Here is a 113,364-nt window from a genome sequence, read left to right on the forward strand (position 1 = left end):
GGGACAATGCCTCATTGCCGCACCACTAGTCAGTCCAGAAGTTAACCTTGGTCCCCTTTTCCACTTTGAATTCTATGTTATCCCAACACCAATACGACTCCTTCAAGATATCCTTCCAAACCCCCACCCCAAACGTTCCGCGAGCCTCCTTAGTTCTCCAACTAAAACCCACATGGCCATACTTCACCCTATCACCTTCCTTCAAAGGATTTCTTTCTCAAAGGCGAATCTCCAAATCCATTTGCCCAACAAGGCCTTATTCGAGAGATCAATTTTCCGAATACCTAGACCCCCTCTCTCTTTTTGGGTGCACACCACCTCCCAATTGATTAAATGGATTTTTCTTTCCAGGCTTCCCCCCCTCCCCCCAAAGAAAATCTCTTTGTAATTTTTTGAGCCTTTTTGCAACTAGCTTGGGCATATGAAAGAGAGACAATTGGTAAATAGGTATACTGGCCAGAGTGCTTTTAATGAGGGTAATCCTGTCGCCCTTTGACAAATATTGTCTTTTCCAAAGGGCAAGCCTTCTTCTCATTCTTACTTCAACCCCGTCCCACATAGCCGTGGTTTTGTGATTGGCTCTCAGGGGCAGCCCCAAATAAACAGAAGGAAGGGCCCCCACTTTACACCTTATTTCCACAGCCAACTCATCAATGTCTTCAACCTCCCCAACCGGAATTACTTCACTCTTAGCAAGGTTTATTTTAAGACCAGAGGCTGCCTCAAACCACGCCAAAATCCAGCTTAGATAGGTAAGGTGATCTTGCCTTGCTTCACAAAAGATAATAGTGTCATAAGCAAATAGTAAGTGGGATACATTCATCTCCATTCCCCCCCTCCCTTGAAGCCTACAACCGGAAATGAAACCCCCATCAACAGCCCTTCTTAAAAGTGGACTTAGCACTTCCATACCCAACACAAAGAGGTAGGGGGGGAGAGTGGATCTCCTTGGCGTAACCCCCTGGAATTGGAAAAATAATTTGTTGGCACCCTATTAACCAGAATAGAAAAACTTGCAGTTGAAATACACCACCATATCCACTCCATCCACCGAACCCCAAAACCCATCTTGTGCATGACCTTCATGAGGAAATTCCAATTAATGCTGTCATAGGCTTTTTCGATGTCCAATTTACAAATCAGCCCTTTTTCTTTACGTTTAAGCCAAAAGTCAATCACCTCATTGGCTATGAGCGAGACATCTAAAATCTGTCTTCTCTTCACAAAAGCATTTTGGTCCGCCGAAACCACCTTGTCTAAAACCTCCTTAAGTCTATTGGCTAACACTTTGGCCAAGAGCTTATGCAATCCCCCAAGCAGACTAATGGACCTGAAATCCCCTAGGTCATCAGCCCCCCCTTTCTTAGGAACGAGGACTAGGAAAGTGGAATTGAGACTCTTAGCAAATGACTTCTCATCAAAAAACTCCTTGAACAGATCCACAATCTCCTCTTTCACGAAATCCCAACAAGATTGCCAAAAGGCCACTGTGAATCCATCCGGGCCTGGAGCCTTATCTCCATTCATCCCCATCAGAGCCGTATGAATCTCTTCCTCAGTGAATGGCTGTTCCAAGCCTTCAGCTTCAACATGGTTTAACATTTGAAGATGTCGCCCCTTAATATCAGCTTTCCAAGTTTGCTCCTCTGACAACAACTGCTGAAAGGCATTCACAACCCCCTCTCTTACCTTTTGCTTCTCCTCCAGCCACCTCCCATTGATTTTAATCTTTTCCATGGAATTATTTCTACTATGGGCATTAGCCATCCGGTGAAAGAACCTAGTGTTCTTATCTCCTTCCCTAAGCCACAGCTCCTGAGACAATTGTCTCCAATGCGTTTCTTCCAAAAGCACCCATTTTTTGAAGACATCCTTAGCTTCTTTTTTCAGCTCCGTCTCTCTTTCAGTTAGGCTCCTATCACTCTCCACCCTATCCCAAAATTCTACTTGTTGCAGAGCTACTCCTATCACTCTCCACCCTATCCCAAAATTCTACTTGTTGCAGAGCTAAGTTTTTATTGACTTCCAGCCTACCAAACACATCCCTGTTCCATGCTTTGATTTTATCCTTCAGAACCTTCAACTTTGTAGCCAATCTGAAGTTGGCCCTCCCTCTCTCCCCCGCCTCCTGCCACCAACCCCGAAGAAGCTCCTTAAACCCATCAACTTTGAGCCACATATTTTCGAACCTAAACGGGGAAGGACCCTTTCTGAACCCTCCACCTTTCAGTAAAATGGGAAAATGGTCAGAGGTGGGTCTGGGAAGCCTACACTGTATAACCCCACTGAAGCAGTCAAGCCATTCTTGGGTCACTAGAAAACGGTCCAGTCTAGCCCAAGCTTGATTATTCTTGCCCCCACTCCAAGAAGCCATCCCCCATTGCAAAGGAATATCCAGGGGCTCTAATTCGTCCACCACCGGAGCAAATCTTCTCATGGCGCTAGTCAGCCTCCTCTGATTGCTCCTTTCCCATTGGGATAGGGTAACATTGAAATCGCCCCCTAAGCACCAGGGGTCATCCCAGATGCCCCTTATAGCCCTTAGCTCCCCCTAGAGAGTCTCCCTGTCTTCTTTGGAAAACGGCCCATACACTCCTGTAAAGATCCAGGCCTTCCCATCTTCTACATTCCTAAGTCTGCAGGAGATTAAGAATTGCCCCATCTCCATCTCAAGGACCTTCAAGGTTCTTTTGTCCCAGCATATCAGAATCCCTCCCGCGGCTCCTTGAGCATCCATGGCACCCCAATCGAGGAACCTCCCAGAACCCAAACTCCTCACCAGACCCTCTGTCATGGACTGAATTTTCGTTTCCTGGACACAAAACAAATCAACCTTCTAGCTTTTGATCATGACCTTAATCACTTTCCTTTTAGAGCTATCATTGACTCCGCGTACATTCCAACTCAAAAACCTTATCTTCATTGGACTTCCATAATTTGGCACCCTCTTCCTTGCACAGTACACTTTTTCTTCTTCCCCCCCTCATAATTGATTGAACATTCAAGTCTTTTAAACTCTATTTCAAATATCGATTTCTCCAACAGGACTTTGCTGTGAACTCTTTCCTTCCCTCCTCTTCCTAATTTTAACCAGGAACTCCAAGATATCTTTCTCTAGACCCTCTGTTGAGAATCCCACAAACTGACTGAACTTAGCCAAATCACTTTCCTCCTAGCTCGCTTCCACCCATCTCTTTCTTCTTGAGGCATAGACCGGGCAAGGCACAAAGCCTTTCTGTTCTCTTCCATACTATCATTACTGATCTCTATCAATTCCCAACACTTCCCTTCAACCTGCTCTGTAGACCCAGATCCATTGCGCAGTCTATGAGTATCCCCCTAGGTTGTGTCCAATGATGCCCCAGAAGGGTTGAAAGGCTCCCCCAAAGGAGTCTGACCAAAAGGAGAAGAGGGAGAAGAAGGAGGGTCAAAAGCCACCATTTCAGAGGAGGAAAGGGCGTTATCGTACCTTGCGTCTTCCTCCAGCAGGGCACAATCGGTCCTAGAGATCCCCTCCGGCCGAGTCTCGTCCTCAGAAAGCCCCCACAGTCCATCCTTCACCCAGAAAGGGGAAATAGCCGCGTCTGGGCCCCTCATTAGGCTTCGACCACACTCCACAGCAGAACGACCCTCCTCCACCTGGGCCCTAAACATAACTAAAGAAGATGGGCTTTGGTTGTCCAGCCCAACCCTCTGAAAAGGCCCCGAAAACTTAGCCCGCTCAGTGGGCTTCCAAATCCCAGGATCGACCGGCCCAAAAGGAGCGAGCCCAGTGGATTCAGAAGCCTTAGTCCGCCGAGAGGGCTTTGCTTGGCCCAGCAAAGCCAGCCCACCTGAGACATGAGGCCCACTTGGAAGCCCGTCGTTGCAAGTAGGGTCCGTGATTTGCCTCGACCCGTTGGACTGACCCCGCGTCCCATCGGCAGTCAGCAGGAGAGCCTCAAGTCTCGAGCCCTCCATCGCCTTCTTCACGCGCTCGCTCGCGCGTGTACTCCTCTCCCGTTGCGACGACCTTCCCTCTCTTGCCAGTCGTCGTCACTTTCATGACTGGACTGACTTCCCACCATAAAGTTACCGAGTAGCATACCTCTTCAACCCAAACCTCCACTACATTGGGAAGTGCCTCACCGTTCCGCTTCACCAAGAGCCGCGCCCACTGTAACTCCATTTTCTCCGTTTGATAGTCAACCGCGAGAAATCCCCCACACGCCTCCTCTATCCCCCTCAAGATGTCCTGCTCCCACAGGGAAACGGGTAAACCTACCACCCGCACCCAAGCTTCACTGTTGTTCTCCCCTTCCCTCAAGCATCCCGTCTCCGGCCTCCATTTCTCCAAACGAAGAAATATCCCCTCGACCGAGATCCTTCCAAGTTTAGAGGCTTGCTTAGCCTCTGTCAAAAGCTCAAACTCCATTAATACCTTGCCCCTCTCCATTTTTGCTAACCCTAGGTTTCCCTTTAGACTCTAGATTCTCGCTACCTGGATTCCCCACCCTCTGAGATCGCCCCCCTTTGCTGCGTTAGGGTTCCATGTCCCAACCACACAATGGTCAAGTTTGTTTAAATTCCGACCCACTTCCTCCTTTGTGACCTCTACCCTTACTGCTACTCTCTCCTTTCCCCTCGCCATGTTGGTCACTTCCGCATATGTCTTCGCCATGTTTGGCTTCGAGCGTGGCTCTTCTTCCTTCTGACTTTTCATATCTCTGTCTGCACAACCCAAACACCGTAATGTCTCCACCATCGAGGCCCAACCACCCTTTGCTCTTCTTCCTTTGGGGATGAAGATGCTAAACCTCTTTCTCTCCAAATCCACAACACCCAGACGGAGAAAACAACCCCCTCTGTTATAGTCGCGCATTAGAGAGTAATCCCTCCCATTCTCCTGCCACTTTCTTACCCATTTAACCATCCTTGCGTCCTCAATGCTCAGAATCAGGCATTCGAGGACTATCCCAAGGCTCGCCGGTCCTAGCCTAACCCACGATGAAATCCCTCCTTTCCTTTCCACGATTGTGGCTTGCAATCTACCTCTCTTCTCCTCCACCTCAACCTTAAACGTTTTCGATTCCACTCCGAAGCCACCCTTCCTGACATTCTTCCCAAGCCTCGCATGGCCCTCGCCCTCCACAGTCTTGGTCACTCTCAGAGAGACATGCACATCGCTGACGCTGTCACTCTCTCTCGCGCTCTTTCTCTCTCTAACCCTCTCTCTCTCCTCCATCTTTCTTTCTAACCCTCTCTCTCTCCTCCATCTTTCTTTCTCAGCCTTCTTCCTCTTGATGATTCTTTTCTTGACGCCTATCCTTAGTTGTTTATTAGATTCTTCTTTTCCTACATGAGCTGAATTTTAAAGGTATTCCGGGAAGATATTTGGGAAATTGTGTTGTTGCATACAGATATAACATGTGTCTCAGGATTAAATATTTGGATGTTTTACAAATAATATAGACACTACAAGGAAGAAAATAGTGTTAGGTCTGATAAGTAATGCTAAAGTGTAGAATGTAAAATGAGATTGATATAGGTCTTGGACATTTTAATGTAGATATAGGGACATTTTAATGTGGAGTTCTTGGACATTTTAATAGTATTCACCTGATACAACAGTAAAGATGCAGAAAGATTCAGACATACACTGTGTTATTGCTGATTGTTTTGAAGGATACTAATGCTTATTTTGGCAACCGGTCATTCACCATATTGTCTTGGCTGAATACCTTCTTTTTTTATATTGCTACAAATTCTGTTATAACAAGGCTTTTTCTAATTTTGTTTCTGCTGCATCTTTGTTGTTTGATTTTCTTAGCTTTCCTCACAACTTTTGCAGATAACTCATATGGAGATGATTAAGGGAATTAAGGGACATGGTTATCATGATGAGCTTGTGGTCCCAATAATTGAGAACACTGCCCATGAAGCAGAGCTTGTTGAATCTCTTACTGAAGCGGTATTTTCTTTGATTTGTTTTAGCTGGTCATAATGATGTTGTGACTGTTTTATGCTGATCTTTATATATTGTGAGGAAAATAATAAAGGTTTATGTGCTTTAATTTCTGATGGGGTATAACATTAACATTAATGTTAGTTATCCCTGATCCACTGTGCAATGAAGTAAAAGTGTGACATTTTCTGGGGGAATACTGGGAAGTTACTTTGGGTGGGAAGGATGTGGGTGCTGGAGGAAGGGAAAGGGTGGGGTTAAGAAGTCCCATGCTGGTGCATGGCTATGTTTCCTTGGCATTGTTATGTGACCATGTATTTTGTCTTCCTCCTTTGTACTGATGCATCAAGGTTTAAAAATGCTGCTGCACATATTTTAAATTTGTTTGAGCAATAAAGTTGATATGATTCTCAAATCCAAGGCATTAGTGGAAGATGGAGTGCAGCAGCATAGTAGCATAAATGAATGATCCTTGGTGATCTAAATATTTATCATGTTAATGTTGATAATCTGAGAATGCTAGTGCAACAATTAGATTGGTGGTGCAATTTGTTAGCAAGAAGATTAATTTATGAGAATATTCCTTCTTTTTTCTGGAAAAATTATAGAGCAGTGCTGGATCTTGGTCTAAAGTCTTTTTTATGTTCTAAGATTCTAATCTTTCATGCTGATTGAGTTATATTAGATACTAATTCTGGAGAGCCTTTACATCAATAGCTCTGTTATATACGAATTTTCCACAGTGATTCAAGTCATATGTTTTGCAGATCACAGCTTACCCAAAAACAACAGCTGTGCTTGTTCGCAACCATGGGGTGTATGTATGGGGAGACTCATGGATCAGTGCTAAGACTCAGGTTAGTGTTCTCAGGAAATTTCTTTGATCATATTGACAGCAAAAGGATCAGACACCATTTATTGCAGTAAGCATCTGCTCTTTGCTTAAAACCCATTGGAGCTTAGATCCTTGCAAAATGCTTTTGGTGAATCTAATGATTTACTGAGGAAAAGAAATCTCCTTTTAGAAGCTCTCAGAGTTAATAGAAAGGAGCATAACACTTTAGGTGTAATGCAAGCTTACACACAACTCCGCAAACTGACAATTGAATGATTATGAATTTAGAATTTCATAGCATGGTATTATTAAAATAGGACATAAATAGTCTAATGATTATTCTAAGGAGGACCATTATGCTCTCATCTACCTTATACAAGTTTTAGGCTCAGGTTTTAATCATGGTGTTTAGGAATTGGATTCCTCTAAGACCATATTGCTGTCAGGTATCTGGTTATATTTTACAAGGTGTTCACTTTGCTGTTCTGCTAGCTTGTGATAAATGTATATACACTATGTATACAAGCATCTATATGTATTATGGACACATTACAAATCCTTTATAGAGATCTTATCATTTCATTTTAAGGATGACAATAGAGCAGGTTTGGAACAGGGTAGGTGCAGGAATCCATCCTAATCGATCCCAATAGGATTGGCCCTAGTTCAGTTCAAGAATCCCACCTTGAAACTAGTTATGCATGTTGATGGGGAACAATGTTGGATTATCCTTTAAAGAATTATAAGAGAAGGGTGGTGACAGGTTCCAATGCTCAAACCTTAATTTGGAACACTGATGATGATTTGAATTCCTCTAGGGACTTGCCATAGCTAGTTTGTTAAGTTTCTATTTTAATTTTGTAGTTTCTATTTTATTTAGTGCTTAACTTTTGTTGAGTTTCTATTTCTTTTAGTTTCTTATTATATTACAAATGTTTCTATTTTTTTTTTTAATTTCTAAATAATATTTCTTTCCTATTTTTTTCCTATTCTTGCTAGGAAAGATAATGAGTTAGGAAAGTTTTCCTATTAAGGAAGGGTCATAAAAGTCCATACAAGCTTGCTAGACTGACCTAGTTGTTTAAGGCGAATGTTGGAATGTGTGGTAGAGGCGCACGATCCTGGGTTCAAATTTTGTTGCTGGTTAAATACCTTGATTTACTTGGTGCTAGTTGTTATGGGCAAGGTCAACACCCCGAGGTTTGGGTCTCCATGGAGAGTCTTAAGAGCTTGACCATGGAATGTTTCCTTGGTTATAAAAAAAAAAAAAAAAAAAAAAAAAAAAAAAAAAAAAAAAAAAAGTCTATACATGCATATCTATTTGCCACTAGTGATTGGAAGCCCAATTTAAGTGGATTGTTTTGGGAGAGGCTGGAAGATCTTGTGGTGGTAGGGCTAGAGAAGCCTTTTACAGAGGAGAAGGTGTTTGGTGCGTTGTCGTGTTTTAGCAGGGGTAAAGCTCCAAGCCCAAATGGGTTCTCCATGGCTTTTTGGTAGTTTTTGTGGGATTTCGTGAAGAATGAGGTGATGGATTTCCTCAAGGAATTTCATGAATCTGGACGTTTTGTGCGGAGTTTGAATGCAACCTTTTTAGTGTTGATCTCGATATCTTGTTTACTTATCAAAAAAAGAAAGGGGGAACGGAAGACTTGAGGGATTTCAAGCCAATCAGCTTGGTGGGGGGGCTGTATAAGTGGTTGACCAAGGTGCTGGCCAATAGGTTAAAGAGGGTGTTAGCTAAGGTGATTTCCAAGACCTAAAATGTGTTTGTAGAGGGTAGGCAAATTATGGATGTAGTGCTTATTGCTAATGAAGTCATAGACTTGATTTTGAAAAGCAATGGAGGGGCGATTCTTTGCAAACTGGATATTGAAAAAGTTTATGATCATGTGGAGTGCTCATTTTTGTTTTCGGTAATCGAGAAGATGGGCTTTGGAGAGAAGTGGTTAAGGTGGATCAAGTGGTGTTTACCCACAACTAGTTTTTCTATTTTGGTTAATGGAACCCCCTCTGGTTTTTTTCAAAGCTCTAGGGGTCTAAGGCAAGGAGACTTTCGCCTTATGTATTTGTGATAGCGATGGAAGCCCTTAACTGTCTTTTAAAGAGTGCAATTTGTGGAGGCTTTTTATCGGCCTACCAGGTGCGGGGTAGAGGGGGTGAAGGGGTTAAGGCCTCCCACTTGTTGTTTGCTGATGATACACTGGTATTTTGTGAGGCACGGGATGAGCATATGATGTTTTTATGTTGGTTGCTGATGTGGTTTGAGGCAATCTCTGGGCTGAGAGTTAATATGGATAAAAGTAAGCTAATCCCAGTGGGAAGAGTGGAGAATGTGGAAGATTTGGCTTCAGAACTTGGTTGTAAGGTGGGAAGTCTATTGTCCACTTACTTAGGGATGTCGTTGGGTCCGCCTTTTAAATCTATGGTAGCTTGGGATGGAATTGAGAAAAGATTCCGTAAAAGATTGGCTATGTGGAGGCGGCAATATATCTCTCTAAGGGGGGGGGGGGGGGGGGAGGGGGCGGGAGGAATCACCTTGATATGAAACGCCTTGTCCAATCTACCTATTTATTTCATGTCTATTCTCTAATTGCCAAGAGTGGTTAGAATGAGATTGAAGCAGATTCAGAGGGATTTTATGCGGGAAAGGTGGGGCTCTCGAGCGAAAACCTCATTTAGTTAGGTAGATGATAGTTTGTCTTATATAAAAGAAAAAAGGGGTTGAGAGTTAAGAGCCTTGCTATGCTCGATAAGGCTCTCCTTGGCAAATGGAGTTGGCGCTTTGCAAATGAAAGAAAGGCCTTTTGGAACCAAGTAATAAGGGGGAAATATGGGGAGGAATGAGGTAGGTGGTGTTCTCGTAAGGCAAGGGAGGGGGGGAGGGGTATGGTATAGGGTTGTGGAAAGCAATTAGGAAGCTTAGGTACCTTGTTGGCTCTAGACTTTCCTTTGTGGTGGGTAATGGACAGAGAGTGAGTTTTTGGAAAGACAAGTGGTGTGGAACTACACCTTTGCGCGAATCTTTCCTCTCTTTATTTGCCTTAGCTGCTCCCAAAGAGGCTTGGGTAAAAGATGTTTGGATTGTTTCAGAAAGGGGGGAAAGGGGGAAAGGGGGGAGTTGGAGCCCTCATTTCTCTAGGTCTTTCAACGATTGGGAGATGGATGAGGTGGAAAGCATGTTGTTATGTTTGTGTAGGAAGAGAGTGAATTTGGATGAGGAGGATAGGGTGCGGTGGTTGGATTCAAAGGATGAAAACTTTTTGGTAAAGTCTCTTTACAAAGCCTTAGAGTCGGACTCATTGTTTTTTTTTTTTTTCCAATGAAGATAATCTGGAACTCTTGTGTGCAGCCAAAAGTAAGCTTCTTTGCTTGGGAAGTTTCATGGGGAAAAGTTCTAACATTGGATCAAATTCAAAAGAGGGGCTGGGCTTTAGCAAATAGATGTTATTTTTGCCTAGAGCATGAGGAGTTCGTTAACCATCTTCTTCTCCATTGCGAAAAGACAAGGGATGTGTTGAAGCTGTTCTTTACTTTGTTTGGAGTGTCTTGGGTGTTTCCTTCTTTGGTTAGGGAAACCCTCTTGGGATGGAACGAGTCTTTTGTGGGTAAAAAAACGTAGGACAGTTTGGAAAGCAGGCCCTCTATGCTTGTTTTGGTCAGTTTGGAAGGCAAGGGATAGAATTGCCTTTGAAGACGATATGTTGTCCATCCAAAGGCTGAAAGCTTCCTTTGTCTATTTACTTTGGTCGGAGATTAAATTGTTTATCAAAAATGGTCTTTTAACGTTAATTGATTTCATTGATTGGGTGGGTTCCTGCTGAGGGAGGGATTTTTTTTTTTGTATATCTTGTGGGATAGTTTTTTGTTTCAACTGTAAGGGGGTGAGTGTCTTGTTCATGTGTCGCTAATTTAGCGCCTCTTCGTAATACAATAGTTTTCTTACTTATCAAAAAAATATTGCCTTTCAAAGTGAAAAAAAGTGGATTAAAATAAAAATTTCAGCATCAATCATGCTTCCTTTGACAGTTTGATTCCTAAGTGTGATTGCCTAGGAAACAGTAGGTGTGGTTGCCAAGGATTTCCCTTTTTCATATTTGTCCATTTTATATTCTTTTCATCTTTAGTCATTTGATATTCTTCATCTTATTCTATCACGCAAGAAAATTGTGTAGTGCAGGAAATCTTAAAATCCTGCATCACATGTATTTTTAAAATTGCAATAGCTCCATACTCCATAGTTTTTCTATCGAGTGATTCAGCCCATGTCCTGGGTTTCATTAACATGATAAAAGTTGATGCTTTGCTTCTACTGAAGTATTTATGATCCTTATGATATATGTAAGGGAATGACAATGAATTATTATTGTGTTCTTTGAATTTTAGTGGTAACCTTACACGTTTCTTTGACCATTTTCTAATTTATGAGTTTTTATTTCAGGCTGAATGCTATCACTATCTTTTTGATGCTGCTATCAAGCTTCATCAGTTGGGTTTAGACTGGTCAACGCCAACTCATGGTCCCATTCGCAGTATAAATGGAATTTGGGGCTGCAATGGAACTATGAGTAGGGGTCTGAAAGTTGGGGGTCTGAGCTTGGATGATATGATTGAACCTTCTCAAGTAAGTTCTTGGTATTATTTTCCTTCTGATAAAATAAAATAAAATTGGGGTTCAGAGTCTGTTATAACACTTGTGGCAAGTTGCTAATGCAAGTACCTTCATTTAGGGGATTGTTATATTGTTAAATATGCCTTGATGGTAATATCTCTTTTGAAATTGTCTTCTTTTTTGTTTAGAATTGTTGTTTTTCACTTTGACGTTATTCTCTTTATGGAGCAGCGCTGTATACTTCTTGACATTGAAGGGACAACTACTCCTATATCATTTGTTACTGATGTTCTTTTTCCCTATGCCCATGCCAATGTGGGAAAGCATTTAGCTGCAACATTTGATAGTGAAGAAACTCAAGAGGATATAAATTTGTTGCGCTCTCAAGTAAGATTCTCTTGGTCTCATCATCTGTCATCAATATTAAGGTACTCATTTGTGTTATGGTCTGCTCATTTCAATTGCAATATTATGCTCTTCTTGCTCTTTTAGCTTTGTAATTCTTATCAATCACTCAGTTTAAACGGCTAGATGTGTTTATGGGCAAGTATGTCGAATAAAAGGTATGCTGTTTTATCTGTATTCATCCTTTCCACTTCTATCATAAATCAGTCTCCACTGATTACTCCTCTTTCTGTAAGGTATCGCTGATGTTATGCCATTACTTGTGAAATCATATGTGCTTTCCATTTCCTTAGTTTTTTCTTTGACAGTTTTTAAAGGAGCCAGATTGTTAACATTTTTTTTTCCTATTGGTTTGCTCTGAAGCCTTATTTTAACAGTATTTGATTGGTTATAATCTAGAGAATCAATTTGTTTCTCTCCCCCAAATGCATGCACAATCGCATACACATTCACCCAAATAGGAAAAGACACATGTGCACCAAATAAGAAGCATTTGATGTTTTACTATATTAATTAGCCATAATCAATCTTGGTTGCTGTTCCCCCAGATGAGTATGGATTTTATTGTGCAGTTGTTGGCTTATTGCATGCAAAATTCAGATGAATTACAAATGTGGTCTCTTGGGTGCCAAAGTTGGTGAGCAGACCTGTAAATTCTTATTGTTCGAGTTTGGATTGGTATCCAATTTTGACAAAGCTTTATATTTGAGTGAAAAAGCACAAACCCTTTCATTCTCATGCATGCATGTCACCCACTAGTTTTACTTTTACTTTTTGTAAATTGCTTGAAGTTTTAGATTTGAATGTTTTTGGAGTTAGATTGGATCATTTGGTATGATCACTTGGCTAAATTTATTATTCTCAAAGAACAACCTTGCTTTTGGTGTTCCTCCATTATTTTTCCATTTTGAGAGATGGAGGAGAGAGAAAGAAATAGAGAGAGAGTGAGTGGGGGAGATGGGGAAGAGTACAGGCCCCAAGGTGCGAGAGAGGTCTCAGAGGGAAATTTCAACTCAGAGGGTCGGAAAAGGAGTTTTGGGATTGAGTCCAAAACTTTCGAGGTTGAGGTAGAGAAGAAAAAGGGGAGGACGCAAGTCTTTATAGTGGAGAGAAAAGGAGGGGTTTCTTCTTGGATCAAGTTGGGGCCGGCAAGTTTAGGGCCACTCATTGAAGGTCTGGTTTATTGCTCAAAGGACACGAGGACGGGTCATTGGGAGAAATGATGGCAAGAGAATGGGAGATTTTTCTCCTTAGTGCGAGGGGAAAACAAGGGGGGTTGCTTCCTTCTCCTGGGGGTCGCAGATCGGGAGAAGAAGAGATTTAACATCTTCGTTCCCAGAGGCATAGGAGTAAAAGGGGGCTGGATCCTTTTGGTGGAGGCGCTGCGAGAGATAGAATCCAGTCCAGACGGGCATTTGAGACAAGCGAACAGGGACAAACCTTGGATACCCTTGTTGGGAAAATCCTTCGCGGAGGTGGTCAAGCAGAAGTGCAGCACCGAAGAAGGGGTGGTGAGGGTGAAAGTGGATAATAGAGATGTAAATGTGAACTTGGAGAAGCTGGACCACTGCCTTGTTGGTTGTTGGAATCTAACACAAGGTGGGGGGGAAGATTTAAGAAGATGGGGGACCCAAATGTCGAAATGGTGGGGGCTTAAGGGCAATTTAGGATTGGCCAAATTGGAGGACGGCAAGGCACTTTTGGAGTTTGAGTTGATAAATGAAGCCGAAAAAGCCCTAATCGGTGGGGAAATAGAGGTCGATGGCCTCGTCTTGCGTTTGGAAAAATGGAGCCAAAGGACGGGATGCTTGATGGAGGAAGAGAAAGAAAGAGAGGCCTGGGTAAGGATAGTGGGTCTTCCCATTTCGTTATGGAATCGGGACATTCTGTGCAAGATAGGAGAAGGATGCGGGGGTCTGTTAGAGATAGACGTCAAGACGGAGAGGAAGGAAGAACTACAGTGGGCTAGAATTCGGGTAAGGAGAAAAGAGGGGAAAAATCCTAACATGGTGGAAATCTGGGCCGAAAATACATGCTACTCCCTCACTCTGTGGTGGGAGACGAGGCCGACGCTGCGAGTGGTGCCGTCCGGCGAGGAGGAAAACCAACTAGCAAAAGACGGAGAGGTAGAGGGAGAGGTCCAGTCACGCGAGGGCAAGCGCGTGAGGGAGGCTGAAGGGGGCTCGAAACTCGAGGAGCAGCGACAGACTGCGGATGGGACGCGAAAGCTGACTGTTGGGTCAGGGCGACCCACAGAGGGGGCTTGTGGGCCTGGTGAGCTGCAGCTAAGGCCCAAGGGAGCGGGGCTTAAACAAAATGGGCCAGTTGCGTTGGGCCTTATGGTGAAGCCCAGCGGGGCTGAGGGCAGTAGTTCATCCTCTTCTGCTGAGGAGGCTGTTGGTCAAAGAGAAAGTTGGACCATGGCCCGGAAGCCCATGGCGGATGTGGGCCTAGTAGGCGATGGTCAGAGCCCAGTAAGGAAGCCAAGTGGCCAGCCTGTTAAAGCCCAGAGGTGCGAAGTAAGCTCGGGAAGCCCATTCTCTGATTTCTCTCTTTTTGGAGAGAAGGATGGGCTGCACAGGCAGAGAGAGGCAGAACTCCTCCTCATAGGGCGATCGAAGACTGATAACGCCCTTATTGAGGAAGCGACGAGGTATGTACAGTCCGATCCCTTGGTCCCGGTGTTTCCTTCTTCCCCTTCTCTTTGTTTTGGTCGGACTCCAGTGGGGGAGTTTTGCGACCTTTCTGGGTCAGAAAAGCAGAGGGGCGAGGATGATCATCCGCTCCAAATGATCATGGGATTGGAACACCCTGTGTCAGAGACTGTTGAATGCTGGGATTTGGTGGAGGTCAACAAAAGTAGAAATGATGATAATGGAAAGGAGTTGGGTTCTGATCAGATAGTACCTTGAGTAAATAAGGCAGGGGGGGAGCTTAATTGGGAGAAAAGTGATTTCGCCAGATTTAGTGCGTTCTTGGGTTTTTCGACAGAAGGTCTGGAGAAGGACATTATGGAATTCCTGATCAAAATTCGTAAGAGAAGGGAAAGAGTTCACAGTAAGAACAGTCTGGAGAAATCCAAATTTGAGAGAGAAATTAAAAAGATTGGAGTGCTCCATTAACTACGAAGGGGGGAAGAAGCAAACTGATGGAGAACAAATAAGGGGGTGCCAAATTATGGAATTTAAATGAAGCTAAGAATCTTAAGCTGGAATGTTCGGGGGGCTAATGACAGCGCCAAAAGAAGGGTTATTAAGGCAATGATCAGAAGTCAGAGGGTGGATCTTTTTTGTCTCCAGGAGACCAAAATTCAAGCTTTGTCGGAGGGACTGGTGAGAAGTCTGGGCTCGGGTAGGTGGTCTAATTGGGTGGCTTTAGACGCATTGGGCACTGCGGGAGGGATTTTGGTGTGTTGGGATAGAAGGTCTCTGGAGGTGATGGAGACGGAGGTTGGAAAATTTTCTGTTTCCTGTAGGGTTAGGAATGTGGAAAATGGGATGACCTGGATTTTTACTGGGGTGTATGGACCTTTCTCCTGAGAAGATAGAGTGTGTTTGTGGGAAGAACTAGGGGCAATTAGAGGCTTGTGGGAAGATCCATGGTGCTTAGGGGGGGACTTCAACGTCATCTTGTCCCAGCAAGAAAGGAGTAGTCAGGGAAGGTTATCTGGGGCCATGAGAAGTTTTGCCCAAACTGTAGAGGATTTAGAACTCACTGATCTGCCTATGCAAGGGGGTAATGCCACTTGGAGTGGGGGAAGGAATAACCAATCCTGGGCGAGGCTAGACAGGTTCTTGGTGACTCAGCAGTGGCTAGACATGTTCAGTGGGGTAACCCAATGCAGATTGCAAAGACCCATATCCGATCATTTTCCTATATTGCTGATGGGTGGGGGGATAAGGAGGGGCCCTACTCCGTTCAGATTCGAGAATATGTGGCTGAAAGTGGACGACTTTAAGGGTCTTCTCCGGGGGTGGTGGCAAGGAATTGAGGTGGGAGGAAGGGCTAGCTTCAGATTGGCCTATAAGATGAAGGTTTTGAAGCATAATATTAAAATTTGGAATAAGGAGGTGTTTGGCAGGCTGGAAGTTAATAAAAACTCCGCCCTTCAGCAACTGGAATACTGGGATGGAGTGGAAAGTGAGAGAAGCCTGACTATAGCTGAAACCGAGCAGAAAAAAGAAGCCAAGGATGCCTTCTATAAATGGGTGTTAATGGAAGAAGTTCATTGGAGGCAAAAGTCAAGGGAGTTATGGCTCAAGGAGGGGGATAGGAACACCGGTTATTTTCACTGTATGGCCAATGCACACCGTAGGAACAATTCACTGGACAGGATTGTAATCAATGGGGAGCTGCTGTCTGAGGACCAAGAGGTCAGGGATGGGATAGTGAATGCCTTCCAGAAATTACTCTTAGAAGAGCCGGGGTGGAGAGCGGATATTGAGGGGCTGCAGTTTAATCAACTGAATTCCCGGGAAGCTGATGGTTTGGAGGTGCCTTTCTCTGAGGAGGAAATCAAATCTGCTCTGATGGAGATGAGGGGTGACAAAGCCCCAGGCCCGGATGGCTTTACCGTGGCCTTCTGGCAAGACTGCTGGGATTTTGTGAAGGAGGAGGTGGTGGATATGTTTAAGGAATTCTTTGAGTATGGGTCGTTCGCCAAGTCTCTCAACACCACCTTTTTGGTCCTTATTCCTAAGAAAGGTGGAGCTGAAGACCTGGGGGATTTTAGGCCAATCAGCTTGCTTGGGGGTTTGTATAAACTTTTAGCCAAAGTCCTAGCTAATAGGCTAAAAAAAGTGCTGGATAAGGTGGTTTCAGTCGACCAAAATGCTTTTGTGAGAGGGAGACAGATTTTGGATGCTTCCCTAGTAGCTAATGAGGTGATTGATTATTGGTATAAAAGAAAAGAGAAAGGCTTGTTATGCAAGTTGGACATCGAAAAAGCCTATGATAGTGTCAATTGGAAATTTCTTATGAAGGTTCTTCGGAAGATGGGGTTTGGGGCTCGTTGGATGGAATGGATGTGGTGGTGTATCTCTACTGCTAAATTCTCTATTTTAATCAACGGGGTTCCAGCTGGGTTTTTTTCAAATTCAAAGGGGCTGAGGCAAGGAGACCCCCTCTCTCCTTACCTTTTCGTATTGGGAATGGAAGTGCTTAGTAACATTATTAGACGGGCTGGTGAGGGGGGTTTTATTTCAGGATGTAGGATGAGGGGGAGAGGGGGGGAAGAGCTGTCTGTTAGTCATCTTCTCTTTGCTGACGACACTCTCATTTTCTGCAAAGCTGAGAGAGAGCAATTGACCAATCTGAGTTGGATTTTGGCTTGGTTTGAGGTTGCCTCTGGCCTTAGAATTAACCTAGCTAAGAGTGCTGTTTTTCCGGTGGGGGAAGTGGATGAGGCGGAGGAGCTGGCGGCTGAGCTAGGTTGCAGTTTGGGGGCTCTACCCACTGTGTACCTAGGGCTGCCCCTTGGAGCCCGTCACAAAAATTCCTTTTCTTGGGATGGGGTGGAGGAGAGAATGAGAAGACGACTAACTCAGTGGAAAAGGCAATATATATCGAAGGGGGGAAGAATAACTCTCATTAAGAGCACTTTGACCAACATACCCATCTACCTCCTTTCCCTTATTCGTATTCCTAAGGCTGTGGCAAGAAGGATTGAAAAAATTCAAAGAGATTTTTTGTGGGGGGGAGGAAGATTAGAGGGGAAAGCTCATTTGATTAATTGGAAGGTGGTGTGTAGGCCTAAGGAGGAGGGGGTTTAGGCATTCGAAAGATAGATGTATGGAACAAAGCACTATTGGGCAAATGGGTTTGGAGATATGCCTATGAAAAGGATAACCTTTGGAAAATGGTGATAGGGATGAAATATGGTCAAGAGGGATGTGGGTGGAGGACTAAGGAAGTTAGTGGGCCTTATGGGGTGGGGTTATGGAGGGAGATCATGAAGGAGGCGGATTGGTGTTGGGAGAGCATGGCTTTTAAGGTGGGGAATGGGACTAGAGTTTTGTTTTGGACGGACAAGTGGTGTGGCAATGAGGTGTTTTCTCAAACCTATCCTCAGTTATTTACCTTGGCGGGCCATAAGAATGCCAAAGTTTGTGAAGTGTGGGATACTAGTATGGGTCAAGGAGGTTGGAATCTCAGATTGGTTAGAGATCTCAATGATTGGGAGATGGAGCAGATAGGTGGCTTGTTGTATCTTCTGAAGGACTTCAGGATAGCTCTTGAAGAGGACTCTGTGAGTTGGAAGCGGGAAGGCAACGGTGTGTTTGGGGCCAAAGGGGCCTACATAAGTTTGAGTGGCCCCTCAGCCGGTGCTTTTCCAAATAGACGCATCTGGTTGGATAAAGTTCCAACAAAGGTGTCTTTTTTTGCTTGGGAGGCATCATGGGGGAAGATCCTCACCTTGGACAAGCTTCAAAGAAGGGGATGGCAGCTTCCCAATCGGTGCTATCTATGCGGATGCGAAGAGGAGAATGCAAATCATATTTTATTACATTGTATAGTGGTTAAAACTATTTGGGAGATCTCCCTTGCCATTTTTGGAGTTCAATGGGTTTTCCCAGAGTCAGTTATAGAGGTGTTACGTAGTTGGGGGGGTTCTTTTGTGGGGAAAAAAAGAAAAAAAATATGGAATTCCATCCCGTTGTGCATATTTTGGACGGTTTGGAAAGAAAGGAATAGGATAGTATTCAGGGGAGGGTCCTTAGATATTCAGAAATTTAAGAATTCTTTTGTATGTAACTTGTGGAGTTGGGCTAGGGTGTACATTGGTGAGGAAACTTACACTCTGTTAGGCTTTTTGGAGTGGCTTGGGACCACTTGAGGGTGGGTGAGGTTGTTCAACCTTTTTTTCTTGTTTTTCCAGCCTTGTTTGGGGTTGGTCAGTATACTCCCTGTATACATGTGGCTTTTTAGCCTTTTCTAATTTATATGATTGCTCATTTATCAAAAAAAAAAAAAAAAAAAAAAGCACAAACCCTTTCTCTTCATCATTTCCTTTTGAATCAACTGCCAGCTGGTGGGTTACTGCTCCTACTTTTGGCGCAACCTTACTTCATAGTTTCCAATAAGATTTAATCTTACCTTGGTCTGTATCTCAGTAACGTCAAAAATCAAATTAGAATCAATTCCTTTAAACCATAATCTCGAGTGTCAGTGGCCAATGTTTTTAAACCTTGAAAAAACTTTGGCAACTGCAATTGTTGCCAAAGATTCAGAAGATGTTCTCAGGCATTTAAAATTTTTAATTATATATTTAACTCATTTCAATTTGAAAATTAAGTGTGCCACTTTCAAGTGGAATTTAATATTATTATGTGAATTTAGTATGATTACTGTTTTCTCTTGTAATCATGAGCAGATAAATCACGGATAAATCATTGGATAAGATTTCTGTGTAGACTTAAGAGCATGGTGACAGAAATGGAAACTCTCTATTTTGAATGAGATTCTTTTGTAGTGATAATGGGGCATGCCCCAAATTAGTGCACTTGGAGAGAGATCTTCAGCCTAGATCAAGTGAACTATATTAATGCATAGAATATTAAACAAGGAGCAAATAACAAATAAAAACTGATGATGGAAAATAAAATCACTGTTAGGCTTACTCCTAATTCCCTACATTTGAAAGTAATACTTGGAATAATATGCAGTAATTATTTTGGTTTGATTATTCCAATAATAATCTTTTATTTATTCTTGTCAGAACTCTTGGTTGGTTTCAGGAAATTGCACATACACGTATATCTTGTGTTTGTGTTAGTTATGTAGCAGTTATCATTTATTTTTCCGTGAGAGTGCTGGCCTGTATTTTATAGTGCTCTTGTGTGGACTCTTCATTTGGTCTCAGGAAATTGCACATATATTTATTTAGTATGAGTGTGTTGGTTCCCTAGCAGTTGTCCCTGATAGTTCTGGCCTGGCTTTGTGTGTCACCCTTGAAAATCCAAGGTAAAAAATTGTCGATCAGTTTTAACATTTTTTGTTAATTTATTTTGGGCAGATTCAGCATGATTTGGAACAAGGTGTTGTTGGTGCTGTGCCCATCCCTCCAGATTATGTGGGCAAAGAGTTGGTGATTGCTTCTTTTGTTGCTAATGTTGAAGCAATGATTAGGGCTGACAGAAACATTACTGCCCTAAAACAATTACAAGTAAGCTAACTACATCTCTAATCTCGATTGTTTCTCTTTCAGACATAGATCTTGTTTGTTGTTATCATTACTTATTACCTTTTGTGTATGTAGGGTCATATATGGAGGACTGGATTTCAAAGTAATGAGTTGGTGGGTGTTGTATTTGATGATGTACCAGAAGCTCTTGAGAGGTGGCATGCTTCAGGCATCAAGGTCTTGTACCTTTTGTCATTGTTTATTTATTAATTTCTGTCATTTGCTTCTGTTAGCTGCCCTATCCCACTCTAAAAACAAAGGGGTAATCCATTTAGCCTAGGTCCTGGGTTCTGACTAATGATAGGGTTTCAAGTCCATAGAATTAAAGAATAGGAGTCTATGATGCTAAAATACTGAGTACCTGCATCTTATCAAAAAAGAAAAGGAGAAAAAAAAAAAAGAAAAAAGAAAAAAGAAATTGGTTACTTGCTTTGATTTTTCAAATATTGGACCAATTAAAAAAAGGCAATAAACAAAATGCAAAATAGAAGAACAAAGTAAAATATTTGGAGCACAACTTTACTCCATATAGAAGGGCAAGGTTCAACTTTTTACAATTTACCACATACTAAAATTAAATGTTTATAATTAGTTTAGATTATGACATTAAAAAGTTGTCTCATAGCATAAATATTTTACCAATAAAATAATGTCATATGTTGCATCAGTTCTAATAAGAAGATGACAAGTTGTCTTCCATTTAAATAAAGAAAATTTATATTATGATAATTGAAATATAAGTGTTAGGATATACAAAAAAATGGTGAATTTGATAATTGAAAAAAGTATTGTCAATTCTTATTAAAAAATAAATTGAAGACTACCAAATATGGTCTTCCAAATCAGAAAACTATCTAAATATGGTGTGCTTCCAATCCTTATAAATAAGGTTCATTGTTAAACTTTTCAAAGTATAATTTAGAAGCTAGGAGTTGGGGAGAAGCTCTTCAATGAAAATTCAAAGCTTCAAATCTTTCAAAGAGACTTCAAATCTCCTTCAAAGAATCTTCAATGCTTCAAAGCATCTTTGAATTGTCAAGATATTCAAACCTTTGAAATTTTAAGATCCAAATTTGCAAAACACCTCTTTGATTTGAGATCAAGCTATTCAAGCCCTCGATCGACGTTGTTCAAGCTAAGACTTAAGTGAAAGCTTAATTCATGTCATGACCTAAGTTAAGTTAAGGCCTAAGTCAGCTAAGACCTAAACCTAAGTCAAGCCATAATAACCCAAGTTATGCTAAGACCATAGTTGCAGCAAGGCCTAAGTTGATTGAATGCTCAACTCATGCCAAAGTCTAAGTAACGTCAAAACTAAAATCATGTAAAGTTAATGTCCAAGTTACGCTTTTGTAACATCAAATTTTCATCAAACTCTTCATTTAAGATTAAGCTTCTTCAAGCTCTTGATTAAGAAATAGAAAAGAAAGAATCAGAGCACAAAATAAAGATCATACCCCATTCTTCAAATTAATAGGATTTCAATTTAATTGTATAATTTTTCTTTAAGAGAAATTTTTGCGTACAAATTTATGGCACACTCAAAATTTTTTTTTAAGCCATATTTTAGGTATTCTATACATGTATTAGTTTGCCTTAATTTTCACATTATATAAAGGATTATTAGAGTGATGGTAATAAGGGTGAAAAACAGAGGAAAGGCAATCATTAGGAGGCATGAGATCACCTTGTCATGTTTTTTATCATAGTGGAAATTCTGTAGCGACAAAGTAGATGTAGCTCTCACATTGAGAGCAAACCAATGTAAATCTTATATGCGCTCTATCTATTTTTTGTATCTCACGTGTTATTGCTTGCATAAATAGAGATTTACTCCTATCAACTTGGTGGTGACTTGAGTGTTGCAAATTGTGGGTTAGTATGCAGGTGTGTAGACACAAGACACCATGTGGGTGGCTTAGTTTTGCGGAAATTCAAGTATAGGTTTTCATTAGGTTTTCCTTAAAGGGCCCATGAGAAGGGGTTTCCAAGTGGAAGAACATTTATTTTTAGAAAATCCATTATGTTTCTAGTAACACTTATGGTGTTTCCTCTCACACAATGGAGAATGCTTAAAATACTCTTTAGGGAGGGGGTGACTCTCAAAGAGTGATGATGGAACTAGGGTGATGATGGAACATGTGTGGCAACGACTATGTCATACAGAGCGTATGACATGAGGTCTTGGATAGAAAGGTGGGATGGTGAGCTTTGCTAGCATGCATGGGTGCTATGCCATGATTGTGGTGCAACTCATGAGCGCAATGCCATGAGATTCAATTGTGGCACACAACATGAGCTATGCATGGCTTGGACAAAAGGAATTAGCAAAGTTGGCATGCATGAGCCAACAATGCAACGCATGTATGTAGGTCATGGGCTAAGAAGAGGCTCAACGCACAAGTACAACATTGCATCAAATATGTTGGTGAGAGGGGGCTTAGCACACATGGGCCACTTACATGCATAGCGGTAGGCTAAGTAGCATGAGAGCTCAACATGATGTAGTACTTTGCATTGGTGAGAGACCAAGGGTTGTGGGATACTTGGGTAGGGATGGCAATGGGGTGAGTTTTTTTTGGTACCCACTCTGTCCTAACCCTAATAGGACAAGTTTGGGAAGTATTACTATTATTATTTTTACAAGGGTTGGATTGGGGTATGGCTTTGTCCCTCCCCACTCTAATTATATATAATATTAAATAAGAAATGATTTTAATTAATTTTTTTCAATTTTCACCTTTTTTTTAACATATATAAGGTAAAAAAATTTACTTTTCATAAAAAGAAATTGTAAAAATTTATAATATTCATTTATTTATAGATTTTTAAATATAATTTAAATTTTAAAAAATAAAATAAGCATGACAAATATCAGAATTTTCTATACTTGTCCTGTCCCCATTTAATTTTTTTTTAGGCAGGAATGAGAAAAAATATAAAGGATTGGGCCAGGATGGAGGTGACCTAACCCGTTGCATTCCCTATTCTAAGGCATGACACTTTGAGGCACAAGGGTGTGGCACCTTGATATTCAAAGAAGCCTAAGCAGAGGGTTGCAAGCACAACAAGAGCATGACACCTAGCATTAGAAGTTGTAAGGTATCTGACATTAAACACTTGCTGGGTTGAAATGCTTGCTAGGTACATGGCACGAGCCAAATAAATCTCTGCAAGGGGTGGGTGGCATGCAATAGTGCAACAAGCCCTATGAAGGTGGCATGACAAGGAAGTGGGCTGTTGAACTTGATACAAGTGGCATGGTTTAAGACAAGCAATGCAACTACTATGACAAGTGGCATGAGTAGAGGTAAGCAATGCATGCTCATGGATAGGTGGCAATGGTTGAAAACTTGAGAAGATCCACTACCCAAATATGAGTAGGGTTAGTGGGCTGGTTCCTATAATGTGGGTAATGCTTGATTCCTATACATAGTGTGCCTTGCTGGGCATTCTCTGCATGGACTCACCAAGAAGTATTGTGGGAATCTTGTTTTTGAGAAAGCCTTGGCTGTTTCTTGTAAAGAGTTAATACAAGTTGGGGGGGTTTTCCTTGTAAGTGTGTGTGTCTTGTGTGCCTTTACTGTGCATCTCGTGGGGGTTGGAAAAGGCTGGCTTGGAGGGCCCCTAAGTGCCACATGACGTGAAAAATTTGGGTTAAGCTTCATGCTTGTTATACTTTCCACTATTGCATGCATGGTTTACAGGTGCAATTGCTACCAGGGAGCTAATATTGCTTATAAGAATTAGTATTATCACCCGTCACTCACACAAGTTGGATGGAGACATGATTTAATCCTAAGTCTGTCAACTCCTACAGATTGCCAGGTTAGCTTCCAAGGACTAGTATCATCATGGGTTTCCTTGGGCATATAGAATTGAGCAACATTGAGCAGAAACACTCTATCCCAACCCCACCCCCAACTGTGCCTCGCACCCCCTCCCACCCCCCTTCTGTTTATGCTTATTAAAAAAGGGTGATTTTTTTTTTTTCCAATTTGTTGGGCCAAAAACAGAGTCTCTGTGAATTAAGGAAAGAACTTCTGATACCAAGATGTGATCTTCAAAGACAGCGCACAAATATGCAAACACAAGAACATGATTTAAGTGGAAAACCCTCCAATCATGAGGGAAAAACTATTGGCAAATTTGATCTGCAAAACAGTACATTAAAAATAATGAATCACAAATTCTTTCAATATGATATTACAATTTTTGGAGAAAATACAAATGGTACCTTATCACACTTCAAATGAATAAATAAATTTTGAACAACAAGAAACTTCCAAACTGCCAAGTTAGAGAAATCAAATTCTGCAGAAACACTTCTACAGCCTCTAGCAACCATTCAAACCACTTAGACCCTGAGAAACAAATCAAGCTTTAGAGGAAACTACATTTCTCTCCTCTCGTATGTGTATGTACATATATAAAATATTTACTTCTTTATTTAAAATAATAAGAGGAAGCTTATGGGGCTTGATCTGTAACATAATGCACATATTTTTTTCCATTTCAGGTTTACATATATTCTAGTGGCAGCCGGGAGGCCCAACAGCTTATTTTCTCCAATTCTAATTATGGGGACTTGAGAAAATACTTCTGTGGCTTTTTTGATACAACAATGGGGTAATTCTGGTTTTGCATCTCTATTTTCAGATGCTATTTCAATTATTCCGCTCAATTTAGTTAAGTGTCATTTTATTGATTCAATTCACAGAAACAAGAAAGAGACACACAGTTACTTCGAGATTTTGCGGACAGTGGGAATAGATAGGCCATCTGACATGTTATTTGTGACAGATGTCTTCCAAGAAGCTGTTGCTGCAAGGGCTGCAGGTAACTTTCTGCCAGTGGGCAATAATTTCAGTTTTATTTTATTTGTTAAAAATATGTTTTTTTTTTCCTTCTCCATTTAGTTTTTTTTTAATTATTCAAAGAATAGATGAAAATGTTCTCTAGCATGACCATATCAGTTATGCCACTGACATATTAGCAAGGTTCCATCTTTTGCTTTGAACTGATATCTTGGATTAATACTAGAGTTACTACAGTTTAAGTCATTTTCATATTCATAAATATTTGTTCTTATTTCTAAATATTTATATATATAGCCGCAAATTTGATAATCTCGTAGTAATTATAGTTTTATTTAAATAGGTTGATTGGAGGGGTTCAGGTTTAGTTGGGACTGTCCCATTTCAGCCCAAACCCTCAATGTGCCATAGATTAGTTCCCAATACTTAAAGCTTTTCTATATTTATGCTGAATGGTGAGAGAATACAATTGTTGTAACCTTTTCGATTTCCAAAATATGTTTCTAAATAACATTTGCATGATAATCAATGTTTCAGGTTTGGAAGTGGTAATCTCCATCCGGCCGGGAAATGGACCTCTCCCAGAAAATCATGGGTTTAGAACTATAGAAACCTTTTTGGAAATCTAATACAAAATATGTTGTGTAATCTAATGACCTGTTGTATAGAAAACTCAGTATGTGTAATATAATAGGGTTTTTCTCCATGGCTCTGCGTATGTCAAATGAAACAGAAAAAGACACACATGCCAGTCAGCCTATGTTGTGTTGTTAATGTTACACCTAGTACTCAGCCTGAACCTGAATCAACCTCACAGGATCTCCATTCTTCCTTTTTCATCTTACTCGCCAATCAGCCTGGGTTGTTAACTTGTTAGGGTACCATTTCCTAGCTTCCCACCTCTTCTGCTTCATCTTTGCCGTTTTTGTTTTTGGTCTTTTGCCATCTGGAATCAATTCTCCAACCTTCATTATCACTGCCTCTTGTCACCTAATACAGAGCTTAGGCCCATAGGCCATAACCCCACATCTTCTTTAGCCCCATTAATAGCAGTGTAGTTTGGTCTGTTTTATTGGTACAAGGGGATTAATGTGTTGGGAAAATTGGGTAGATCTTGCTGGAATAAATGCACCAATAATGAAGAAGTGAAGAAATTCAAGCCCAAGCCTTTAGACTTCAAATCCTTGACTGAGGTGGCATATGGTTTTGGTTTTTTGTCTTGAATCTAAAAAGATCTTAATTTACCGGAAATATGGATATTACTGAATGGTATTAGGCATTAAGTTTTTTTTTTAATTTTTTTACTAAGGTCTTAAAAGAAACTTATTTTAAGACTTAAATCGTTTTTAAAATTTTATGTTTTTTAACTTGTCAAATTTTAAGACAATTTTGTCTTAACGGAAAAAGTAATTTTTTAATTTTATATTTATTTTTTTACTTGTCTTAAATCTTAGAGCAATTTGTGTTTAAGACTTAAAAAAACAAACCGCCCCTAACACATGAATGAGAATCATCTGTCCTAGTTTTTGTCACTATATCTGTCCTTTCTATGACCAGAGACTCAAGCGATCAATCTGGCCAAGCATAAATTGGAGCTAACCTGATTAGAACTCATTTTGATATCTCTCAAAACCTCCAAGTTCTTTATTTCTGAATTAAATATTTTGTATCCAAACAAAATACCCTAAGAGGGGAGAATTGTGGGTTGTTTTAGGTGAGGGGTTGATGGTATTGCTTTCAGGTTTTTAAGTCCATCTTGATCATTCCTTTCATCTTCTTTGGCCTCAAAAGAAAGTGGAGGTGAAAACATTTTAGGTAGTTCACACCCCTCCTTCAAATTCAGTATACAGTTCCCATATTTTGTGGGACTCACTTATTCTGCATTAAGTCTGAATTTCTTTGGTCAAAAAGAAAGGAATGCCACTCTGGCTTTGTATTTGGATACTGAAACAAGAAGGGCAATAGTTGGTAGTTGGTAGTTGGTTGTTGGTAGTTGAATTGAAACAGATATGAACCATATGGGGTGTAAGATTAATTAGGTATGGTGTTAGGTTGTCCAGCCTGGGGACTTACAATTTTATTTTTTGAGACTATGTGGGATTGAATTTGAAAACTTCATCATCCCCATCCCTTGCCACCCGAGATAGGCCCCAGTGCTGCAATGAACCCCCATCTTCTTGAACACCATTAATAACTGCTTAGTTTGGATTTGAAAACTTTAGCTAGAAGTCTTGCATCAGTAAATGGTATGAAAAATGACAAGCAGGTGAGGGAATTCAAGCCCAACCCTCACTCAAGGAAGTGATAATTTTGTGAAGATTTTTGTGATTTTCAGCCACCAAAAAGGACTGAAAAAAATGGATTCAATCAACTGGAATGGACAAAACCATTCTCATTTATTGTATTGATGATGATAGGTTTTGGTTATTTCATTTTCTAGCCATAAAATCAATTGATTCCAGGACACTGAAAGTCATTCTTCTTGCAAACTTTCCTTATCTCAACTAAAAAGAAGCAATAAATATTCCCTTGAGCTTGGTGTACCATAGGAATCTTGTGTCTGCATTGGGGTTTTGTCAAATTGTGAAGTAACCCCAACAAAAATTGTGACTGCAGTGTGTTCATTTTCCTCTTTCTTTTTTCTTTTTTCTTTTTTCTTTTTTAATTTATTATTATTATGAATCTGTATAGGGTATTTAAAATACACAAAAGTTTGACAAACAAATTGAAAAATAAGGAAAGAAAATTTCTAGCCTAATTACAAACCTGATTTTTAGGAATTAAACAAGTGTATAGATAGCTGTATAGATAGATACCTGTCACCTGTACATTTATACATGCCAACTACACAAGAGAAAGAAACGTGTGTGATCAGACCAAATCTTCCAACAGGTTGAGATGATATTTTCTTCAATAAATGCTTGAAACTACCCTGGGTTGGTGGCTTGAAACTGAACAATCTTTGGATAGGTATAAGAGTTGTGTATAGGAGCTTCTTGTTTTAGTCCAGCGGTTTGGTCCCAAAGAAAGGGAAAGGTGATCCAACCTCCTATTTCAGCTCTTCAGTACATTCAAGGTCATTTGAAATGGTTGGTATAGGTAGAAACTCCTTTCTTCTTCTGTCATAATGATAGGTATGCTTCCATTTTGGTCAATTTTTAATCTTCTTGATGAGGGAACGGGGAACCAAATTGATTGATTTGGATTAGATAAAAATAATTAGAACTAGTGTAGTTATTAGACCAAATTGACTTGACATACTTGCAAAGGAAAAGGAAGTATAAGTTGAAGCTAAATAGTACTTTGCAAATCACCCTTCTTTCAATTCTATTGTGGTTTAGAATATTGTTTTCAAGTAAAAATGGGTATATTGCAAAGATTTGAGTTGCTTTTTCAGTTTTGCCCAATTTCAAAACATGTGGAACATGAAATGGAGGATGGATTTGGACATTAGTCAATAAGCTAAGTTAAAGACTCATAGCTTGTTTGACAGTGATTTTAGAAAGCGTTTTTAAGTTTTTAACACTTGAAAAATTTTATCATTCAAGTATTAGAAAGACTAGAAACATTTTCTAGAATCACTACCAAACACACTCTCAATTCGTTGGACTCTTATGATTGATTTATGGGCACAATTTTCTTATATTTCTTATTTTGGTTGTGTAACTTTTTCCACCTCTTACTTTAAATTGAACTATGTTGTTTTGAAAATTGTTTTAAAAAATAGTTCTAAAAATAAGCTTTTAATGTTTTGTTAAGGGAAAACTTTGTTACGAACTTGAAATGTTTTTAATATGTTTTCTTTGTTTTTAAATATATATTTAAAATAATTTTTATTTGTAATATCTTATTTTTAATCATTTTTTATATTTATATAATTATTTTTAAAATTAACCTTAAAAAATGTAAAAATAATTAAAAATTCATTTGAAAATACTTTTAGAAAACACTTCTAATATAACAAGTATTTTTTTAAAAAAAAATTATATAATTGTCAAAATTTAGAAAATACTTTTAAAAAATTGAACAACCATGAAGTGGGAATTGATAGAGTATTCTTCCAAAAACATTTACTGAGGAAATATTCTTTAAAAATATTTTAAATAAAAATATTATCAAACTCATTTAGATGTTTTATAAAAACATTTTATTTTTTGTTTTCAAGAATAATTTTATTTTTATTTTTTATTTTTTCTTGTTATCAATTTTTTTTCATTTCGTGGCCTAAAAGATAGATATCGTGGGTTGGTTTAGGTGAGGATTAGATGGAGTTTTGACCCAAAATACTGTCTTAAAAAAAAAATCCATAAAGTACCCTCGTTTTCAAAATAATGTCCAATCTAATGTATTTATGCCATGTAAATTGCCATGTCATAAAGCCGTAGTTGGTAACTACGGTTTTACATTTTAAAAATAGTCAAAACCGTAGTCACCAACCACGGTTTTAACTTTAAGTTTAAAACCGTAGTTGGTGACTACGGCTTTTTAAAAACAGTCAAAGCCGTAGTCACCAACTACGACTTTAACTTTAATTTTATATATATATATATATTTAACTTTAATTTTTTAAAATAAAATATTATATTATTTTGATTTTATATTGATTAAAAATATGTAAGTGGTGTAATAAAAATATTTAACTTTAATTGATTTCATTATTTAAATAATAGTAATATATGAAATTAAATAATTGATGTCTTTAATTTGATATAAAAATATATTTTGATAATTTTATTAAAATATTTGGCAATACACTCAATATAAATATAATTAGTTATAAATATATTATTTTATACCCTCATAATGAATAATATTATATTATTTTGTTTTTTTGTGCAAAAATTAAAGGTAATTATGCACTTGTACAAAATATAATATGATTTCAAGTGGGTAAATAATTGAAAAATTACTTAAATACGATAAAAATAATTTTTTTTTTTTCCATTTTTCTCCTTTCAAAAAAATTACTTAAATACAACAAATTTTTTTTTTTTTTTTTCCATTTTTCTCCTTTCAAAATGGAATCAAAATGGAATGGAAAGGCTTAAAATATTAAACCTAAAAGAATTTGTTTTTCCACTTCTTAAAATATAGAATTGTAGAAAGAAAATATCTTTGTTTTTCCAATCAAGTCACTATTTAGTTTAATTGTTTTGATAAATAGATGAAAATGCTTTTGGAATATTTTTGTAAATTCATTGATAATAAGAAAAATGTTTCTTATTGGGTACTAATAGAAGTTTTGGGCAAAAATGACTTTTTAAAACAGAAAATTCATATAATAATTTTATTCTCAAAATAATTTTTAATGTGATGTGTAATCTTATTCATGTGGGTATTCACATCATAAAACTGTAATTGGTAATCATGATTTTTGATTTTTTTTTATAAAAATAGTCAAAATAGTAGTTGGTGATCATAACTTTAAATTTAAATCTAAAACCAATATTTTAAGTTTAAATTTTAAATCATGTGAATGTTCAATTTTTTAAAAAATTATTTTGATTGGAGGTTTAGATTGTAAATTTTAGAAAGGTAATTAGGAAAATAAATAAACTTAATTGGGAAAGGGGGAAAAGGTAAAGGAAAGTTAAAGCCGTAGTTGGTGACTACGACTTTGACTGTTTTTAAAAATAGTCAAAGCCGTAGTCACCAACTATGGTTTAAAACTTAAAGTTAAAACCGTGGTTGGTGACTACAGTTTTGACTGTTTTTAAAAAATGAAACCGTAGTTACCGATTATGGTTTTATGACATGATAATTTATGTGACACAAACACATTAGATTGAACATTATTTTGAAAACGAGGGTACTTTATGGAGACATAGTATTTTGGGTCAAAGCTCGGATTAGATGGGCATTTTCACCAGGTTTTTAAAGCCTATATTCATTCTTCCCTCTCTTTCTGTTTGGACCAAAAGAAAGTGGGTGGCCACCGGCCAACACATTTTAACTGGCTCAAATTAATTCAGTGATGCACAGTTGTCAACTGTTGCAGTTGTCCTTTATTGTGGGTTAAGGCCGTGTTTGGCTGGTTAGGATGGGAATGCTATTCTGTTTTTAACTTTTTGCCCCTCGTCTGGGTCCACTGATACCAGGACTACAATTGAATTTGAAACTAGGGTTCACTTCCCTTGTAAGGAAACAGCTATTCATTGGACCCACGACTCACTTTGTATTTATAACGATTATTAATAAATGGTATTAATTGGGAACTCGGAAAGGATATGAAGGGCCTGTTTGCAACTGTTTCCGAAAACAGATTTGAAAAACAGTTTTTAATAAGAGATTTTGAAAACTATTTTGTGATATTTTGTAAAATAAGAGTATATGTTTAGAAATAAAATATTTTTAATATTTTAAAATATATTTTTTAAATAATTTTTATGTCTAATATTTTATTTTTAATTATATTATAAAATAAGTAGTAAAAAACAAATGAAAATAATAAAAAAACAAATAAAAGATATTATGTGAAAACACTATTTTCTATTTTTAAAAACATAAAATAGAAAATAGTTTTTTTATTATCAAACATTTTTTTTCTAAAAAGAAGAAAACGAGTCTAGAAATAGTTAATTGCCAAACCAGTCTGAATTATCTTTAATCATACTTTTTTTTTTTTTTTTTTTCCATTTTGTAAATCAATTTTAATTTGATTTAATGTTGTTCTAACTTCTAAAATAAAGCTAATGACTAAAAACTAAGGTTTTGTTTAAGAATTATTTTCAGAAACAATTTTTTAAAACTGTTTTATGATATTTTGTGATATAAAAGTATATTTAAGAACTTGAAATGCTTGCAACCTACTTTTTATATTTTAAAAATAATTTTTATATACAATATTTTATTTTTTTATCTATTTTCCATATTTTTAAAATTATTTAGTGAGTACCACTATGGAAGAATCAAATTTATACACTCAAAACTAATGGCGGTGGAGCCTGGACCATCTATATTTTTGAGTTAGACCCATCACCCATGAGTGCCAACCCGTGAAAGGAAAGCCATAATCAATTGAAGACCCTCAGGGGGTGTTTGGTATGTCGGAATAGGGAATGAAAATAATATTTTGTTTCCTTTCCTATTTCTTAGTGGAATAGAATGAATTTGATGATTTCATTTCTAGCATTTGGATGAACTTAGGAATGCAAGATTAGAATGATTATTTGTTTCCATTCCAATGTTTGATAATAACAGGAATGTAAATGAAAAAGAAATAAATTTACAATAATATCCTTACATATAATTTAAAATATTTTTTTATTTTTACTTTTATTTTAAAAAAATAAAATTTGAGAGGTTTTTTGTTATTAAATAATAAGACTAAAAAATATATATATACTCAATAAATAACAAATTAACCATAAAAAATCGTATAACCCTAATGCACAAATATTCAATTATTATTTTTATTAAAAATTTGAATAATTTGTCATGCTTAAGTAGTTATAAAATTATATTTTTCAAAAAAAAATTATTTATTATAATATTTAAATTCTCAAAGCTAGCAAATGTTTTTCCTATTTTCAAAAGAGGAAATAAAAGAATTCAAATTTATTCTAATTTTCAACAAGTATCATATCCTATAAAATCCATAACCTTAAAAAATTTTAAATATTCGTTTTTTTTTATCAAAATTTTAAATAATTTGTCATGCAAAAAAAGAAACATCAAAGATTCCAAACATAAATTAATAAAAAAAAAATTAATCAATTTATAGAGAAGAAGAAACACATATAAAGAAGTAGAAGACAAAAGAGAAAATAAAGTAAACCTGATCGAAGATGTAGAAGGGAGTTTTTAGAACCTAGTTGCAGCAAACAATGACGAAATCCTAGATCCAACAATCAAAATGAACATCCAAAACCTTATAAATTAGAAATTGATTTTTTTTTTAAATATCGTGGAAGGTTTAATTGATTCAATTTGGAAGAATCACTTGTTGCATAGAATTGAATGATGAGTGGGTCTCTAGCTTTACAAAGAAGATAAGAAGTGGATGATGAATGGATCTCTACCTTTACAAAGAAGATAAACATCGGGTTTGAAGAACAAGATAAGAGGGTAAAATAGTAATTTAGGTTATTTTATATTATCAAATAGGTTTAATGAATCAGAATACCACCTACTTTTAATGAATGCAAATCCGACTCATAAGTTGGATTTGATTTCTGCCGGAATAATTTTTTATTTCATTTCCGCCTTCTTAACATTTATCCAAACATAGGAATAAGGGAGAAAAGGAATGAGATGTCTATTCCCACTCCTTATTCCCGTGTACCAAACACCCCCTTATTGTAATGTGTACTTGGCCTCACCAAATACAAAAGGGACAATGGGCTTTTGGACCTATGCCCAAAAATTAAAATTTGGTGCATAAAAATAGTATAATTGACGGAGATAATATAAAATCTGAAGAGATCAATATATCTTTTAAAACTATTTTCTATTATAATGTTTGAAAAACTTGTTTATCTTAATTTTTTTTAATAATTATTCTGAAAATTTATTATTTTTAGAAATCTAATTTTAAAAAATATATTATTTAAAAAAAATAAATTTGACATATTTTTAGTTATTTTTTATATACACAATTTTAAAAATATATATTTTCAAAGATGTTTGATTTTTAAATAATAATAATTTATTTTTATTTTTTTGGAAAATATTGTATTTTTTTTTTCCAAATCTCTCAATTATATTAAATTTTATTGAGATTTACAAAATGGATAAAATTTAAATTAATGTTTTTCTACTCTCTTTTTTCTATAGTTAATAAAGGTCATTTTTTGAAAGATAAAAAATTCATATCCTTCTTCTCAATTTTCACACTTTCTCTACGTTTTGGGCTTAAATAGTGAACTTATATGGACCAAAGCTTAATTTTTGGGCCCAACAAAATTTAAAACACAATTGTTCCAATACAAAACACATATCCTGTTATATGGTAGTGGTATATAGGGGCCAAAATTCATTGCATTTGCTTCACAAATACAAAAGCATACCTATTTGTATTCTATATGTTGAAGAAAATATTTGAAAATATTTCCATCTAAGAATCAATCAAAGCAATAATATCAAGGACAAATATATCTTTGATTACTATAGTAAGGGAGATTTCCCACCTTTGGAAGTGTCCTAATACTATAAATGTCATAAGCCAAGATCAGGAATTCATCCTAGATTCTTTAAGAAAGGTTGAAGATGAAAAGACTAAGCAAAATCTCTATGAAGTTTTTAAGAAAACTGTTGTTAAGGTAGAAGCCAAGAAGACTGTTAATCCTTACAACCTTAATGATATCTTAAACAGGTTTGACCAGCAGTCTCCCAAGGATGTCAGCATTAAGGAACTTCATGAAGAAGTTAAGCAGCACAAAAAGGAGATTAAGGAATTAAGATAATTCATAAGTGGCTTTGAGCTATTCAAAAGTTCTTTTGATGTCCCTAGAGAACTTTCAGCTTTTCCCCCTTCACTATTCTTTTTCAGCATTTTTGGCCTTGCTTGGATAGTCCAGTGGGACTGCCTAGGAGCGCGAGCCCTGCCGGTTGAGCCGTTGTTAGCCGGGGATAGGCGTTTGTTAGGCTGTAAGAGGGTTGGGGTGACGTCTCATCAGGTTTGTCAATCTGCTATTAGGCTCTAGTTCAAAAACCCTAAAATGAGTTCAATTTTCCGAACCATGTCTAGGAGATCCAGTGATTCTCAAGATACTGTTGTAAACAGTGAAGAGATCAATTATCCTAAGATTCAAAATGATTTAGATGATTGGAAGTTACCCAAGGTATCTAATCAGGAAATTTATAAGAAAGGAACCTTTAAGTTCTTCACAGATTATACCATCAAGACCTCTGAGATGTCAGTCAGTTTAGAACAAGACGACCAAGTCATAAGACTTCTAGATAACAGATCCATTGATAAGCATAAGAAAGATGGCTATAATTTCATACACTTTGGTATGATTCAAGTAGCAGCTAAGCCTTTGACAAGATTAGGTTTAAACACCTCTATTGTCATGTGTTTAAGGGATAATAGGCATCTCGAATATCGAGATTCTATTATAGGCGCAGTCCAAGCTGGACTGAATGATGGCCCTGTTTATTTCCAGTGCTATCCTAACTTCACTGTTAGAATAAGAGATGCAGACATCTTAGATTCAGTTGTCCTGCATATTAAGACTCATGGTTTTAAGATCAAACCAGGAAACAGTCCTGTTTCCATCATAACCAGGTTTGCCTATAAGAGCATGAACACAAGCGTTGGATCTGGGGCTCTTTGCACCAGTCCTAAAGGTGAGACCACCTACTTTCACTCTGATATGCTAGATAAGTCAGATTTCATCATCCCCAAGAAGATCTTGTGGAAAGATGTTGATTTTCCTGAAAATTGGCATTTTGCTAATGCTGTTCCAGCCATAGCACAGCGTTCTGAAAGTATTGAACAAATTGTTCAATACCCTGATGGAGGAGGAGAACTGGTTTTCTCCAAATCTTTCAGACATTCCAGCAGCCCTAGAGTTTCTGTTTATGAACCCTCTAGAGCTTCAAGCTCTTCCATCCCAGTTAGAACCACTAGGGAAGAAGAAGGTTCCAGCTCAGGAAACCCTAAGAATATTAAGCTAACAGGTGTCAGAAGTCACACCAACGTGGCTAGACCATTTTACTCTGAGGAAAATGAGGAATCCCAACAGGATGAGTCCCCTGTTATGTCTCCTACCTATTCCCAGATGATTAACACCATAAGCCTAAGTGATGAAGACTTTGAGATCAACAAGGATCTCTTAAGAAAAGACTTCTATTCTGAAGTCAATAAGCAAAGAAATGATTGGTTCTTTAGCACCGTCCCTAAGGTCATTAGAACCATTTACCAAGAAGAATTCTATGCCTACTTAAGACAAGAAAAGAAAAATATTAAGTTTTGGATTTGGTTTGAACTCTTCAAACAAGAGGAATATCCAGATTATCCTAGTAAGCGTGTTAATAACACTAAGAGCACAGAGTCCTTTGAATTTTCCAAGGAATTCCAAGAAAATCCCCAAATCAACCAAGCCTTTGTTGATAGGATTAACCAGAAGATTAAGGATAATCTTGTCGCCCCTTTGACTGTTCAGCCTCATATGAGAATCAATATGGTTAAAGGTGATATTAGTTCAGAAGAAGAAGCTGATGAACTAATTAAGATGTTTGAGGAACCCCATAATCAGATTATTAACAATTTAGAAACCTTTAAGACTAGGAATTACTATCCTAGACCTACTTTTCCTGACATGCAGTTTGAGGAAAGAAATCAGTATACTCAAGCCTCATACACCAGTGGTACTATCTATGAATGGAACATAGACGGTATGACTGAGTATAACATACTCACTAAGCTTCAAGAAATGACCATGGTTAGTACAGCCTATAAGTTAAACAATAGACTGCCAGATCATGCTGTAGCTCAGACCATTGTTGCTGGGTTTACAGGTCAGCTTAAGGGTTGGTGGGATAATTATCTCACTTTCGATGATAGAAATAGTATCCTTAAAGCTTATAGGATTAATGAAGATAGTGAAGTTGTTAAGGACGAAGATGGCCAAGATATAGAGGATGCAGTGGCTACTCTAATCTACTCAATATCCAAGCATTTCATTGGAGATCCTGCAAAAATTAAGGATAAAACTGCAGATCTCTTAACCAACCTTAAGTGTCCTAAGCTTCATGATTTTAGGTGGTATAAGGAAGTTTTCCTAACCAAAGTCATGCTAAGGTCAGATTGTAACCAGTCTTTTTGGAAAGAAAAATTCATCTCAGGATTGCCCAAGCTTTTCTCTGAGAGAATTAAGATCAAGATAAGGGAACAGTATAATGGTCAAATCCCTTATGATAAGCTAACCTATGGTGAGATTATAAGCATTGTCACAGCTGAAGGGATTAAGTTGTGCAATGACTTCAAGCTTAAGCAACAAATGAAGAATGAACAGAAAATCTACAAGAGTGAATTTGGTTCATTCTGTAGCCAGTTTGGTTTCAGCCAAAAGGAAACTAAGCCTCCCTCTAAGCAAAAACCAAGCAGGAAGCCTAGCAAAGATAAGTTTTACCACAGTAAGAGAGGCACCTATGATAACTATAGGATGAATGATACTAAGCAGTCAAGACACGTCCAAAGAAGAGTCAACAAGGATACCCAGAAAAAGGTAGAAACTCCTTTAGACGTCAAGCCAATTATCTGTTTTAAATGTGGCAAAGTTGGCCATTACAAAAAAGATTGTAGAGTTAAGCAAAAGATTAATAACTTAAGCGTCTCAGATGACCTAAAAAATATGCTTTGTAAGGTAATGTTAAGCTCCACAGATTCTGAATCAAGGACTGATTCAGATAATAAAGATGACATTAATCAACTAGACAGTAGTGGTGAAGCTTCTAGCCAACCTTCTAGTGACCAAGCCGTTTGTATTAAAGGTAACTGTAATTGTCGTCCTAATACTATAAATGTCATAAGCCAAGATCAGGAATTCATCCTAGATTCTTTAAGAAAGGTTGAAGATGAAAAGACTAAGCAAAATCTCTATGAAGTTTTTAAGAAAACTGTTGTTAAGGTAGAAGCCAAGAAGACTGTTAATCCTTACAACCTTAATGATATCTTAAACAGGTTTGACCAGCAGTCTCCCAAGGATGTCAGCATTAAGGAACTTCATGAAGAAGTTAAGCAGCACAAAAAGGAGATTAAGGAATTAAGACAATTCATAAGTCTAGGTCTCACTAGAAGGTTGGCTAGAAGCTTCACCACTACTGTCTAGTTGATTAATGTCATCTTCATTATCTGAATCAGTCCTTGATTCAGAATCTGTGGAGCTTAACATTACCTTACAAAGCATATTTTTTAGGTCATCTGAGACGCTTAAGTTATTAATCTTTTGCTTAACTCTACAATCTTTTTTGTAATGGCCAACTTTGCCACATTTAAAACAGATAATTGGCTTGACGTCTAAAGGAGTTTCTACCTTTTTCTGGGTATCCTTGTTGACTCTTCTTTGGACGTGTCTTGACTGCTTAGTATCATTCATCCTATAGTTATCATAGGTGCCTCTCTTACTGTGGTAAAACTTATCTTTGCTAGGCTTCCTGCTTGGTTTTTGCTTAGAGGGAGGCTTAGTTTCCTTTTGGCTGAAACCAAACTGGCTACAGAATGAACCAAATTCACTCTTGTAGATTTTCTGTTCATTCTTCATTTGTTGCTTAAGCTTGAAGTCATTGCACAACTTAATCCCTTCAGCTGTGACAATGCTTATAATCTCACCATAGGTTAGCTTATCATAAGGGATTTGACCATTATACTGTTCCCTTATCTTGATCTTAATTCTCTCAGAGAAAAGCTTGGGCAATCCTGAGATGAATTTTTCTTTCCAAAAAGACTGGTTACAATCTGACCTTAGCATGACTTTGGTTAGGAAAACTTCCTTATACCACCTAAAATCATGAAGCTTAGGACACTTAAGGTTGGTTAAGAGATCTGCAGTTTTATCCTTAATTTTTGCAGGATCTCCAATGAAATGCTTGGATATTGAGTAGATTAGAGTAGCCACTGCATCCTCTATATCTTGGCCATCTTCGTCCTTAACAACTTCACTATCTTCATTAATCCTATAAGCTTTAAGGATACTATTTCTATCATCGAAAGTGAGATAATTATCCCACCAACCCTTAAGCTGACCTGTAAACCCAGCAACAATGGTCTGAGCTACAGCATGATCTGGCAGTCTATTGTTTAACTTATAGGCTGTACTAACCATGGTCATTTCTTGAAGCTTAGTGAGTATGTTATACTCAGTCATACCGTCTATGTTCCATTCATAGATAGTACCACTGGTGTATGAGGCTTGAGTATACTGATTTCTTTCCTCAAACTGCATGTCAGGAAAAGTAGGTCTAGGATAGTAATTCCTAGTCTTAAAGGTTTCTAAATTGTTAATAATCTGATTATGGGGTTCCTCAAACATCTTAATTAGTTCATCAGCTTCTTCTTCTGAACTAATATCACCTTTAACCATATTGATTCTCATATGAGGCTGAACAGTCAAAGGGGCGACAAGATTATCCTTAATCTTCTGGTTAATCCTATCAACAAAGGCTTGGTTGATTTGGGGATTTTCTTGGAATTCCTTGGAAAATTCAAAGGACTCTGTGCTCTTAGTGTTATTAACACGCTTACTAGGATAATCTGGATATTCCTCTTGTTTGAAGAGTTCAAACCAAATCCAAAACTTAATATTTTTCTTTTCTTGTCTTAAGTAGGCATAGAATTCTTCTTGGTAAATGGTTCTAATGACCTTAGGGACGGTGCTAAAGAACCAATCATTTCTTTGCTTATTGACTTCAGAATAGAAGTCTTTCTTAAGAGATCCTTGTTGATCTCAAAGTCTTCATCACTTAGGCTTATGGTGTTAATCATCTGGGAATAGGTAGGAGACATAACAGGGGACTCATCCTGTTGGGATTCCTCATTTTCCTCAGAGTAAAATGGTCTAGCCACGTTGGTGTGACTTCTGACACCTGTTAGCTTAATATTCTTAGGGTTTCCTGAGCTGGAACCTTCTTCTTCCCTAGTGGTTCTAACTGGGATGGAAGAGCTTGAAGCTCTAGAGGGTTCATAAACAGAAACTCTAGGGCTGCTGGAATGTCTGAAAGATTTGGAGAAAACCAGTTCTCCTCCTCCATCAGGGTATTGAACAATTTGTTCAATACTTTCAGAACGCTGTGCTATGGCTGGAACAGCATTAGCAAAATGCCAATTTTCAGGAAAATCAACATCTTTCCACAAGATCTTCTTGGGGATGATGAAATCTGACTTATCTAGCATATCAGAGTGAAAGTAGGTGGTCTCACCTTTAGGACTGGTGCAAAGAGCCCCAGATCCAACGCTTGTGTTCATGCTCTTATAGGCAAACCTGGTTATGATGGAAACAGGACTGTTTCCTGGTTTGATCTTAAAACCATGAGTCTTAATATGCAGGACAACTGAATCTAAGATGTCTGCATCTCTTATTCTAACAGTGAAGTTAGGATAGCACTGGAAATAAACAGGGCCATCATTCAGTCCAGCTTGGACTGCGCCTATAATAGAATCTCGATATTCGAGATGCCTATTATCCCTTAAACACATGACAATAGAGGTTTAAATATATATATATATATATATATATATATATATATATATATATATATATATATATATATATATATATTAAATAAAGACAATTTAATAATTTTTCTTTTTTTATTTTACTAAGACACGTACATACTATATGAAATACTCGTTTTACCTATTTAAACTTTTTTAAGGGACAAAGTGAGATAATTAAAGTGACTTGTTCCATTGTCATCCTTAAATACAAATTATATATGTGACATATTAGGATTGATCATGCTTATCTTTTACGTATATATTCTGAAAAATAAAAAATCGAACGGGATGGGTACTTGCTGACCTTATTAATTTAAACTTTTTTTGGGAACAAGGTGAGATGGGGTGACTCATTTTGTTGCCATCCTTAGACATAAGTGATTAAGAAGCAATGATATCAAATTGTATACATTATATATAAATAACTAATGAAATGAAAACCCAGTCTAATAATGAAAGTCCTGTTTGGGGCATTTACTCAGATCATCAATGTGAAGCCAACAACCAACTGCCACAAGACTATTGCTCTCTGAACGGTGAAAAATGAGAAATCAACAAACACTTTCCTCTGTCACGCCCCAATCACATGAACTCCATCCTTCTAATAACACCTCCCTATCTTGTGGGATTCATTGGCGACATCCCAATGCGAATTTTCCCTTTTTTTTTTCTTGTTTGTTTCAGTGGAAAGTAAATTCCTCCACGTATTTTCCCTGTACAGCACACTTCACCAATGGCACCTTTGCTTAAAAGGAAAGTATGTGAAACTATATATATATATACATGTACACACATGAATAACCAGAAAGGGGCATTGTATCAAGGTAGCGCAAGAGAGCTAAAATGGAGTACTTGGAGCAAAAAGAAGAAGAAGATCAGCCAGTAAGCCCTACTGGACAGTACTTCAACAGCTCGGTTTTGCAGATATCTATTTTGAGCATTTGGAATCAGACATTCCGATCGATGACTCGCCTACCTTGTCATTGCTCAAGGACGTGTTCCTCCCCATCAACCCTCGTTTCTCCTCACTCATGGTTTGCACGCTCTTCTCATTTTCTTTTTCCTTTCAGTATCACAGTCAAGTTTGGAAGTGTTTTTGGTTTGAAAATGTGTGTTTGGTTCGTGGGATTGAATGAGAAAATGGAAGATGGAGATTATGTTCATAATGAATGCCTTCTTTCCATTTACTCCGATGACTTACTACAAACAGAAAAAAGCTCACTCTGCCAAACACTTTGGCATCTTTCCATTGTGTGTTTAATTAAGAGACCCTGAAGGAGTTATTTTCATTCTATATAATCCAAACACTACCCTAAATACATATTGTACGTAACTTTTAAGGTCTGTTTGGATGCATTAAATTTGAGTGCAGGTTGAAGACAAAAATGGAGTGAAACATTGGAAGAGGGTAGAAGTGAAGCTTGAAGACCATGTTAACGTTCCCATTTTTCCAGACGGGTTATCACCGGAGTCCTATGATGACTATTTCGATGACTGTCTAACGAAAATTGCCATGAAAGAGTTTCCACAGAGCAGACCTTTATGGGAAATTCATATTATAAAGTACCCCACAAGCAATGCAGCTGGAACTGTGGTATTCAAGCTTCATCATGCATTGGGGATGGCTTCTCTCTTATGGGGGCTCTTCTTTCTTGTCTGCAAAGAGCTGATAACCCTAATCTCCCCATAACATTCCCTTCATTTAAGGTGAGCTCCAACTTGGACCGTGGGAGAAGCATTATTAGGGCAGTGCCAAGAGCTCTTTCTGCAGCTTTCAACACCGTATCAGATTTTGGATGGAGTCTTTTGAAGAGTACAGCGATGGAAGATGATCGAACACCGATCCGATCCGGTGATCCGGGGGTGGAGTTTCGACCCATGTCCATAGCAACCATCTCTTTCTCTCTTGATAACATCCAAAAAATCAAGGCGAAGCTTGGAGTGGTAAGATCAAATATAGCAACTCTTTCTTCCTTCTCATGTGTTCATTAATTATGACTCCATGACAGGCTTAATAATTGTTCTTTATTGCATGCAAAATTTCCATTAATCATATTTATAGGCTTAAATACACATGTTCGTTCTCTTACCTCAATGATCCATGTGAGCCCAGCTAAACTAAATGAACTTAATAAGCATTTTCTTGGGACTTTCCAATCTTTTCAATCTTGAAAATGACATCGTACCCTCATTACATTTTTCCCCTAGAAGAATAAAGTGACATTATTATGTTTCTACTCCATTGATGCTAGCTATCACCTAGACTCTATTGCTCCCTTGGTATATGAATATGTATCAAAAGACATTCTTCCCAACTACTTCACAAGAACTTTTACATAGAATTTTTCTAATTTGCTCTCACTAGCTAGCTATAATCTTTGGATTTTGGGACAAGAAATAGTGGCAAAGTAAAAGCCACCTTGCGAGAACAACCCCACATAGAGATAAGTTTTCATTCCACTTTAGTGTGAAGACGACAACTCATGTGACACATTTCTCTTTTGTCCACAATTTCATGTCAAATGTATGCAACATTTAAGGTGGTTGTTGAAAATTTTGAAATAAATGAACAACTCATATGGTGGTTGATGCATTACATGCATTAAAGTTATGACCCATATGAGGGTTTTAATTCCTTTTATCATCATCTCACATCACCCATGCATGTTATGTGAGATAGCTAGTTTCGTAGCCAACCTTCCTCCCATTAGTTTGTTAGTGAGACGACTAGCATCAATGTATCCATTTATTATCATCTCCATACCACCCATGATATGTGAGAATATATATATATAGTTTTGCAGCTGACTTTTTCTCCTATTAGTTTTTTAGTGAGACGACCAACATCAATGTATTGTATTTCTTCTTATTGTATTTGAAAGGAAGGAAATTTGTTATAATATGAAAATATGTAGAGGGTGAATAGGTAGTCCAAGTAATTAATTTTAATTTTTTTAATAATTATATTAGTTATAACTAAAAGTTGATAAGTCTCCCACAAAAGATTTTCGATTGCATGATAATGTATAGAAAAAATTGAAAACATCTAGATGTTAAAAACTACTATTGGTCTCTCACTAATTAAATGATTCATTAAATATGAGAATAGGGTGTATAGTTTTATTTAACCTGATATATCTAGTCCTTAGGGTCTTATAGCATCAACAATTACTCTTGTGTTCCTTTGTGGATTTTTGCAAACTTCATCAAAATTTACATTATATAAGCCTCTAACCTTTATTGTACTCGATGGATACTTTTGAGAGCAATTTTGAAAGTTATGAGAGATAGAAGCTCAAGTTTAATGAATGACTACTTCTCTATGGTTCCAAATTTATTCGGAATACTTCTCTTTATAGAAAACATAGTGCTAATGTTGGAAAATAAATTAACATCTAATTTCATCAAATTACCTTAGAAAACATGAAGTCAAAATGAAACTACATGAGAAAAAAATAATAATAATAATGAGCATTCAAACACCCACCAAGGAGCGTTTGAATATTGGGTGAATGTTTGAACATTTCTTGAGGGATATTTGATCATCCTATTAACATTTGAATGCTTCTTATCGAGCGTTCAAACGTTTCCTCTAAAAAATCAATTTTGACTTTGTTTCTTGTGCATCTTCTCCTCAATCCATACCTAGAAATAGTATTGCAGTAATTCCATAAGTTTTAATCCCCTAGAATAACATCGACCTTGAAACAGCTTAAAGTCACCATTGAAGTAGTCTAAAATCAACTCTAAAGAAGTATGTCACATTTAGTCAGAAGAAATTCAATAAAATTATCAGCTTAAACTAAAACATCAATGGTATTCATGGCTCACCATGCTCTTTCTTTCTTTCCTTAAAATCTTTATTTATTATAAGTATATTTGCAAATAGTATCGAAGTTGATTTGGTTTTTTTCTTCCACTAATTCTAATTTTCTGTGTTTCCAAACAGACAATAAACGATGTACTCACTGGAATAATCTTCTTTGGCACTCGACTATACATGCAATCAATGAACCATGCATCAAGAAATGCCAATTCTACTGCACTGGTGTTGCTCAACACCAGGGTGATTAGTGGGTACAAATCGATAAAGGAGATGACAGCATCTGATAGCAGCTCACAATGGGGAAACCAGTTCGCCTTCTTACATGTTACACTACCTGAGTTGGCGGATGCCAAGTTCACAAGCCCACTTGATTTTGTGGCAAAAGCTCAACAAACCATCCAGAGGAAAAGAAACTCTTTAGCTGTTCACCTCACTGGTAGGCTACTAGAGACTTTGCGGAAATATAGAGGCCCTGAGGTATGTACACAATACTCCTATTTTTCATGTCTCATTAATTGCATGCAATATACCAAAATTTCATGTCAAAATATAATTAGACCATTGAATTATTGTAAATTATGGTTTAATTTGTGATGCAGGTCACAGCTAGGTACATCCACAGCACCCTAAAGAACTCAAGCATGACAATCTCAAATATGATTGGACCCATGGAACAAGTGGCTCTAGCTAATCATCCATGTCGGGGAATGTATTTCATAACGCTAGGCTCTCCAGAGGTATATTTAATGAAATATAATATCTGTCGAAAAAATAAATCAATGAATTCATTTTAAAAAAAATCCCATGCTATTATTATTAGTTGGAAAAAAAAATCAAGTATCAACCAAACTCTCAATTTTCATGATTGAAAGTGTATGAAAAAATTTAAGTTATTGATTAAATGAAGATATAAATAATATGGTCAAGATACAAAGCAACGAGTATAAAGTAATAAGACTTTAATACATATATGACATGATTTGATTGATTATACTTTTCAATAGATACATGTTCAATATCAAACCCTCGTTAGTTTACTTTTTTTTTTTATTGGTCATTATTAGTAAGAGTACATGATATATATTGTGAGTTCAAATTCTATAAACTTAACCATATTTCCGTTATAGGTCTTCATAGCCTTGTTTGGTGGGAGGTCATGTTTTCGAACCTCACTTTTATATGTTTATTTACCTGATTTATTAAATCCATGTGTAAGTCCAAAAACAAAGACTACATGTGAGGAACGATGTTAAGAGTACGTGATATATATTGGGAGTCCAATTCTTATAAGGTGAAACTTTTAGGAAAATCAGTTGTTGAACAATTATATGCCATTGAATAAGGGTTAACCTAACCTAGCTTTGCAAGTGTAGGCCGGCCTAACCGCAATTGGGCTAAAGCCCAGGACGGTCAAGTTAAAGCTTTTTACCAAGCTGGGCCCATAACAAGGCCAATTGAGTTGCATAACCCACCCTAATGGGCCTGAGTTTGTCATATCACAAACTTATCTCTATCACATGAAACATGGTGCTTCCGGAGTTGCAGGGGTTAGTAGAATAATTATAAGTTGATACTGTTCATCCATGACATTAACAATGGTGTTTTTGGAGTTGCAGAGTATGACCATATCAATCTTAAGCTACATGGGAAAGGTTCGAATCACCGTGGGAACGGAGAAAGGCTTCATCGATCCTCGAAAATTCAATGCATGCATAGAGGATGCTTTCCAGAGAGTTTTTGAAGCTGCCGTGGGAACTCCTCCCCCTCCAATGTCATGATTCAAGGATTCTGTGTTCATGGTTGTCATATTTCTTCATAACAGAAGTTTTTGTGTCGATTGTTGTGTGGTAGCATACTCATTTTTTGGTCATGAAACAACTAGTCCATCCACCATAGTCTTTAATTAATATTGAAGAAGATTGTTTCCAAGGATGACCAGTTTGAAACCGTTTGGGAGTTGTTCAAATGTTCATGATAATTATGATAATGATAACAATTGTTTGAGTTGCTTCGCATTAAGTGCTTTTTCTTTTTACTTATTTAGGCGATGTTTGAATATGCTTCTTAAAAAGCAGACCCTTAAGTTATGTTTGGTTCTGGAAAGTATAAAGGAAAAAAAAAATGTTAAGAAAAATGATTTATCATCTTTAACTCTATTTTTTATTTTCCTTCACTTTTTCTTTCCTTTTACTTTTTCTCTCTATTTTCTTGTCTTTGCATTTTCCCTCAAATTTTCCGAGAACCACACATAGCCTTAAGGAAAATTCATATTGTCAAATACCCAACAAGCAATGCAACTGAAAATTTCGTATTCAAGCTTCGTCATGCAATGGGGGATGTCTTCTCTCCCATGGGAGCTCTTCTTTATCGTCTACTAAGAGCTGATACCACAAATCTCCTCAAAACATTTCTTTCATTGAAGGTGAGCGCCAACTTGGACAGTGAGAAAAGCATTATTAAGCAGTGTCAAGAGTTTTTTTCTTGAACGTTGGATATGGTATCGGATTTTGGATGGAGCCTCTTGAAGATGGTTATGGTGGAAGATGATCGAACAATTTGATCTAGTTGATTTTGTAAAGAAGTTTAGAGTAATTTTGAAAGTTCACTTTTTATGAGTTTGGAGTAATTTTGTGAGTTCTTTTTCAAGGGAAAGACTATTATTAGATTTTTTAATTTTATTTTATATTCGTGTTGGAAGTTCATTCAAAATTTGATTAGCAATCAAGTTTGATAGAGTTTTTCTATTTCATGTTCTTGTTAGAAGACTATTGAGAATGTGATTAACAATCAATTTCTTATGATCACAATCCAGGCATGTGAAGTGGACTTCTTTTTTAGCGTTGTTATGAATTATTTCTAAATTTAATAAATAAAAATGAAAGCGGTATATTTGATTTTAAGTTATTTTAATTATTTTGAATAGGATTAAGTAAAAAAATTTGCCGTGATAAAATTAATACCTATTATTAAAATAAATTATTTCCTTATCTGATAATAAATGTTTTTTTATTTTATTTAAAAACAAATTTTAAAACTTTTTTAAATATGGAAAATAGAAAAAATAAAAACAGATGAAAAAAATAAAATAAAATGAGAACAATTGTAGAAATTATAAAATGGAGAAAGTGATTATCGAGAGAAAAAATCAAGAAAATTAGTTGAAAGATAAACTAAAATAAATGACAAGAGATAGATATTAGAAAAATAAATGAGAATTACCTATTGTATTCCTCCAAAAAGTTGTCTTTCTTCTTCGACTTCAATGATTTAGGGTTTGATCAATTGAACACATATATGAGAGAAGAGATGGAGATTTTTTTAGGATTTGAGATTAAGAATGAAGAAAAACTAACCTAAGATGGAGAGTTTACAAGTAGAAAAAGAAGCTCTAATACAAAGAGTTCATGGGTAGAGTTTTATTTTAAAAAATAATAATTAAGGTTATTGTCTTATATTTTTTGTATCAACCGTAATTTCACTTTGTGTCAACATTGATGTTATCAATGAAACTCTTTTTTTTTTCCTTATAGTAAGTAGAAACTAATCACTAATTTTAATAATAATTTTAATAATTTTAAAATATATAAGTTTTTTTTACTAATTTTAATTATACTGATTTTATTTTATATTTTTTATTATAATAAATCAAATATGAGAAAATCATTTTCTTAACATATTTTTCTTTCCTCTTACACTTTCCAAAAACCAAACATAGCCTTAAATTTTTTGGAAACCAAACATAATTCTTTTTTTTTTTGTCTCTCAAAATTTTCAAAACTAAACGTAACAATGAAATGAGATGGGATTTGAAAATTAATTGATTTAAAAATAAATAAATGAATCAGTCTCTTTCTACTCTATATTTTATAGCCAATAGGCCTCATCTAAAGGCCCAAAGTAGATGATGGGCCAGCCCAAGTACCCATTGTGGATCAAACATGTCACTGTGACCAAACACCACAAATTCGGAGGCATCGGACGGCTGTGAATGATCGAATTGCTAGGGTTTCAAATACACGGCTATAAATCTTGTTACAGGGAGCTTTCTCATATCCTCCCTTACCTTCTCTCTGCTGGATTTCACAGCAGGTTCTACATTTTGATTTCATTCTTTCTCGATTGGGTTCTTTCGTTGGATTTAAGTATTGGGCTTTTGATGGAAGTTGTTTGATTCTCCTTTGGATTTCGTTCGTTTTCGATTAGATTTTTTGCTTGATTTAAAATTGGGGGTTTTCGTATTCGTTTGATTTCCTGACTGTATGGATGAATATGATGAAAGTTATGATGCATGGTGATCGCCTCGATGTGATGAAGATGTTTTCGCTACGTTCTTTCTGATTCATATCCTAAATATGAAGGATTTATTTTTATGTTTTTGTTTTTGTTTTCAAAATTTATGAATTTGTTTTTATTTTTGGAATTATATGAATGAGGAAGATGATGAAACCAGAAAATCTTAGGACACCTTCTGACGCAGTGAAAGATTGCTGTGTATGAGAAAGATTTCAGTTTCTGATGCTTATGATGATGATAATAAACAAATTTTTATATATTTTTAATGCATTACTATTTTTTGTAATTATTTATATATATTTTTCTCACATTTAAAACAATATAATAAAGAGTTATTTGATTAAAAGGATTTTCAACCCAGATTTTAAAATTTGACCTAAAAATACTTTTTTTTTTGTCTTTTTTGTCTTTTTTTTTTGGTAAATAGCCATTTTTTAAAAAACTTTTCTGTAAACTAGTAAGTGTAGATGTGTCAAAGTATATAAGAGAATATGAAGAAAAAAAAATTAGTATGTGGAGTTATTATTTCGAAACTTATATAAAAATGAAGTAGAAATTCAAAATTAAATAATTGAATTAAATATGAAACCAAATTTAAAAAAATGATAATTGGGATTATATATAAATAAGATTACACTTTTCAAAACCAAATTCCATGATAATAAAATTATTTTTTAACCAAATTTGTTAGATTAAAAATATAAATACCACCTTGGTAACATTTAACAATTTTAATTTAAAGACATTCTTTATTTCTTTTATATTAAATTTGTAAGTTTTTTTGTGTTAATTATTTTATATATAGTTTAAATACTTTTTTCCTTTTATATAAGAGCTTTTTAATAAAAATAAGAACAAAAATGAATTAATTTGAGTAAGAAATTTATCAATTAAAAAAAAATCTTAAAAAAAAAAAAAAAAAAAAAAAACTCAAAGGAGATAGAACCCATTGGAAGAGTTGAAGATAAAAATTTGAAAAGAATAGAGAATGATAAAAGAAAAAGAAAGTTTTTAAATTTTAAAGATGAAAAATGAAATGATTCAAAAAATTTTCAAACTTTTATATCATAATCAATATTAATAGAGTTTAAAGAGAATAAAATTTATAATGGATTATATTGACAGATTGAAGAGTTATCCATCAACTCCCCTTGTATTCGAATGTTGTGGTCGTTTAGGTGAATAAGATTAGGGTATATATCTTTTCTGATAGCAATTGCCTTTAGACGTCAAATAATTAAAACTTTAACTAATTAAAAAGATTAAAATCTCAATTAAATTGATTATTAGTATTGAAAAAGGGTATTTTTGAAAATAAAAAGTGAAAAACAGCTCATACTTTTATAGGTGGTATAGATACTTAAAATGATAAAACACATTTACTAAAAAAAATAATTTTTATTTTTATTTTTAAAATGAAAGACAATGATTAGATTTTAGGGATTTATTGATTCCTTTTAACCATATATTTTTATAATTAATAAAATGGTGGAGGAAGGTTCGGCTCACATGGGTTTGGGTGCAACCGCTCACAAGTCGCAGACTCCTAGGTGAAACAACACATTTTTAATTTAATTTAATTTAATTTAGTTTAATTTAATTTAGTTTTAAGTTTACATGAATGTATGTGAACAAAGGCAGCCTGGATCTAGAGTCTGGGTTGTGTCCAGACGGTTGAAGCGTATACCAGATTGTCCCTCTGGGAAGTCTACATTGCTTTGGTGGTAATCCTCGCATGCAATTTTTTTTTTTTTTTTTTTCATTTTAGTTGTTTCTGAACCTTTTGATTGATATGATAGTTTGGATTTTATGTGAGTTAAGATGGTGGAAGATCAGGTTTGATAGCGCAGTTAGCTTTTTCAAAGTGCACATCAACTGTTTGATAAAAGTTCTTCATAGAACTGGGTGATTACATTCTGGACTAATTTCACACTAGAGCTGACTGAAACATAAGCATTTAGGAAAGGAAGTGAATGAGAGAAAAGATATAGGGAAAAAAATCCAACATAATAGAAGTAGGAAGAGCTCATCAACATATGAAATGAAACTTCTTCTGAGCCCATTACTTGTTAGTATCTGTAAAGGATTCAAGTTCATAATAAAATATGAAAGGAAATTTTTATAGGATCCATATTGACATGTATTGTTGTATCTAGTCTAAGACCCAATTCAGCTTAATTGGCAGCTATTGGACATTGTACCAACAATGCATTAAGATAGTAAAGCATGAATTTGAACCCACAAAAATCAATTGCTCCGAGTGATACCTGATTTTCTGGTAAGGAAAAAATATTGGAACAGAAATTCAGCATCTCCTCAAAGCTTAACTAGGGAGACATTGTGAATTTTGAGCAGGAAAATCTAGTCTAAGAAATGATAATGACATCAACGTTATTTAAAGACTTTTGAGTGCTTTCTGGTTGGAGAAGAAAAATAAGAAATGATGAGGTAGGCCAATGTCCTAGCCAAAAGAGGGTCTACCATGTATTAGAACTTTAGTTGAGCTAGGGGTGTTCCAGATTATTTTGACCTCTGATAGTGACTCAATGGAAAGCTCCTGCGTTTAGAGGTCTTGTACTTAGTGATGAGTTCAAGCCTTAGAAGTATGCAGAGGGATAGGTCTGGAATAAGCCTTGTATGAGTCCTTTAATCCCTGTTTCTTCTTTAACAGGTGCTTTCTGGTAGCAGGGTTTGATTATCCTTGTATGAGTCAGTCTCTTCAAGTGCAAGCAATCATATGGGTCTTAGGTAAGCACCTGTCTCCTTGGTAGGCAAAGGGGTAAGCAAACATGGCTGTCTTTGTTAATAAGCAAATAGGTGAATAAGCAGAATTCTTTTGTTTGGTTGTCTATGGTCCTGTGTTGCTTCCTTTGCTTAGAAGGGCTTTTTGCTTCTTTTTCTTCCTTTGATCTGATAAAATTTTGTTTATTGTCAAAAGAGAAAGATACCAAGATGAAAAAGATGAAATGATAATTTATAGACTCTTCCTACTCAGAACATGCATATAAGGCCAAAACCCAAATGCAACTTCACATAGCGACTTGAAATGAGTTTGTAATGGTGGTTCAGTTAAAATTCCATCACCTGATGATCCCTAGTCATGGAATTATATAGCAGTGGTTACTAGGTAGAGAGTAGAGCATAGTTACTGTGTTCTATGGTGCCTTTTTTTCAATTATTACATTTTACTTGAGAGTAACTCAAGGAAAGAAAGAAAAAAAAAAGAAACACTATCATAATTATTTGGCGTGGATTAATTGTTAGGTACTTCGATTCATTGTTATTTTGTATATATGTTAGTTGGATGACTTGGATGGAGAAGAAATCTGTCTAGTTGCAAACACTTCTAATTCAAGGAGATTTCTCTGGCCAAAATCTTTCATTTGAGAGGTAAAAGCGATTCATTGGAGTCTGACTCAGGATGTGGTTTAAAATGGAAGCCAAAAGTAGTAACAAATATCAAGTCATTATCACCAATGGTATTTCTGTGGCAGATTGACTAGTGGCAACTCAAATGTGCTAGAATCTTTATAATAGGTCAGTGGTGAAGGCATCTCAAGAATCTGTCAGGCTGTGATAACAGTTTATATTCCTTTGCTACTTGCAATCATATGTGTAGTGGACCTTTACTTCTTAGTTAGATGTTGTATTGAACAACCTTATCCATAAGAATTCACAAGCCTAAAATTACCAGGATATGAAGGTAGAACTCATAACATGTCAGAATTTTTGCTGGCTATGCCAAACAAAGATTTTGAGTGTTTCAGAAGTTCCTAACAGTGATCGATCATGTCACTGTTCATGTCATCTAGCTGCTCGTGTTCTTTGTAGTTTCCACATAATCTCATTTATACCCCTGCAATTTCTGTAGTTGTCACTAGAACAGATTGGGTTTTCATTTTCTTGATCATCTTTTCTTTTTGAGCAGATAAATATTTCATATCCAGGAGAGGCTTTAGGTTTTCTTGCAGTGCATTTGGAATGATAAAGGCAGTGGCATTTCCTTGCAAAGTATGTTTAATTTTCCTCTTATGTTAATATGGTACTTAGTTTTAGGTTGTTACTTATGAATTAAATTTTCTTAGAGAGCATGTTGTGTGAATTTAGTTAATCATGTAGATTTTCCTAGTCTACATACAAGTTTTTAATCTGAAAGACAACAGAATGGATAGCCATTCTTTATGATGTAGGCTTCTTGTCAATCATGAAAATATCTGTTCAAAGATTAAAGGATATAGCTAAGATTTGTTAGAAAGAGCATATAAGAGAGTACCAATGAGGAATCTGAATATTTTGATAAATGGTGGATTGACAAAAATAAGCTGGTTATATATATATTATATAAAAGAGTGCTCAAGCATGGATAAAGGACTCACAGTTGTCTAACCTGGATTGATGGACTGATATAACAAAAGAATTACCCTGTACAACTTGCATGGAGATATTGAATGACATTTTGAATCTCATATCCTGACAAAATAGGAGTCTGGAGTCTCAATTTAGTTGAATGGCAAAAGAGGAGCTATTTAGGGGAATACCAAAAATGGAGTTGTTTAGCGGAATGCCAAGGGTGTTATGCAATGGGCCATGGAAGATATAGGTTATGGGTTGGATGAGAAAAAAATAATCATGTTGACTAAATTCTATAAATTTTAATTTTGAGCAATAATTTTTGAATAGCTAGGTATTTTAACTTTGAAACTAGTATGCTCTCATAATCTTGGGGTGATGGCATATTAGGCATGAAACTTGACCTTTGAATTTGGGAAGCTTAGCCATCCAATTTTTACCTAGTCACATATAGTTAGGGATTGTAAATAACATTTCTAATATTTAGAATGGTGATTTGGGTTTTCTTTGTAAATTACACACATACACATGTATATGTGTGTAATGTTTTTTCAAGATTCCTTAGAACACCCATATGTATTTGCCTTTAATTTCCTTACTTTTTTAAACTCATAAAAAAAAAAAATTCCTAACTTTTTTGTGCTTCATATTGGTTTTTAGAATTTTCAGGGGTTTTTATTGTGATCTAAAATGATTTCTGATTCCTCTTGCTATTGTCTTCCCCCTATATTTTTCAAAGAGTCCCCATATGACATGAATGCAAAAGCATCACTTATGAATCTTCAGCAAAAATGTCTAAAAGCATCCAGATATGCCTTGAGTTTTTTTTGTTTTTTTTTTAATTTTTTGGTGAACTTACTATTGCAACTGTGTTTTGATTTGCCTTCGGTGCTACATTGAGTGTATGTTTTCATTTATTTATTATTTATTTTAATGGTGGCTCTTGGTGGCATTGATACTTATTATGTGTATTCATGTTCAGTGCATGTTGGATTCTACCTGATAAGTTTATGGTTTGACGAGGCTCAAATTTGGATAAAAAGACCTACCATAATGCATCTAAAAACTGGAATCCATTTATGTAATTGTAATCATAGTTCTCTCTTCATCCGAAATACTGTTGTTGCTGTAATGTTAGTGTTTAATTTTTATTTTCATTTTTTCTTTCTGAGCATTCAAAAGACGCATATTAATATTTTGACCAATTTAATCTTCAATTTCTAACTAGATTTTACATATGGTCCCCAGGAAATGTATTGGAGGCAGTTTTGACTTTCACAGTTTTACACTTGAAAATTTAGTGTATGGCTTATGAAATAATATGTTTTTGTCCTTACTTTGGTGTAACCTTTTTGTAATATAGGCATCAATATTGCCTTTTGCAAGGATTGAAGTGCCTAACCAGGTAAAAGTTAAAGGAGCAAGGATGGAGCTCTCTTTAACTCAACCAGATGATTGGCATCTTCATCTACGAGATGGTGACCTTCTTGAAGCTGTTGTCTCTCACATGTCACTTTATTTTTATGAGCACGCTCTTTCAAAGTAGGCTGATGATTATCCCACTCTTTTAGTTATGGTCTTGATGTATATGAACAACAACTCTTGTAATTTTTAATGTTGGATTTTAGCAAACAGGTGCTTCTTGAGTTGTGATGATGAGGAGACAATAAACCACATTCTTATTCATTGCCCCAAGGCGAGGGTGTTGTGGAATCTTGTGTTTTCGTTGTTTGGGGTTAATTGGGTCCTTCCGCTTAGAGACACTCTCCTTGGTTGGTCCGCTTCCTTTGTGGACAAGAAGCATGGAAAGACTTGGCGGGCAGCTCCCCTTTGTTTATTTTGGTCGGTTTGGAAAGAAAGAAATAGGATAGTTTTTTATAATGAGGCTTTGTCGATTCAAAGATTAAAAAACTCCTTCGTTTGTAATCTTTTCTCTTGGTCTAAGACTTGTTTAGATGGAGAACCCCGCTCCTTAATTAACTTTGTTGATTGGTTGGGTTCTAATTGAGGGTTGGTGAGTGTATGCTTCCTTGTGTTTTTTGTTGTGGGGCTTCTCGTGTATACTCCCTATATGCTTCGGGTTGCCTTCTTGCTCCCTTCTTTTAATAAATTTTTTGTGTTTATCTATAAAAAAAAAAAAGCTAAGCCAAACACAATTTTACATGGGTTCTAAGTAGGACATTTCAATTTAGTTTACTCTTTCTCGATTAGTGTTAATTCAACCAGCTGGAGAAGACACCATTTAGAACCAAGACCTATCTGTTTGAGCTTCTATTTACAGGTCCATGGGGAGGTTACAAATCCAGAGGTTGATGTATTTGATCGAGAAAAAGTTTTCATTGAAACTGTTTTAAGACGTTTGATTCAGAAATTTCCACGGCTGAAGGTTGTGATGGAGCATATTACAACCACGGATGTTGTTAGGTTTGTTGAGTCTTGCAATGAAGGTATCTTTAATCACTTCTATTTTCACCATCACCATTATTCTTTCCATTGTTTTCCCTCTGTTAATGTATATTATGGGTATATTATGTTATGGGCTTTAGGCCTAGTTAGGTTACTTGTACCGCACACATATGCCTCCTATATAAAGGCACAAATGTATATTCTTTTACCCGATGAAATACAATACAATTATTCAGTATTTCTAACATGGTATCAGAGCCACTGCTCTGACCTTTTCTTAGCAGTCTTGTCTGCATTAGTGTGACTTCCTTTCTTACCAGATGATTGCCGTTGAACCTCCGACGTCATCCAGCCGTCGTTCTTGGGTTCCGGACCTGCAACCACCGTCGTTAAGGAGTTTCACACTGCACAGACCACTGCTCTTTGCATCATCGCTGCGAATATTGCTCCGATTTCATTTTTGAAGGTACCACTGAGATCGTCCAGCGCCGATCTACACATTCGTGGAAACCTCGTCGCCATCGGAGACCGCACGCGCCCTCACGCGCCGCTCAAAGATTCGGCGACGCTGATCACGCGCCACCACGTGCCTCCACTCGCCGGGGCCTGGTCTGCTGACGTCATCATCTCTGCCACGTCAGCGCCACGTTAGCCCTAGCTGCGTTAGCATCCACGTCATCCGTTGACCGTTGACTAGCGTTGACCGTTGACTTTTTCCAGGGTTCACCAGGTCCTTCTTACCCAGTTTTTTGAGTAGATTTCATTTTTGCAGTCTGTTTTTGCATATTGTGTCTCTAAATGGATAAAAAAGATATTTTTCTTTCTCGTCCCATCAATACTGTATTGGGGGGAAATAAAAATTACTTATCTTGGTCTCAAGCTATGTGCAGTTTTCTTAAGGGTCGCATTCTCTAGCATTATTGTACTGGTGCAATGACTATTCCTGTCAAGGGAGCAAGTGAAGGAGATGCTGTCTTTCTTAGTCGCATGATTGAATGGGATAGTCATAACCACATGATCCTCACATGGATTCGGAACACTTCCATTCCCTCTATTTCGAATCTGATGGGCAGCTTTAATGATGCAAAATCTGCATGGGATATGTTGGCCAAAAGGTACTCCACTACTCATGGATCCATGAAATATCAGTTAGTGGTTGAATTACATCAACTCAGGCAAGAACCAGGGCAATCCATCAATGACTATTATGATCAGCTCGTTTTATTTGGGACCAAATTGACCTTTCTGATCCAACTTGGGCATGCTCAAAAGATGCTCAGCAATATGCTTCCATTAGAGATGAATTTCGCCTCTATGAATTATTGATGTCACTTCACAAAGACTTTGAGCCCATTCGTGGTCAGCTACTAAATCGCAGTCCTGCTCCCTCTCTTGATACTACTGTAAATGAGTTGGTTAGAGAAGAAGCTCGTCTTGCAACCCTTCAAGCCCAGAATAAGCTCAATGTTTTGGCTATTACTCCATCTACTCCACTCATAGAGCAACCTCAGCAATCAGGTGATTCTTATGGCTCTAGCAATCGTCGCAAGCAGACCAACAAAAAGTTCTGCAACTATTGCAAGCGTCTTGGCCACACCATTGAGATTTGTTACCGTCGTAACAAATCTACTACTGCTGTTGCTACTATTGAGCCTACTCCGCCAATGGCTTCCACCTCAGCTGAGTCCCAGTCTTCTGGATCTACTATCAACCTCTCCTCCACTGAACTACAGGAGATCATAGCTCAGGCTATTCATATGGCTAGTAATGCATCTCTTTCCATTGCCTTATCTGTTCTACCTGGTAAGTCTCAAACTTGGCTTTTTTATTTTGCCTGCTACAATCACATGACACCTCACTCATCCCTATTCTCCAACCTTGACCCTGCACCACATCCTCTAAATATTCATATAGCTGATGGTTCCACCATGCATGGGAATAGCCTAGGTTTTGTTTCAACCTTTAATCTTTCTATTCCTGGAGTCTTTCATGTTCCTGACCTATCCTATAATTTGTGCTCTATGGGACAATTAGTTGAACTAGGTTATTGCCTTATTTTTTACTATTCTGGGTGTATTGTGCAGGATCCGAGGACGGGGCAGGAGCTTGGGATCGGTCCTAGAGTTGGGCGTATGTTTCCCATGAACAATCTTCATCTTCCACCTGTTGCTCCTGTTTCTGTTGCTACTGCAGTTGTTGCAGTTTATTCCTTACCTTCTCTTGCACTTTGACATTCTCGTCTTGGTCATGCACCATCTTCTCGGGTACAACAGTTAGTGTCTAGGGGTCTGTTGGGTTCTGTGTCTAAAGACATTTTTTATTGTACTTCATGTCAGTTAGGAAAACAGCCAGCTTTGCCTTTTAATAACAGTGAATCCATTTCTAATAGTATTTTTGAGTTAATTCATTCTGATGTTTGGAGACCTTCTCCTGTTGCTAGTATTGGTGGATCTCGATATTTTGTTGTTTTTATTGATGATTATTCTCGTTATAGTTGGATTTTTCCTATGAAATCTCGTTCCGAAATTTTACCAATATATAGCAATTTTGCAAAAATGGTTGAAACACAATTCTCCAAACGTATCAAAACCTTTCGATCTGATAATGCTCTTGAATATACTCAACATGCGTTTCAAGCTCTGTTACATTCCTATGGCATTGTACATCATCTAACTTGTCCAGGTACCTCTCAGCAAAATGGTCGAGCCGAAAGAAAACTTCGTCATATTCTTGACACTGTTCGTGCTCTACTTCTTTCTGCCAAAATTCCTGCCCCATTTTGGGGTGAAGCGGCTCTTCATGCTGTTCATGCAATTAACCGCATTCCAAATGTTGTCATCCATAATCAGACTCCGTATGAGCGTCTCTTTGGGTCACCCCCTGACTATCATCACCTTCACCCATTTGGATCTGCTTGTTTCGTTCTTCTTCAGTCTCATGAGCACAACAAAGTTGAGCCTCGCTCTAGACTCTGTTGTTTCCTTGGTTATGGTGAAACTCAAAAGGGGTATAGGTGTTATGATCCTGTCTCTCATCGTCTTCGTGTTTCTCGTAATGTTGTCTTTTGGGAACACCGATTGTTTGTTGAACTCTCTCACTTTCGTTCTTCCTTGACTAACTCCTCTGTTTTAGAAATCTTTCCAGATGAGTCTCTTGTTTCTTCTACAAATACTTTTGATCCTCCTTTGGACTTCTCTCCAGATATTTTTGATGCTTCTCCTAGACAGGTTGCAGATGAACAGATTGATGACGAGCTACCCCACTTTGAGCCTGGGTCCCCTGCTCCTGCTCTGCCTGAAGATCCTCCACAAGACATTCCACCTCGCCACTCAACCCGGGTAAGATCCATTCCTCCACACCTACTTGACTATCATTGTTACACTACCCTTGCTACACTTCACGAGCCTCAAACCTATCGTGAGGCCTCTACTGACCCTTTATGGAAGATTGCTATGAAAGAGGAACTTGATGCATTAACCAAAAACCATACTTGGGACCTGGTTACTCTCCCTCCTGGACAGTCTGTGGTTGGTTGTAAGTGGATCTATAAGATCAAGACTCGCTCTGATGGATCCGTTGAGCGCTACAAGGCTCGTCTTGTTGCCAAAGGCTTTACACAGGAGTATGGGATTGATTATGAAGAGACTTTTGCTCCAATTGCTCGTATCTCATCTGTTCGTGCTCTCTTAGCTGTTGCTGCTGCTCGTCAATGGGATCTTTTTCAGATGGATGTTAAAAATGCCTTCCTTAATGGGGATCTGAGTGAAGAAGTTTATATGCAACCTCCTCCTGGTCTCTTTGTTGAATCAAACAAGGTTTGTCATCTTCGACGTGCACTTTATGGTCTTAAACGAGCCCCACGAGCTTGGTTTGCCAAGTTCAGCTCCACTATTTTTCGCTTGGGTTACACTGCCAGTCCGTATGATTCTGCCTTATTTCTTCGTCGTACTGATAAAGGCACTATTTTGTTTCTTCTATATGTGGATGATATGATCATAACTGGTGATGACCTTAGTGGCATTCAAGAACTCAAGGATTTTCTCAGTCAGCAGTTTGAGATGAAAGATCTTGGACATCTCAACTATTTCTTGGGTCTTGAAATTACTCATTCCACAGACGGTCTTTATATTACTCAAGCCAAGTATGCTTCTGATTTGTTGTCTCAAGCCGGACTCACTGACAGCAAGAATGTTGACACTCCAGTTGAACTTAATGCGCATCTGACACCCTCGGGGGGAAACCATTGTCTAATCCTTCTTTTTACAGACGATTGGTTGGCAGCTTAGTTTATCTCACAGTTACTCGTCCAGATATCTCCTATGTTGTTCATCAGGTGAGCCAGTATTTGTCTGCTCCACGATCAATTCACTATGCTGCTGTTCTGCGCATTCTTCGATACCTGAAGGGTACTCTTTTTCATGGCCTTTTCTACTCAGCTCAGTCTCCTCTTGTACTCCGTGCATTCTCTGATGCTGATTGGGCAGGAGATCCTACTGATCGCAGGTCCACTACAGGTTATTGCTTCCTCCTTGGTTCTTCTTTGATTTCTTGGAGAAGTAAGAAACAAACTTTTGTGGCCCGCTCCAGTACTGAAGCAGAATATCGTGCCCTTGCTGATACCACATCTGAGCTCCTTTGGCTAAGATGGCTTCTTAAGGATTTGGGTGTGTCCACCTCCTTTGCTACTCCTTTTTATTGTGACAACCAGAGTGTCATTCATATTGCTCACAATGATGTCTTTCATGAACGGACTAAACACATCGAGATTGATTGTCATTTTATTCGTTATCATCTTGTCCATGGTGCTCTTAAGCTTTTCTCCGTCTCCTCCAAAGATCAACTTGCAGATATCTTCACCAAGTCACTTCCTACGAGACGCACTCGTGATTTAATTGACAAACTCAAGTTGGTCTCACATCCACCTTGAATTTGAGGGGGGCTGTTAATGTATATTATGGGTATATTATGTTATGGGCTTTAGGCCCAGTTAGGTTACTTGTACCGCACACATATGCCTCTTATATAAAGGCACTGATATATATTCTTTTACCCGATGAAATACAATACAATTATTCAGTATTTCTAATACCCTCTTCTTCTTTCTGGGAGTGTTTTAATCCATTTATTAATCCTTCCTCTTATCCCATTTTTAGATATAGTCGTTTTATCTCACTTCAATTGTGTTTATTAGGATCTGTTGCAGCAACTGTTACACCACAACATCTTGTTCTGAATAGAAATTCTTTGTTTCAAGGAGGATTGCAGCCACACAATTACTGTCTTCCAGTACTTAAAAGAGAGACACATAGTAAGTATTGTCCTCATTTTCTCACAAAGCAGTGATTATGGATTCCATTCATGTGGGATTTTGGAGACTTATGACGTCTTAACTTAGCTCTTATCAATTAGAAACCTAATGCTTTCATGGCATCATCTAGTATGCAACTCATCAATGGAAAGAAGCATGCATGAATGTTTGTCTGATCGGTATGCTACTTGCCTGAGTTTGGAATGAAGATTTTGAGTAAGATGAATTGTGCCATAGGTGTCACTGTTTAAAATATTGCCCCACAACACACCTGACAATTTTTGTTATGCCGTCACTTTTGGGTTTATTCATGTTGAAATGCAACAAGTGGATTATCCTTGTTATTAGCTCCTTGACTACTTAATATAGGTCATTTTGGGAAATATAATGCAACTTGTCTTACTCTTTTAAAGTGTCTGGTCTATTTGTGTTTTCCATAAAAAATTTAAATGGGTTTAAATTATAACTTGTAATAATAGTGTACTCTGCATTCCTTATGGGTAAATTGGAAGTGTTCATGGATTTTTCTAGATGTTGCTATGCTATAGAATTGAAGCATCCGAAACAGGAAGGGCTTATGCCATAGAAAATTAATAAATTATTTATATATGTTTTATTAATTTTATTTAATTCACTGTTTTTTATTATATAAAAATTAAATAATTTTAAAATTCATATATTTTTATTTATTTTAATTATATTTAATTTTCTTTATATATATATATATATATATATATACTATAATAAAATCGACATAAAAAAACAATTTTTCTTAATATTTTCTTTTCTTATTACTCTCCAAATACCAAACATAACTTTAGGATTGTTTGATAATCCATATCAACTTGGTTAGTTGATCATGTTGTGGGTTTGTTTTACATTTTATATCACCCATGGTAATTTTTATGTTTAAATTATTTTTTAAAAGTTAAAAATATTATTTTCATGAAAATAAAAACCCATTTTATTGGATATTATTTATATACATTTCTTCTTTTTTATTTTTAATTATAGAGAATAATGGTAATTGCCCGTGAAAGCACACAAGCATTTTAAGACCAACATTTTTTAAACTTTGTTTTTAAAAAAAATTCTTAATTTTTTTTAAAATCTTAAATTTAAAGAACATTTTATATAGGATTTATTATATTTTATAGAGAATGTATTATTTTTATTTTTTATTTTTATGATTGAAAAGCAAAGATATATTCAAATTCACTTAAAATATAAATGTATCTAAACATATTGCTTAAGGATTTGTTTGATAATTGTTTTTGAAAACAAATTTATGTTCTTAAAAGGAAAACATATTTGACAACCAATAAATAAAAAACAATTTTCTATTTCTAAAAACAAAAAATAATATTTTCAAAAACATCATTTAATCATTTTTACTTGTTTTTAAATATTATTTTAAAAAAAAAATTATACAAATTACGGAGAATGGTTAAAAAAATGAAACATTATATGTAAATGTTATTTTAAAATATAAAAAAATAGATTAAAAACATTTATTTTCTAACATACATTTGTTTTATAAAACATTAAAAAATAGTTTTTAAAAACAGTTTTTTAAGAACGGTTTTAAAAAACATTCGCCAAACATAGCCTAAAATTTTGATTTCTTTGTCATGGGTCACCTTCATTTTCCTTTTTACTAGTATTAGGTTTTATTTTGAATTATGCCACAAATAACAGGGAAATCACACCAAAACATCCAAGCAAAATATTCCTAAAAAGAACAAAACGAAATTCCAATGCAATCTTCAGCACACCCCACACTATGAGTCTAAGACCAGCATGTTTGTATGTTTTTTTTTTCAAACTACCAAAAATCCAAGTCAATTCTCTACCCGTCAAAAGTTGTATTAGTTGACTATTAGTGTTTTTTTTTTTTTTTTTAATTTTGTGGTCACCAAGAATGAGTCCAATTTTATTTTGTTTGAAAATCTCAGGCCACTTTGGATTTTCCCTTCATTTTTTCCTAGGGGTTGACTAGCATACAGCTGGAAATTTGAACTTGTCAATGCTATTTTACTTTCAGCTTCCTTATCAGCCACTTCAGTGATCCAACAGACTTGATAGTATGAAACCAAGGAAATGAGGATGATTCCTTCTCCAATTTCATTGATTTTTGAAGTGGGTTTTTTCCTAGAAACTTGCATGGCAAAGGAAAGAAATTAAAGCTTGCATAGTGCTAATGAAATAAGAATAGATGTCACAATGATGCGAGACCACCTACACTCTTCTTCTTAACAGCTTGAGCTAACTGAGGGAAAAAGTAAATTCATATGTAAGACACGAGTAACATTCTAAAATCCTAAGCTAAGGGGTAGAGGTAGCTCCATGTATGGGAAATTGGATTGTTGTCTGTCCTAAGCACTTGAGAGCTCCTCCACAGGGAATTTGTTCAAACGCAACCTGAACCTCCAGAAAAACACCAATGATAATTTGAACAGGCAGGGTTTCAAATCCATACCTGAAACTCCATTGAACAAAAAATCAGTAGAATCCAATATAGCAGAGTGATAAACTGATAATATTATAACATTTTTCTTGTTAATAGGTCGTGCTGCTTCGTCATTTTTTGACATGTTCGACACATCAAGGAGCACCGAGTCGTCTTGTAGTGACCAGCACTGGGTTGCTTCTGGTTGCCAAGTCAAAAGCACGTTAAATATTCAGTCAGTTCCAAATAGTGTGTGATTATTATCAACTTGGGTTTACTTTTTCATCACTAAATCAATCATTTCGGACTTTAGAGCGCTAGTGGCCAGAAGAACCGCAAATATTGACAATTGAGGGAGAAAGTAAAATTCAAGCAAAGAGACAATTATTATAATATTACTTATTAGCGTAGTGTTTTGCATGTGTAGGGTATGGTAACAGACTCACCGTGAAGTCTAGGAGCCTGTGAAGAGGAACATGTTATAAAGGAATATCGGATTCGGCCAAGTTAAGAGTCTTTTATTCATTGTTTATTGATCGTGGTTGAGCCCAGAGGTCTTGAACAAAGTATATTAGAAGTCTTAAGTTTCAGAAGGAAATCCATGCATAAGTCTAGAGCTTCAAGCAGAGATGAGAATCACTAGTATGAAGGCATTCTTCTTCCTTTCTCTTCTCTTCTTTGCTGGTCCCTCCATGGCAACTGACACCATTTTCCCAGGCCAGATTCTTTCTGGCAACCAGACAATCAGATCCGATGGTGGAACGTTTGAACTGGGCTTCTTCACTCCAGGTAACTCTTCAAACTATTACATTGGCATGTGGTACGGAAGGCAACCCACTAAGACAGTGGTTTGGGTAGCAAATAGAGACCAGCCCCTCTCTGATCCATCTTCTTCCACATTACAACTTTTTGTGGGACTCACTTATTTTGCATTAAGTCTGAATTTCTTTGGTCAAAAAGAAAGGAATGCCTTTCTGGCTTTGTATTTGGATACTGAAACAAGAAGGACAATAGTTGGTAGTTGGTTGCTGGGAGTTGAATTGGAACAGATATGAACCATATGGGTGTAAGATTAATTAGGTATGGTGTTAGATTGTCCAGCCTGGGGACTTACAATTTTTATTTTTTGAGACCATGTGGGATTGAATTTGAAAACTTCATCATCCCCATACCTTGCCACCCGAGATAGGCCCCAGTGCTGCAGTGAACCCCCATCTTCTTGAACACCATTAATAACTGCTTGGTTTGGATTTGAAAACTTTAGCTAGAAGTCTCGCATCAGTAAATGGTATGAAAAATGACAAGCAGGTGAGGGAATGCAAGCCCAACCCTCACTCAAGGAAGTGATAATTTTGTGAAGATTTTTGTGATTTTCAGCCACCAAAAAGGACTGAAAAAAATGGATTCAATGAACTGGAATGGACAAAACCATTCTCATCTATTGTACTGATGATGATAGGATTTGGTTATTTCATTTTCTAGCCATTCTTCTTGCAAACTTTCCTTATCTCAACTAAAAAGAAGCAATAAATATTCCCTTGAGCTTGGTGTACCATAGGAATTTTGTGTCTGCAATGGAATTTTGTCAAATTGTGAAGTAACCCCAACAAAAATTGTGACTGCAATGTGTTCATTTTCCTCTTCTTTTTTTTTTCTTTTTTCTTTTTAAATTTATTATTATTATTATGAATCTGTATAGGGTATTTAAAATACAAAAAGTTTGACAAACAAATTGAAAAATAAGGAAAGAAAATTTCTAGCCTAATTACAAACCTGATTTTTAGGAATTAAACAAGTGTATAGATAGATAACTGTCACCTGTACATTTATACATGCCAACTATACAAGAGAAAGAAACATGTGTGATAAGACCAAATCTTCCAACCGGTTGAGATGATATTTTCTTCAATAAATGCTTGGAACTACCCTGGGTTGGTGGCCTGAAACTGAACAATCTTTGGATAGGTATAAGAGTTGTGTATAGGAGCTTCTTGTTTTAATTCAGCGGTTTGGTCCCAAAGAAAGGGAAAGGTGATCCAACCTCCTATTTCAGCTCTTCAGTACATTCAAGGTCATTTGAAATGGTTGGTATAGGTAGAAACTCCTTTCTTCTTCTGTCATAATGTGATAGGTATGCTTCCATTTTGGTCAATTTTTAATCTTCTTGATGAGGAAACCAAGTTGACTTGACATAGGATGAACTTGCAAAGGAAAAGGAAGTATAAGTTGAAAGCTAAATAGTATTTTGCAAATCACCCTTCTTTCAATTCTATTATGGTTTAGGATATTGTTGTCAAGTAAAAATGGGTATATTACAAAAAATTTGAGTTGCCTTTTCAGTTTTGCCCAATCTCAAAACATGTGGAACATGAAATGGAGGATGGATTTGGACATTAGTTAATAACCTGAGTTAAAGTCTTATAGCCCGTTTGACAGTAATTTTAGAAAGCGTTTTTAAGTTTTTTAACACTTGAAAACTTTTATCTTTCAAGTATTGAAAAAACTAAAAATATTTTTTAGAATCACTATCAAATACACTCTCAATTCCTTGGATTTTTATGATTGATTTGAGAGCATAATTTTCTCATATTTCTTATTTTGGTTGTGTAACTTTTCCCACTTCTTATTTTAAATTGCCATAGGCTATGTTGTTTTTGAAATTGTTTTAAAAAATAGTTTTAAAAATAAGCTTTTAAAAATTGTTTTTTAATGTTTTGTAAAGAAAAAAATCTGGTTACATACTTGAAATGTTTTTAATATGTTTTCTTTGTTTTTAAATATATTTTTATTTGTAATATCTTATTTTTAATCATTTTCTCTATTTATATAAATATTTTTAAAATTAACCTTAAAAAAAAGAAGTAAAAATAACTAAGAATTCATTTGAAAATGCTTTTAGAAAACACTTCTAATATAACAAGTATTTTTTTAAAAAAAATTATGTATTTATCAAAATTTAGAAAATACTTTAAACAATCATTTATATTACTTTTTGAAGTGGGAATTGATAGAGTATTCTTCCAAAAACATTTATTGAGGATATATTCTTTAAAAATATTTTAAATAAAAATACTATCAAACTCATTTAGATGTTTTTTAAAAACATTTTATTTTTTGTTTTCAAGAATAATTTTTTTTTTATTTTTTATTTTTTCTTGTTATCAATTTTTTTTCATTTCGTGGCCTAAAAGATAGACATTGTGGGTTGGTTTAGGTGAGGATTAGATGGGCATTTTCACCAGGTTTTTAAAGCCTATATTCATTCTTCCCTCTCTTTCTGTTTGGCCCAAAGAAAGTGGGTGGCCACCGGCCACACATTTTAACTGGCTCAAATTCAGTGATACACGATTGTCACCTATTGCAGTGTCCTTTATTCTGGGTTAAGCCGTGTTTGGCTGGTAAGGATGGGAATGCTATTCTGTTTTGTTTTAACTTTTTGCCCTCGTGTGGGTCCACTGATACCAGGACTACAATTGAATTTGAAATTAGGTTCACTTCCCTTGTAAGGAAACAGCTATTCATTGGACCCACGACTCACTTTGTATTTATAACGATTATTAATAATGGTATTAATGGGAACTCAGAATGGATACGAAGGGCCTGTTTGCAACTGTTTCCGAAAATAGATTTGAAAAACAGTTTTTAATAAGAGATTTTGAAAACTATTTTGTAAAATAAGAATATGCTTAGAAATAAAATATTTTTTAAATAATTTTTATGTCTAGTGTTTTATTTTTAATTATATTATAAAACAAGTAGTAAAAAATAAGTGAAAATAATAAAAAATAAATAAAAGATATTATCTGAAAATACTATTTTCTGTTTTTAATTTTTTTCTAGAGAAAAGAAATTGACCTAGAAATTTGTTAATTGTCAAACAGGTTTGAAATATCTTTAATCATACTTTTTTTTTTTTCATTTTGTAAATCAGTTTTAATTTGATTTAATGTTGCTCTAACTTCTAAAATAAAGCTAATGACTAAAAACTAAGGTTTTGTTTAGGAATTATTTTTGGAAACAATTTTTGAAAACTGTTTTACGATATTTTATAACATAAAAATATATTTAAGAACTTAAAACGTTTGTAACCTATTTTTTATATTTTAAAACATTTTAAAAATAATGTTTATATACAATATTTTATTTTTATCTATTCTCCATATTTTTATAATTATTTTTTAAAACTATTAAAATAAGTGAAAACAGTTAAAATATGTTTTTTAATTTTAAAGAACAAAAAAATCGTTTTTTGTTTTTTGATTGTCAAATATGTTTTTTTTTTTGTTTTGGATAACAAAAAACTATTTTCAAAACTTTGAAAAGCAGTTATAAAAATGAGGCCTAATTCATTGATCAAAGGCGAAACAAAATTGAAGATGGGACCAAAACTAAAAAAAACATCTTTAGTGAGTACCACTATGGTAGAATCAAATTTATACACTCAAAACTAATGGCGGCGGAGCCTGGACCATCTGAACTTTTGAGTTAGACCCATCACCCATGAGTGCCAACCCGTGAAAGGAAAGTCATAATCAATTGAAAACCCTAATTGTAATGTGTACTTGGCCTCACCAAATACAAAACTCATATTCATGCAATATGGTAATGGTACGTAGGGGGCCCAAAATTCATTGCATTTGTTCACAAATACAAAAGCATACTTATTTGTATTCTATATGTGAAGAAAATATTTGAAAATTAAAAAAATTTATATATATATATATATACATTAAATAAAGACAATTTAATCAATTTTCTTTTTTTATTTTACTGAGACACGTACCTATAATATGAGATACTCGTTTTACGTATTTAAACTTTTTTAAGGGACAAAGTGAGATGAGGTGACTCGTCCCATCGTCGTCCTTAAATACAAATTATATACGTGACATATTGTGATTGATCATGCTTCTCTCTTTGCATATATATTCTTAAAAATAAAAAATGGATCGGGATAAGTACTTGGTGACCTTATTTAAACTTTTCTTCGCAACAAGGTGAGATGGGGTGACTCATTTTGTTGCCATCCTTAGACACAAGTGATTAAAAAGTAATGATATCAAATTGTATACATTATATATAAATAAATAATGAAATGAAAACCCAGTCTTATAATGAAAGTTCTGTTTCGGGCATTTACTCAGATCATCAATGTGAAGCCAACAACCAAGTGCCAACTGCCACAAGACTATTGCCCTCTGAACGGTGAAAAATGAGAAATCAACAAACACTTTCCTCTGTCACGCCCCAATCACACGAACTCCATCTTTCTAATAACACCTCCCTATCTTGTGGGATTCATTGGCGATATCCCACTGCGAATTTTCCCATTTTTTTTACTTGTTTGTTTCAGTGGAAAGTAAATTCCTCCACGTATTTTCCCTGTACAGCACACTTCACCAATGGAACCTTTGCTTAAAAGGAAAGTATGTGAAACTATATATATATACATGTGCACACATGTATAACCAGAAGGGGCATTGTATCAAGGTAACGCAAGAGAGCTAAAATGGAGTACTTGGAGCATGAAGAAGAAGAAGAAGATCAGCCAGTAAGCCCTACTGGACAGTACTTCAACAGCTCGGTTTTGCAGATATCTATTATGAGCATTTTGGAATTAGACATTCCGATTGATGACTTGCCTACCTTGTCATTGCTCAAGGATGTGTTCCTCCCCATCAACCCTCGTTTCTCCTCACTCATGGTTTGCACGCTCTTCTCATTTTCTTTTTCCTTTCAGTATCACAGTCAAGTTTGGAAGTGTTTTTGGTTGGAAAATGTGTGTTTGGTTCGTGGGATTGAATGAGAAAATTGAAGATGGAGATTATATATGTTCATAATGAATGCCTTCTTTCCATTTCCCTGACATTTACTCCGATGACTTACTACAAACAGAAAAAAGCTCACTCTGCCAAACACTTGGGCATCTTTCCATTGTCAGCGTGTGTGTTTAATTAAGAGACCCTGAAGGAGTTATTTGCATTCTATATAATCCAAACACTACCCTAAATACATATTGTACGTAACTTTTAAGGGTCTGTTTGGATTGATTAAATTTGAGTGCAGGTTGAAGACAAAAATGGAGTGAAACAATGGAAGAGGGTAGAAGTGAAGCTTGAAGACCATGTTAACGTTCCCATTTTTCCAGACGGGTTATCGCCGGAGTCCTATGATGACTATTTCGATGACTATCTAACGAAAATTGCCATGAAAGAGTTTCCACAGAGCAGACCTTTATGGGAAACTCATATTATAAAGTACCCCACAAGCAATGCAGCTGGAACTGTGGTATTCAAGCTTCATCATGCATTGGGGGATGGCTTCTCTCTTATGGGGGCTCTTCTTTCTTGTCTGCAAAGAGCTGATAACCCTAATCTCCCCATAACATTCCCTTCATTTAAGGTGAGCTCCAACTTGGACAAAGGGAGAAGCATTATTAGGGCAGTGCCAAGAGCTCTTTCTGCAGCTTTCAACACCGTATCAGATTTTGGATGGAGTCTTTTGAAGAGTACAGTGGTGGAAGATGATCGAACACCGATCCGATCCGGTGATCCGGGGGTGGAGTTTCGACCCCTCTCCATAACTACCATCTCTTTCTCTCTTGATAACATCCAAAAAATCAAGGCGAAGCTTGGAGTGGTAAGATCAAATATAGCCTTTCTTCCTTCTCATGTGTTCATTAATTATGACTCCATGACAGTCTTAATAATTGTTCTTTACTGCATGCAAAATTTCCATTAATATGTATCAAAAGACATTCTTCCCAACTACTTCACAAGAATTTTTCTAATTTGCTCTCACTAGCTAGCTATAATCTTTGGATTTTGGGACAAGAAATAGTGGCAAAGTAAAAGCCACCTTGCGAGAATAACCCCACGTAGAGATAAGTTTTCATTCCACTTAGTGTGAAGACGACAACTAGGGATGGCAACGGGGCGGGTTTTTTCATGTACCCGCCCCGCTCCGCCCTTAATGGGACATGGTTAAAATTTATTAAATGGGTTTGGGATGGGTATAGGATTTTTTTTTAAAACCCGGGGCGGGTTCGGGTATTGCCCCATCCCGCCCTGCCCCGCCCCATCCCATTTACATATAAAATTAATTTTAAAATTTAATTTAATTTAATTTAAATTTAATTTTACTATTTTTAATATATAGATAATAATAATTTTTTTAATAAAATAAGTTATAAAAAATATAATAATTTTATTATTTATAAAATATATTTATTTTAATGTAATTAAAATTTTTAAAGTAATTTTTTAAACGAGACGGGGATGAGAATTGGTTTTGCTAAACGGGGCGGGGTTGGGATGGGGGCGACCCGTCCCGAACCCGCCCCATTGCCATTCCTAACGACAACTCATGTGACACATTTATCTTTTGTCCACAATTTCATGTCAAATGTATACAACATTTAAGGTGGTTGTTGAAAATTTTGAAATAATTGAACAACTCATATGATGGTTGATGCATTACATGCATTAAAGTTAAGACCCATATGAGGGTTTTAATTCCATTTATTATCATCTCACATCACCCATGCATGTTATGTGAGATAGCTAGTTTCGTAGCCGACCTTCCTCCTATTAGACTTTTTCTCCTATTAGTTTATTAGTGAGATGACCAGCATCAATGAATTGTATTTCTTCTTATTGTATTTGAAAGGAAGGAAATTTGTTATAATATGAAAATATGTAGAGGGGTGAATAGGTAGTCCAAGTAATTAATTTTATTTTATTTTAATAATTATACTAGTTATAACTAAACGTTGATAAGTCTCGTGCAAAAGATTTTCGATTGCACAGTAATAAATAGAAAAAATTGAAAACATTCAAATGCAAAAAACTACCATTGGTCTCTCGCTAATTAAATGATTCATTAAATATGAGAATAGGGTGTATAGTTTATTTAACCTGATATATCTAGTCCTTAGGGTCTTATAGCATCAACAATTACTCTTGTGTTCCTTTGTGGATTTTTTGCAACCTTTATCAAAATTTACATTGTATAAGCCTCTAACCTTTATTGCACATGATGGATACTTTTGAGAACAATTTTGAAAGTTACGAGAGATAGAAGCTCAAGTTTAATAATTGGCTACTTCTCTATGGTTCCAAATTTATTCGGAATACTTCTCTTTATAGAAAACATAGTGCTAATGTTGGAAAATAAATTAACATTTAATTTCATCAAATTACCTTAGACAACATGAAGTCAAAATGAAACTACACGAGAAAAAAAATAAAATAATGAGCATTCAAACACCCACCAAGGAGCATTTGAATATTGGGTTGAATGTTTGAACATTTCTTGAGGGATATTTGATCATCCTGTTAGACATTTGAATGCTCTTTATCGAGCGTTCAAACGTTTCCTCTAAAAAATCAATTTTCACTTTGTTTCTTGTGCATTTTCTCCTCAATCGATACCTAGAAATAGTATTGTAGTAATTCCATAAGTTTTAATCCCCTAGAATAACATCGACCTTGAAACAGTTTAAAGTCACCATTGAAGTAGTCTAAAATCAACTCATCATCTATAAGACTTGAAAGAAGTATGTCACATTTAGTCAAGAAGAAATTCAACAAAATTATCAGCTTAAACTAAAACATCAATGGTATTCATGGCTCACCATGCTCTTTCTTTCTTTCCTTAAAATCTTTATTTATTATAAGTATATTTGCAAATAGTATTGAAGTTGATTTTGTTTTTTTCTTCCACTAATTCTAATTTTCTGTGTTTCCAAACAGACAATAAACGATGTACTCACTGGAATAATCTTCTTTGGCACTCGACTATACATGCAATCAATGAACCATGCATCAAGAAATGCCAATTCTACTGCACTGGTGTTGCTCAACACCAGGGTGATTAGTGGGTACAAATCGGTAAAGGAGATGACAGCATCTGATAGCAGCTCACAATGGGGAAACCAGTTCGCCTTCTTACATGTTACACTACCTGAGTTGGCCGATGCCAAGTTCACAAGCCCACTTGATTTTGTGGCAAAAGCTCAACAAACCATCCAGAGGAAAAGAAACTCTTTAGCTGTTCACCTCACTGGTAGGCTACTAGAGACTTTGCGGAAATATAGAGGCCCTGAGGTATGTACACAATACTCCTATTTTTCATGTCTCATTAAGTGCATGCAATGTACCAAAATTCATGTCAAAATATAATTAGACCATTGGATTATTGTAAATTATGGTATAATTTGTGATGCAGGTCACAGCTAGGTACATCCACGGCACCCTAAAGAACTCAAGCATGGCCATCTCAAATATGATTGGACCCATTGAACAAGTGGCTCTAGATAATCATCCGTGTCGGGGAATATATTTCATGGTGCTAGGCTCTCCAGAGGTATGTTTAATGAAATATAATATCTATCGAAAAAACAAATCGATGAATTCATTTAAAAAAATTCTCATGCTATTATTATTAGTTGAAAAAAAAAAAAGGGAGAATTACCCAAAAGGGTGGGTTAGAAAAAATTATGACTATGAAGACTCACTCTTTTAGAGGACAATTTTACCCTTTAATATGTTTTTTATATTATTTATAAATAAATTGAGATTGTCAATGATGTGGGGCCCATACATGATGATAAGTACATGTTGATAGGCAATCAACAGTACATTTTTCAACTTGAAAAAATTGTTATCACTTTTGTACAATTAACTATTTAAAAATTTGTTTTTTTTTTTAAAATTGAGATTTTTTAAAGAACCTCGTAAAAAAAATAATTTTTAATATCTCATAAATAAAAACCATATCCTAAAGTTATTATATCGTTTTATATATAAAACATATAATTAAAAACTTTGTTATCATAATATAATAAATAATTATTTTTTACGAGCACTCATCAATTGAATAATATATAAATATTCAATTGACTAACACACACCTATTAAATGGAATAACTCACAATTATTCATTGGGTAATATAACACGTGAAAAAATTAAATAAAAATAAATTAAATTATGTTATAATATATTGTAATGATAATGTATTTATATTGTAAGTATAATGCATTTATGTCATACCTATATTTCATTATAAAAGTAATAATTTTAAAAATGTTTATTCATACCCTATTGGTATTAACACATCGTATTAATATATTAACAACATTTATTTAGTGTTTTGAAATTATTTAATAATTTTTGTATATATATATATATATATATATATATATATATATATATATATGAATTCAAATTAGTATTTCATTTGATTTCAGAAATTATTTATGATATAAGTATGTTGTGAAATATGGTATGATCATACAAAATTACCATTTTATAAAAAAATTCATAAATTTCTTAATTAGGTTTATTGTAATGTATTGTAATGTAAGTGTATTTATATTATAATTATAACATATTTTTGTTATGCTTGTATTGTATAATAAAAGTAATAATCTTAAGGATCACCTTTTATACCTTATTAATATTTAACATATCAAATATATTAACATCATCCACTTGATGCATTGAGAAAAAAAAATTTATATGAAAAAAAAAAAAAAAACACTATGCAAAGGAAAAAAAATCATATAAATTTTTTTAAATTATTTTATTACAAAAATAAAAAATGATTAGACATTTTCTATCATTTTCTTATTATTTTTAGAGAATCTAAATGAAAAATTAAACATTTTATCTTCCTTAAATTTAATACAAAAACATAATTTATCAATTTAAAATTATAATATATATATATATATATATGAAAAAATCATCATTTTTATTATATAATTATAAAACTTATTTTTTTCTTCATAAAATTAAAATTAGAATAAAAAAAAGGTAAAAAAACAATAAATGATATTTTGAAAATATTTTTTAAAAGTATTTTTGTTTTAAATAGTATATTTAAATAACAAATTATATATAATTGTAAGGGTTAAACCCAAAATTTTGATTTAAAATTTAAATATCAATAATTACAATAAATGTGGGACCCATGTACCATAAATGCATTGACAAATAAAGTGAAGTGCTTTAAATGCTTTGACTTTTAAAAGTTTTAGTTAAAGGGCAGTTTTGGTATACTAAACTTACTAAAATCCTCCCCAATAATTATTAAAAGATACCACCCTTTCTAGTAATTGTTTTGCCCAGCCTACCCTTTTGGGTAATTCTCCAAAAAAAAAAAAAAAATCAAGTATCAACCAAACTCTCAATTTTCATGATTGAAAGTGTATGAAAAAATTTAAGTCTTTGATTGAATGAAGATATAAATAATATGGTCAAGATACAAAGCAACGAGCATAAAGTAATAAGACTTTAATACATATATGACATGATTTGATTGATCATACTTTTCAATAGATACATGTTCAATATCAAACCCTCGTTAGTTTACTTTTTTTTATTGGTCATTATTAGTAAGAGTACATCATATATATTGTGAGTTCAAATTCTATAAACCTAATCATATTTCTATTATAACTTAATCAAATTCTATAATTCGAATCTCACTCTTATATGTTTATTTACCCAATTTATTAAACCCATGTGTAAGTCCAAAAACAAAGACTACATGTGAGGGACGATGTTAAGAGTACGTGATATATATCGGGAGTCCAATTCTTATAAGATGAAACTTTTAGGAAAATCGGTTGTTGAACAATTATATGCCATTGAATAAGGGCTAACCTAACCTAGCTTTGCAAGTGTAGGCTGGCCTAACGGCAATTGGGCTAAAGCCCAGGACGGTCAAGTTAAAGCTTTTGACCAAGCTGGCCCATAACAAGGCCCAATTGAGTTTCATAACCCACCCTACTGGGCCTGAGTTTGTCATATCACAAACTTATCTCTATCACATGAAACATGGTGCTTCCGGAGTTGCAGGGGTTAGTAGAATAATTATAAGCTGATACTCTTCAGCCATGACATTAACAATGGTGTTTTGGAGTTGCAGAGTATGACCATATCAATCGTAAGCTACATGGGAAAGGTTCGAATCGCCGTGGGAACGGAGAAAGGCTTCATCGATCCTCGAAAATTCAATGCATGCATAGAGGATGCTTTCCAGAGAGTTTTGAAGCTGCCGTGGGAACTCCTCCCCCTCCAATGTCATGATTCAAGGATTCTGTGTTCATGGTTGTCATATTTCTTCATAACAGAAGTTTTTGTGTCGATTGTTGTGTGGTAGCATACTCATTTTTTTGGTCATGAAACAACTAGTCCATCCACCATAGTCTTTAATTAATATTGAAGAAGATTGTTTCCAAGGATGACTAGTTTGAAACCGTTTGGGAGTTGTTCAAATGTTCATGATAATTATGATAATGATAACAATTGTTTGAGTTGCTTCGCATTAAGTGCTTTTTCTTTTTATTTATTTAGGCGATGTTTGAATATGCTTCTTAAAAAGCATACCCTTAAGTTATATTTGGTCCCGAAAAGTATAAAAGAAAGAAAAAAAAAATGTTAAGAAAAATGATTTATCATCTTTAACTCTATTTTTTATTTTCCTTCAATTTTTCTTTTCTTTTATTTTTTCTTTCTATTTTCTTGCCTTTGCATTTTTCCTCAAATTTTCCGAGAACCACACATAGCCTTAAAGGAAAATTCATATTGTCAAGTACCCAACAAGCAATGCAGCTGAAAATTTGGTGTTCAAGGTTCGTCATGCAATGGGGGATGGCTTCTCTCCCATGGGAGCTCTTCTTTATTGTCTACTAAGAGCTGATACCACAAATCTCCTCAAAACATTCCTTTCATTTGAGGTGAGCGCCAACTAGGACAGTGAGAAAAGCATTATTAAGCAGTGCCAAGAGTTTTTTTCTTGAACGTTGGATATGGTATCAGATATTGGATGGAGCCTCTTGAAGATGGTTATGGTGGAAGATGATCTAACGATTTGATCTGGTTGGTTTTGTAAAGAAGTTTAGAGTAATTTTGAAAGTTCACTTTTTATAAGTTTGGACTAATTTTGTGAGTTCTTTTTCAAGGGAAAGACTATTATTAGATTTTTTATTTTATTTTATATTTGTTGGAAGTTCATTCAAAATTTGATTAACAATCAAGTTTGATAAGAGTTTTTCTATTTCATGTTCTTGTTAGAAGACTATTGAGAATGTGATTAACGATCAATTTCTTATGATCACAATCCAGACATATGAAATGGACTTCTTTTTTATTGTTGTTATGAATTATTTCTAAATTTAATAAATAAAAACGAAAGTGATATATTTGATTTTAAGTTATTTTAATTATTTTGAATAGGATTAAGTAAAAAATTTTGCCTGTGATAAAATTAATTAATACCTATTATTAAAATAAATTATTTCCTTATCCGATAATAAATGTATTTTCTTTTTATTTTTATTTAGAAAAAATCTTAAAACCTTTTTAAATATGTAAAATAGAAAAAATAAAAACAGATGAAATAAATAAAATAAAATGAGAACAATTATAGAAATTATAAAATGGAGAAAGTGATTATCGAGAGAAAAAATCAACAAAATCAATTGAAAGATAAACTAAAATAAATGACAAGAGATAGGTATTAGAAAAATAAATCAATTGAAGATGAGAATTACCCGTTGTATTCCTCCAAAAAGTTGTCTTTCTTCTTCGACTTCAATGATTTAGGGTTTGATCAACTGAATACATATATGAGAGAAGAGATGGAGATTTTTTTAGGATTTGAGATTAAGAATAAAGAAAAACTAACCTAAGATGGAGAGTTTACAAGTAGAAAAAGAAGCTCTAATACAAAGAGCTCATGGGTAGAGTTTTATTTTAAAAAATAATAATTAAGGTTATTGTCTTATATTTTCTGAATCGACGTAATTTCACTTTGTGTCAACATTGATGTCGTCAATAAAACCCTTTTTTTTCTCGTAGTAAGTAGAAACTAATCACTAATTTTAATAATAATTTAAATAATTTTAAAATATATAAGTTTTTTTTACTAATTTTAATTATACTAACTTTATTTTATATTTTTTATTATAATAAATCAATATGGGAAAATCATTTCTTAACATATTTTTCTTTCCTCTTACACTTTCCAAAAACCAAACATAGCCTTAAATTTTTTGGAAACCAAACATAATTCTTTTTTTTTTTTTCTCTCAAAATTTCAAAACTAAACATAACAATGCAATGAGATGGGATTTGAAAATTAATTGATTTAAAAATAAATAAATGAATCAGTCTCTTTCTACTCTATATTTTATAGCCAATAGGCCTCATCTAAAGGCCCAAAGTAGATGATGGGCCAGCCCAAGTACCCATTGTGGATCAAACATGTCACTGTAACCAAACATCACAAATTCGGAATCGGACGGCTGTGAATGATCGAATTGCTAGGGTTTCAAATACACGGCTATAAATCTTGTTACAGGGCGCTTTCTCATATCCTCCCTTACCTTCTCTCTGTTGGATTTCGCAGCAGGTTCTACATTTTGATTTCATTCTTTCTCGGTTGGGTTCTTACGTTGGATTTAAGTATTGGGCTTTTGATAGAAGTTGTTTGATTCCGCAATTGATTCTCCTTTGGATTTCGTTCGTTTTCGATTAGATTTTTTGCTTGATTTAAAAATTGGGGGTTTTCGTATTCGTTTGATTTCCTGACTGTATGGATGAATATGATGAAAGCTATGATGCATGGTGATCGCCTCGATGTGATGAAGATGTTTTCGCTACGTTCTTTCTGATTCATATCCTAAATATGAAGGATTTATTTTTATGTTTTTGTTTTTGTTTTCAAAATTTATGAATTTGTTTTTATTTTTGGAATTATATGAATGAGGAAGATGATGAAACCAGAAAATCTTAGGACACCTTCTGACGCAGTGAAAGATTGCTGTGTATGAGAAAGATTTCAGTTTCTGATGCTTATGATGATGATAATAAACAAATTTTTATATATTTTTAAAGCATTACTATTTTTGTAATTATTTATATATATTTTTCTCACATTTAAAACAATATAATAAAGGGCTATTCGATTAAAAGGATTTTCAACCCAGATTTTAAAATTTGACCTAAAAATACTTTTTTTTTGTCTTTTTTTTTTTCTTTTTTTTTGGTAAATAGCCATTTTTTAAAAAACTTTTCTGTAAACTAGTAAGTGTAGATGTGCCAAAGTATATAAGAGAATATGAAGAAAAAAAATTAGTATGTGAAGTTATTATTTCGAAACTTATATAAAAATGAAGTAGAAATTTAAAATTAAATAATTGAATTAAATATGAAACCAAATTTAAAAAAATAATAATTGGGATTATATATAAATAAGATTACACTTTTCAAAACCAAATTCCATGATAATAAAATTATTTTTTAACCAAATTTGTTAGATTAAAAATATAAATACCACCTTGGTAACATTTAACAGTTTTAATTTAAAGACATTCTTTATTTCTTTTATATTAAATTTGTAAGTTTTTTTGTGTTAATTATTTTATATATAGTTTAAATATTTTTTTCCTTTTATATAAGAGCTTTTTAATAAAAATAAGAACAAAAATGAATTAATTTGAGTAAGAAATTTATCGATTAAAAAGAAGTTGAAGAGAAAAATTTGAAAAGAATAGAGAATGATAAAAGAAAAAAAAAGTTTTCAAACTTTAAAGATGAAAAATGAAATGATTAAAAGAATAGAGAATGATAAAAGAAAAAAAAAGTTTTCAAACTTTAAAGATGAAAAATGAAATGATTCAAAAAATTTTCAAAATTTTATATCATAATCAATATTAATAGAGTTTAAAGAGAATAAAATTTATAATGGATTATGTCGACGGATTGAAAGGTTATCCATCAACTCCTCTTGTATTCGAATGTTGTGGTCGTTTAGGTGAATAAGACTAGGATATATATCTTTTCTGATAGCAATTGCTTTTAGTCGTCAAATAATTAAAATTTTAATTAATTAAAAAGATTAAATTTTCAATTAAATTGATTATTAGTATTGAAAAAGGGTATTTTTGGAAATAAAAAATGAAAAACAGCTCATATTTTTATATTTTTATAGGTGGTATAGATACTTAAAATGATAAAAGACATTTATGAAAAAAATAATTTTTATTTTTATTTTTAAAATGAAAGACAATGATTAGATTTTAGGGATTTATTGATTCCTTTTAACCATATATTTTTATAATTAATAAAATGGTGGAGAAAGGTTCGGCTCACATGGGTTTGGGTGCAACCGCTCACAAGTCGCAGACTCCTAGGTGAAACAACACATTTTTAATTTAATTTAATTTCATTTAGTTTAATTTTTTTTTTTTTTTTTAAAGTTTACATGAATGTATGTGAACAAAGGCAGCCTGGATCTAGAGTCTGGGTTGTGTCCAGACAGTTGAAGCGTATACCAGATTGTCTCTCTGGGAAGTCTACATTGCTTTGGTGGTAATCCTCGCATACATTTTTTTTTTTTTCATTTTAGTTGTTTCTGGACCTTTTGATTGATACGATAGTTTGCATTTTAGGTGAGTTAAGATGGTGGAAGATCAGGTTTGATAGCGCAGTTAGCTTTTTCAAAGTGCACATCAACTGTTTGATAAAAGTTCTTCATAGAACTGGGTGATTACATTCTGGACTAATTTCACACTAGAGCTGACTGAAACATAAGCATTTAGGAAAGGAAGTGAATGAGAGAAAAGATATAGGGAAAAAAATCCAACATAATAGAAGTAGGAAGAGCTCATCAACATATAAAATGAAACTTCTTCTGAGCCCATTACTTGTTAGTATCTGTAAAGGATTCAAGTTCATAATAAAATATGAAAGGAAATTTTTATAGGATCCATATTGACATGTATTGTTGTATCTATCTAAGACCCAATTCAGCTTAATTGGCAGCTATTGGACATTGTACCAACAATGCATTAAGATGGTAAAGCATGAATTTGAACCCACAGAAATCAATTGCTCAGAGTGATACCTGATTTTCTGGTAAGGAAAAAATAATGGAACAGAAATTCAGCATCTCCTGAAAGCTTAACTAGGGAGACATTGTGAATTTTGAGCAGGAAAATCTAGTCTAAGAAATCATAATGACATCAACGTTATTTAAAGACTTTTGAGTGCTTTCTGGTTGGAGAAGAAAAATAAGAAATGATGAGGTAGGCCAATGTCCTAGCCAAAAGAGGGTCTACCATGTATTAGAACTTTAGTTGAGCTAGGGGTGTTCCAGATTATTTTGACGTCTGATAGTGACTCAATGGAAAGCTCCTGCGTTTAGAGGTCTTGTACTTAGTGATGAGTTCAAGCCTTAGAAGTATGCAGAGGGATAGGTCTGGAATAAGCCTTGTATGAGTCCTTTAATCCATGTTTCTTCTTTAACAGGTGCTTTCTGGTAGCAGGGTTTGATTATCCTTGTATGAGGTCAGTCTCTTCAAGTGCAAGCAATTATATGGGTCTTAGGTAAGCACCTGTCTCCTTGGTAGGCAAAGGGGTAAGCAAACATGGCTGTCTTTGTTAATAAGCAAATAGGTAAATAAGCAGAATTCTTTTGTTTGGTTGTCTATGGTCCTGTGTTGCTTCCTTTGCTTAGAAGGGCTTTTTGCTTCTTTTTCTTCCTTTGATCTGATAAAATTTTGTTTATTGTCAAAAGAGAAAGATACCAGGATGAAAAAGATGAAATGATAATTTATAGACTCTTCCTACTCAGAACATGCATATAAGGCCAAAACCCAAATGCGACTTCACATAGCGACTTGAAATGAGTTTGTAATGGTGGTTCAGTTAAAATTCCATCACCTGATGATCCCTAGTCATGGAATTATATAGCAGTGGTTACTAGGTAGAGAGTAGAGCATAGTTACTGTGTTCTATGGTGCCCTTTTTTTCAATTATTACATTTTACTTGAGAGTAACTCAAGGAAAGAAAGAAAAAAAAGAAACACTATCATAATTATTTGGCGTGGATTAATTGTTAGGTACTTCGATTCATTGTTATTTTGTATATATGTTAGTTGGATGACTTGGATGGAGAAGAAATCTGTCTAGTTGCAAACACTTCTAATTCAAGGAGATTTCTCTGGCCAAAATCTTTCATTTGAGGAGGTAAAAGCGATTCATTGGAGTCTGACTCAGGATGTGGTTTAAAATGGAAGCCAAAAGCAGTAACAAATATCAAGTCATTATCACCAATGGTATTTCTGTGGCAGATTGACTAGTGGCAACTCAAATGTGCTAGAATCTTTATCATAGGTCAGTGGTGAAGGCATCTCAAGAATCTGTCAGGCTGTGATAACAGTTTATATTCCTTTGCTACTTGCAATCATATGTGTAGTGGACCTTTACTTCTTAGTTAGATGTTGTATTGAACAACCTTATCCATAAGAATTCACAAGCCTACAATTACCAGGATATGAAGGTAGAACTCATAACATGTCAGAATTTTCGCTGGCTATGCCAAACAAAGATTTTGAGTGTTTCAGAAGTTCCTAACAGTGATCGATCATGTCACTGTTCATGTCATCTAGCTGCTCGTGTTCTTTGTAGTTTCCACATAATCTCATTTATACCCCTGCAATTTCTGTAGTTGTCACTAGAACAGATTGGGTTTTCATTTTCTTGATCATCTTTTTCTTTTTGAGCAGATAAATATTTCATATCCAGGAGAGGATTTAGGTTTTCTTGCAGTGCATTTGGAATGATAAAGGCAGTGGCATTTCCTTGCAAAGTATGTTTAATTTTCCTCTTATGTTAATATGGTACTTAGTTTTAGGTTGTTACTTATGAATTAAATTTTCTTAGAGAGCATGTTGTCTGAATTTAGTTAATCATGTAGATTTTCCTAGTCTACATACAAGTTTTTAATCTGAAAGACAACAGAATGGATAGCCATTCTTTATGATGCAGGCTTCTTGTCAATCATGAAAATATCTTTTCAAAGATTAAAGGATATAGCTGAGATTTGTTAGAAAGAGCATATAAGAGAGTACCAATGAGGAATCTGAATATTTTGATAAATGGTGGACTGACAAAAATAAGCTGGTTATATATATATATATATTATATAAAAGAGTGCTCAAGCATGGATAAAGGACTCACAGTTGTCTAACCTGGATTGATGGACTGATATAACAAAAGAATTACCCCGTACAACTTGCATGGAGATATTGAATGACATTTTGAATCTCATATCCTGACAAAATAGGAGTCTCAATTTAGTTGAATGGAAAAAGAGGAGCTATTTAGGGGAATACCAAAAATGGAGTTGTTTAGCGGAATGCCAAGGGTGTTATGCAATGGGCCATGGAAAATATAGGTTATGGGTTGGATGAGAAAAAATAATCATGTTGACTAAATTCTATAAATTTTAATTTTGAGCAATAATTTTTGAATAGCTAGGTATTCTAACTTTGAAACTAGTATGCTCTCATGATCTTGGGGTGATGGCATATTAGGCATGAAACTTGACCTTTGAATTTGGGAAGCTTAGCCATCCAATTTTTACCTATTCTCATATATTTAGGGATTGTAAATAACATTTCTAATATTTAGAATGGTGATTTGGGTTTTCTTTGTAAATTACACACATACACATGTATATGTGCGTAATGTTTTTTCAAGATTCCTTTGAACACCCATATGTATTTGACTTTAATTTCCTTACTTTTTTGAACTCATAAAAAAAAAAAAATTCCTAACTTTTTTGTGCTTCATATTGGTTTTTAGAATTTTCAGGGTTTTTTATTGTGATCTAAAATGATTTCTGATTCCTCTTGCTATTGCTTCCCCCTATATTTTTCAAAGAGTCCCCATATGACATGAATGCAAAAGCATCACTTTGTTATGAATCTTCAGCAAAAATGTCATCAAAGCATCCAGATATGCCTTGAGTTTTTTTTGTTTTTTGTTTTTTTTTTGGTGAACTTACTATTGCAACTGTGTTTTGATTTGCCTTTGGTGCTACATTGAGTGTATGTTTTCATTTATTTATGATTTATTATTTATTTAAATGGTGGCTCTTGGTGGCATTGATACTTTTTATGTGTATTCATGTTCAGTGCATGTTGGATTCTACCTGATAAGTTTATGGTTTGACGAGGCTCAAATTTGGATAAAAAGACCTACCATAATGCATCTAAAAACTGGAATCCGTTTATGTAATTGTAATCATAGTTCTCTCTTCATCTGAAATACTGTTGTTGCTGGAATGTTAGTGTTTAATTTTTATTTTCATTTTTTTCTTTCTGTGCATTCAAAAGATGCATATTAATATTTTGACCAATTTAATCTTCAATTTCTAACTAGATTTTACATATGGTCCCCAGGAAAAGTACTGGGGGCAGTTTTGACTTTCGCAGTTTTACACTTGATAATTTAGTGTATGGGTTATGAAATAATAATATGTTTTTGTCCTTACTTTGGTGTAACCTTTTTGTAATATAGGCATCAATATTGCCTTTTGCAAGGATTGAAGTGCCTAACCAGGTAAAAGTTAAAGGAGCAAGGATGGAGCTCTCTTTAACTCAACCGGATGATTGGCATCTTCATCTACGAGATGGTGACCTTCTTGAAGCTGTTGTCTCTCACAGGTCACTTTATTTTTATGAGCATGCTCTTTCAAACTAGACTGATGATTATCCCGCTCTTTTAGTTATGGTCTTGATGTATATCATACCGACTTGGAAAAATAGATATTTGCTTGTTTTCATTGAATGGGTTAATTGTGTTGTGAATATTATGATTTCCATTTAATCTGGCCATGATTAATTCTTACAGCGCAAGTCATTTTGGAAGGGGAATAGTGATGCCAAATCTGAAACCCCCCATTACCACCACTGCTGCTGCTGTGGCTTATCGGGAATCCATATTGAAAGCACTGCCTGCCAATTGTGACTTCACCCCTCTTATGACACTATATTTGACCGATAAAACAAGTCCTAATGAGATCAAGCTTGCCAGTGAGTCCAGCCACAGCTTGTGATTTAAAGCCTGTTAGTTGTTTCTACTTTCTGAAGATTATTCGTTGCCTGCCTCTCAATTCTCTGATTTGACTTAATTCAAAGTTACTAAAGAGTATTTAATTGTAGGTTTATGTAACTTTTGTTGCTAATGCTGCTTTTACATTTATAAAAGTGTAGAAAACGAATGTATAGGCATTTAGTCACATGATTATATTGTTTTCTAGAATTTCTACTGGTGAACAGGTGTTGCAGTTTGCATTAGTTTATGCGCATGCACCTTTTATGCATTCTTTTGTTGGTAGTTAGAGTTTTCGATGATTTTCTGTAAATACATGCTGAAGGTCCATTAGAGTTAATCTTCTACTCTTTTCTTAGTGATCAAGATTTAGTTTGTTTTTTTATGTAGTTTCAGTGAGTACTACCATCTAATAAGCTGTTTGGTAAGAGGGAGCTTAAGGGAAAGGAATTGAATTTCGTTTTCTTTACCTGGAGTTGAGGAGAATTAAAAAAGGACAAGTGACAGTTTTTGCCTTAAAATGTTACAAACAAAAGAGGGAAAAATAAAATAAAATAAAAAAGAATGATGGGGAGTCTTGCTGGTTGCCACTTGTTGCAATTTTTTAAGTTACATCCCCACCCCTGTCATCGTATGCAATCATCACTACTTGAGGAAGAAAAAAGGGGGCAAATGATAGAAGAAAATGAAATATGGAAATAAGGGATAGAAAAAGAGTTGCTGCTTTGACAACAAAATTGAGAAGGTTTGTTATGCATGAAAGAGAAATATTGGTGGGCTCACTCTATCTTCTTATGTCAGGTGTGAGAGAGGTGTACTTTGGTGCATCCTTTTTGGCACTTTTTAATACAATTCTCATTTATTGATAAAAAAAAAATGTCAGGTGTGAGAGAAATCCATGTGGAATCATTGGCCCAAGAGTAAGTAGGTCACTATTGACCTTGTGACTTTGCACCTGTTTTTGTGTCTTAGTGTCTGAATTAAAGCCATTGAAGGTACCTGTTTCCTTCAATTTTAGCTGTGTTTTTTAGGCTCCTTAGTCAGTTGGCCTATTGTCCAATTTAATTGGAGCCCTTTTCCTTGTAGAAGCACATGTCGACCTTCTCTCATTTGAAGCATTATAAAGGGGAGAGTCCTTTCTAGAAATTGGAGTGAGCATTAGGAGTTTGAAGAGTCTAGCTTTGGTGCCAAATTTATTGGTATCTTTCTTATATTAGGTTAATTAGCTACATTAAAGATAGAATAGAGTCTGATATCATTGTCCATAAATACCCTGTGAGGAGTTATTTGTATCTAGCTTTCATTGTTCTCTCTTAATAAAAAACTCAAGAGTTATATTTTTACAACTCTGTTTGTTTGATGCTTTTATCTTAACATAACTTGTTGGAGGATGACATATATTGTGGGCCCAAATTCTAACAACTTAAGCTTTTAGGAAAATTGGTTGCTTAACATGGTGTTCCAGGTTTATGTCCTCCCTTCATCAATTTATCCATCTAATAATTGTGATAAAAAAATTGTAACTTGTTTGCTCCATGGCAGGTAAGGGTCCACACGTGAGGGGGGTATTGCTTGATATCCTTTTAGGAAAATTGGTTATTAACTTAATTATATATATGCAACTTTTACAACATGATATTCTGCTATAAATAGTGGCATATGGTGGTAATCCATTTGATTGATTTAACCAGAACTTAAAATTTGAAATATTGGAATGTTTGGACAGTTTATTAATATAAATGAACAACAACACTTGTAATTTTTAATGCTGTAAACTCCCCTAGTGGTGGATTTGTTCCTTTCCATTTGAATGACAGTTGGAGGATATCTCTAAAAAATTCCCTGGCCGTGGATGCTTGTAATTTTATCCCTTAGGGATTTTTTCTTTTCTTTTTAAATTTTTTTCTCTAGATTGACTTCCATGGCTTCATAATTATTTTAATCTCACAAGAAATAATCTTTTATGATCTTCAACATCATGGTTAATAAATTGGACACTTATGATAATTATCTCTGCCATTAGTGAAAATTGATGTGGTACATCTTTATTAATGTGAATTCCTGTTGCTTTTTCCTTTCCTTCATATATTTCTACCTGCGGTTTATATGAAAATGCTAATTGCTTCAACAGGAAATAGTGGGGTAGTTTTTGCTGTAAAGTTGTACCCTGCTGGTGCTACAACAAATTCTCAAGATGGCGTTACGGATCTTTTTGGGAAGTGCCTTCCTGTTCTTGAGGAGATGGTTGAGCAGAATATGCCTTTACTGGTAACTCCACCAGTCCCTAAATAGATTTTTTTTTCGTACTTTACCTTCTCTATTTCATTTGCAACTGAAAATTTTCATTCCTTGTTTGAAGATGAATACTCAAGACATGATTTAAATTTCCTAGAAGCAAATATGTTGTTCCTTGGTGAGACCTAACTTCATCTGTTGCTGCTTTTGGAAGGCGGCCTGTGAACTTTTGGCTTATAACATGTGACCACAGCTTCTGCCCCTAAGTGAAAGTATAAGTCACATTCTAAGATTTTTTTTAAACAAATGAAATGAATGTGCAAAATAGCAGCGTTGCAGGAATTGAATCCTAGTGACAATGTGTTTTAACTGACAGACAATTCATACACACATGGTTGCCTTAATGAATCCAGAAAAGATTTTTTTAAACAATGAAATTACTATATATATTGTAGTAATCTCTAGAGTAGTGAAACTCAAACATATTACTCAATAGTACCCAATTGATAGTGAATGAAAATCACTGTGATTGAATTTACCTTTAAATTGTTGAGTGCAACTCTCATAAGGCCATTATTGATCCCCACTGATATTGTTTTAAAGCAATACCTCTTAACCTTTTGTTTTCTTTTTTCTAAAGCAATTTAAAAGCAATACCTTTTACTAATTGAAGACTTGGACAAGCAATTGTAAATCTTCAAATGACAAAAGGCTTGAGGATAAATTGACAAAATCTACTAGTTATAAGGTAGTAGCTGAAAGAGAGTCTTTTTGGAAGCTTATTATCAGTAGGAAGTATGGGGAAGAAGGAGGAGGGTGGATCTCTCGTGAGGTTAGGGAAGGCTATGGGGTGGGGTTGTGGAAGGAAATTAGAAAGGAAGGCGTTTTGATGTTTAAAAACGTTTCCTTCACTGTAGGGGATGGTAGAAGGGTGAAATTTTGGAAGGACATTTGGTGTGGAAACATTCTCCTTTGAGAGGCTTTTCCTTCTTTGTTTGCCCTTGCGGTCTCTCAAGATGCGTGGGTAGCGGATTGTTGGGATTCTATGGGGGATGCGGGGGGATGGTATCCTTGTTTCTCTAGACCATTTAATGATTGGGAGATGGAGGCGGTGGCGAGCCTCCTTTCGTTCCTTCAAGGAAAGAGGCTTATTGTTGGGATGGAGGATAGAGTGTTGTGGAATGCTTCTAAGAATGGGATTTTCTCTGTAAAATCCCTTTACAATACTCTTGATTCTAGTGGTGCAGTCCCGTTTCCTTGGAGAATCATATGGAGCCCTTGCGTGCCTACTAAGGTGGGTTTTTTTGCTTGGGAAGCTTCTTGGGGGAAGGTGCTAACCCAAGATCAACTCAAAAGAAGGGGCTGGATTTTAGCAAACAGGTGCTTCTTATGTTGTGATGATGAGGAGACAATAAACCACATCCTTATTCATTGCCCCAAGGCGAGGGTGTTGTGGAATCTTGTGTTTTCGTTGTTTGGGGTTAATTGGGTCCTTCCGCTTAGAGACACTCTCCTTGGTTGGTCCGCTTCCTTTGTGGACAAGAAGCATGGAAAGACTTGGCGGGCAGCTCCCCTTTGTTTATTTTGGTCGGTTTGGAAAGAAAGAAATAGGATAGTTTTTGATAATGAGGCTTTGTCGATCCAAAGATTGAAAAACTCCTTCGTTTGTAATATTTTCTCTTGGTCTAAGACTTGTTTAGATGGAGAACCCCGCTCCTTAATTAACTTTGTTGATTGGTTGGGTTTTAATTGAGGGTTGGTGAGTGTATGCTTCCTTGTGTTTTTTGTTGTGGGGCTTCTCGTGCATACTCCCTGTATGCTTCGGGTTGCCTTCTTGCTCCCTTCTTTTAATAAATTTTCTGTGTTTATCTATCAAAAAAAAAAAAAAAGCTAAGCCAAACACAGTTTTACATGGGTTCTAAGTAGGACATTTCAATTTAGTTTACTCTTTCTCGATTAGTGTGAATTCAACCAGCTGGAGAAGACACCATTTAGAACCAAGACCTATCTGTTTGAGCTTCTATTTACAGGTCCATGGGGAGGTTACAAATCCAGAGGTTGATGTATTTGATCGAGAAAAAGTTTTCATTGACACTGTTTTAAGACCTTTGATTCAGAAATTTCCACGGCTGAAGGTTGTGATGGAGCATATTACAACCATGGATGCTGTTAGGTTTGTTGAGTCTTGCAATGAAGGTATCTTTAATCACTTCTATTTTCACCATCACCATTATTCTTTCCATTGTTTTCCCTCTTCTTCTTTCTGGGAGTGTTTTAATCCATTTATTAATCCTTCCTCTTATCCCATTTTTAGATATAGTCGTTTTATCTCACTTCAATTGTGTTTATTAGGATCTGTTGCAGCAACCGTTACACCACAGCATCTTGTTCTGAATAGAAATTCTTTGTTTCAAGGAGGATTGCAGCCACACAATTACTGTCTTCCAGTACTTAAAAGAGAGACACATAGTAAGTATTGTCCTCATTTTCTCACAAAGCAGTGATTATGGATTCCATTAGGAACCTAATGCTTAACTTATGACGTCTTAACTTAGCTCTTATCAATTAGAAACCTAATGCTTTCATGGCATCATCTAGTATGCAACTTATCAATGGAAAGAAGCATGCATGAATGTTTGTCTGATCGGTATGCTACTTGCCTGAGTTTGGAATGAAGATTTTTAGTAAGATGAATTGTGCCATAGGTGTCACTGTTTAAAATATTGCCCCACAACACACCTGACAATTTTTGTTATGCCTTCACTTTTGGGTTTATTCATGTTGAAATGCAACAAGTGGATTATCCTTGTTATTAGCTCCTTGACTACTTAATATAGGTCATTTTGGGAAATATAATGCAACTTGTCTGACTCTTTGAAAGTGTCTGATCTATTTGTGTTTTCCATAGAAAATTTGAATGGGTTTAAATTATACCTTGTAATACTAGTGTACTCTGCATTCCTTAAAATTGGAAGTGTTCATGGATTTTTCTAGATGTTGCTATGCTATAGAATTGAAGCATCCGAAACAGGAAGGGCTTATGCCATAGAAAACAGGAAATCCCCATTGGAAAGAAAGAATCTTGTCCATTTTAAAGAGTCCTTACCAGCAAAAATGCAGGGTTTGCAGAGCCACTATGAAAAAGCAATTTGCACATGCAAAGGCAGATCATCAAAATTTTCCTTTAACACCTTGAGTTTCTTATCCTAAATTTCTAGTTGATACTGGAGGTGTATGTAAAAAATCCACTTTTTATAGGATCTAAATTCCAAAAATTTGACCTTGATTTAGTTGTTTGGTAGCAGAAACCACTGAACATGGTCTTTGTTGATGTTAAAGGAAACAAAATTAAAAATTGAAGGCTTTCTTGTTGATTCAAATCAAATATTAGGAAATCAGTAAGAAGGACACTTTTTTGTTTTTTTCTTTTGGAATGAATATTTGTCATGGAACTAAATAACACAATAATGCATATCATGTTTTATTAGTTGTGCATTCATGTTATTGGATGCAAAGGTTGTTGAAGATGTCTTTGAGGATGCAATTGTTCTTCGGAAATGTATAGTATTAGCTTGTTTAGTGCATGGATAATTTTTTTCAAAGAATATTAGATCATCTAATGGAGCAAGCTATTGCTTTCAAATGCAGAATACTGAAATTTGAAGTATTGGGAATTACTTAACTCTTGGAATATTTTGCAGTTTATGGTTTATCTGGAAGATATCATGTGAGGGCAGTGGTTGTGATGATGCTTACAAAAAATAAGTTCAATATATTGGAAAATTTTTATGAATGAACTTTGAATGCAACATGGCAGTTGCGTTAAAGAAAATAAGGGAGGAGCATGTGCTAGCATTCTAGAAGTATCTGGTTTTACCAGGAATTATTTGCGATATTGTGAATTCTCCAATTATGGCATTATAGGGAGTGATTTATCTGTACTTAACCTGGTTCATGATATTTGCAATTTCTGAAGAACTTTGTCTGTACCAATTGCAGTATTCCTTTTGACTATTTTTGGTTTCTGAGCCCATTTGTTTGTCTTTCTTACAGGACAGGCTATTGTGTCAGCTGTGACTAGTGGAAGTAGAAAATTTTTCCTTGGAACTGATAGCGCCCCTCATGAGAGACGACGAAAAGAATGTCCTTGTGGATGTGCTGGTATATACAATGCCCCTGTTGCCTTGTCACTATATGCCAAGGTGTTCGAAGAGGTAATTTCTCTCAACATCCGGTGTATTATGTTATTGTTTTTCTTTTAATTTTTCATCTGCTTTTACATTTTATGGTTGGGAAAATCTAAAATCTCACATTGATTAGCAGCATTAGGTAAAATCATGAATGCTTGTCAGTGGTTGATGAATTTGTAGATGTCTGAATGAAAATCTTAGTTGGCTTGGCTGTATTAGGAATAAAGCCCACCAATAGATGACATGCAAATAATAGTGAACTTCTTTTAGTAGACGGCTGAAGGGGCATCGATCCAGTTCTGACATTATATTGAAGTTTTGGTCAGCCTGATACGCTGGGTTGCTCTGTGGCAGCCCTATGGTACCATAGATCAGTATCTGCAATATTAAATGATCACATGACTTACCCATGAAACACTGTTTATTCCACAACCATTGATTTTTAATCTCTAGAGTACATGGCTTGCCTGTCTAAGCCTCTGGTACTGAATGACCTGTACCTGCTGCCTTGAATGCATTTCTAAAGATTGAAATGCTTAGACTCTTGTCCTGCATGGTTCTTCTAGGTTATGGATTGGATATGCTCATTTATGTCAAACATTTCTTGTTTCTTAAAGACGAAAAATCTACCCTCATTTGCATGTAGGCGTTTAAGTGAATTGACTTTGTTGCAAAACAATGCTGGTGATTTTAGGCAGGTGCACTCGACAAGCTAGAGGCGTTTACGAGCTTTAATGGACCAGACTTCTATGGGCTTCCAAGAAACACATCAAAGATCAAATTGAGCAAGACCCCATGGAAGGTGCCAGAGTCCTACTCATTCTCCTTTGGGGATATTGTTCCAATGTTTGCTGGTGAAACACTCGACTGGCTTCCATCCTCCCCTTGATCAGTGCCATTCCATCAGACAAATGAGACAATGGTTGTAAGGTTCTCTCTTTGCCCCTCATGCAATGTCTCCACACCAGAACTAGAACAATGGAGACATTGTTGTCTTTTAGAATAATTGCTAACAGGGATCCTCATCTTATTTGGCCCTGTTTGGAACCATTCTTGAAAAGTCAAAAACTCTTTTTTGGAAGTTCAATAAGATTGTTCTTTTCTAAGTTCAATAAAATCTTTATAACTTGTTTGGCAGATACCAAAAAGAGCAAGAACCAGCTTCATGCCTTTATTAAGGCAGTTGTATTAAATAAACACACCAAACTATCTTATTGGAAAAGTACATCCATCTCTGTACTTCCAATAGGCTTTGGTTCGCTCTTATCCTTTGAATCCCAGCTAGGCCCAAATAATTCATTGGGAGACAGAGACAAACAAAGACCTGCAGTCCACAGATTCCCTGATTTGTACTTAATTCATTCATATCTCATTGATGTTTGCTACCAAACAGCCAAAAAATGAAAAAAAAAAAAAAAGAAAAAAAAAGAGAAGGTGCCAAACCCCAGGGTATGTTTGTTTTCAAGAAAATTTGGGGGAGAAAATAGAGATGAAGGGTGGAAGGTAAGAAAAAGTGAAAAAAAAAAAAATATTTATATAAGTTTTATTAATTTTATTTAATTCACTTTTTTTATTATATAAAAATTAAATAATTTTAAAATGCATATATTTTATTCATTTTAATGATATTTAATTTTCTTTTATATATATATATATAATTGACATTAAAAAACCATTTTCTTTTCTTATTACTCTCCAAACGCCAAACATAACTTTAGGATTGTATGATAATCCATATCAACTTGGTTAGTTGGTCATGTTGTGGGTTTGTTTTACATTTTATATCACCCATGGTAATTTTTTATGTTTAAATTATTTTTTAAAAGTTAAAAATATTATTTCATGAAAATAAAAACCCATTTAATTGGATATTATTTATATACATTTCTTATTTTTTATTTTTTAAAATAGAGAATAATGGTAATTGCCCGTGAAAGCACACAAGCATTTTAAGACCAACATTTTTTAAACTTTGTCAAAAAAAAAAAAAAATTATTCTTAAAATTTTTAAATTTAGAGAACATTTTATATAAGATTTATTATATTTTATAGAGAATGTATTATTATTTTTATTTTTATGATTGAAAAGTAAAAATATATTCAAATTCACTTAAAATAGAAATGTATCCAAATACATTGCTTAAGGATTTATTTGGTAATTGTTTTTGAAAACAAATTTCTATTTTTTTAAAAAAAATGGAAAACATGTTTGACAACCAATTAAAAAAAAAATTCTATTTTTAAAAACAAAAAACAATATTTTCAAAAAACATCATTTAATTGTTTAACTTGTTTTTTAAATGTTATTTTTAAAAATAATTATACAAATTATACAGAATGGTTAAAAAATGAAACATTATATGTAAAAGTTATTTTTAAAATATGTTTAAAAATAGGTTAAAAACATTTCAATAGATTTTTTAACATACATTTGTTTTATAAAACATTAAAAAATAGTTTTTTAAGAATGGTTTTCAAAAACATTTGCCAAACATAGCCTAAAATTTTGATTTCTTTATCTTGGGTCACCTTCATTTTCCTTTTTACTAGTGTTAGGTTTTATTTTGAAGTATGCCACAAATAACAGGGAAATCACACCTAAACATCCAAGCAAAATATTCCTAAAAAGAACAAAACGAAATTCCAATGCAATCTTCAGCACACCCCACACTGAGTTAGAAAGACCAGTCATGTTTATTTTTATTTTTATTTTTTTCAAACTAATAAAAATCCAAGTCAATTCTCTACCAGTCAAACGTTGTATTAGTTGACTATTAGTGTTTTTCTTTTAATTTTGTGGTCACCAAGAATGGGTCCAATTTTATTTTGTTTGAAAATCTCAGGCCACTTTGGATTTTCCCTTCATTTTTTCCTTGGGGTTGACTAGAATACAGCCAGAAATTTGAACTTGTCAATGCTATTTTACTTTCAGCTTCCATCTCAACCACTTCGGTTCTAGACTGGATTTTAAGTAGATAAGATCCAACAGACTTGATGGTATGAAACCAAGGAAATGGGGATGATTCCTTCTCCAATTTCATTGATTTTTGAAGTGGGTTTTTTCCTAGAAACTTGCATGGAAAAGGAAAGAAATTAAAGCTTGCATAGTGCTAATGAAATAAGAATAGATGTCACAATGATGCGAGACCACCTACACTCTTCTTCTTAACAGCTTGAGCTAACTGAGGGAAAAGTAAATTCATATGTAAGACACGAGTAACATTCTAAAATCCTAAGCTAAGGGGTAGAGGTAGCTCCATGTATGGGAAATTGGATTGTTGTCTGTCCTAAGCACTTGAGAGCTCCTTCACAGGGAATTTGTTCAATCGCAACCTGAACCTCCAGAAAAACACCAATGATAATTTGAACAGGCAGGGTTTCAAATCCATACCTGAAACTCCATTGCACAAAAAATCAGTAGAATCCAATATAGCAGAGTGATAAACTGATAATATTATAACATTTTTCTTGTTAATAGGTCGTGCTGCTTCGTCATTTTTTGACATGTTCGACGCATCAAGGAGCACCAAGTCGTCTTGTAGTGACCAGCACTGGGTTGCTTCTGGTTGCCAAGTCAAAAGCGCGTTAAATATTCGGTCAGTTCTAAATAGTGTGTGATCATTATCAACTTGGGTTTACTTTTCATTACTAAATCAATCATTTCGGACTTTAGAGCGCTAGTGGCCAGAAGAACCGCAAATATTGACAACTGAGGGAGAAAGTAAAATTCAAGCAAAGAGACAATTATTATAATATTACTTATTAGCGTAGTGTTTTGCATGTGTAGGGTATGGTCACAGACTCACCGTGAAGTCTAGGAGCCTGTGAAGAGGAACATGTTATAAATATCGTATTCGGCCAAGTTAAGAGTCTTTTATTCATTGTTTATTGATCGTGGTTGAGCCCAGAGGTCTTGAACAAAGTATATTAGAAGTCTTAAGTTTCAGAAGGAAATCCGTGCATAAGTCTAGAGCTTCAAGCAGAGATGAGAATCACTAGTATGAAGGCATTCTTCTTCCTTTCTCTTCTCTTCTTTGCTGGTCCCTCCATGGCAACTGACACCATTTTCCCAGGCCAGATTCTTTCTGGCAACCAGACAATCAGATCCGATGGTGGAACGTTTGAACTGGGCTTCTTCACTCCAGGTAACTCTTCAAACTATTACATTGGCATGTGGTACGGAAGGCTACCCACTAAGACAGTGGTTTGGGTAGCAAATAGAGACCAGCCCCTCTCTGATCCATCTTCTTCCACATTACAACTTTCCCATGATGGGAGGTTAGTCCTACTCAACGAGTCCAGAACTGAAATCTGGTCGACAGATGTGAACTCTACTACACCTAATTCCACCATTGCTGTTCTTCTCGACAATGGAAATTTAGTTGTACGGGGGAGGTCGAATTCATCCAGTGTATTGTGGCAGAGTTTTGATCACCCAACTGATACGTGGCTGCCTGGTGGGAAGATTGGGGACAGTAAGCATGGCAAGGAAAGATAGTTCTGACTCCATGGAGAAGCCCAGAGAATCCAGCAACTGGGATTTTCTCCGTTGATGTGGGACCAAATGGAACAAGTCATATACTGCTATGGAATCATACTAAAATCTATTGGAGTAGTGGGGAGTGGACAGGGAAGAACTTCGTCAATGTTCCTGAAATAGACAAAAACTATTACGTTAAAAATTTCAGGCATGTGAAGACGGAGAATGAAAGCTATTTCACCTATGATGCTGGTGTCCCTACGGCTGTCACTAGATTCCTGCTGGATTACACTGGGCAGCTCAAGCAGTTCGTTTGGGGGGAAGGCTTCACGCAGTGGACCATCTTTTGGACGCGGCCGACACTACAATGTGAAGTCTATGGTTTCTGTGGGGCTTTCAGTAGCTGCAATAATCAGAAGGAGCCTCTTTGTGAGTGCATGCAAGGTTTTGAACCCACTGTCCTTAAAGATTGGGAATTGGAAGACCATTCGGATGGGTGTGTGAGGAAGACCCCTCTAGAATGTGGAAATGGAGGAAATGATACCTTTTTTGTGATTTCCAACACAGTCTTTCCAGTTGATTCAGAGAATTTGACTGTTACCACGTCTGAGGAATGTGAAAAAGCTTGTCTGAGCAATTGTTCCTGCACTGCATATGCTTATGATAATGGGTGTTTGATCTGGAAAGGAAATATCTTCAATCTTCGAAAACTCCAGGATGATAATGAGGGTGGAAAAGATTTACATGTAAGAATTGCAGCGTCTGAGCTGGTGGAAACTGGAACAAACACCACTAGAGAGAAGGCCACCACAGAGAAGGTCACTTGGATTCTCATCGGGACAATTGGAGGGTTCCTTCTGCTCTTTGGTATTCTTCTGGTTGTTTTCTGCAGGAGACACAGGCGACCCAACAAAGCACTCGAGGCATCTGAGGATTCTCTGGTGCTCTTTAAGTACCGGGATCTGCGAAAAGCAACGAAGAACTTCTCCGAAAAACTTGGAGAAGGAGGATTTGGTTCTGTTTTCAAAGGCACCTTGCCCAACTCAACTGTCATTGCTGTGAAGAAGCTCAAAAATCTAACACAAGAGGAGAAGCAGTTCCGCACGGAAGTGAGCAGCATTGGAACAATCCAGCATATCAATCTTGTCCGCCTTCGGGGATTCTGCGCAGAAGCTTCAAAAAGATGTCTAGTCTTTGATTACATGCCCAATGGTTCTCTAGAACATTACCTGTTTCGAAAGGATTCCAAGATCCTGGACTGGAAAACAAGGTATGATATTGCAGTGGGAACTGCCAGAGGATTGGCTTACCTCCATGAGAAATGCAGAGACTGCATCATACATTGTGATATCAAGCCTGAGAACATTCTATTGGATGCTGCATACAACCCAAAGGTGGCTGATTTTGGGCTTGCCAAGCTCATAGGGAGAGACTTCAGCCGTGCGCTAACCACCATGAGAGGAACCAGAGGCTACCTTGCACCAGAATGGCTTTCAGGTGAAGCCATCACACCAAAAGCTGATGTTTTCAGCTATGGAATGCTGCTTTTCGAGATTGTATCAGGAAGGAGAAACAGAGACCTGTTAGAAGATGGGACAGATGATTACTTTCCCACCCGAGTTGTTGATGTAATAAACAGAGGAGACGATGTTCTTAGTTTGTTAGATAGCAGACTAGAAGGTAATGCCACCATGGAAGAGCTCACCAGAGCCTGCAAAGTAGCTTGTTGGTGCATTCAGGACAATGAGAAGGACAGACCAACAATGGGGCAGATAGTTCAGATTCTGGAGGGAGTCTCAGAAGTGGGTACACCTCCAATGCCTCGGTTTCTCCAGAATCTCTCGGGAAATCCAGCCGATGGTGCCATCAATTTCCATGAGACTTCTTCAGAAGCTTGAAGAGTCATTCTTCAATGAGATTCAGGTAGTGAAAATATGGTACTTGGGTACCTTCCAGTGAGTGATTACATTCTCCATCTTAGTCGTTTACAAGTCAAAGATCGAGTACTCTTTCTTATTAGGACTTTGAAGCAGGAGCTGCTGAATCCCCTGGGTGGCCACGCCCGCAAAGGATACGAATCAGCTACTCAAAATAAACTCAGCATATGTCAATTCCACCATGCCCCAACAAAAATGAAGGTGGATTTGATGCATGTAGTTTTGATTTGATTGTGAAAAACAAATGTGTTAATGTTATATGCAAAGCTTGTTCGAATGTGTTTCTTATACTAAAGCTTGCTTGACTGAATACATGAACTTGAAAGAGAAGCCCACATTCAATGGCACCTCAACTTGATGGGGCTTTGCACTAGTATAGTAATTTTCAAAAAAATCATACCACAAAAAGTACTTTTAAAACTATCTTATTTTTTGGAACACCAGCTAGTGTAAAGTAAATTTTAATATAAAAAAATAAAATAAAATAGACCCATCTATTGAAAAAACGAGTTTAATTTAAAAACTTTTATGATAAGAAGTGAACTTATCTTTTTAGAAGACGAGTTTAGTTTGGTGATAGACAATTATTGACTGTTAAAAAAATATAGTAGCAGACCATTTTTTATTTCATACATTCACCACCTACTATGGAAGAAGTTAGCACCACCCTTCCAAAAAAAAAAAAAGGGTTGACAAATTCTAGTGGTGCCAAATTAGTGATCACTTTTGATTTGTTATTTTAATTGACTTGTGTTAAACTTCAGCCTTTATGGCTTATAGCAATCCATAAGGACGCCCATTAGTTGTGTGCTCTATTGTCAATGTCATTAAAAAAGAAAAAAATACACAGAAGAACAAGTAAGGTGAAGAAATTTCGTGTTTCCAATAACTGGGCTTTTCTTTCCCCAGGCCAGTCTGTCTGGAAACCAGACAATCACATTTGATGGTGGAACATTTGAACTGGGTTTCTTCATTCCTGGTAACTCCCCAAGCTATTACATTGGCATATGGTATGGGAGACTACCCACCATGACAGTAGTTTGGGTAGCAAATATAAACCAGCTCCTCTCTAATCCATCTTCTTCCACTTTACAATTTTCCCATGATGGGAAGTTGGTCCTACTCAACCAGTCCAAAAGCTGAAATCTGGGCAATAAATGTGAACTCTGATACATCAAATTCCAACATTTCTGTTCTACTTGAAGATGAAAGTTTAGTTGTACGAGGGAAGTTGAATTCCCCCAGTGTTTCAATACCCAACTGATACGTGGTTGCCTGGTGGGAAGGTTGGATGCAGTAAGCTTATAAATGAAAAGATAGTTCTGAGTCCATGGAGAAATCCAGAAAATCTAGTACCTGGGATTTTCTCCTATCTGTTCAGATAGAACAGAATGGAACAAGTCATGTTACTATGGGATCATTCTAAAATGTAGTGGATTAGTGGAAGTGTACAGGCAAGAACTTTGTCAATGTTCCTGAAACAGACAGTGACTACTACATGAAAAATTTCAGGAATGTGATGGAGAATGAAAGCTATTCCCATGGTGCTTATAGATTGGCAAATAGAAGACCATTCAGGTGGGTGTGTGAGGAAGACCCTCTACAATGTGAAAATGAAGGAAATGGCCACCTTTTTTGTGATTTCCAACACTCTTTTCCCACCCGTGTTGCTAATGTAATAAACAGTGGAGGTAATGCCAATATGGAAGGGCATGCTAGAGCCTGCAAAGTAGCTTGTTGGTGCATTCAGGATGATGAGAAAGATAGACAAACTATCAGGCAGATGGTTCAGATTCTGGAGGAAGTCTCGGAAGTGGTACTCTAAGGCATCAGTATCTCCAGAAAGTCTCAGAAAAGCTAGCCAATGGTGCCATTGTTTTCCAGGAGGCTTCTTCCAATATTATAAATCAGCATGAGTTTATGTCTCAGCTACCTTAGAAGCTTGAAGCATCAATTCTTCAATGAGTTTCAGGTACTGAAGATGATGCTCATGAGTAATGGTGTACCTTCCAACGGGTGTTTGCATTCCGCATCTCATTAGCTTACAAGTCAGAGATTCACTTCATGCCTGTAAAGGATATGAATCAAAATAAACTCAGCAAATTCTTGGTGTCTTACTTACCATAGCTTATTTGAATGTGTTTCTCATACTAAATGTTACTTGATTGAGCACATGAACTTCAAAGATTAGTCCATATTGAAGCCTGCCAATTGCCTCCCAATATGACTGCAGATGGTCCTCACGTTTCTCAGAAATTTTAACAAAGTTCACCCATTCTGCATCCAAAATGGGAATGTGTATTATATCACTTTCAGAAATTTCAACATTGGCTAAATGTGGTTGATATTATTTCTTGTTTATGGTTTAAAAAAAATATATATATGAGAAGTTCAAATGTTGCCAATATCCAATACCTTAATATTCACTAGTAATGATTTACTATATACTAAATGATTTTTTGAATTCCAGGTATTATGCATACACAGCACACCTGGCCTCTAGCAACCTAAAAGAACATACCCAAAGAGTTAGCCAATATAAATGCCAAAAAGGGGAAGATAGGCAACAAAACAAGGAAAGGAAAAAATGTATATATGAAAGATTATTTTACTCCAATACAAGTCAAGCAGAATAAATGAAACACTTGAAAATGGAGTCCTATGAGAAAAATGATTACCTTAACAGCCCTTTTGCCGCTTGGATTGTGGATGGGTTTTTTCTGGATTATTTATTTATTCTTGAGGAGCAACCTCACATGTTTCAATCAGTTTTCCCATCAAATGCCGGTCAAGTTATGGAGTTTTTGCTCTTGACTTTGTTGAGCATGGTTGACAACATGGCTTCTTTGGACTTTGTTGAGCATGGGTGAGCAGAAAAGTCTTGAAACAAAGCATTTGAAAAGTAAAAAAGGGGAAAAAAATGTCAGCTGCATATGCAAATTCATGCTCATTCCCAAAAAAAGAAAAAAGAAAAAAAGAAAAGACTCACTAGCATGAAAGCTTGCTTCTTTCTTCCTGTTCTGCTTCTCTTCTCTCTTTCCTTCAAAGCTCATCTCTGCAGAGGTTCAGATACCATCTTCCCAGGCCAGTCTCTTTCTGGAAACCAAACAATCAGATCTGATGGTGGTACATTTGAACTGGGCTTCTTCACTGCAGGTAACTCTCGGAACTATTACATTGGCATATGGTATGGAAGACTACCCACTAAGACGGTAGTTTGGGTAGCAAATAGAAATCAGCCCCTTTCTGATCCATCTTCTTCCACATTACAACTTTCCCATGAAGGGAAGTTAGTCCTATTCACCCAGTCCAGAACAGAAATCTGGTCAACGAATGTAAGCCCCAATATACCTAATTCCACTGTTGCTGTTCTTCTAGACAATGGAAATTTAGTCGTGCGAGGGAATTCAAATTCCTCCAGTGTGGCGTGGCAGAGTTTTGATCACCCAACTGATACATGGCTACCTGGTGGGAGGATTGGATACAGTAAGCTTACCAATGAAAAGATATTTCTGACTCCATGGAGAAATCCAGAAAATCCAGCACCTGGAATTTTCTCTATTGAGGTGGAACCGAATGGAACAAGTCATATACTGCTATGGAATCACACTAAAATGTATTGGAGTAGTGGGGAGTGGACAGGCAAGAACTTTGTCAATGCTCCTGAAATAGAAAGAGACTCTTACATTAAAAATTACAGGTATGTGAGGACAGAGAATGAAAGTTATTTCACCTATGATGCTGGTGTCCCTACGGCTGTCACTAGACTCCTGGTGGATTACACTGGGCAGTTCAAGCAGTTTGTTTGGGGAAAAGACTTCACGCAGTGGACTATCTTATGGATGCGGCCGACACTACAATGTGAAGTCTATGGTTTCTGCGGAGCTTTCAGTAGCTGCAATACTCAAAAGGAACCTCTTTGTGAGTGTATGCAAGGCTTTGAACCCACTATGCTTAAAGATTGGCAATTGGAAGACCATTCAGATGGGTGTGTGAGGAAGACCCCTCTGCAATGTGGAAATGGAGGAAATGACACCTTTTTTGTGATTTCCAATACAGCCTTTCCAGTTGATCCAGAGAAGTTGACAGTTACGAAGCCTGAGGAATGTGAAAAAACTTGCTTGAGCAATTGTTCTTGCACTGCATATGCTTATGATAATGGGTGTTTGATCTGGAAAGGAGCTCTCTTTAATCTACAAAAGCTCCATGCTGATGATGAGGGTGGAAGAGATTTCCATGTGCGAATTGCAGCATCTGAGCTGGGGGAAACTGGAACAAATGCCACTAGAGCGAAGACCACAGGGGAGAAGGTCACTTGGATTCTCATTGGAACAATTGGAGGGCTCTTTCTGGTCTTTAGCATTGTTCTGATTCTTCTCCACAGGAGACAGAGGCGAACCTTCGGTCCACTTGGGGCAGGTGACAATTCTTTGGTGCTTTTTAAGTACAAAGATCTACAAAGTGCAACAAAGAACTTCTCAGAAAAACTTGGGGAAGGAGCATTTGGTTCTGTTTTCAAAGGCACATTGCCCAATTCAGCTGCCATAGCAGTGAAGAAACTTAAAAACCTAATGCAAGAAGAGAAGCAATTCCGTACAGAAGTGAGAAGCATGGGAACAATACAACACGCTAATCTCGTCCGCCTTCGAGGATTCTGTGCAAAAGCTTCAAAAAGATGTCTAGTCTTTGATTACATGCCCAATGGTTCCCTAGAATCTCACTTGTTTCGAAGGGATTCCAAGACTCTTGATTGGAAAACAAGATACAGCATTGCAATTGGGACTGCTAGAGGATTGGCTTACCTCCATGAGAAATGCAGAGACTGCATCATACATTGTGACATCAAGCCTGAGAACATTTTGCTGGACACTGAATTCAACCCAAAAGTGGCTGATTTCGGTCTTGCAAAGCTTATGGGACGAGACTTTAGCCGGGTTTTGACAACAATGAGAGGAACCATAGGCTACCTTGCACCAGAATGGCTTTCAGGTGAAGCTATCACACCAAAAGCTGATGTTTTCAGCTACGGAATGGTCCTTCTTGAGATTATATCAGGAAGGAGAAACAGAAACCTGTTAGATGATGGGACAAATGATTACTATCCCATTCGGGCTGCCAATACGGTGAACAGAGGGCACAATTTTCTTACCTTGTTAGATAAAAGGCTAGAGGGTTATGCCGATATGGAAGACCTGACTAGAGCCTGCAAGGTTGCCTGTTGGTGCATTCAAGATGATGAGAAGGACAGGCCAACCATGGGGCAGATAGTTCGAGTTCTGGAAGGAGTCTATGAAATGGGCACACCTCCAATCCCTTGTTTTTTCCAGCAATTTTTCCCAAGAAATACAGCTGACAGCGCCATTATTTACCAGGAGGCTTCTTCCAGCACAAACTCATACCTCAGCATGAGTTTGAAATAAAGTTCTACGCTCTCTTTGCGATTCAGATAACAGAAACTCTGTGATCATCAATCTCAATAATTGGCCAACTATTATCCAAGATTTGCTGCATGTAATTTTTCATCCTATTTTGGAAAGATGTATGTATCATAGCTTATTGCAAAGGGCTTTGGTACTAAATCTTTTGCTTGAAAGACAATATAGTATCCATAAACGTTACCAGTTCTGCTGTTTTAGGAGTGTTCTGCATATCATATCAAGTACCCACCAAATTGCTTTCAGAAATTCTCACAGGGATAAGCAAAATCTATTGATATTTTATCAAGTTGATTGTGAAAAAATGGAAAATTTCAGAATTTAAGGCATATTCCGAACCAACATTACTCTTGGATTCAACCAATATCTTTGGTGACTCTAGTATACTGTTAATACCAACGAAGAGAATAAGTACACAGAAATGAATGTGAGGGACAAGGGTCCTCGTCAAATTTGTTAAAATGCAACATTTTACCTCCTAAATTTATTAAAAAGTCAATAAATAGTTTGTTATTCAAGTTTAAAGTCGACACGTTTCACAGTTGCATGCAAATGTTACCAATAGTCATGCAAATATCTTTCTAAAATTAAAAATCAAAATTGATAGTTACTATATTTTGAAGGTATTTGGAAAATTTTATTTTAAGTAAGCCTATTAATTTAAAGTTGGTTTTACCCAAGTTTACGCTAATGTTTGAACCAAAGTACGGAAAAAATCAATTTCTTTTATAATTTTATGAAGAGTTTGCAATGGTTTTTAGTAAGTTTAGGGGGTAAAATATTGGGTTTTAAATGTGAAGAGAAAAAAATGTATTCGATGTGGAGAATAATAATCAAACATGCAATAAATCCTTTACCAATCAATCCATGGTTCACAAATCAACAATTATAAATAATAATCATTTAGCTAGAAATCTAATTTTTGCAAATTAATATATAAATTTATGGTAGATATTTGCTTAATTAGCCTCATAACTATCACCCTAACTCATAATCAACAAAATTAGGGTTACAACTTGAGCGAATCCAATTCATGCCCTTGAGATTTAGGTTGACATGGGCAAGGTCTGAATGGACTAAGATTGGATCTAGATTAGAAAATGTCAATCCAAAAATATTAGGATTAACACCGTCAAAGCCTGAACCTACATGTTATTATACATTTATTATTAATTTAAGATATAAAAAATATTAAAAGGATAGTGACAAAACTTTAATCTTTATTATTTTTAATTCTATTAGACTATTAAATTTATCATTTTTGTTTAGTTATTAAAATATTTTGAAATATTAAAACTTGAGTTTAGAGTTATGATTTATATTAAATTAGTAATTAATAATTTTTTTTTGCTTCCCAAATGTATTTAAATTTTAAAATATTATTTTATAATGTGTTTTATATTTTCTAACTTTGAAATAAGTATTTTATTTATTAGAAAATTTTACTATAGCTTTTCTATTTGATCTCCTATCAAAGTTGTTCACAAGCTTGGCATAGGTTGGCAATTCTCAATCCAACCTAGGATTGGATTTGGCATAGGTTGGATATAATCATAGGTGGGTTTGATAGCCTATTAACTTAATCGTACCACCCGTAGCTGCAACCCTAAATTAAATAAACTAAAATTCTTCATAATAGAAAGAAAAGCAAAATAGCATAACATACCATTAATATTGAATAATATGCAAATATATATAATTTAAATTTTATATAAGTAAATAGCCAATTGGGTTTCATTGGGTTTGGGCTTTTCAAGCCCACAACCTAAGCCCACTTCAGAACCTAAGTAGCAAAATAGGTTGCCTAATTCCTTATGTGTTGGGTGGGGTTGCACTTGAGTAGGTTGCAACCCCAGAATTCACTACCAGACAGTCATCGAAGGAGAGCCTTTTAGCTGGAGATCTGATTGAGACTAGAACTCTTGCTCATGTACAAATTTGAATTGCAGACAGTCTCCTTTTAAATGATGGTGCCATCTTCAGGGAGTCTCCTGAGAAACCGAGGTATTGGAGGTGTACCGAATGCCGATACTCCCTCGAGGAATCGAACAACCTGCCCCATGGTTGGCCTCTCCTTCTCATCATCTTGAATGCACCAACAAGCAATTTTGCAGGCTCTACTCAGCTCTTCCATGTCTGCATTACCCTCCAACCTGTTATCTAACAAGGTGACAGCACCATGGCTGCTGTTCACTATGTGGGCAGCTCGAGAGGGAAAATATGGTCTATCCCCACGTCTAACGGGTCTCTGTTTCTCCTTCCTGATATAATCTCGAGAAGCACCATCCCATAGCTGAAAACATCGGCTTTCGGTGTGATGGCTTCGCGTGCAAGGTAGCCTCTGGTTCCTCTCATTGTCGTCAAAACCCGGCTGAAGTCTCGTCCCATGAACTTTGAGAGACCGAAATCAGCCACTTTTGGATTGTATTCAGCATCCAACAAAATATTCTCAAGCTTGATGTCACAATGTATGATGCAATCTCTGCACTTCTCAAGGTAAGCCAATCCTCTAGCCGTCCCCATTGCAATACCATATCTTGTTTTCCAATCGAGAGTCTTGGAATCCCTTCGAAACAAGTGATATTCCAGAGAGCCGTTTGGCATGTAATCAAAGACGATACATCGTTTTGAAGCTTCTGCACAGAATCCCCGAAGACGGACAAGATTAATGTGTTGTATTGTTCCGATGCTTCTTACTTCTGCACTGAATTGCTTCTCTTCTTTCATTAGATGATTCAGTTTCTTCACTGCTATGGCTGATGAATTGGGCAGCGTGCCTTTGAAAACCGAACCACATCCTCCTTCTCCAAGTTTTTCTGAGAAGTTCTTTGTTGCAGTCTGTAGATCTTGGTACTTAAAAAGCACCAAATAATCCTCAATTGCCTGAACTGGACCCACTGTTTGCCTCTGTCCCCTGCGGAGAATACGGAAAACAATAAGAACAATGGCCAAGACCAGAAAGAACCCTCCAATTGTTCCAATGAGAATCCATGTAATGGTGTTTTTTCCAGTTTCCACCAGCTCAGACCCTGCAATTCGCACATGGAAATCTTTTCCACCCTCCTTATCAGCCAGGACTTTCTGTAGATTAAAGAGAGCTCCTTTCCAGATCAAACACCCATTATCATAAGCATATGCAGTGCAGGAACAATTGCTCAAGCAAGCTTTTTCACACTCCTCAGGCTTTGTAACTGTCAACTTCTCTGCATCAACTGGAAAGACCGTGTTGGAAATCACAAAAAAGGTGTCATTCCAACATTGGAGAGGGGTCTTCCTCACACACCCACCTGAATGGTCTTCCAATTCCCAATCTTTAATCACAGTGGGTTCAAAACCTTTCAGGCACTCACAAAGAGGTTCCTTCGTTGTACTGCAGCTCCAAAAGCCCCGCAGAAACCATGGACTTCACATTGTAGCGTCGGCCGAGTCCAATAGATGGCCCACTCCGTGAAGTCTTTCCCCCAGACAAACTGCTTGAGCTGCCCAGTGTAGTCCAGCACGAATCTAGTGTCAACCGAAGGGAAACCAGCATCATAGGTGAAATAGCTTTCATTCTCAGTCTTCACGAACCTGAAAATTTTAATGTAATAGTCCCTGTCTATTTCAGGAACATCGACAAAGTTCTTCCCTATCCACTCCCCACTACTCCAATACATTTTAGAATGATTCCGTAGTAAGTCATGACTTGCTCCATTCTGCACCTCTTCTACCTTAGAGGAGAAAATCCCAGGTGCAGGATTTTCTGGTTGCTCCATGCAGTCAAGGAACATCTTTTCGTTGGTAAGCTTGCTGTATCCAATCCTCCCACCAGGCAGCCATGTATCAGTTGGGTGGTCAAAACTTTGCCAGTACACCACACTGGAGGAATTTGTCCCCCCTCGTACAACTAAATTTCCATCTTCAAGAAGAACAGCAATGGTGGAATCAGGCGTAGTAGAGTTCACATCTGTTGACCAGATTTCAGTTTTGGACTGGTTGAGTAGAACTAACCTCCCATCATGGGAAAGTTGTAACGTGGAAGAAGATGGATCAGACAGGGGCTGGTCTCTATTTGCTACCCAAACTACTGTCTTAGTGGGTAGTCTTCCATACCTGTGGACCCCGCATTTCGGCTCATGCGTTTCCCACTCGACGGCGAGCTCGATTATTAATTTCGAAAAAAATGATCTTTATTGATTAAGAAAAATTGACTTGGAGTCGCCACTTATTTTTGTTTTATTTTTAAAGGGTAAACAAAATAAGAAAGAAAAACCCTAAGTGTGACTCCTTATTTTGGAAAAGGCGGTCTGTGAAAAACCGGATCGGGTTCGGGGGTCAGGTTACTTATCGGGAAGGTACGGTACAGACCGTAGCACCCCTTTAAGTCCCTAAAATCGGGTCTCTACTAATAAAATGAAGCCGACGTGGCAATTGACGAGTAAATCAATGAATATCCTGAATGATCATGCACACATAAAAGTCGAGACATGCATAGACAACGATTAGAGGAAAATGGGTACATACCTGGGCAACGATCCATAAAGCGCTATCAAGAAGTGAGGTCAGTGCACAATTAAGGAATAGTTTCGAGCATGTCATAGAGCAGAATAAAATCAATCATGCATGGCAATTAAATCAAACAAACAATCAATCAATCACATGGAAATCACATATGTTGGGCCCCCACCAAAGCCCGATTTATATTGCATGAATTAATCTCACGAATCCCATTATTTCGGAATTATGAAGATTCATCATTCTTGCTTGTGTAAAAATTAAAAGAAATAGAACATTATTTAAAAAATCGGAGTGGAATTAAAACTGTTCGAGAGAAAATTGGATTTTTGAGGTTTATTTGGAAATTGAAGTCTCGAAAATTATTTGAAGACTAGAGTCTTGAAAAATTAAATTTAAGAATTGGAATTTTTGATATTAAATTTGAAAGAAATTAGAATTTTGGAAATCGGAAATTAAGTTCAGAAATTGGAATTTTGAATAATTGTTTAAAATGGAATTTCAAAATAAATGACTAAAATAATAATAATTAAATAGATTAACGTGAATTTTGGAACTTTGGAATTATGAATTAAATCGGGAGTCGGAAATTTTAATGAATCGTTTAAAATGAAATTTTAGAATAAATAAATAAAATAATAATAATTAAAATAATAAGGATTAAATAAATAAATGTGGAAATTGGAATTCCGAAATTTAGAAATCGAATTTAGGAATCGGGATTTTGAAGAATTACTTGATGATAGAATTTTAAATAAATAAATAAAATAATGATAATAATAATAATAATAACAAGAATAATGATTGAATAAATAAATATGGAAATTAGAATTCCGGAAATTAGGAAATTGAGTTTGGAAATCGAGGTTTTGAGGAACTGCTTGATGATAGAATTTTAAATAAATAAATAAAATAATGATGATTTGAATAAATTGATGTGAGGATTTAAAATTTCAGAAATCAGAATTTAAATTTAGAAATTAGAATTTTGAAAGATTATTTTAAAGATTGAATTTTTAAAAATGAACAAATGAATAAATAACGATGATTAAATAAATTGGTGTGAGAATTAAAGTTTCGGAAATTGGAGTTTTGAGATTATTTGAAGATGATATTTTTTTAAAAAAAGATGAAATTCGGAATTATGGAACTTTTGGGATATTAGAATTAAAAATTGAATTTTGGGAAAACTAAATTTATAGTTAGAGTTCTAGAAAATTATTTCGAGAATTAAATTTTGAAGAATTAAAATTAAAATATTGGAATTTTGGAAATTTGAATTTTAGATCTGAAGTTTCGTAAGCTGAATCTAAAAATCGTATTTTACGATATTATTTCGGAAAGGGTACGTGTATATATATATTCTTAAATAAAATAATTAATAAATAAATAAATAGACAAATAAAAAAATAAATGAATAAAATAAATGAATAAAATAGATAAGATAAATGAATAAATGAATGAATTTGAAATGTTGGGATTTTTAAAAGAATTATTCGATAACAGGACTTTCAAAAAAATGAAAATTCTAACATGTAAAGTGGAATTAAGAAGATGGCACGTGGGAGAAAAGAGAAAAAATAATAATAATAATAATAATAAACCACTTTGAAGCCCGCTGGAACCATGCCACCAATGAAGAATAAAAAAATAATATAAAAAACTATGTCTTTGACTTTTATCCACTAATTTGTTTAAATAATGAAAACATTCAGCAAACACTTGCTCTTGTCAGATAATAAACTCCAAGCCTCTGAAGCAATTAAATGTACCATCTGCACCAATGAACTTGTTTTTATTAGGACAAAGCATAAGAGCCAGCTCCCTGCATTGTTTCTTCACAGTTCCCTCATCGGCCAAGGGGATTACACCAAGTATCCCAGACCAATCCACTCTTCCACTCACTTTCTTCTCAGCTGAGATGTACACATCAAATATAGTTAACATTTGAGAAATACCCTCACACCCAGGATACAAATTTTGGGCATTTAAAACAAATTTCTTTGCACCCAAAAGGTCTTCATCCCTGAACTTCCTCAGGGCAATATCTTTCGCTCGAGAGGCATCATCCTTATAGCACTCCATAATACTCCTACATATTTCCTCTATGCGTTTCTCTACAGCCTCTACCACCTGGTTGATGACTTCAAAAAGATGGGTCCCAGCATGCATGTGCACAAAATAAAGGCCCTTACTTTCAAAAGCTCTCAAACTGATACACAAAATCATCAACTATGTTCCACAGCCCATGGTTTGGCAGCTTGCAGTGGATAAGTTTGAGAGAGAAAATGGGTATGCTGAGCAAGAAATGGGTGTGGCGGGCGTCACGTGGCCATGCATGACCATGCATGGCAAATAGGCTTAGTGGGTATGGAAAATGGGTGTGACTGGTGGGTTTGAAAGGCATGGGTATCTACATGGATACGCATGGAGATAATGGGATGAGTAGCGGGTGCTCCCTGTCCCATTGAGTGGCTGCAAACTCAAACCAGATGTCCAACATCCCAAAAGAAACGCCAGAAACAAAAGGAGAGAATAAAGAAAGAAGAGAAAAAAAAAAAAAAAAAAACAAAGCATGCACGAGAAGAGATAAAAAAAAAAAAAAAAAAACCATCAAACCTGACTCCATTTCATGAAGATCAGAAAAAAAAAGAAATTTATCAAAAGGAAGATGAAAGACAATGAGGTCCGTACCTGTAGGTGGCCTCTCTACCAGCAAGACCAGCCAGGCTTCCCACTTTTTCCCTTGCTTCCTTCTTTTTTTGTTCTTTCTCTCTCAGCGAGTGAAGTCCCCAAAATGTCTGAAAGTCCTCTCCTTTTTTCTTCTCCGCCTTCCTGTCCTGCCTGCCCGAATATCCCTAAAATATCTCACTCAAGCTAAATATCTGCCTCACTGTGCGTCCTTGGAGGGTGGCGTCACCATCCACCTACTATCATGGCCTCGGTCAGATCCTTAGCAGGGTGTCTTGTGCAGCTCCTCCCTTCTTGCATGAGGCCCCCCCCTTCAGCCATTCCTCAAAGGTGGCGGCAAATCCCCAAAATAAATATGCATGTATATATGTATAAAAACAAAACAAAAGAGGGGGTCTACAAATATGCCCCTCTTCGGTAGAATTCACGAATGTAAAGAACATGAACACTGAAGTGAAAGGAAAGTGTGAATAGTGAGTGTAATGAAGCGAACTCTACCGAAGAACCAAGGAGACCCCCATAGGAACACTAGCGAAACACGAACTCACTCAAACTAACAGACAAACATGAGCCTAAACCTGAGAGAAAATGATGTCTCAAAATGTCTCTGAAGCCACACTGAGGACCCAGGCTTTCCCTAAGACGTCTCCAAAAGTGACTCGAAAGACCATATCAAGGATGAGTAATGGTCGAACCACTCTGGAAGTATGGGAAAGAATGTGCCAGAAGGAGACTATCCTAAGTGAACTATGTGAAAATGACAAATGTAGGGTGCTCAATAACATGACAGAAGTACGTATCGTGGACTCAGAGGACATCGTCATAAGTAGTGAGAAGGGAATATGAAAGGACAATGACGAATAGGCAATAAGCACGGGTTAACAAGGTGAGGAAAACGAGGATAAACGCAAATCCATGAAGGTAACATGTGCAATGCTAGTGGATATGAATGTCGGGGCCTGTGACTCTGAATGATATAGATGAGAAGGAATGACTCTCAACGTCAAAACACGAAAAGGTGATGACTCAAGGTGCCTGAAGGGATACGTACAATGGCTCTGGACAACAAAATTGAAAATAGAGATGGCTCTGAACGTCGAAACAGAGGAATGGTGATGGCTCTGAACGTTGAAACAGAAGAGTGATGATGGCTCCGATTGCCAAGACTGGAAATGTCGATGGCTCTAAATGCCAAAACTAAGAAGCAATGATGGCTCCGAATGCCGAAATTGAGAATGACGATGGATTTGACCGTCGAAACTGGAAATGGTGATGGCTCTAAACGCCAAACTGAAATAGGGGGATGCCCTAAACAAGATGACGGTAGGGGAATGCCCAAACGAAATGACAGTGGGGGGTTGCCCCAAACGAAAAGACAGTGGGGGGTTGCCCCAAATGAAAAGACAGTGGGGGGGTTGCCTCAAATGAAAAGACAGTGGGGGGTTGCTCCAAATGAAACGACAGTGGGGGGTTGCCCCAAACGAAAAGACAGTGGGGGGTTGCCCCAAATGAAAAGACAATGGGGGGTTGCCCCAAATGAAAAGACAGTGGGGGGTTGCCCCAAACGAAACGACAGTGGGGGTTGCCCCAAATGAAAAGACAATGGGGGGTTGCCCCAAATGAAAAGACAGTGGGGGGTTGCCCCAAACGAAACGACAGTGGGGGGTTGCCCCAAACGAAACGACAGTGGGGGATGCCCCAAATGAAACGACAACTCGTAAAGACCAACAAATGGGTCCGACAACCATGAAATCAACACGGGATATGCTAAACTCAAAAAGGGGAGGCATGCCCCAGTAGGAAAGCGCCAAAAGGGGGGTATGCCCCAGTATGAATGCATCATCTCAGAATGGGTAAACTCTCAGTGCAGAATGATTTCCGGAAAGCAAGTGTCCAGCCTAAACTGTCATCTCACAAAATCATCATCGATGAGTGGGCCATGCCCCAGTGTAAGCATCCCCAAATCAAACATCCATGAGAAAAGTATAACCAATCATGCATCATCTGATCCAAAATGAATCTTCGCTCCTCAAAGTCATTGTGGTAATGTGAAGAGAGTATCTGACCTCCTCTTAAAGAAAGAGCATGTCCCACTATGAACTGGTATCTCTAAAATCAACCACCGATGAAATGGTTATGCCCCAGTATAGGGCAAACCCTGAAATGACTAGACTCCGCTACATGCTCTCATAAGTGTCTGTGTCCTGATCCAATCATCTAGAAAATCTGTCAACAATGATGAGAAGGCTACGCTCCCGTGATCACATCAAAGAAAACATCTGATCATATCTCGTACTCCAGTGTGAAATGAATCTGATCGCTTCCGAGGAACAGCTATGCCTAAAAACCATCATCGACCGAAAGGGGTATGCCCCTGTGTAAAATACACCAGATGAAATGCGCCAATCCTGTCTCATGCTCCAATGTGAAAAAAGGACATCTGATATCCCTCGAGGAATGGACATGGCTCAAAAATCCGTCATCGACTGAGAAGAGTATGCCTCGACATAATGGTCATTTGGTAATAAAACTCTCTGAGATGGTATGCCCCAGTGTAAGGCCATACCATAACTCCTGTCATCGAATGCGCGATCCTCGTCATCCACGTGTACACTGAATCAGACCCATAGATCAAAGGAGCGTCTCTCGGAAGGAAAGCATGCTGACATCGAAGCGTTGTGAGGTGCAGGCTTAACTGGGTAACTCCCGAAAGGCTCCACGGAGGAAACATCGTGTCAATGTGTATCTCATAAGTGGGGATGACTGGGCAACTCCGAGAGGCTCCGCTGCGGAATCATCATAAAGATAGCAAATATATCATCGTCTCGGCACACGTCTCGCAAATGGGGATAAGTGCACAATCCCACCAAGATCCGTAAATCTCATCTAGAACGGTAATATGCCCCAGTATGGGCATCAGATGTACGATAGGTCAGAAGAACAAGTGTCATGAAATCATCTATCGTCGCACATGTAATCTCCGTGAAGATCGGTAAATCTCATCCGAAACGGGAAATATGCCCCAGTATGGCATCAGATGTGGGACGGGTCAGAAGAAAAAGTGACATAAAACCATCTATCATCGAGCACGTGACCTCCTCAAAGATCCATAAATCTCCTCCGAAACGGAAAATATGCCCCAGTATGGGCATCGGATGCACGACAGGTCAGAAATCGAGCGACATGAGATCATCTGTCATCGAACATATAACAATGGTCGTCCGAATCCATAACTGAATCATGCACACATATCCAAGATGTACCTCCCGGATGGAGAGGCATGATAGCATCCAAGTGTCGAGAAGTGCGGACCTGGCTGGGTGGACCTTAGGGGCTCCGTAAGGTAACGATCATGTCCATGTCTCAGTGAGCATCCAATAAGTGATAATGATCGTGCAAGTCTGTGAGGATCCATAAACCCCTAAATGAAGTGGGATATGCTCCCAGTGTGGCACCAGAGGTACGATAGGCCAAAAATCGGGTGACACCCAATCAATCATCGTCAAACTCGCGATCCTGGTAATCCGAACACAACTGAATCAGACCTGCACATCAAAGAGGCGACCCCCAGAAGAAGAAGCATGACGATATCTAAATATCAACCAGATCTCAATCACCTGTCCAAGTAGAGGCTGCTGAAGACGACATCTGATCCCATGGCCTCAGGGTGGTCTTAAGACACGGGACGTAACGTAGGCCAAGGTGATAGGGTGATAGAAACGAAAGGAAACTAGGCTCAAATACCCAATGATCAAAACTCATGCCCTCATATATGAAATGCAACATGTATAGTGAACCTCATGAGCCATGGACCTGAGGATGCCTAACGTGAATATGATGTCGATAAGGAGACAAATGAAGCAACATGAACTGATAGCGGTATGTGTAATGATGATGCGAAATGAGTATCGAACCCGAGATGGGTCGCTGTAAGGAGGAAATAAGATGTGAAGGGAATGAGATGAATCACAAGCAACGATAAAAGCGACAGCGAAACAATGAATATGTGAAGAAATGTGGTGATCGCCTCAGATCAAACATGAAGTGAAGTCACATCAATAATGAACGTAATGATGGAAAGGACAATGACTCGGAGTCCTTAGGAGAAGGTCACTCATCTCTCTCACAAATAGATATGACGAAGCAATACAAATAACATGGGATCTCAGAGAGCTCACATACGAACTCCCAATAACGAACATACTCGATAAAAATGACCCCCATACATCAATATACATACTCAATGATAAAAAATAATACACACTATGTTTTTTTTTTTTTTTTTTTTTTTTTTAATCCTCTTTTTTTCTTTTCTTTTTTTTTCTTTTTTTTTTTTTTTTTTTACATATATACAAACACGCGTACCCCGAACATGAATAAATGAACCCCAAAGATGATATCAATA

General features: G+C 36.0%; 5 protein-coding genes, 1 long non-coding RNA gene, 4 other non-coding genes and 3 pseudogenes across 23 annotated transcripts; 12 read left to right on the forward strand and 1 right to left on the reverse strand.

Annotated features, from left to right (window-relative positions):
• Positions 1-5,615: 5,615 nt before the first annotated feature.
• On the forward strand, positions 5,616-25,498 carry LOC117910663 (probable bifunctional methylthioribulose-1-phosphate dehydratase/enolase-phosphatase E1 2). The gene is made up of 10 exons (XM_034824775.1): positions 5,616-5,642; positions 5,831-5,950; positions 6,712-6,801; positions 11,218-11,400; positions 11,620-11,775; positions 19,808-19,957; positions 20,051-20,152; positions 24,495-24,604; positions 24,696-24,814; positions 25,330-25,498. The coding sequence occupies exons 1-10, from the start codon at positions 5,616-5,618 to the stop codon at positions 25,419-25,421; spliced, it is 1,149 nt and encodes a 382-aa protein (XP_034680666.1). The 3' UTR covers positions 25,422-25,498.
• Positions 25,499-41,573: 16,075 nt separating this feature from the next.
• Positions 41,574-45,814, forward strand: LOC117910661. The gene is made up of 4 exons (XM_034824773.1): positions 41,574-41,896; positions 43,902-44,255; positions 44,378-44,515; positions 45,395-45,814. Exons 1-4 carry the CDS (start codon positions 41,588-41,590, stop codon positions 45,554-45,556), a joined length of 963 nt encoding a protein of 320 aa, XP_034680664.1. The 5' UTR covers positions 41,574-41,587; the 3' UTR covers positions 45,557-45,814.
• A 2,225-nt stretch (positions 45,815-48,039) lies between these two features.
• On the forward strand, positions 48,040-48,123 carry LOC117910673. The gene has a single exon (XR_004650732.1). It is a non-coding gene; the product is annotated as a small nucleolar RNA R32/R81/Z41 (small nucleolar RNA).
• An 83-nt stretch (positions 48,124-48,206) lies between these two features.
• Positions 48,207-48,301, forward strand: LOC117910671. The gene has a single exon (XR_004650730.1). It is a non-coding gene; the product is annotated as a small nucleolar RNA snoR31/Z110/Z27 (small nucleolar RNA).
• A 1,257-nt stretch (positions 48,302-49,558) lies between these two features.
• LOC117910662 lies at positions 49,559-54,512 on the forward strand. Of its 5 annotated transcripts, XR_004650727.1 has the most exons (4): positions 49,717-49,795; positions 50,743-50,819; positions 52,000-52,082; positions 53,785-54,512. It is a non-coding gene; the product is annotated as an uncharacterized LOC117910662 (long non-coding RNA). The 5 variants fall into 5 exon arrangements; XR_004650726.1 differs by lacking the exons at positions 49,717-49,795; positions 50,743-50,819 and adding an exon at positions 49,559-49,621 and having other exon boundaries at positions 53,785-54,510; XR_004650725.1 differs by lacking the exon at positions 50,743-50,819 and having other exon boundaries at positions 53,785-54,510.
• A 4,040-nt stretch (positions 54,513-58,552) lies between these two features.
• On the forward strand, positions 58,553-59,754 carry LOC117910664 (annotated as a pseudogene).
• An 8,129-nt stretch (positions 59,755-67,883) lies between these two features.
• Positions 67,884-74,922, forward strand: LOC117910667 (O-acyltransferase WSD1-like). The gene is made up of 5 exons (XM_034824777.1): positions 67,884-68,288; positions 68,651-69,223; positions 71,338-71,691; positions 71,813-71,950; positions 74,520-74,922. The coding sequence occupies exons 1-5, from the start codon at positions 68,094-68,096 to the stop codon at positions 74,751-74,753; spliced, it is 1,494 nt and encodes a 497-aa protein (XP_034680668.1). The 5' UTR covers positions 67,884-68,093; the 3' UTR covers positions 74,754-74,922.
• Positions 74,923-77,191: 2,269 nt separating this feature from the next.
• Positions 77,192-77,275, forward strand: LOC117910674. The gene has a single exon (XR_004650733.1). It is a non-coding gene; the product is annotated as a small nucleolar RNA R32/R81/Z41 (small nucleolar RNA).
• An 83-nt stretch (positions 77,276-77,358) lies between these two features.
• Positions 77,359-77,453, forward strand: LOC117910672. Its single transcript, XR_004650731.1, has one exon. It is a non-coding gene; the product is annotated as a small nucleolar RNA snoR31/Z110/Z27 (small nucleolar RNA).
• A 1,263-nt stretch (positions 77,454-78,716) lies between these two features.
• Positions 78,717-91,061, forward strand: LOC117910670 (dihydroorotase, mitochondrial-like). Of its 10 annotated transcripts, none has more exons than XM_034824780.1 (10): positions 78,739-78,789; positions 78,885-78,967; positions 81,166-81,248; positions 82,964-83,109; positions 83,297-83,478; positions 85,629-85,765; positions 87,763-87,928; positions 88,085-88,201; positions 89,786-89,946; positions 90,617-91,061. In XM_034824780.1, the coding sequence occupies exons 3-10, from the start codon at positions 81,219-81,221 to the stop codon at positions 90,809-90,811; spliced, it is 1,134 nt and encodes a 377-aa protein (XP_034680671.1). In that variant the 5' UTR covers positions 78,739-78,789; positions 78,885-78,967; positions 81,166-81,218; the 3' UTR covers positions 90,812-91,061. The 10 variants fall into 10 exon arrangements, with proteins under 10 accessions (XP_034680675.1, XP_034680679.1, XP_034680671.1 ...); XM_034824781.1 differs by having other exon boundaries at positions 78,744-78,789; positions 78,881-78,967; XM_034824783.1 differs by lacking the exon at positions 78,739-78,789 and adding an exon at positions 79,907-79,984 and having other exon boundaries at positions 78,837-78,967.
• A 2,809-nt stretch (positions 91,062-93,870) lies between these two features.
• LOC117910668 lies at positions 93,871-96,649 on the forward strand (annotated as a pseudogene).
• A 2,683-nt stretch (positions 96,650-99,332) lies between these two features.
• On the forward strand, positions 99,333-101,845 carry LOC117910665 (G-type lectin S-receptor-like serine/threonine-protein kinase At2g19130). The gene is made up of 2 exons (XM_034824776.1): positions 99,333-99,495; positions 99,718-101,845. Exons 1-2 carry the CDS (start codon positions 99,333-99,335, stop codon positions 101,757-101,759), a joined length of 2,205 nt encoding a protein of 734 aa, XP_034680667.1. The 3' UTR covers positions 101,760-101,845.
• Positions 101,846-103,734: 1,889 nt separating this feature from the next.
• On the reverse strand, positions 103,735-109,280 carry LOC117910666 (annotated as a pseudogene).
• Positions 109,281-113,364: the final 4,084 nt, after the last annotated feature.

The sequence above is a fragment of the Vitis riparia genome, unplaced genomic scaffold, assembly GCF_004353265.1.
Source record: "Vitis riparia cultivar Riparia Gloire de Montpellier isolate 1030 unplaced genomic scaffold, EGFV_Vit.rip_1.0 scaffold807_pilon_pilon, whole genome shotgun sequence".
Lineage (NCBI taxonomy): Eukaryota > Viridiplantae > Streptophyta > Magnoliopsida > Vitales > Vitaceae > Vitis > Vitis riparia.

What these genes read in the sequence shown, in the direction of transcription:
- LOC117910661 (XM_034824773.1), top strand. Translation starts at nt 41,588, where the DNA reads ATGGGGGCTCTTCTTTCTTGTCTGCAAAGAGCTGATAACCCTAATCTC. An exon ending in TCAAGGCGAAGCTTGGAGTG is followed by an intron (nt 41,897 to 43,901) that starts GTAAGATCAAAT and finishes GTTTCCAAACAG; the next exon opens with ACAATAAACGATGTACTCAC. An exon ending in TAACGCTAGGCTCTCCAGAG is followed by an intron (nt 44,516 to 45,394) that starts GTATATTTAATG and finishes TTGGAGTTGCAG; the next exon opens with AGTATGACCATATCAATCTT.
- LOC117910663 (XM_034824775.1), top strand. Translation starts at nt 5,616, where the DNA reads ATGCAGAAAGATTCAGACATACACTGT. An exon ending in TTGAATCTCTTACTGAAGCG is followed by an intron (nt 5,951 to 6,711) that starts GTATTTTCTTTG and finishes TATGTTTTGCAG; the next exon opens with ATCACAGCTTACCCAAAAAC. An exon ending in ATATGATTGAACCTTCTCAA is followed by an intron (nt 11,401 to 11,619) that starts GTAAGTTCTTGG and finishes TTTATGGAGCAG; the next exon opens with CGCTGTATACTTCTTGACAT.
- LOC117910670 (XM_034824778.1), top strand. Translation starts at nt 80,934, where the DNA reads ATGAAGGTAGAACTCATAACATGTCAGAATTTTCGCTGGCTATGCCAA. An exon ending in AGCAGAATATGCCTTTACTG is followed by an intron (nt 85,766 to 87,762) that starts GTAACTCCACCA and finishes TTCTATTTACAG; the next exon opens with GTCCATGGGGAGGTTACAAA. An exon ending in ATGCCAAGGTGTTCGAAGAG is followed by an intron (nt 89,947 to 90,616) that starts GTAATTTCTCTC and finishes TGGTGATTTTAG; the next exon opens with GCAGGTGCACTCGACAAGCT.
- LOC117910667 (XM_034824777.1), top strand. Translation starts at nt 68,094, where the DNA reads ATGGAGTACTTGGAGCATGAAGAAGAAGAAGAAGATCAGCCAGTAAGC. An exon ending in CTCGTTTCTCCTCACTCATG is followed by an intron (nt 68,289 to 68,650) that starts GTTTGCACGCTC and finishes ATTTGAGTGCAG; the next exon opens with GTTGAAGACAAAAATGGAGT. An exon ending in GGAAATATAGAGGCCCTGAG is followed by an intron (nt 71,692 to 71,812) that starts GTATGTACACAA and finishes TTTGTGATGCAG; the next exon opens with GTCACAGCTAGGTACATCCA.
- LOC117910665 (XM_034824776.1), top strand. Translation starts at nt 99,333, where the DNA reads ATGAAAGCTTGCTTCTTTCTTCCTGTTCTGCTTCTCTTCTCTCTTTCC. An exon ending in ACTGGGCTTCTTCACTGCAG is followed by an intron (nt 99,496 to 99,717) that starts GTAACTCTCGGA and finishes CTGTTCTTCTAG; the next exon opens with ACAATGGAAATTTAGTCGTG.